Source organism: Brachyistius frenatus, unplaced genomic scaffold, assembly GCF_029030835.1.
Source record: "Brachyistius frenatus isolate BFR_SWC_R1_liver_20210118 unplaced genomic scaffold, ASM2903083v1 Contig_6, whole genome shotgun sequence".
Lineage (NCBI taxonomy): Eukaryota > Metazoa > Chordata > Actinopteri > Embiotocidae > Brachyistius > Brachyistius frenatus.
In genome coordinates, this window is record NW_027210605.1 from 2,919,560 (window position 1) to 3,041,455 (window position 121,896).

Here is a 121,896-nt window from a genome sequence, read left to right on the forward strand (position 1 = left end):
TGCAGGCTGGTTCCTGAGGAAATGACGAACCAGACGCTCTGTCTTTCTTTCTGAGTGGATCAGGAGCATGTATCACCACGAACATATGCCGGTTTTGTTCTTGTATATGAGCATACGGGTTAAAAAGTAAATGAGAATGGGATTGAAACCCTTCATTTGTAAAGTGAGACAGTGATCTTACAGAAATGCAGAACGTACTTATCTTTATAACTCCGACCTAGTGGAAAAAACATACAATAATTGAATGTACAATTACAGCTTGCTCTGTACAATTATAGGGTCAGGTCATGTGGTACGATGCAAAGGCAAGTCAATGTCGAAAAGTTTCAACTCACAGCAGAAATAATCGACCTGGGATTTATGGTCTACTCCGCCAGTACTATTTAATTAGAACAGGGGTGTCAGGGGAGGACTAGCCTCTATTACCTCTGATTGGTGAGGCTAAAATTATTTCCATTCCTCCATCAATTAAGTTCAGTGGTAGAGGACCCATCTGTTTGTGGTTACAGTGCCTGGCTCTCAAATATATTCTATCCTTTGCTATTCTTTTATTTTAATACTGAATGAGTGTTTTTTTTATGATCAGAAATCTTTGCTTTGGGTTATAAAAAAAAAGCTTCAGTAAAGTAAGCATAGTATGAGTGAGCATGTGTGCTCACAACTAAAAGCTGACCCCTATTCTTTTGCAGTTTGAAGGGAAATGAATCCAACAGCACAGCATGATATTTCATCAGTGATTATTTTGTTTACCATGCTTGACTTCCATACAATGTATTCAACAGTGTGGGTTTGGACAGTGGACAGTCAAACTCTCTTGTAAATCAAGTTTATGACAGCAGGATTGTTTTAATGAGACCATCCCTGGCTGTGAATAGAGGTTATGGTTTTATTGTGGGAAAGAAAAATGTTGGTAGAGCTGTTTTAATTTGAGTATGCATGGGTAATAAAACAGACAAAAAGAAACTTATTCTGCAAATTGTAAATTTGAACTGAAACCATGTCTTAACAGTGAAAACTAGATGGAAACAAATTATCCATCTTTGCCCCTGCCATTTCTCGCTCATTGTTGCGGGTGTGTCACCACTCACAAGCCAGTAAGCAGCTTGCTCCTTAGCAAACATTTTCTAAATATGCAGCCTAAGATTCTCCAACAATTTCACTTTGTGACATGACTTATTTTCGACAGAGGCCACAAACAAACGATACAACCTAAGACCAAAACACCAAACCCACTCTTGTTTTTTGTTGTCAGTTTTTCAGCAAATTAATCACAAGTCACTGTCCTCATGAAGATTCATCTCCTCCCTTGTTTCACATCACGGGTCAGTCCTGGGAAGTCTCCAGTGTGAAATCCCACAATGCCTTGCAATTCATTTGTGTACCATAGAAAATAAATCGGGACAAACTCTTGCATTGGACTGTGCTCAGTGGGACCTCACTGTAATCAATGACCTTCTGAGAGGACATTTCCCATACTAGTCGTTGAGTGACAACTGAAAACCACTTTAAACCGTGATTTAACCCATCTGTTCTTTTACATTGAACATTTTGGAAATCCCAGTATCCTGTATGTATTCTGCCTGAGGGGTGTAAACTGTTAACCGAGCTTGCTTGCATTTCCACTAAATCCTTCTGAACATTACGTTTTCAGCATGTTACTTTAAATTCTGCTGAGTTATGGGCACAGATCCTACACACTCATTGTTGTAGGCTATTATTCCCTTGTAATGGAAAGCTGTTGGTCTAGTTAGCATTCGCAGTCAGTCCTTTAAATGAGCACAGTGTCGAACTCATGTTAACAAGTAGGTCTGTAACTTTAGCACAACTACACATCACACTCTCTCTCACACCATACATTACTGTTCACTGAATTGCAGCAACTCATAGAGTAGCATAGTGCTAACATCACTAGTAGGGCCTGACAAAAGGTAACAACAGAGCACAGAAACCTGGTTAGTTGCCTGTTAGGCTGTTGTGATTTAAGTGACATCAACTATTTTCATTGCCTTCACACAGATACTGCACCAGGTAATCACACATGGCTCTTTGTCCCGTTTCACGTGTCCTGGAAGCCACATCAAGTCAGCTCGAAAGCTCCTGTATCTCACCGTCTGGAGAGAAACAGGGTTGAATGAGTGCATGAGCACACTGACTCACTGGATCAAACATGTTTGGAATTCCTGGCTGTTCTCCAGAAGAGATGGCTTTCATTTTTATGATCACAATCACACCACATATTGTCTTGTGTCATCAACTTGGCCCACAAAGAGGGATACTTTAAATTGGAAGTAGTTTGTGGTGCACTCGCGTATCGAAGGAGGATTTCAACAGTGTAACTTGATCTCAGTTTGTGTCATCACATGTTGAAGATTTCTTTGTATGTTTTTTATTTGCAAAGCAGCATAAGAAATAAAGATCAGTCAGTTTAAGCCTGATTTCAGCATCTCTAAACCCACACAACACAAAGCAACACATTACATGTGGCAGTTTGGTGCTCACACATGCATCTACTCAGCAGATATCACACATTAATATGTTAACAATTTGAACACACACGCATCCTTTTTTTTTTTTTTTTAATTTGTGGTTCCTCCATGTGGCAATCACAGCGAGTGAGAGTGAAAGAGAGATCGTGCAGAGCTGCCGTGATGTGCTTGGCCAGTAGCTTGTGTAAGGAGGAGTTGTATGGTCCTACAGAAGTGACCAAAGAGACTTTCAGTGATTTTCATTTCTAATTTGGCTTTTTCATGTGGCTCCAGAGTTTATGTAACAGCCTGGCCAGCAGCTGCTGTTACATCTGCATCAACAGGACAGCGATGTCCTTGGAGTTGCAAGCACAGCTGAAGTCACTCTGATCAGCACATGTTAAGGCATTACAGAGGCTAAATGGCGCTTGACTGTTTTGTAGGACCCTTTGGACTCATCACTTAAAGGTGGGATTTGTTTGAATAGGGTTCCATCTTCATTAGATAGGCCCAGAGGTTGAAAAAGCTAAGATGATGGGTTGGCGTCTGGCTGATGATGCATTGGATGCAGCACACTTAGTCAAATTTCTGGGAATCCTTGGCATGGACCGTGAGTTAAGTTAATAAGTAATATGGGGAATAATATGGAAAGCCATGATAGCATCTGGCTTTTGTTTGACCAGCAGGCCACAGAGGCAGCCTGTCTCCAAGACCTCAAGTATCTCAGTTTATCTGTAATGTTTGCCTCTCTGTTGCCCTCATAAACAGCCAGTTGTGTCAACAGAGTTTTTATGTTTGGCTATCACCAGCAATGTGTCACTCAGACTGGCGCAAGCCAAACTTCTTGATTTCACGAATCAAAATGAAATGGAGTAAACCTAAAGTTTAACTAAAATACAAGTGTACAGTGCTGGAATTAAATGTATCAGCGGGGAGTTTATGTTCATTTCTTGACACGTCCTGTTCCACATTATAAATTATTTTTATGTTTTTTGCATAAGACAAGGTAAAACTGGAAAAACCGACTCGCGGTTGTATGACTCCAACCACCAGTCAAGTTGGAGTTCACATCCATATCTGTCCAACATACAGTATGTAGTGAAGACTTTGAAGGAATTTGGCCAATAATGTTGATACTGATAGAACAAAAAGTTGTTGCCATGACATACGGTGCTTCAAACATGCACATTGCAGCAAAGACAATACAATATTGTAATGTTGACCTTTGACCTTTTGGATGTAAAATTGCCTCATTTCATAATATAATACTATTAGACATTTGAGTAAAATTTTGTCTTAATTGGAGCATGAATTCTTGAATTATGGCCTCAAACATGTTTTGGCAATGTTACAGTGCCCCTGAGCTTTGACCTTTGACCACCAGAATCAAATTAGTGAATTCTTGAGTCCAATTGAACATTTGTGCCAGACATAATGAAACTCCTTCATGGTTTTCCTGATATATCGTGTTCATGACAACCTGAAAACATAATGAAAAAAACATTACAATTCAGCAGAGTAGACCCATAATCTCTGATTCTGAACTACGTCAGCTCCAAGAGATCATTATGTTTATTCAAATCGTGCAAAACTACAAATATGCTTTCATCTTTCACTGTTTTTGATGTTTAATTTTAATTGACAATCTGGCAGTTTTTTTTAGGATGTAATCCACGAGTCTATCTTTGTGGATCATCTCTGATAGCATGTCAAAGAACATAATTCTATCACTAATCTTTTCATTACAAATAATTTGACCATTGTGGTCATCTCACACAATGATGAAATGGGGCTCAAGCAGGACAAAAGCCCTCAGCAACTATTGCATTTTGTTGCCATTATATCTGAATCTATGTCACTGTTGCCCTGAAACACAACAAAACACTGAAAAACAGCCTCACCTTAATACAGAGACAAATGACCAGTTTTAATGTAACCCCGCCAATGCGCTCTCACTCTCCTTTGTGACACCAGATTTACAGTGTGTGTGCACTCTGTAAGACCTCTATTATTTGTAACTATGACTCTGCAGCCTTTCCATCTAGTCGCACATACTGCCTTCCTCTATCTTGCACACACATGCTGAAGCATTTCCCAATCGCACAGAGATCTTAGGAATACCTGCCTGGATAATTAGACATTCTTCTTGGCGAGAGGCCACGTAGTAGTAGGAGCACTAGTTCATTATTTTGTCATTTCGGTGACCCCACCTTAATGGATCGGCTTAACCTCAGACCTCTGAAAGATATGGCCGTGAGCTGTGCAGACCCAGGAGGTCACTGTTACACCATAGCAACTGCAGGTGCTCCGGAGAACACAACAGAGGAGTGGCACTCAGTCGTACTGCAAGGCAACAAAGATGTTGCAATAGATAGACAGTTAAAAAAATTATGACGGAGAAAAAAGGTGAAAAAAAAAGTGGAGATGAAAGCTGCAAAATAAAGGTTAATAGAAGAATATCAGAGGAAAGTCAAAATTGAAAAGTAGCAGCACTGAAGGTGAGGAAGGACACAAAGGATAGAAGACTCTTGGATGAAGTGAGTCAGAGTAAGAAAGACGTAGTGCACATAGAGCAGTTGCTAAACTAACAGTCAACAGTCAGGTCAGAGGTCAAACTGGCGACGGGACAATGGTGGTCTAAAACACAGAGGGGGGTCTCTGATGTCTTAAAAGGTCAACTCTATTTGTGAGGGAATCCGACTTGTCAATTTGCACCAGTGAATAATTAGAAAAAATGCCTTTACATGTGTACGGTTGCATCGATGAAGAAAGAAGTCTCTGGCAGGTGAAAAAAAAAAACAGGTCACGAGTTGTTTGTGAGTCAGTGAGCTGTGTAACAGTGAGTCTAACAGCAGCTCTGCAGGACAGCTCTCCACCTGTGACTTTGATATTAGAGAATTGCTGAACTGCACGGCCTTAAAATATAGTCCTCTGACCTTGGAGACACAAAGGGGAAGATATTATATGTAGAAAAACACTGAAGTGGAGATATTTCCTGGAAGGAAGGTAAACCAATTTGGAATTCTTGAATTCCAGGTTTCATAGGCTCATCACAGCAGCACGGACGCTGCAGGAATCAGATTGGCTCAAAGAGACAGGATGGTGCAAAGTTGGCTTCCTGAGAGGATGTGCATCCATGTAAATGAGGGGAATGTGATTATTTTCTAGAAAGTCCAGCAACTGAGCCATTTTGTCCCCCTGCACAGTTTATATGTACAATATAACCTGCATTATACTGCAGTTATTGTGTATGTTTTAATGTCTTTAAAATGACAATATATTAGTAGAAAAAGCATCTAAGGTTCAGGCATCTTTTTGGATGGTTTCCATGGCAGTCCTGAAACCTCAGCATCCCGAACAGTGGAATGATTCAAATAATGAGTGTCGTGCAAAGTTACTGGTGAATGTAAGGAGTGCTCATATCACACGTGTACAGAGCAACTCCACATAGTAAAAAAAAAAGTATTTACAAATACAGATTCACATATTCACATTTACTGGAGAACACAGAATTTAGGGGACACTATTGTTGAACAAAAGGAATGACAAAAGTCAAATAAAACACAAAGAACTTTTGTTGTGCTGGCAGGAAATAATTTGAGTGTAATTTCAGTGATATGTGCTCTGTGGTAAATGGCTTTAGGCATTGTTTCTGTCCCCTCTTAAATCCAAATGAGTATTTGATCTTTGTCTGTCAAGTCACTCAGGCCTTCTCTGTGGAACTGACATTGAGTTAAGACATCTTGTTGTTATGACACTTACACATAAAAAGAAAACAACATCAGAAAGACTAAACACACAAAACCACGGCTTCAGCTTTGTCATTGTCACAAGTAATTAATATAAGCTTCTAGTGGGTTGTTTGCACTGTGAAAACAATGAGTCACTGCACTGGACAGAATCTTGCCTGAATTAATTTTGATTATTTGGAATCATGCTACAACAGAAACTGCAGTTTGAGGATGATATAATATATCAATGTACTGTGATTGAGGGAAAACTGGAAGATGCTTTAAAGCACAAAGCAGCCTGGAAACCATGCAGAGTTACAGACCAACACACAAAAAAACAAAGACAACTGTTTCCAAGTTTTTCTGGGATCAAAGCTTATTCTGATTGTGAGTCTGTGCTCTCACTTACCTCATGCTACTAACAAATCATCCTCCCCTAAAACACGTCCGTAAAGGTCATCTGTGCAAGCCACAGACTGTATATAAAAGTGGATGTAGCTTCAGGGTCTGAAAAATGCAGAAGTGCCTTAAGCTGCAATATCACAGAGTGCCGCTAGAGGTTGGCTCCAAAAATCCTCCGGCTCCAGAGACTCCCATTCAACTAGTGTCATCAAATTCTAAGTCAGTACATTTTTTCACAAGTTATTTTGATTTTGATAACTAAAATCGCTCATTATTAGGTTTCTGGGGGAGGAGGAACACCCTGTTGCTGGCACTCTCCAATGGTCATCTGTCGTTTTAATCAACTTCACTATTCTGTCGCTTAGGTAGAAATATTTGTTCTATAGAGGGTGCTGAAAACCCTCATGTATTGTTTTGGGTCTCTGGAAGTGGACCTATTTTGTTTTTTTGGTGTGAGGACATATTAATCTAATCCTAAATGAGGAAGACTAGCAGCCACAAACAACTTTTTTGTTAAAGATCTGATCGTACTGTTGAAACATACAGTAGCCTAGTCCCTGTAGGTACTTGCCTGCAGAGCAAACAGTGAATCTGTATATATTCTGTTGCCTGATTTTAGCCCATGTTACCAATTGCTCAGGACACTTATCAAACATATGGAAGCAGTGTGTGAATAAAAGGCTTTTGGTGTGTTGGCCAGACATGAGAGAAAAAATACAATGGGAGGGATGAAATCCGAAACACTAATCTTGCTGTAAATTCCGAGTGTGGATCATGGTTGTGAAAGGTCACACAGTTGAGCATGGACACCTTTATGTGGAATTGCTGTCAGATTTCTCACATGGCTCTTGTGTTGGGCACCAGCAAGGATTCTTACAGATGAGATTTGTGAGAACATACTCCATTTCAAATAAACAGCAAAAAAGGCGTATCACACGCCATAAATCTAGGTTCAACTCTCTGTGCGTGTATGCATGTGTGGTTGTGGCAGAGGAGGGGTTGTGAGTTTAAATGTGTGTGTGCGTACTCAAGAATCATTGTATTTTGCTCCATTATCCATGGGTGGATCCTGATTTATGGCAGTGATGATGAATATTGTTATCTTAAAAACGCTGAAAGCCAACACCACTGACATTGACTGCCCACAACTCAAACCCATAAGGATGAGTACTGTCCACATAAAGCCACATGGAGCCTCACTCTTCTTTTTGTGCTGTGCTGTTCACAGTGGGACATGCTTGCAAGGAATTTCTTATAGGTGCCAAAACAAAATGATATTGTCTGCAAATAGAAAAACCACTAATCAAATTACTGCCACAGTGGACTTTGACATTTGGTGTCAGTCTGTCGTCTCAGCCATAGCAGGTGCCAGGAGCCATGAAACAGGTGTGTTTAGGGTTTCAAAGCAAAAACACAGCCAGAGGGGAGAGATAAAATTAAAAAAAAAAAAAAGACTTGTCAGGTGATTTTCTGACACATTTCTATGCTCATTTCACCTCCCATCTGAAAAGGCAGCTCATAAAAAGGGTACAGACATGTCCAAATACCACCATCATCACCGTAGGCTCCAGGTGTCAGGCCACGTTAGTATCAGCGACCCCCACCAAACACATCTGTCCTCCCGCATTAGGCTCCAACTTTAACCCAGAGCTTCCCAGGCCCAGGATAGGCTACACCTGGTTTAACCAGTCCATAAATGTTTGTGTGAAGAATGAGGGGAGAACTGCTGAAAAGTGTGATTGGACTGATTCATTTGTCAACGTTTGATTCCACGGTCTAGTATCCTTGAGCTACTGACTGAAGGGATTATAGTGTTGAGTGACTGTTCTTTAGTTCTCTTTACCCTGAGGAGCCTATGTCTATGTTGAAACCAGTGATTGAATTGGAGACCAGCAGTAGAAACTGCAGGATCTCTTTCTTATTACCATAGAAGAAGTCACACACTCACAGAGCTTAGCTGGTATAGCTAAGTAGCTCACATGCCTACTTTGGTCATTTTAAAACCCGCTCGATCTTGACGCACATTTCAAATAGTTTACAAAAGGTTTATGAGGATTACAGCAGACGAGGAAACCCAACATCATTGTAATCCATCAAAAAGTATATTTTTCCCACAATCGCACTTTAGGGTATAAATCAAGGGTCTCCAACCAGCGACCTAACCAGTAGCTTGCGCGCTACTGGTTGAGTATGTGTGAGTTGAAATTGTTATTGTTCCCCTAAAATAAGCTTATTTAGCTGGTTTGGTGGAGCTCAGCTACAGGTATGTGTCCGAGAGCTACTCTCGTAGCTTGAAGAAAAAGGATTGGAGACCCCTGGTATACATAAATTTGCCATGAGGATGAAATAATTCTGGTTGACTCTTTCATTTTGCACTAATTTTGCTTTTCCAATTTCTCTACAAACAATATACAAACAACCTACTACAATAGGACACTGCAAGCGTCCAACAAAAAAAGATATAGTGTTGGACAAATCCTTTTTTAAGACTGACAAAAAAAGGGAAATTAACTGAAGCTCATATCTGCATTATCCCTCACAAACGTGTGGTGTACATAAACCTTAACCACACAAGTAACCCTACAATAGATCAATTTCTCAACACTTTCATCACCTCTCCTCCTAACCTTGTCATCATTTCTGTATGGGACAGTGGATGAGTTTCGGTCACATCTCATACACACAGAAAAGATCTACTGGTCTCCTGGGCTCTGATAGGTTCCAGCTGCCCCTTCTCTGCTCTCTCACGAGTCCAATGCATCCCAGATGTCTCACGCTGACTGGCTGGACAGACTCACAGCTGGCTAGGAGCACAGCACCAGAGAGAGAAAAAAAAAATAGAGAAAGAGGAATAAAAGAAAGAATTGAGAGTACCTGCCAAACCTGGATAGTTCTGTTGGTCTGTCACACTTTATGGTTTATGTTTCATCTCAGTAAAAATGAAACACAAAACATAAAATGGCAGATAAGAAGCAGTCCTTGACATATACTTTTTCTGCCAACCATTTTTTTTTTTTTTTAATGAACAAAGAATATAGTGCACACATTGTATTTATAGAACAATGGTGTATTTTGAGATAACAATTTGTCATGGATATCACACAGACAGGCCCACGTGGGTACACGTCAACAGCGAAAACACAAACACACTTTTGTTTCTTCTCCTGTCCATCAAAAATGCTTTCCTTTATCTTTAATTAACTACCTATTGCCTTTGTGTTTACTATTGGCTCTGCCCATACAGAAAGTGAAGGTATCACTATCGTTGTCCTTGGGAAAACATTTCATTAGTGGTCTCTGCTAAAGTCTTCAGAAAGCAGAGCGGAGATGGACCCAAGAGACGAGAGACTGCCTGCATCCACAGTCCCTTCACACCAACACTCCCTCTTTAACCGAGATCTGCCTCTCCTCTGTGTCACATAAACCGTGTGCATATGCACACACACACACACACACACACACACACACACACACACACACACACACACACACACACACACACACACACACACACACACACACACACACACACACACACACACACATACGCGCACGCACACACACGCACACACACACACACATGCAGGTGGGCAGGCTTTCAGTCAGCCTCCGTCCAAGTGCTTTTGTCTGGAACAATCTATTAAATTGTGGAACACACCTTTAAATTGGTCTTTTGGGAATGATTCCTAATGCACGTTTCATTAAATGCTTTGACATGGTTTTATTTAATTTATTACAGCAGTCATAAGAAAGTGTTTCTCTGACAACTTTTTCCATTAGTGGAGGCAGTTGTGTGCATGTGTGTGTGTGTGTGTGTGTGTGTGTGTGTGTGTGTGTGTGTGTGTGTGTGTGTGTGTGTGTGTGTGTGTGTGTGCGTTCATGCGTGTGTGTAGGAGAAGGTACATCAAGTCAAAATTAATTAATATAATTTTCCTTGTAAATAGCTGCTCACAGATGTGCAAGAAGCCATGAGAACAAAATACAGGTTTCCCCCTTTTTGCTTCAATCTTTTCCTGTTTGTAGTCTAAAAAAAATTGAATATTAGATGGAACTGAGATTTGATGAGTAGTAAAACTGTGATCTAGTGTAGGTAAGGAAACCTGCAAACCTAAAGAGAGCACTTCCTCATAGTTATCCACACTACAGGTTTAAGGGTTCCCCTGTGGTTTTCTCATCACCACCGTTTTACAACACTGCATACTTCACTCACTAAATCATGTGTTAGGCTTCAATGAGATAGTTGTATTCTGTATGAGTTGTACCATGTCGTTCCACCCTGGGACCTTTTCTGGTCTTTTAACAGAAGACACTCGACGTCAGAGGCCCTGTCAAACCAGATGGCCCTTATATTACTTATCCAAAATCAGCTTCAGGGACAGACATGGTAACATATGGAAGCTGCTAATGACCTGTTGACATAAATGAAACAAGTATTATTATTTCATATCTAAAACAGATTTGTTTATGGGAACCATTTGGCATCTTTTAGACTGAAGTTTCCAAGAATCTGAACTCTTAGTTTGTTTTTAAATAATAAGAAAAGTTGAAGCATTTCTAACATCAAAGGAAACTCATAACTTCTCATATGATCAGTTGAAGAGGTTTATCTTATATCAACACCTGTGTACTTTAAGAGGCAGATGGAAGAAGCGTTGACTGACAGACCTCTCTCCTGAACAGCAGTCAAACCTTTAAAACATTAACCACACATTTGAGACATGCAGATGACAGCTGGACCTCCCGGACACGAATATCCTGCATGTTTATGTTGCACACTGTTAGTTTTTATACGTACTTAACCCAAGTGTTCTAAGCAAGCCAACAGCTTGTAATTAATTCCCTGTGAGAGTTGTGTCCCTGCATTCTGCCAGCAACTGTTTGTGGGCATTTCAGTCGCTGTTTTCTATTGTCTTTAACCCTTATTCACTAATGTTTGCACTAAAAACAAAAGTTTGATATTACAGTGGGATTGTTTGGATTGATAGATAATTTGAAGAGCTATGCTGGGTAATTTCCTTGTCAGTTTAGCCGCAAACCTACAGTCCTATTTTTGGTCAGTAGTTTTACTCCATTGAGTTTTGGATGCTGTTTGTGTGCCTGCATAATATTTGCTTGAAGACGTGTATATCATGTTTGCTTGTTCTAGCTGTGACAGAAATATCCACTTCCACCTCGTATGAGGCTGGGACCAAGCGACAACCAACAGTTATCTCACCCATTGGTTTGTGAACAGCTGTTAAGCCTTGAGTTCAGATGTTGCCATCGTCACCATCTTACTATTTTGGAGCAATTTGAAGCCAGGGAATCTGACTCGATCTAACTGGGAACCTGAGGACACAACACCACGCCCATCTATAGTGGAAACCTGACTGCATCACAAGCCTGTCAATCAAACAGACACGCCCCCCCAAACACACCTATTTTTCTAATTAATGATGGGATTATCTTGGGAGTCTAAGGAGCCGAAGGCTTTTTGTAGCCAACCCTTTGTGGCACTCAGTGGTATTGCAGCTTATGGCACTTTGCCCTCATTTTCAGACCTGGAAGCCAAGTCCACTTTTATATACGGTCAATAGCTGGGATGTCCACCTTGCTCAGTTATTAGTGTCGTTGCCTTGACAATGCACATACATTAATATTTTTTTTGGGAGGAGGGGGAGGGGCAGAGCTTTTGAAGCAGTACTGAAGGAAGGAATGCATTTTCTGGATTGTTGAGTGCAAATATTAACAATCTTTCTCCAGAATGAATAAATTGTTCAGCCATCGATATGGTTAGTTATCCATTTTTTGACCCGTTGTTTACTCATAGCAAATAATTACTGAAGAGTCATTTTTGTGTTGACTAACAGGTATTGATTTAGTCAGAAGAGAAATAACTTTTCAACAAGCTTGAAATCCTTAAAGTACACGATGATCTATGCCGATATATCCTATAAAGATAGAAATACTTGAGTTTCCTTATCATTTGAGGCAAGAGGAAACACACAGCAAGGAGAAGGGAGGTGGGATTCAGAGGAATGTTTTGTGATGTAAAGATTCCTGAGATCACATGTAGCTGTAAGCAGCGGTTGCATGTGTGAAAGAGCTCTTTGTCTGCAGCCCAGGTTCTTGGGTTCAGCTAATCAAATGGATTAGAGACGGCTTTGAAAGTCCGCCCATTGGAACTGGCCATCCGCACAAAAACAAACACGCTGTAGTGGCTGTAGCCGTCCACTTTCACGTCTGTTTGTGTTTGTGCATGTGTGGGTGCATACGTGCGTCTGCATACCAGTGCACTGGACTGTATGACTCTTTGTTTTCTGCTTCTTGTGTGTGGGCTATATAAATGGGCACATGTCTAATCTTATGAGAGCAAATAAAGCAAAAGCATCCTTCAAATGTAGCAGCTGCATGACCACTTGTCACGAGAAAGAAGACAGCACAAGCTGCTAATTATAGTGCAATGTTGTTTTTCTGACCTGACACACCACTTCAATGTGTTGTCTGTTTCAGTTTCTGGCATTTTAATAGGACCCAGATTCCATTATTGCGAGTCCCTTCTGATGTTTTCAAGTGCATCTGTTTGCATTGGGACATCAGACCAAATCATTGGGTATGATGCACAGCTAAATGATGTAGAATTATATGGTTTGGAGACAGCTTCTGCTTCAATTTATATCTGACAAAAAAAACACCAAAAAACATATTGCTGCAGAGAGCCTGTTTAGCTGCTCCACCCATCCTGTATCCTTTTCATTATCTTAAATGTCAACTGTAAGTCCAGCATGTAGGCACCTGTTGTTAAAGGAAAAAAAAAACATCCTCTGCTTTATTTTAATCTGTCAAACAAAGACGAAGATGATTTATCGTACCAACATGTTCTTTATTTCACAACCTGCTTTCACGATCCAGCAACTTCTCTCCTTTACCAAAATGGAGCCAGGTTAGTTGTCTCTCTTAGAAGACAAAGTGCCATCCACTGCTGAATGTTACAATGTGGTTTCATGTCACTAATGACCGACCCACACACCTGTGTCTCCAGGTAAAAGGTTACAGAGGTGACATCTAGCAAGCTCCAACAATCATTGATCAATTGGCTCTGCCCTCATGGTGATTGGTTACATGCTCAGGTGTTTCTGATCTGTGATTAGTGGTTGGCCCCGCCTCATCTATTTAAGGGAGGTTGACGGGGAAAGACTCATTGTTCTTCCAGACAAAGCAGCTTGCTGACAGTTTGCGTTTGTTTCTGTTGTGGATTTAAAAACAAACAAAAAAAAATTTACTTTTTGGTGAGGATGGAGGCCTGTTCTGTTTTTCAGTTTTTTTTTTTTTAATTCAGTTTAGTTTCTCTGTCTTGTTTAGTTTATGGGGGGAAGCTCTTGGTCTGACAGCCCATTGTGTGGCTGGCCCAGACTCCCACCATCCTTTTTGTTGTTTTTGGCAAGCCTCTAGACTCATAATTTTGGTTAAGTTTTTGATATTGTTTCCGAATAAAATTACTTTTGCCTTACTGGTCCTCCAGTAGGGCCTCCCCTTTACATGTTGGTGGTCACAAGGGTTAGCCAAATGTGGCTGCAGTGGAAACACAAAATGACACACCATCATTCAACCATGACTTGAAATCAACAGCTACATCTGTCTAATCCAATGCCCGCACATGGGAGGGAGTTTGGACATTACAGTTACCTCTTTTAGCTTGCATTTGTGGCTGCAAAGTGTTTTCACTACATAAAGTATTAGTTTCATGTATTATTATTTTTGGAAAAGGTCTGAACTATTTAAAAGACTGCATTCATCCTAATCCCAAGAGAATGAAGTTTCTGCCTGACAATATTATTTGGTTTGAAATTATGTGGCAAAACCTCCCCATCTCCCACTTTCTGCTCCTTGTGACAACATTTATTTCAAAAACACATTTCTGTGATTGATGTATTGATCCTCTTGGAGCCACTGTGCAGCCTGAAATCATCAGAGGGGCTCCTAGCTGTTCCAACCACTCTCTTAGTTGGGCACAGACCTGTAGCTTCTTGTAAATCACTTCTTAAAATGCATTTCATCAGTTTTAAACAGTATTTCTGGGTTTGGGCCAAGGTGCTGTAGTGCTGTGTGTGTGTTTCTTGTTTTTCTTCTCCTCCCCTATGATCCTGCAAGTACCGCCCCCCTGTAGCAGGTGGAGTGCACCGGTTTTCACTTTAATCATCAGTACAAAGACCAAGAGCAGAGTTGCAGCCTGAGTTTCTAAGCTCTATGTGTGTATTGTTGTTAGCTTGAGTACCCATATACTATATATTTAGTCTTACCTTCTTTTTGGAGGGAGGGTGTTTGTTAGATCAGCTTCTTTTTTGACAGAGATGCTCTGTTTCTATTTTTAGTCGATATAAGTATCCTACCTTTTTTCTGTTTAATGACAGCATCATTTTCAGATGGACCGCCAGTAAATTAAAGAGCAGTGTCTTTAGCTAACAAAACCGAAATAACTCATGGGAAAAATGTATTAACATAGAGTTTTATGAGACTAGTTGAAGAGGAGTTTATGGGGCCGGAGGCTTTTTGGAGCTAACATCTAGCGGCACTATGTGGTATTGCAGTTTAAGGCGTTTCCTAATCTGGCTCATTTTTCAGGCCTGGAAGCTACGTCCACTTTTATATACGGTCTATGCTTGTTACAAAGCTCGAATCTGTACATTTTAGCTGTTCATGTTTGTCTCTCAAGTGGACTGTTAGCATTTGTCTTGAATTTGTGGCTCATCCAAATCTGAGTCAGTTTGATACATGTAGGGACAAAAATGACTTGTTTTAGATTGCAGAGTATTATGGTGCTCCTATCTTGAGGACACTTGCTGAAAGAAGACTGAAAGTGGTTCCTTTTTAACTGCCTTTGCTAGTAGTATTTGGGTCTCTATTTTGTCATTTGGTTTTCTGTGTATTTTATTTGAATTTAACTCCGTTTAGAAAAGTAGGCATACTTATATAAATTTAACATCAACTATTGTTTGAACAAGATTTCTGTTGCTTTCAGAATGTGTTTCTTTGGAAAAGCTGCAACAAAAGCCACCCAAAATCTGGGAGGATCACTGAAGCGCTCTGTGAACCAAAAGGTCAGAGCATGATTGAAGGGCTGTGTCTTATCAGTAAGGATACAGACTTGTTACACTTCTCCTGATCCACAGGCTTCATTACTTAGCTCCCCCAAACTGGGAAACACTAGGAGTTTCCACTCGATCTACCCCACGTGCATGTGTGTGCTTTTGTATTTTCCTTCCACTGTGTTGAGGAGTTTCCACTGAGTGTTTGCTTAAGCGAAGAAAAAGGTCAAAGTGTGCAGGACTCAACTTACCCCCGTGTTTCAGTTGTGGAATCGCAGATGTTTTTGTCTCTTTGCTGCTCGCGTTAAAGTCTGTTGTGCTGTTGCATGCTGGACACACACAAGTGTGCAAGCATACAAGCACGTGGACATGTAATTGCCTGGAAGTGATCAAATTGGGAGGCCCCATGAGACACTGAGAGTGAGGAAAACAAGCTTTTTCTTCCAAGAGATGGACTGATACAGAACCACACCATCAAGTTCTCAGTGGAAATCAAACAAAAACAAATCACACAGAAACAAATCAGCCCACTGGGAGGAGACATGTTGGGCTCTATTTACTAACACAGAACTCGCATGGATACAGATTTGATTAAAATGAAGATAGATGCATCGAAGTGAGCATGTATTTAGCTGTGTGATTTAATAATAATAAGCTAAAAGTGAAATATTCCCTCCACTTGTCATCACCACCAATAACTGCAAAATGCCCTGTCTTTACATTTGAGGGTTTTTGTTTCATGAGTAAGTGACTACTGTGTCTGTGTCTAATCAACCACAATGTTGATGCTCTGAGCTTTGCGCAATGGGATGAATTATGGTTGATTGTAACAGGTTTTTCTTTTTTTGTTTATTTCCAGTATATGATGTAAGATTATTGCCATAATGAAACCCAGCAGGCACCACCAGAAACAGCTTTCACATACGTGTTCTCACTTTCACTTTCTCTCCCTCTCTCCCTATTATTACATTAGGAAATGTAAACGCGTCGCGCTGCCTTTCTCCATAGTATTTTTTGTGTTTACTTGTATGTATCTCTGGTCTACAGATGTGAATATTTGATGTGGAAAATTTTTCTTCACAGCTTTCTGATGTGTCAGAAGGCAGAAGCGAATTCAGAACAAACCAGATCCAAACCGGATGCAAAACTATTGCCTTGTTCTTGTGTCCTTGTTTGACCACAGTGACCTTTCTGGAAAGCATGTAAATCCTCTAGAAGGATGCTGAAATGCTTTATGATTGTTTCAAGTCTTGTCTTAAGGAGTGGAGAGGACTTTAAATATGATAAGAGGAAGAAAATGAATAAATATGTCATCTAAAGTCCTCTAATTTGGAAAATGGATCTCACTCCGTCCAGATGTTTTGTAATGAAAAACTAGAATAAATTTAAGATATGACATCTGCCTGCTGGTTCGGCTCTGTCCTCTCTGAGGCAGTAATGATGTCTGATCACTTAAGCTCCTGTTCTTGGCTTATATGGACCCTTTAGTCTTAACAGAGACAATCCTCCATATTATTCAAACAGATACACATTGTGGAGGAACTCTTAAGTTTACAGGGCACTGTCACACAAGTTGTGAACAAATAAGCAGGAGAAATATGTGACACAGCCAGACGGCTCAAATTAGATATGTAAAACCTGACAAACACACACCAGCGTGCTTGAACACGACCAACAAGTGCCGAAGGCTTCAGTTACCACTGGCTTTGTCCTTGGTCACTGCTATCAAAGATGTCACTAATCCAGTGAATGTTCTGATCTATGGCTCTTATGCTCCTAATTCAACCAATTATACCAGTAAATCTGTTCCCTGTCCCCCTGGCTTGTGTCCCTGCGGTCCCAGTGGCTCCCAGGGCCTTGCTGCGTCCAGCTGGCATGGCTGAGGGAACTGGGACAGCTGGGATCTTTGACCACCCGGATTACAGTGACCCAGTCATCATCATCATCATCATCATCATCATCAGCCCATCAAGACAAGGACTTTTCCACTTCAAACCCCATGAAAATCTCTCCAATTTCCCAGCCATCACTCCAATTGTTGTTTCATACTTGGACGTAAAACAAAGCTTTTCTCAAATCCTTTACTTTCTATAACTACTTCCTCCAGTAAGTAAGTGAGTGGTTTGGCTATATCACTGATTTGACTGTTAAACCTCATACCTGGCTATTGAGAGTTGAGAGAAGTGTCCTTCTTGGGACCCAGAATGACAATGTTTAGACTGAGAGCAGGTTTTGGCATGCGGACTATGTATCCTCTGTGGATGCGGTTCCCTCATCAGCCAGTGTGATCACAGCGCGGCTGTGGATCAGAGAGTCAAAAACAGGAAAAGGCTTTCAGCAGTAACACGTCAAGTCCAAATCTGTAAAGCATTGGGAAAGAAAAAAAAGAAAGAAAGTGTTGTCCATTGACCCGGATAACTTCCAAAAGTTTGATCTGGGATGTAGCACCCTCCCAGTTAACCACCTTAGTGTGAGTTGTGTTGGTATAAAAGTGTTGAATCAGACTGTAGAAATGGAAATCTGTCAAAAATATTTACAACATTTCAAACATAGGTCTCTGTTACATGAATGTCGGGATTTTGCAATTAAAGCTAAAATATCTGTGATCTAATGCATAAGAATTAGTTGAGAAATAATAATATGAAGGATGAAGAGAGTTCTTTGTTCTCATTCAGACTGCGACAGGAATACATTTTGAATATTTTACAGAGTAAAACCTAAATCAATGACCGTCTTTTTACCCTGCATGTCGATGGTGAAAATAAATAAATAAATAAAAACATATTTATAGATTGCTGCAAAGTAAATTTTTTCAACTTAATATGCTACTAATGATATAATATATAATGGTATAATAACACTAAGCTTATAGTGCAAGTTAAACAAGGAAGACGTGTTGTTTGTTGTATTTAGTCATTTAATTCAAAGCTCCAGTTCTTATTATCCAATGATTTCACTGGGGTTTGGCAGTGGGCTCTCCAATAATTCAGTCATCATCATCATAGCTGAAGAATATTTAAACCAACTTACCTTTTTTTTAAAAAATTTTTTTTTTTATCTCTGTTGCCACAGCTCTGTGCTGCTTTGCAGCTTCATGTACACATAGACCCACTACATTAATGCTAAAGTCTTATCTATAAGGCCAACAGACCACATCATCAGCAAACAGCAGAGAAGCGATTGCGAAACCCTCAAACCTGACATTCTCCTCCCCCCCAGCTATGCCTAGATATCCGGTCCATGAAGATCACAAACAGGATCGGTGACAAAGAACAGCCCTGGTGGAGGCCAAAACCCACCGTAAACGTATGACTTGTTGCCGAGAATACGAACACAGTTCCTACTACAGTTGTATAGAGATCGGATGGCCCGTTGCAATGGCCCCGGCACCCCATACTCCAACAGCACCCTCCACAAAAACTCCAGAGGGACACGGTCATAGGCCTTCTTCAGGTCCACAAAGCACATTTAGACTGGATGGGCAAAGTCCCAAGATCCCTCCAGTAGTCTTGCCAGGGTAAAGAGCTGGTCCACTGTTCCACCACCAGGACGGAATCCGCACTATTCCTCTTTAATCTGAGGTTCGACAATCGGTTGGAGCCTCCTTTCCAGCACCCTGGCAAAAGCTTTACCCACCCACCCCACCCAGTCTTCAGACTCTGCTGCCTCTCCAGGGGGCATGCTGGTCAGATTTAGGAGTTCCTCAATGTGTTCTTTCCACCGCCTGACCGAGCCAGGAGTCAGAAGCCAGAATATAAACGCGTCCGTAAGTAAACAACAAAAATTTATCTAAGCACCTATCTTGCTTAGCCTAATAGCAATAGCTCATAATGTGTGATGCTCATGATTAGTTATTATCCTTACCATTCAGTCTGTCACACGTGTGGTGGTACAATGTGTGCAATGTTTTTTTTTAAAATTTTATTTTAAATAAGAGTTTATACTTAAATATTTAATGCTATTAAGAATTTTTGAATGTTTGTGAAGTGACATCCCTTGTATACATACATTCATGAGGTTTGCATAATTCCCCTGATTCGTCATTATGATCACACATAGGCAGAGGTTACAGATGAATCAACCTCGGGCCCCTGTTTGGCGTTGCTAGGGGCCTCCCTGTGCAGACTAACAGACTCCTGTCATTGTTGTGTGCTGCCATGTGAGAAAGCCTAACAGCCAGGGTCTGAATGTTGACCCTCCCTGCTACTGGTAAACACCAGCCAAATGCCAAACAAACAAACAAAAGCACAACCAGCAAAGAACATCCGCGCTATCCCTATGATGAGCCTCTTTTACTCCATCTCTCCTTCTTTCTCCTTCCCTCCATCTCCTCGTGTCCCCTGGAAAGCCTTAGCGGTTAGTGTGCTAATTTAACATCGGAACATGAAGTGAGAGGCCAGTACCAGCAGCAGCCCAGAGTTCATTCAGATGTCTGATGGAAATCCAGCTCAGCTTTGTTTACATATTCATTCAGGATCATTTGGCTCAGAACCATTTGATTTCTTGTCCATGTTGGGTTTCGCTCACCCTTTCCCCTTCATTTATTGTATTTCGGAAAGCTTTGGGAGTGATTTGGAGTTGAGCTCATGCCGCTACTCTTTGCCCATTTATACCCTCTCAGGACTCCCATGCACACACTTACACAATGTACAGGAGCATAATTTAATACAGTCACACAGTGATGAATGTGTGGGTCCACAAGGGCCAGCGCAGCTGCTGTGGTGGTTAATAGTCCATGGCTTCGCCTTGTATCCTTGCTCTCTCTTTCATTCTCTTACATACACAACATTTAATTCAGTGCCAGTGTAGCTATGCCAAACTCTGGTTATGAGGTAGTCTATGGCAGGACTCCATTAGCGTTGGCCCAAACGTGGCCACTTTGTTCCAGCCTTGACCAGCAGCACTGGTTCACAAACCTCTGGATCTGTGTGCAGACTAATGCCTGGTAGATTTGCACTGATTGACTGGAGTAACCACACTCTCTCTACATTCCACAGTCCCCCTGTAACCGAGACTAATCCTCTAAGCCCTAATAGATATTATCACTTTACTCTGAAAACCACACACCATTTAATTAAACCCGACTGCTCTGATCCTGCAGCCAAGTAGCGGTGTGTTGAGCAGTGCCAGTCAGTTTGTAAGGACGACTCTACAGGTGTTAACCGACTAATTCTTCATTATCAATGATGATTTAATAACATTGCAGGATTTTCTGGGTCTCTCTGGTTCTCATTTTCTCTGCCTGTTGTTGTCCATTCAGAACTTTTTACTGGCTCTTGTCTTTTCTCCTCCCAGTGTTTGCCTTCGTACGGATACGCCTGCTGTTTTAGAGTTCTGCTTTTCATTGGCTTTGTGAGACCAACTGTAAATTCCTGAGTGTGTTGTGTCTCACTGTGGACTCCATCCAGTTTTTCCTTTGCTCCACCGAACTCTGTCTTCCCCCCAACTTCACTGACTGGCAAGCACTTGCCCTGGCACACCTCTCACACTTTCTGTTTGGCTTGTGAAAACTTGGGTTTCTAATTATGAGGTGATAATCATTTAATACAGCTGATGAAGGACGTACTGGGAGCAGGGGAATGATGCACGACACACTTGCTGTTCATTTCCTTCAGAAGGTGTGAGGCTTAATGAACTAAGAGAGACTCAATTTGTTTAACAGACACAATGTAGAGAAAACAGAAGAGACGTTTTGAGTCATAAATATGTTACTTCCAATAACAAGATAAAAGATTTGCCACGAGTAAGTGAATCCTGCAGAAGAAGACGAGAGAAACGTTACATGTGTTTCTTATGATCATTGTTTTGTTGGACTGGTATGAGCCTCTCATAGGTGTCAGACCCTGAGCGCAGGAGAGAGAATGAGTGAGTTAGCAACCTTTTCTGCAAGTTTAAGTTTTTCTCTGCATGAGTTTGTGGCCCGCGTGCTTCAGCACGTGAGCAGAGGAGTTGGAGAGGAACGGAGCCAGACATGGTGACTGAGAAAACGGAATAATATAGTGAGGTAGAGTGTGTGTGTGTGTGTGTTTGCGATATGCTAGCCGAAGGAGGCTCTTTAGACATCTGTTAATGATTTTGCAGATGTGTGTTGGGGACAGAGAGGGGCGAGTTTCACTATAACAACAGAAGCTGCATTGTGCTTTGTTTCGTTAAGGTGCATTACATTCTCTTTTGTGACCCAGGAGCTCAAAGTGTGCTCTCAGTACTTACTCAATGGTTACCCTCATTCAAAGTGAAATGTCAGTTCACTGTCAGCCTGCAAGGTAGCTGGCATGTGTGCAAAAAGTGCTTCGTGAACACACAATTCTACAGGGACTCACACAGCAAAAAGTAATCCTTCATATAGTGGTAATGCCAGTAATGCCTCAGGTATATCCTGTAACCCTTTGAACTTGCTGCCACAGCTTCTGTCTAATAGAAATAAGTCAATGGTTGAGGCTGAAGTCTCTTAACAAGAGGATATGACATTTGAACTGCATTTTGAAAATCTGCAGCAGACGTGGGACATATTTGACTTGTAAAAAGGTTTGACCTAAAGCTGATGGATCTGAGTAGAAGCCATGCATCTCAGGCTGGGTTTTACAATGAAATGGATCCCTGAGAGGAACATGTTGTAAAGGGCATTCTGTTATCAATGAATTGAAATCAGCCTCGCTCTTTACCATCAGATCCAGAGAGGAGGAGAAAGGGGAAAGCGTGAATGAAAGAGGTATAGAAAGTGAGGGGTGGGAGGTGAAAGAATGTCATAGACAGGGATGGTGGTGGGAGGGGATGAGAGGCTTTGCAGAGCAATGGGACTGAGTGGTTGACGGGTTGAAGGGTTTGGGCCTGATAGCTTGATGTGCATCACTGATCCCTCTCCGCTCTCAGCCCATACATACTCGTCCCCCTATTCTAACTCTGGCATTCAGAAGCACTTTCCCACTGGGAAGGTCAAAGCCCCATTAGGAGAGCATTTTGTTGCTATTTTGTGTTTGTTGTGGGGAGAGTTTATTGAAAGGTCAGCCTGGTAATAGAAAGAGTTTCGCCTCTGCAGCCCCTCTCTACACCAATTTAGACCCCACTAGTTCACAAATGGGTTGTCCCTGCTCCCACACACTCAGGCTTCAAAACCTGTCCAGACAGAAACAGTTTGTGTCCATATGAAACAAATAATTTACCAGAATCTATTACATTACAACTTTTTTTTCAATAACAATACTTATAATACTACAAAACAAAACTACTTAATGCTTCAAATAAAGTAAAGTACCCTTGGCTGAATATTTCAGTCTAAGTGTGTTTATCACGTGTGCTGGCATGTGTGTACATATGTGCTGATTTTATGCTTATGTTTATTGGCACAGGTGCATGCTGCAGTGTAGTCCTTGACTTTGAAGATGCCAGATCAGGAAGTCAGGAGAAATAGAAAGGGTTCTGATGAAAGAGAAGTTGTGGAGCAGTGAATGTTTTGCTTTCACCAGCTGGAATCTACAAGGACTTTTAGTATCTGTGGTCTCACTTATTCTAACACTATTTAAACACTAGCGTATGACTAGGTCTGACTTGTGTCCTGTACTGTCTACAGTCATTAGTGTGTTTTACTAGATTTTCTGTTGGGACAGTAGCTCTGCTGACCCCGACACTGTGAAACTGCCTATTTGCGGTTAAATTCTGACGGGTAACAGATGCAGCAATTGGGTTCAGGTTGACGAAGAGCTGTAGAGTTTTTTTTGGTTGTTTTTTTGGTTGAGGGCGAGAATCTCCTGACATCTTGAAAAGTCCCGTCAGAATGTGCAGCAAGTTGGTAATTAAAATCAAATAACAGTCTGAGAGATCCAGTTTTCCTTCCTGTATGTCAGTATTTATAACACACAGACTGTGTTAAAAATTTTGATATTGGAGCTCGAAACCTCTCAGGTAGGTCTGTTGCACCATGGTGACTAGCACCAGGAAGTGATTGGGCGTGACGCAGGAAGCTACTATTTTAGTTTTTGGTTTGTGCTCAATGGTGCTGTTTGAGCAGACAGAAATAAATCAAGCTCCAAAGACTACAGACAGGAAACGCTGCACAATGACACCATACATTAACCATTTTATCAACCAATGTCTGATATTGGATTGCACACTCATGCATGCACCACTTGAGTTTATAATTGTGTGTGTCTGCCTGTAATTACACCATGTCTCATTGTTTGTTTGAGGGTGCAGATTTAAGGATAACCTCCCCAGATTATGAGAGCTAAGGACTTTGATTGCAATCATGATGTCATTTCCGAGAGCCTTTACTCTGTTTTTTTTAGTCATTTTTCTGCTTTCTCTCATGCCCCACTGGAGTCTCAGGATGGAGGTTTCTTTGTGGTGAAGTTTAACATAGCAATGGCTGCTGGCACCAGCCAGTGTGGCCTCTGCTGGGCTTCCGGGTTTTCTTTTATACCTAATTGCTCACCACATATGTGACAAATGACGCCAGATGCCACAATGGAGAGAAATCCAGCTCTCTCAGATTTATGAGCTCCAGAGAAACAGTTGGCCTTATTTATAGAAGGCTTTTTACTAGACCTGGCCCCGGGGAGCAGAGAGTGCCTGGACCAAGTGCCAATATAGACCATGGCACGTGTGATCCATTAAGTATACGGGGATAATTCAGTCAGGTATGTGGAGTGGCAGGTTGTGCTGTGCGACGGTATTTGTGTGTGTTAATAGAGAGGAGAAGAGGAACAAATGTGTATATTTAAAAATCAGAACAACTAAAAATATGTAATGGTTACAATTAAATTATAGATTATTGCAGTAATTTTAATTGATCAGACAATTGAGTACTCGTATAGCTATCATGATCAGTCGGTGTGATATGAATCACACCGCTGTGCAGATGCGGAGAGTATAATTTGGGGTTTTCTGGTATTGCTTAATGGGGCATTGAAATGGAACCGAATCACTTTTACAAGACCATCTCGTAAAACAAAAAAAACAAAAAAGATATCGTACTTACCCCTTGTGGTGTTTATGCTTGCAGACAGTTTAAAAAAAAAGTGTTTTGAGATAACCGCCTCTGAGGTTCCTACCCTGCTATTAGTTACAATTCTGCTTTTCCTAATGAGTCTAAATGTCTGACTCACAAAGCCCTATTGCATCACTCAACATAGATACACAAATAGAAGTGTCAGTGTCATATGTTCCCAAATTATCTATCTGAAAAGTGTCTAGTAGTTGGATTGTCAGAGTCAACAAGTGGACAGCTTTCCATGTTTCTTTTATCCTTTCATTGGTGCTTCATAGTTTACTGTAAATGTCCCCCGAATATACCCTATTAGTGTCCAAAAAAAGAAGGCACCACATAATCCCTGGTTGAACACACAACAAAATATTTCTGATTGTAACATAGAGGCTGGTGAGGACCCTCAGCCCAGTGCAGTGTTCAAACTGATTGGCGGTGTGTTTGATGCTGCTCCTCTGACTCCTCTGCCCTGTCTCAGCTCCCTTAGGTATGCATGCAGGCCAGGGGTTCTTGGCAGCTTCAGACTGCAGCCCAGATGAGCCCTTCTTTACTTCATGTCTGCTGTGCTCAGCTCACAGGAAATTAGGGAAGAAAAAAAGCAAGGCTTAAACTGAAGAATACAATTTGACCGTGTCAGAGTTTCACCATATTTCAGTTCAGTTGACTGCGTTCTCTAGTTTAACTTGAATAACAGATAGGTGATGAAGTGTTGTCATTGTTGCACTCATTTTCTACTTACCTGATGAGGATTGTACTAAACTCGACTTGTGGCACAGAAAATAAACACAATAAGCCTTTCATTTCTCTTCTGAATACTAAGAAAGTCATTTATGAAACTCATAAATGTTATTGAAAGCAGGCTGCTGTATTCTCTGTTGAGCAATGCTCGCAAATGTTTGTATGTGTGTGTTCTGCAAGTGCAGTGTGGGTGGTGATGGTCAAAATAGACAAACTGTTTACAAACCATGCCAATTCCACGAGGGTGATAGAAGCCTTCATCACGGTCCTAGATCACAGCACGGTAAATCGTCTCTCTTGGCCTGCAGCTCTTGCCAAATGCTCTTCTTTTCTTCTTTCCTTTTCTCTGTCAGTGGGGTTTATAAATCATAAACTCAACACACAGAGAAGCAGGACTGATGAGCTCTATGAACAAGTATCCATTTTGCTCCCTAAGCGCCTACACGTGGAAGTTACAAATTTACTGTCCTGAAAGATACAGAAAAGATCACTGATGCAAGCTTTTCATCCTGAGAGCCTTAAGTAGTGTGGTGAAAATAATGCGTCTATTCCTAAGTGAACATTTATACCAGATTTCAAGACATTGTCCCTCTAGGCATTCCCCAAATATCATGACCTTGACCTTTGACATCCAAATCTAATCTGTTTACCATTGAGTCCAAGTGAATGTATTTGCCACAGTTGAAGAGATTCCCTTTAGGTGATACTGAGATATCGCAATCACAGTGGGAAATGGATATGAGCTCACCTTGACCTTTACCTTCAAAAAAAATAAAAATTTTAACAGTTCATCTTTGAGTCCAAGTGAATGCTTCTTCCATATTTGAAGAAATTCCCTGAAGGCATTCCTGAGATAATGTGTCCACAAGAAAGGAATGGGCTGATAGAATGGATGTAAGGTCACAGTGACCTTGTCCTTTGACCTGCGATCACCAAAATCCATTCAGTACATCCATAAATCCAAGTTGAAAGTTTGTGCCAAATTTGATGAAGGTCCCTCAAAGTACTCCTGAGATATTGGGTTCACAAGACTGAAAAAGCAGTAAGGTCATAGTGGCCTTGACCTTTGACCACTAAAATATAATGTGTTCATGGCTGAGGCATAGTGTACATTTGTGACAAATTTAAAGAAATTCCCTCCAGGCATTCCTTAAATATTGTGCTGTTGATCATTGGTCAATGTGAGGTGACAACGACCTTAACCTCTGACCACCAAAATGTCGTTTGAACCAGGCTATGGCTGTTGATGGCCCGGAGGCATAAATTAAATAACCATGGATTGTCATGAAGTTTGATACAGACTTTCATGTCTGTATTTAGTGTTAACAATGGATGTAGATCATTAGATTACAATATTTTTTAACCATGCATCGTACATTGTGCTCGCATTATATGCCTTTCAATTTACAAAAGTGGATTTGGACACGACCTAAATGCACTTTAGTTGTGTGATTTAGACGGTACGTGCAGATCATCCAAATACTGCAATTGGTCATCTTAACTTTAGTTTTTCTGTGCTTTTTTTCCGTGTGTATGTTTTAACTTTAACCGCATGAGGCTCACTGTGCTCTTTTTTTGCAATAAATGTGCTATAAATTCTGATGTAACCTTACTAAATACTGTTACTCTGCACTGAGGGACCGTTTGCCATCGACCCATTTATTATGGTTGGAAGTAAGTGGCTGGTTGTTGGAGTTTTTCTCATGTGAATGACACTCCAAAGGGCTTTTTCAGTTTATGCCTTTTTACACAGACGGGCCAGGAGAAACCAGCTGGCACCAGTCAGGGATACTGTGAAAAAGCTAAAGCTTATTGTGACTGCTGGTGCATGGTCTCATTGTAAAGGGTATTTTTTGGACTGTGTCTGAGTGTTTGAGAGGGTGGTGACACCGGTACCGATCACAGTTAACATACTACAGAATCAGCTTAGGAAGGGAGCCAAGCTGCGCCTGGAGAACTACACTGGTCAGCCTAAAGCATTAAATTCCTTCATTATGGTGGAGTGATGAAGGAGGAAGGGGTGGGGAGTCAGCAGGTATCTGCAGACAGGAACAGAGAGATTACAGTGTGTAAACTGTGTGTTGTTGGGGGTCGGAGGAGAGGGAAGGGTTGAATAATGAGGCCCGACAGGATTTTCAGACAGATGAGTGATATTCAAGGATATGGGCACGGAAAGGCAATGATGGCTTTAGTATTGTGAGTTTATGACCCTTTTAAGTGTTGACCTCACGTGAACTATTAATAACCCCCCAGTGTGTGTGGGAAAAACACACACCAACTTACAAAATGAGGACGCACACAAGCACATACCTTCACACACACACTACACAACGCTGTAAGAGTGATTGGCCCACTTCTGTTGTTTTTACCACAAGCCGCAGGAAAGAGTACAAACACACAAACACAAAGCTGCTATTGTGTGCTCCAGCCTGCACCACAGATAAGAAACGGATAACAGGAGCAGTTATCAGGAGAAAGCAACTAAAGCCTATTCATTTGACTGGATTATTTTGTTTGTGTGATAATCCAATCTAAAGTGATATGACGGACTTGTATCAGGACTTCTCATACCCTACTATTAACATAAAACTAATTATGGACAACACTGCTTCCACCCAATCACCCACTTAAAACACAGCAAAAATCCTAAACCCGTTGACCCTGAGTGAGCCAAATACTGTGGAGCCCTGTTTCAAGTCTCTCCAAATAACAATAATCCTTCTTCATCATGTGTGTCTGTTTTGCTGTTGGAAAGATTTCAGATGGAGTGAAAAAAAAGGTAAAGACCACGTCTTGCACAAATGGAGACAGTTATGCCCGTTCACATACCCTGCAGTACCCCGGGGTACAGTCTCTCTGTGAAAACACACAACCTGTACAGTACATATCAGCCTGAGCCGCGGATACCGCCCGACTGAGATCCAATAATATTTAACCTCACAACATACTCACACTCAATGATTTGCTTTTGTTGTAACAGTGAGCACTCTTTAACATTTTTGTTGTTTAAAGCAAATGAATAAAATCATCGCAAATTAGTATTTTGATGAAACTGTATGCAAGACAAATTTTGAAGGATGTTGGTACAGAGCCAATTAAAATTGATAAGGAAGGCAAAAAAAAAACCTTCATGTTCACTGCACACACATATGTCTTTTTAGACCACATAAAGAGTGAATGACAGTAACAGTCTTTATCTCATTGTGGAGTGTGATTAAAAAAAAAAAAAAAAAAAGGAACAAGCCCAGTTCTTTTGTCTTTTTCCTTTATCTATAGAAAAGTTTGAACAGGTGGAAGCTGACATCACAAATGTACTCCACTCTCACATTATTACTGTTGCTGCGTAAACAAAGATTTAACATAGGATCTGTGTTCAAAAAACCCTATGTTGAGTCAACACATTAATGACTGTGACTTGATTATAAAGTTTCTGTCACTCATCTGGATTTATCGTCATTGTAGGGTTAATCAAATAAGAGCCTCATACAGCCGCTTACAGGGCATGCCTTGTGCTGCAATAATGTGGACTGTTTTCCTTCTGCCAACGTTGGCGAGGCTTAAATGATGTGTGTATGTGTAGGACCATGTGTGCCTGTTTATGTCTCCCCTCTGCGTGCACATACACGTGTCTGGGTTTGTGTGTGTGTGTGTGTGTGTGTGTGTGTGTGTGTGTGTGTGTGTGTGTGTGTGTGTGTGTGTGTGTGTGTGTGTGTGTGTGTGTGTGTGTGTGTGTGTGTGTGTGTGTGTGTGTGTGTGCCCATCACTCAGGCTTCAGCTGGCCAAACCTGGAGGGTTGCGTCACATGCAGAGAAAACTCCTGGCCAGTAAACTAGTCTTTAATTGCTTTGCAACTGAGAACACATTGCCGAGGAAACAAGGGGCTCATTGTGACTGCGTGTTCATCTCAACACACCTCATATTTTGTGCAGACCACTGACCCCCACCAGCATTTACAATAAAAAACAAAACCAGCAATTAAAGTACTGAGTGTGTGCATGCACGCTCACATGCATGCACTTTTAACATGTGTGTCTGCACTCCTATATGCTGATGTATTCCAACAGTAGGTCAAGACGCAGTACGTTATAGCATTTAAACACCAGGGATTAATATGAAGTCAGTTTGCTTACTGGAGGATGTACAACACTGAGCTTCTGTGTTTCACTCTGAAAGCTGTGCATGATGTAATATTAAAAATGAGTGATATTGAAGTGTGTGTGTGTGTGTATGTCTGTATATGTGTGTGTGTGTGTGTGTGTGTGTGTGTGTGTGTGTGTGTGTGTGTGTGTGTGTGTGTGTGTGTGTGTGTGTGTGTGTGTGTGTGTGTGTGTGTGTGTGTGTGTGTGTGTGTTTCACGATAGATCTGCACTGGGTGGCGGTGGTGGTCTTGCTATGATGTAAACCAGATGTGGACTGGATGCATACTATCGTACCCACTGGAGGGAGATTGAACCGTGTGTGTGTGTGTGTGTGTGTGTGTGTGTGTGTGTGTGTGTGTGTGTGTGTGTGTGTGTGTGTGTGTGTGTGTGTGTGTGTGTGTGTGTGTGTGTGTGTGTGTGTGTGTGTGTGTGTGTGTACGTTGGTGCATGCAGAGCGCCAGCATTGATTACAAATCCAATGTAATTTTGCATTGCACCAACCACATTTGGCAGCTCACTGGAATGAGCTCATGCTTCATACGAATGACCCATAAATCACATAGACCTCATGCAGCCACTGCTGTCACAGATCTCAGCAGTTGGAGAATACTGGTATTGTTGCAGTAATTTAAAAGCTGTGTTAGATAAACTAAATGTCAATACTTGCTGATTCTGTTTAACCTGTAAACATATAGGTCTACATGTACTGTATTATGTTTCTGTGGATGTAGAGATTAAGATGAAGGGATGATCACAAGATTTATTTTAAAACCAATTTTCTCAGAGAGGCCACCTGAGAAATGGCTCTTTAATCCTCTACAAGAACACACCAAGTAAATATCCTCTGTTGGACTGGACACTGTCCATTCCCCTTCGGGCACCCACTGTAGAAAACAGAATTAATATGTGTGAATTCAAAATCGACTGAAATGCTAAAACTGGACTATATACACCGGATATAGAGCAGTTAATTATTAACTGATATCTGTTGGAGCAAACACTCTCTTCTTTGTCGTCTTTTGCATTGTTGATAATCACTATATGACCATCAGTGCATGGAAATTGGCTTCAGGTCACACAAACAGAACTGGTTTCTGTAATGCTTCACTGCAGATGGAGAATGTGAAGAAAACAATCTCTACCTGAATGTGTGACAACGATATTGGTGAGCACAATTTTACAGTGTAATATTTATTTGTATGGGCTGAGTGCAACAGTTACGTTTACATTGTGAATTGGACTCTAGAGTCAATATTTGCATTGAGACGATAGCAAACCCCCAACATCATTATGGGTAAGTAAATATTCCCATGACCAATTTATTCTGTAAGCATAAATATTAGCATTCATATCTCACCAGTTCAGAAACAAGCAGTGTGAAAGTGTGACAATAGATCATGAGGCACCTGTCAAACAAAATCCAAAAGAAAAATGACCTCATCTACCACCAGGGACAGACTGGGAATATAAAATGTCCTGGACCTCAGGCTCAGAGCAGCACCAGTTCAGTATCCAACCAAATGTTCCTGAGTTATGGCGCTGAATAATGGCTAGAAAAGTGTTTTTACAGAACATTTTAACATCACATTGATTCTGACCTTTGACTTTTTTGGATTTTAAATGTCATCACCTAATCATGTTATCCTATCAGACATTTCTGGGAAATTTTGTCATAATTACTGAATTTGTGAAATCATGATGACCATTGACCATCAAAACCCAATTAGTTTGTTGCTGAGTCAAAATGAATTATCGTGCCAAGTTTGAAGAAATTAATCAAGATGTTCCTGTGATGTCACCCACAAAATAATGGGACAAATGTAAGGTCACAGTGACCTTGACCTTTCACATTTGACCTAATCAATTCATCCTTAGGACCAAGTAAACATTTGTGCCAAATTTGACAAAAGTCTCTCTTGGTGTTCCAGACATATTGTTTTCACAAGCATGGAAGAGACAGACAGACAGACAGACATATGATTGGATGACCCGTGATTATTGTCAGACTGGAGTTTTCATCTTGTCACAGACCTGCAATGAAAACGCATCTTTTTAACTCTAATTAGGATCTTTGCCAAACTGTCTTAATTCACTTGTTATCTTTTTTGTGTTGTTGTCTTGCAAGGTTCATTTTAACAGTGGTGTAAGAACTGTTGATTAACAAGAAGCACCGGCCTTAATTTCAGTCCATTAATATATTGTACTCTACCCAGTGTCACAATCTAAAAATTAAGTTCAAACAAAGAGCGACAGACAGCAGCAGACAATGACTGTCTTTCTCATCTCATTGGGATGAAACCTCCAGGAAGTGTATTGGTCATCTCCAGCTCACACTGACCTTCTGTCTCAGCAGCAACAGTTGTCACATTCTCACAGACAAGATGCTGCTGCCACCACAGTCTCAATGAGGTGCCACTCTGTTTCAAACACACAAAGCCTCCCTCTGTGCCCCATTCACCCCTGTCTCTCTATATTTGAAGACCTGGACTGAGAGTAAACACTGGTGCATACCTGACATGGCGTGACAACGACAATAAAAAATTGCTGTGGGACTTTCTGGATGCAAAGGGAAGAGGAAAACGTGACTATTGTCCATTCATGTGTACACTCTGAAATGCCATTCCCTTCCTACACCTACATCTTTATGACTTCATATCCTCCTGGTCCTATTGTGGGAAAAGAAGCTGTTTCCATCACAGGAAGGCCCTTTGACCCCTGTGAAAACACTGAGTTTGTCCCCCTTATTTGAGGGCTTTCAATGATTCAGTCCTCATTGGCTGCTTTTTGGCATTTTTGAAGAAATACACACAAACTGGCAACTCTTGAAAATGCTGTTTGTTGTTTTAAACCCAAAATACACTTTCATCCTGTATCTAAGTCTTTGTAATGGGTATCACTAAAATAGAATACATTCTGGTCTCTCTTTTTAAAATCCTCTTTAAACCAGTGACAAGATCAAATACATTTTTTTTGTAAGTCTCGCAGTAAATTTGCCACAACATATAGGAAGCCATCAGCCATCATACAGTAAGAGGCTGATTGACAAAATGGAATAAGTTTTCGCAGCCTTTCAAGTGAAACTAACGTTTCCTTGTTTTGTTTTTTTCATGTGATAGTGAACTTCTTGTAGAGAACATTTCTCATACACTCCATGTGAAATCTTACCATACCCAAGATAATTCCGAATATTTCCTCTCTTTGGTTAGAAAAACCACTCGTGGCTCTTTAATGCCTGTGGAGTATTTAATTTATCACCGTCCATCTTGAACTGTGGTAGATGGAGGTCTGATTTTATTGCTGGTGTCACATGTTAACGAGCACATTTTATGGTGAAAATGATGGAGGGTCACACCACCTAGGAATTAATACATTAAGTGGCTTGATAGCAAGTACATTTCTGGTAGTAGAAGAAGTTTTGTTTTGGGTGGTTCAAAATGAAATACAATGACCAATACACTTAGAACTGAATTGCTCTCTCTCTGGAAGAAGTTCTAACACTTTGATCCATTGGTTTGGTTTTGTGTATGCATGTGCAAGCTTGGGAATAGGGAAATAAATGACTGCCACTCTCCTGGCGTTCATGTCTTCAGGAAGATTGGGTTGCTTCCCAGGTTACTACTGTAAGAAAGGATCAAGTGTCCTCACTACTAAGAAGCTGATGTCACTGAAATGGAATCCATCCATTTTCTGTACCTCTTCCTCACCATGTCTGTCCCGCTGTGTCTAAATCTAATAAAAGTGTGTCCTGTAAAAATCTTGGAGAAGACTGATAGCAAATGATGGGGATGGTTCATGGAGGGGTTAGGGAAATGAAGCTAATTGAGTGGTGTCCTGTTTCACTAAAGTGGATTCATTAACTTAGTCTCTCATCAGTGCAGGACTGTACACAGAGACTCTAAATGCTGATGGCTCCTTTCTGAAACTCTGGGCCAAAGGAAAAAGTGGACACATGCTGTATGTCACTTGGAACATACATTATCCTGAGTCCAAACCGTATAAAGATGAGGAAATAGCGCAGGACAATATCACTGTCATTGACTTGTATTCACTATAAAGTCCACAGTATTCTATTAGCCGGTGCTGATGAGGCTACAGACTTTTAAAAAGTTGGAGGAATTTCCTCTCAGATTTCCATACAGTGTATGGAATCAGTCAAGTGGAGCGGCTAAGAATACTTATCTAAAACTGCTCACAGATGTAGCGCAGAACACATATATCCAGGGTTGGCAGAATGACCATTTATACTGCATAATAAACAAAGAAATTAAGAAAAGACTCATAAGACTTACAGTCAACAGAAACTGTTTTGGTTCAGTAAGTACTCATTCAAGCAGAAAATTCTGTTTTTGGCTCCTACAAAGTACACTGCAATTATTCAATTAATTCTAAGTTAGAATTTTTAATTTAACATTTATTGGTTGGATTGTTTGTTTGCTAACAAACTAACTAACATAAGTCAGATTCACAGATATTACTCATATTTCCCTGACATCTGGACAATGGGCTCGGACAGACATCTGTTTAAGATTGTGCCAGTCATTTCTGTGAAAAATTGTACTTCAGCACCGAGCTGTCTGCCAGAGCGGACAGAGATTTAGAACGGTTTCCTTTTCACCGTCTCCCTGCTTTCCTGAGGTGACAGTTTCTGAAGGGATGAGATGAATCTTCAGCAGGAGCCAAAACACTTCAGCTTCACAGGCTGTCGATCTTTGAATCTGTGCAGCACAAACTGACAAAAGAAAACTGCAAGAGTCTGCCTGATTCCACACTATGTTGTACATACCATGGAATAAGATGAAAGGACATAAAGAACCATAACTCAAAGATGCTTTTTAAGGGTTTTGTTCCTCCACGTATCAACTGGAGCTCACATTGCTCGACAGATCCACCCTCTTTAAGGCTGTTCTAATCCTCTTGGGTCTGGAATATATTTAGGAACTCTTCCACTTATGTGATGTGTCTCTTTGCATGCCATGAAGCTGTGTGTTTTCCTTTCACATTGACCTGCAAATGAAGAGTAAATAAAGCAGGGTAAATGGTGTGTAGTCTGCACACAGGTGAGAAGGACACCGCAGACCAACCATCCAAACAAAGAGGCCAATTGAGACACTGGTCTCTTCCGCCAAGTCTTTCTTCTCAGTGTATTTTTGAAAATGAGTTGCACATTCTTATACGTTTGCTCCACATCTAGTCAACGTCCTCTTACCAATAATTTGAGATAAAATTGTGATCTTCTAGCAAATTTTGTCAGTAAATTATAAAAAAAAATGTAGAATTCTCTGGAACTCTGTACTGTGTTATGTTAATTGTCTTTGTCCCTTGTGGAACATAAAACGACAATCATCTCTGTAGCTCATTGCCTATTTTTGGCAAGCCTCCTCACGTTAGGTTTATCTTGTCTGTCACAGCTCTGTGCTAGGTTTGGTCTTTTAATCTTTCTAATGTCATCAGGAATGCCAAAAAATACCCATATTTTACTCAACTGTGATTATATTTTGTTTCATTTTGGTTTCTTCTGCAAATGTGTCTGGAACAAGTCAAGGAGAGACATTAAAAATTTAACACACCAGCCTCCAAACTGAATAAAATGACTGACTGGTACAAAGAAAGTGACAGCAATCTAGTCTCCCTTAAAGTAAAGGTTTATAGAAATCTCTTCGGTCCGAACAAACGTTGATTCATACACTCATTAAACAGTGACACTCACTTATTATAGAAACTGAAGTGATTTCAGTAATTCCCGGGGAAATCCTACTGAAAGGCGAAGGAGGCAGTTATGCATGAATTCAAGAAGCACATGGAAGTGCAGTAAGACATAAGCGGGGGGTCGGGGTGTGGATCGCCACTGAAGCTGTGGTTGGGATATTTAATGACTGACCGCAGTGAAGCAAGGAGGAGGTCCATTGTGTCCAGACCTGCAGTGTCTTAGTTGGCTGCAGCCACAGCCATGCACATGGCACAGCACACTGGGGCTGTGCTTTGATGTACAGCTGCTCCAGAGCAGATGGAGAAAGAAAAGGAGAGGGTAAAGAAATAAAATGTTTAAGGGATTTAACAGACAAAAACTTAAATTGTTTGACACTGGACAGAAGACAAAGAGAGGGGAATAATGAAAAGAGTTAAGAGAGAATTAAACAACAGAGCTTTTCTGTTTTGAATCTGATTTGAAGCTGTGTCTTTATGTTCAAGTTTGCATTTATCTGAGTGTGTAATAGAGAGAGAGAGAAAGGAAGAATGAGCCATGGAATGAAATTAGTAGTCAGTCCCCCCCCCCCCTTTTACTGCAGAGCAGCCAGGCTGGAGTTGGGGTGGGATATGCAAATACAGCCTGTCTGTCTGCCTGCCCCTTCAGAGGCAGCAGAGCAGCACCCGGCTTCTTGCACACACACTCTCACTCATGCAGAGGGCAGATAACTTGGAGGGTCGAGCCTTGTCAGCAGGTCTCGTACACACTTGCATGTGTGTATATGGAGCTGAAACTTTCCTAGACACACTCATACTGTCTTCCCTCCTTCTTTCCTCTGTCCTGCTCTCCTCTTTCTTCTTTCCCCTCCTCCAGCACACCTTTGTGTTGTTTTCCTTTCCCTCTTCCTCTCCCCTCCCTCTTCAGCCTCACTAGTTTTCCCTCTGCTCTCTCCTAAGTGCTCAGATTTTGGTTAGTGTGCAAGCTGAAGGTGTAGAGGATGAGATGCTGCTGATGCTACAGCTGTTTGGGCTCCCTGTGTCCTTCAGGGCAGACTGAAGAAAACAAGACTTCACGTGTGACGGCGAACAAAACAACACTCTGAGGAACTTAAATCTACAACTTTAACTGGTTTCCCTCACCAGGCAGTTGCATTTTTGAGACTCTGGAATTATCTGAGTTTTTGAAGACTTAGAAAAACAAAACAAAAAAACAACAATGAGGACCAATTTATCTCAACTTATTGCACAGTCCTTTCTCTTAGGAGTTTTGCTCTCTGTGGTGGACAGTAAAGGAACTTTCTATGGAGGCCATGTCAACCCTTTCTATGGAAACAGATACAACCTCTACAAGGCTGGACTCAACCCTCACCACTCACCAAACAAGCCCATGACCCGGCACAAGTAAGTGCTCCGTTTTGGACACACCACAGGCGTGTTTTATTTCTCTCTCCAAGGTGCAGGGTATTGATTTCTAAAAGCATTCCAAGTAGAGTTCAAGCCGGATCCACCTCATACTGTATTTCCCCTAGGAAACCCATGTTACCAGCGAGTTGCAGGAATATGGTTTTAGTTAGGGAATCAGCTTGGTAACCGATCCCTGAATTGACACTCTGTTTCTGTTTTACTCAAAATCAGCCCTTTTCGGTGGTTCACACCTAAAACCATCTGTGGCTAGGGATAAACATTATAGCAACAATGACATGCTGCGCTACGAAAACAAAGCCGTCATTATGGTCTTTATGGTGCAGTGAGGGGACTCTGAGTTGATGACAAGGGTACTGATCCCTCAGTCACTGTGTGTGTGTTCGGGAGGGGAGGGAGGGGTTCTCAATTAGAGGCAGACATACAGTACAGCTGGGCACCCGCTGCCTGAAGGGAGTGGCACAATTCTTCTCCAATCAATACTGAAGCAATAACACTGTGGTCTCAACTGGATTCACATAAAGATGTTTTTTTCTTTACTTCTCCAGAATCAAAACAGACAAGTCTTCTTCTGTTTTCAATCAGTGACATGTGATGAAAAATATGTTGGACACATACTGTCAGGGTGGTTAAACCATATACACAGAGGAAGAATAACAGTACCAAGCTGTATGCATGACATTGAACGTGATAAAGTAGTGAGATAAAACAGAACTCGAAGTTATACTTTGCCTGGATAGAGATGGTTGATATTTGGCCTGCAGGGTCCTTTTGGTTTTTCCTCCATTTTCCTCCTCCCCTTTTTCTTTTGCTTGGCTTCCCATGAGAGCTGTTATGTCTTTGGACAGCTCCCCAGCTACCTGCTGCTTCACTCAAACTGCTACAGAAGACGGCTGATTGCCCTGCCCTGCTCAGTCTGCCATGTACACTCACCTCCACTGAACAGGCTGTCTAGCATCCCTCACCCTGAATCCAATGTCCACATCGTTTAACTTTCTCACTGAACAATGTAATTTCATCCATCCCTATTCCTTACCTTAATTTCCAGTCAACTCATTATCATATGTTTAAACATGTCACAGCATTTATTCCTCATGTAACTTTTCCTACTTGTAAACTGCAATCAATTACTCAGCAATTAACCACACTCATTATTTATTTTCATTATTAGGCGCAGCTCTGTTAAAGGTGACTTTACCACAGTCACACATTCACATAATTAGCTGATGTTTTAGAGTTATTTACTGATCAACTTTACTATTCACTTATCCAGAAATCAGGTGAAGCTTTAGTGAAGCATCAGGGATCACAGACCCTACAGCTCTAAATATAACCAGGGGATTCCTGAATGTTGACTACAGTCAGCAACTCAGCTAAGAAGAAAGACGCTTTGTGTCACATCGTGTATTTACGTACTTACGCCTATCATTTTGAGTGCACATGTACATTCACTCTGTCAGGTATGGAAACATGCAGTGCTCTCAGTAATTACTCGAGACAACACTACTCTGTCGAAGTTCTTGTACTGCACGAGTAAGTATACTAAATATGAGTGTACTAACTCGAGCATGTGATTTAAGGCACGGCTAGAATGTACAAATATGACCATTTTGGAGCTGAAATTTTAACTCCCAGAATGTTAAACGTTGCTTGGAGAGGAATCTGTGATGCAATTACTGAAATTATGGATTGTAAAATTGCAATCCTCAGCACTACTTGAAACTGAATAGAGAAAGGTATGAAGTGCATCAGGTCATACATTCATCGTCACTGTTAATACCTCCAGCATAGTGGGAGCAGATGACAGTAGCCCCAATTTACTTTTTGACAGTGGTGCCAAAGAAGTTTATTTATATTCATGAAAGCTGATTTATACCAGACACATTTCCAGGTCTGAATCCCAAGATTAATAGATTAACCAGACGTTGTAAAGACAGAGTCAGTAATTGCTTGTTGCTGGTAGCTGGTAATATTTCCCAACATGTGAGTCCAACTATAGTGTTTATACAAGAGCTGCTGACCCATCTTGGACACAGCGGGCCCCGGGGACGTGTCAGTGTCGGGCCACCACTACAGATATATGAGCTCAGTTGTTGTCAGCCTGACTGGTCAGTGGAAATAGAGACTTAAAAATAACAGGTGCTATGACATGTGTATGAAAGTTTGAATCTAAGTGTGTACAAACGTATATGGATTTTGTGAAGGATTTCAGTCAAGCACTTTTACAGCTTGTAAATTTTAACCCTTGTTTTTTACTGACCATGCAGTCACATGTACAAAACAGGCTGTATTTTAGTGAGATATTTAAGCATTCTCAGCTGTTGGGGCACCACAGACTTTTTGTCTTCATGTTGAATTATCATCTATGTTTTGGCAGCAAAGCAAGTGATTTGATTTCACAGTCATTCCTTTCATTCAGTCCAACCACTTGCTGCTGTGAGAAAATATATGGCCCTATAGTTGTGGACTGTGATATCTTAGACAGTTACAAAACTGCACTTGTCACAACTTTATTGCAGAGAGGCTTATATTTCTTCATGGGTACAATTGTTTAGGGAGTTCAGATGTCCTAAAGTATGTTTTCATCCAAGGCTTGGCAAAGAGGCAAAAGTAATTCAAAGCAATTGCATTTCAACATTTTGTAATGTTGCCATTTTTGCTTTCACATGTTCTCCCAGACGAAATTATTTGAAAAGATTTAAGAAATATGTACAGTGGCACTGAGGTGCAAAACACAACAACAGAAAAAAAAGAAAAAACTCCCCAAAAACCTGTGGTCCTGAGGTGCACAACACACACACAAAAAAGAAAACACAACCACAAAAATGAGCAGCTTTGAAGTGCAAAACACAAATACAAAAAGAAAAAATGCAACGACAAAAACGTATAGTCCTGAAGTGTAAAGCGCAAAAAGAAAATGAAAAAGCACAACATTAGGGAGCAGTCCTGAAGTGCAACTTGCAGCCCAAAAATTACGGAAATAGAGTCATTAGCTGTTCCATCAACTTTAGCTGCGTTTCCGGAGGATTTCAGGCAGCAGCACCGAGATGGGAAAGCGGCTGTTCTATCAGTTTAACAATCTCTTCAGCAATACATCACTGCTATGTACCGATCCCTAGTGGTATGCCACGCCTTTACCTCCGATAGATGTGCCGAAAGCACAAATTAAAGCTGGCCATAGTTAACGGAGAAAATGTTAGCTTAGCCACCATAGCGAGTTGGACTAATCAATGAAACAAATTCGGTCACCAAAAAGGCAAAAATTCGCATTGATTTTGACATGTTGACTTTATTAATGAACATGATCACACATCACATCAGATAAAACTCCATGTTGCAGAACATTAACCAGGCATGACATCATATTCATTATTAATCACAGATTTGAGAACGGATGAATAATTTCCAACTGCTGCTCGCTGGAGCAGGAGAAAGGCCTAACCCTAATGAGTAACTGGTTCAGGTTCCGTCGCTTGATCATCATCAGTTCTTGAGTTCCACACTTTTTGTGAGCAGCAATCCAAATGCATCGGTGATGTTTTACGCACCTGAAACTGAAGCAGTGAACGCACATCAAAGTTTGTGACAAATTATTGGGGAACAGAGAGAAGCAGCAGGGAGTCATATCCACTGAGTAGGGGTGATGGGGAGTTACAATTGTGATGTTGTGGGCGAGAAACAATGCGTTATCATGGCGCTGTGAGTGGGCGCATTAGAGAACCCAAGTGCCATCGCGCACACACCTTCCTCAGACGTCTCAGATCGTCACAGTAAAGGTTGGGGTTGACGGCCTGACATAGGAGATGAATTAATGCTGCACAGCCCCAGGAATGTAATAGAAAGCCCACCTGGTTGTGCACCTGACCTGGTGCACCTTTCTTTGGTCTTGGGCAGTGACGTTCCACCCCTCTAAAGCGTGAATGTTTTTTTCTGTTTGTTTTGTGTTTTGCACCTCAGTGCCACTGTAAATATGGTAAATTGTTAAACGATTCTGTACATATAACTGTTGTACACCACCTTTATTCTGTGTCACACATTCCTGTGTCCCAAAAGAGAAGGGCAGACTTAAAAACGGTATCCTCCATCTCACAAGCATCTCTCATGTTGCACTTTGCCACTACAAAGCAGGTGAAACATAATCCAACAGCCATATATTTATTACTGGGAAATGGGTTTGTGTAAATCAATTAGGATCCTAGAAGATGCCACATGTCTTCACTGATCAGATTAGAGACATATTTGAAGGTTGAAACCAGTCTCATATCTATCCATTAAGGCCAATCACCTGCTTAGCTTACCATAAAAAAAAAATAGAAGTCCCTCTCCTAACATTAATTAAACCTTTAAAAACCAAATAATTTTTTCCAGGAGAAAAAAAAAAAAAAAATCCTCTAACGCCCTTAAGTGGTTTAGGTGTATACCTAAACCACTTCATTCAGTATCATATAATTTCTATACAAATTTACACAATATCTATTCATGAAAAGCTAAACCTTTGTTGAAGAGCCTCAAAATGCAATACCAGTGAGGGCCACAAGGGGCTGGCTCCAAAAAACATCTTGCTCCATAGACTCCCATTCAACTTGAAATATATAAATATTTTGTTCATATCATTATAGTGTCAAGCTAAAGTCACTCCTTCTGATCAGTGCTCTGGTGGTGCTTCAGAAAGTAATTTTGTGTTTAATTAGAAATTAGGCTCTAAAGAGAGGTATGTTCGATAGCATGTCTGGTTCGATTGACATGCCAGGGGTGCAGTCAGATTTCCAGTTTAGGTAGGCAGGTTTAGTGTCCTCCAGTTCTTAGTCAAGTGAGATTCACCCTTTGCTTCTCCCCAGTTCATCCAAAACACCATCACTTCTGGCTCAAACAAGATGGCGATTGCCAAAATGCCAGATTCGAGGCTTCAAAACAGCACTTCCACACTGGTTTTACTTTTCAGGCCTGGCAGCTACTTCCACTTTTATACTGTCTATAATTCAGCAGTGTATTTACACCCAAATTAAGCATTGTACATGTTGCTTACGCTTATGGCACATACGGTACAGTGAGTCTAGCAAATCTAATAATTATTTTACTTCAAAAGCTCAGAGTTTAGTCAAAGAAGATTATGTGCTTTGGTAAAACAAACAAAAATCACTACTGGTGACTACTATTTGAGCCTCTCTGTACAATGTAACAGAAATACTACTGTTAAAGAAAACAACTTATGAGAAATAATGTTGATCTCAAATTTTACTGAATAAAGGTTGCAGAAGATGACAATAGCCACATGATTTCATTGCTTTAACAATGATTAGAGGTGATTCGAGAAACATATGAGTAATGGTCTGGCTACAATAATTGGAGGTGACTTGCTTCTGAATGACAGAGAGATAATCTTGGTCTTAGAATTGGTAGTATCACGTATTTCCTGTCACCCAAATCATTAGCCACAATAGCAGTCGCAATCCTCAAGACAATTTGCAAGAAATGGGCATTGTTAAAAGCATATATGAAACTAGATGGACCCTGGAGGAAACCTGTTAGCCTATAGACACAGTTGTTATAAGTCCTATTCAAGATTGCATGGTTCTCTATCTGGCCCTCTTCAGTCATAAATCTGTCAGAGCCAACAGCAGTGGCCGGGGTTCAAACAGTCAGGAACCCCTGCAGGTGAGAGTGTGGTTAGTAATGAGGAAGGTGAGCCCTTCACTGCCACAGTGTCAAAACAAGTGAGGCAGTGGAGGGAGAAGTGGCGAGGTAGAGGGCCAGACAAGTTGGGCATTATGAGGTAACATAGACGAGATGTCTGAAAAAAAAAAAATCAAGTCATAATAGTGTTAGAAACACAGGGAAGACCAAAACCTGGTATAATTAAACAGGGATAACCTGCAGTTTTTATATTTCAATGAAAAAAAAAGTTATGAGGAAGAAGGGGGGGACTGAAAGGTGAGCTGATTTGGATCCAGCACAGGGTGGAGGTGTAGCAGCAATAATATTTGCCGACAACGCTCCACATGAGAATCTGAGACGGGAATTCTGCTTTCCCCCTGGGAGGCTGTGAAGTGATTTAGGAACTGCAATGCTATACTGGAAATATTCACTCTGGGAGCAGAAAAGCAGTCAGAAAATGCCATGCTCCAATGACAGAAAAAAGACAATATTTAGGAGTCAGGAGAGTGAGAGAAAGCCAAGAGAAATAGTACGTGTGGCTTACCTGTCACAGTGAAAAGAGGTGAAGACTATTTTGATATTAACTGGGGAGGACAGATTAAAGGCAGGTGAAGCAGGGATACACAGCGTTTAACACATGCATGATACTGAATTAGTTAAATCACTTGGGATTGGGTGGTTCAGTGAGGGTGTGGATCAGCTGGATACTTAGTTTTTCATATTTGGGTGTTTTCTTGCTGTTGTCAGTGACACAAAATAGAAGTGTTTCGAATCAAATATATGGAAGATTAGACATACAGTATCAATTGACAGCATTTATGGAGCATTGTGCAGACAAGTCACACTTTTCATTTGTGATACATCACAGTATGTAATCCTTGTTTTACACTTGCAGTGTACAACTTTTTGCGACCCCTTCTGGCGGTCAGAAAAATGATAAAAACATATAATAGCTCCATAACCCTCAGAAATGATTCTACAAATACTAACCTGTCCAGGAGCAGTAATGCACTATCTGTATCTGCCCTTAGTACCTTCTCTTCAGCACTCCAACGAGGAAAAGCCACATCGATGACTATCCGTGGTGGTTGGGTGCTCATCGTCAATAGCTTTCTTTTTCCACCTAAATCTTTTTTCTAATTGCAGAGGTTCTCTCTTGGTTTGTTGTCGCTTTTGACTTAGATGGTAGAGCGCGTTGCTTACTAATTGTAAGATTGGTGGTTCAATCCCCGCTTCCTCCTGTTTGCATGCCGATGTGTCCTTGGCCCTTGTTTGCACCTGCTGCTCCCCCCTCCCCCCTTCAGATTTGACAAAATGTGGGAATGTTTTACCAGACACCAGATTTAAAAACTCAGTGAACTGTGAAATACAAAGAGATTTACCTGGTGGTGATTGCGTGAACTACTTTGGCAACGGCTTAAATGTAAAGGGTGTTCATTTATACATAAAAGTCTCGCACTTTCGTGGTGTAATTAACGGTAGCGGCCAATGACATATCTACGTGTAAACATGTACGGAAAGCACCACAAGGCCAAAGTGCAGCTTCACGAAGCAGCTAGCATGACGGCAGTCTTGTTTGGATTCATTAGCATTGAGAGCAAACTTCGTGGTCCTGTGACCTACTTCCCTAGTCCATTTCTAGATCACTCAGGTCCTCTGACCAGATGCTTATCCTGTTCCACGGGCAAAGTTTAAGGCACCTCATACCCTGTTGTTGCCCCAAACGAACAAATGGTTTATTTGTCTCATTCATTTGACCTCTTAAATTCTTCACTTTCAAACTTCATTTCTCTTTGACGAATCATATTAAGCTATGCAATATCTTGTCTGGCATATTTAACAAATGGAAGATGTCTGATGTATTTTACTGCCACTGTTAATTATGATAATCTATTGCGGTTGTGCATGTTTGCCAGTGCCTGTTGTTTTTAAATGTGAGCCATAAATAAAGTTGACTTGACCTAGGTGGCTTTTACTGTCTGAGCACTTAGGGGGTTATCCTGTGTGGCCAACCCTTCCCCTCTGTTGCCCATGAGTGCTAAAACAAACAGCAGAAAGTATTTAACACCAGTCTCCTTGTGCCACATTGGTTAAGAGATGAGGTATGGAAAAAGCTCAGAATAGGCTATCACTCTCTTCTCTTCTCCTCTCCATGCTCTTCATATTCCCCTGATCTCAAATCAGGACTTCTGATTTCCCTTAAAGTGTCCCAGCTGGAGATCCTCCCCCACACGCAAGCAGCCCAAACAAAGTTCTCACCTCCCGTGCAGCTGCTGGACATGGCTGAGACTATTACAAAAATCAATGCACTTTTCATCTCACATATGACCACTTACACATCACGGGTTTGTATTTCTGGTGTTAAGCTTCTGCAGGCATTTCCCTGCAGAGCAGTGTGGTCTCTCTGGGTGTGAGATTAAAGGGCCAAGCAGTTCATTGTTCTGTTTTGTGTCTATAAAATGTGCAGGTGTGTGTGTCATTGTCAGCTTACACACATTATCACTATCTTTCAAGTTGAAACTCAAGTCTTACAGAGCAGGGGAGGTGACCTCCTCTTGCCCTCACTGACACTGCAGCACAGAGGGACAGGATTTATTTCAACATTCAACTTTGAGTCTCACAAAGCCAGATTCCGCCTACCCCCCCATGTCTGTGAGACACTGAGGATAAAATATCACTCAAATGACATTGACAGATCTGTGAAAACAGGCAAAGGCAATGGGAGAGAGAGTGAAAGGCAGAAACAGAAACCTATGCACAAGAGAAATGGTTTTTTTTGGGTTTTTTCCCCTTCTTCTCATGTACATCTGGATTCCTGCACTTTTCAGACATTGTGTGTGAATCTGAAGGTCACTGCCCCCCCCCCCCCCCCCCCTCCCCAGATGTGCACCTGACAAACAAACCGGTGAACACGATCACTTTTCACTTCACTGACTGGCCCTGCCTGTAAGTGTGTAAGAAGGGGGTCACACATTTAACTGACATCCACTGGGGCTGCTCTCCATCAGCTGTCACAAATCCTTGTATGCCTTTAAGAGCTTTTACACCATCTCTCTCATACATAAAAAAAACAAGTCATAATTCTCCTTGATCCAGTCAGTAAATCTTTAATTTCATGAGGAGTAAACCATAGCCATTAAATCTGAGTATATTATACAATGTAAACCACTTGCTATAATGCTGATATTCTGTGGATGACAATATTGTTTTTTTTCCCAAACTCCAGGAATCTATAACAACTTCTACAAATATGTTTGTGCCAAATACCTCACATGTTAAAATTTGTTTTAATTTATTTTGGCACCAAAGGCTCCGTGTGTTCTCTGCAAAGCATTCTGAGCAGCAGATGACAGCACAGGGAGTGATCAGTGTTAAACTCAGAGACTGCAGGTGGGGTGTTAGAACAAAAACAGCATGAAAGCAAATTATTAGCAGCATTGCCACATTACAGGAGTCCTCCTATTTGTTTGGTTTTCACGAGAGGGAAACAGTACCAGAAACAATGAAGCAGCCCTGTTTGTTTAAGCTTGCAGCCTTCATTTTATGAACCTAAGCACCATGCGATACATCCTTCCAGCCAGAATTCCCTTGTTTTTGTTACGGTGAGAAAATCATCTGCAGCAACCAAATTGCACGTATGAGTTTAAAGTGCTTTGAGAGCTCCCATCATACCACATCAGTTAAGGTCGTAACTGCCACTTCCTTAACAACACATGACCTGGCAGCAGGTTGTCAGGCTGGTATGAAAGGAGCTCTGTCATTCTGACTCCTGCCCTTTTCCTTCTACTGCTATTAACATATGTCAACAGAGGGAGAGCGGACACACACACACACACACACACACACACACACACACACACACACACACACACACACACACACACACACACACACACACACACACACACACACACACACACACATAAAAAACACTGTCAACATGGTCAGCAATTTGCAGAAAGCTGCAGCAGTGCATTGGTTTCTCACAGATTCTAACAGGCTGTCCTGTCTGTTAGCCCTCTGAACCTGTTAACTTGGCGCATAGAACCTCCTCAGCCCCCGAGTCTCTCCCTGCTGCTCCAAACACTTCTATTTGTCCTGAAACAGCTGTGGAGCAACGTTAAGTACTGCATGTGTTACTAAATGCTCCCCTCTGAATGTAAGAAATGCTTCACATGTGGGCCTAAAGAGCACAGATCATCATTTCCTGTGTTGCGCAGAGGCCAGGGGAACATTTAGCAGTTGCTATAGCTGCACTGGCAATAAAGAGTGGGAGAGGGACAGAGAAGGTCCAGGTCCAGCTCCAGCTCCAGTTCCAGTGTGATGCAACAACTGCTCAAAAGTAGCTACAGTGAAGTTAACCTCTGCCAAGCAGGTTCTGTTTTTGGTGTGGTTTGCATGTTTGTCAGGTGGATTGTGGAAAATCTACAAGCCCGATTTACATGAAATTTGGTGGAAAGGTGAAGCATGGGCTAAGGAAGAACCAATTAAATTTTGAAGTGGATTCAAATTAATTTTCACTTTCATTTAGATTGCAAGATTACTAAATGCCAAACATCTTAAAATCCAGTAGATGGCAGCAACGTTCAGTAGTGACAAAACATAGGCCATGTTAGAAATGCAGTGACTCAAACCAGATAGAACAAGCAGTCAGTATGGAGAAACGTAAGCAGTACAATTGTTACATAACTACAATTGTAAATATATTCAGACACATAAAGTGGTTGCGGATGTAGATTTGCATGTCATAGAAGAGTGAACTGTTAGCCTTGGCAAAGGTCTGCACTCTCTGTGTGCTCTTCTAGTTATGTGTTTGATTGTAGATGCATCAGAGCATCCTCCAGGATTGAAAACAGCCTATGTGATATTTCTTGACAATGAATTCCCATGTTTATCTCAATGGAAACAAAAGACAAACGAAGAAGCTCTCTGCAAACCCTTTGTCATCACTATGACTGATGTCAGCAGTTTTATGGTTTGGATTAAACAATGAATTGCTACTTAATATAATTCATCCATATGCAACATATACTGTAGGTCTTCTGTAAAAGGTCTTCAAAGCTTCTATTATTTTATAAAACATACCAGATGCATCATCTATCATGAACATACATCATATTAGTTTAAGAAAGCATCAATCATAAAAAAAAGAAAAAACAGCAACAAGGGAACAATCAAAATGCAGACTCAGAATGAGAAGAAAAAAATTTACTAAACGACTATAAACCACGAGATAAATAATACAGTAAAGCTTTAACGGAGTCTGAACTCAAGGGAGGCTTCATTTTTGAACAGCATATTTGTCAGGAAGAAGTAATCTAATGATGCAGAGGTAGGTGGAGTAGCAGCATGCTTTGAACTATTACTTACTGTGAAAGATTTGATTTTTCAGCAATCATGTCTCTACTCAGAGCGAGACATTTTTTGAGAAAAGAAATAGCAATAAAATGGACCCTTGCCAAATTTAAAACACTCAAGGATTTTGTTTATTTGGTCTCATCCCTCAAGGTGACGCGTGTGTTTGGTATCTACATGTACAGTATATTGCTGTGCTTCTTTACTTGTCCTACTGTTGCACCACATTTTGCCATTACATAGATATTTACTTCAGTGCTTCTACTTGTTTGAGTCCAACCTCCCTCTGCTGTCCCCACAGAAACCACTGTGCCTACGTGGTCCAGAAGAACATCACATGCACCATGCAGGATGGTGTGGCAACCTATGTGAAGGCTGAGTATACAACCAAGTGCATCTGGGGTCAGAAATGTCCTGTTGTCATGTAAGTTATTCAAAGGAAATAACAACATGTAAACATTGCAAAATGCTATAAATCAGTTTACAGCCCAGTGTGAGTGCACATGAGGTTTTACTTTTTAAAAAAAAATTTTTATGGGGTTTATAGTGTGTAATTATTACTCTCCATTCAACAAACTGCAGCACAGAGCACTGTGGAATATACTGTAGATCAACATTGACATACCACATGTCAATGCTGCCCTCTAGTGTTCAGAAGTTTGTTGCTCAAATACTGATTTAGACTCAGCTGTGTGCAAATCCATTGGTAGTCAGAGTCCTTTGACAAAGAAATGCAGTAAAAAAATGGATTGTTTATTCAAGTGAATATTGCACAACTAAGGAACACTAGCAGAACCATTTGCATATGCATAAAAATGATGATGAGCTCTTTATTTCTCGATTATTCTGGTTTAGACGTTGTACTTGTTCCTTACCTGAACCCTATCTTTTTTAAAAAAAAATATTCAGCATTGTATTATTTTGCAGTATGAAGTAATACTTTAAAACTTTACTTGAATGTTATCTGCCCTTGAAACCACTATGTGTTCCCCACACAGGGGAAATTAGGGTGGATTTTATCCTTAAAAAGATTAATCAATGTGTGTGTGTGTGTGTGTGTGTGTGTGTGTGTGTGTGTGTGTGTGTGTGTGTGTGTGTGTGTGTGTGTGTGTGTGTGTGTGTTTGTGTGTTAGTGGAGAGAGTTTGAAATTCAGCTTGAACGAGATAACATTGAAGTTGGGTGCTGACTCAGGTCCGATCCTCTGATGCCACATCATTTACACCACACTTTATTTAATCTCCTAATATTCCTCTAATCCATATTTAATCCCATAGAGAACAACTTCATCCCTTTATCTCTGCTGGAGCTCTGTGCTCTTAATGAGTTAAAACAAAAGCAGTTCAGATAGAACCTGGTATACTGTATGTCAGCTATTAATAAGATACTCTTATCGTCTGATAGTAAACACATTTGTTTATCATATTTACTTCAGGTACAGGACATTCTACAAACCAAAGTACAAAGTGGGTTTTAAAACAGTGACCGAGCTCGAGTGGAGATGTTGTCCCAGCTACTCCGGAGAAAACTGCCACGATGGACCCACATCACTGCCTGACGTCATGATGCCACCCTTTAAGGGTGCAGGTTTTCCCCATCGCCCGGGTTTGAAGGGCTTCCCCCATGGTGCTACACCCCCTGTGGACCAGAGGCCTGGAGGAGGGCAGGTGGAGCCAGGCAGACCCTTCCCCAGTGGGCCCAACAACAGACCAATACCTACAGGGCAACTGCCTGCTGGGAATGGCAAACCAAACTTTGGTGAGAGCTGAACTCCAACTGGTCGATTGTTAAATCACCGAGCCTAGTTTTCTGCCATTCAATTTATTGTGTCTTTTGGTATTTGTGCATGTGTGCATGAAAGCAGCCACTTTGGATATTACACATTTAAAAAAGGTTCTAAAACATTCTCCTTTCTCTTATTACGCTTGAAAATACAGGAAACAAATTTGGCATTTCAGGGGTGACGGGTGAACGTCTGGATCAGGTAGAAGAGGACCTGCGTCGACTCACCCAGGGTCTCGACACTCTCAATGGAGTAGTAGCTGGCCTCGAGGAGCGCCTGCGCACATCCCTCCGGGAAGACACCAATAAACTCCTGGTGTCTCTGCTGCCCAACACTCCCCGTGTGCCCGACTCCACAGTGGAATTTGGGGTGATCCCAGATGGCAACCCCGGTGGACTGGACGGAGGAGAAAGCTTCAATGGGTTCGGAGACTTAGCAGGGAGAGTGACAGAAGTGAAGGATGAGCTGAGAGCCAAGACTCACATTCTAGAGGAAATTCAGGTATCAATATGATGGATTAGTTGACACACAGTTTTTGTACAGTTTGAAAGGAATCATTTATCTTACTCCTGCCTTTATACATGCTGGTTGTGTCTCCTTCTCTCCTCTGTGTGTATTTAGGGGATGGTCCTGGGTCATGACGGTCAGTTAAAGAGATTGTTGGAAGGAGCCAGAGGCAAGCCCATCCCTGCCCCTGGCTCCACCCTTTATCTAGAGGAGATCTTAGATGCCAAGCTGGCTGGGGTGAGAGCTGAGATCCTGGATGGATTTGAGCGCCGGCTGACCGGCCTGGAGAACCTCTGTGATGAGAAGATCGGTGAGGTGCAGAGGCTGTGCCACAGGGAGCACATGGATGGCCAGGAGCAGATGCAGCAGTCTCTGGATGGCAGAGAAACTGGGCTCAGGGAGGAGTTGGGCACTTTGCAGGCTCAGATTCAGGGTCTAACTCTGACCGAGAGCTGCTGCGGACAGGTATGGCATGAATGCGATGGTAATATAATCAACGTGCTATCAAATGTGATCTGAACAAAGAGAAACCAAATGAAGAAACCAAAATGTAGGTTTTAAAGAATAGTTTGCATTTGGGGGCAGTGGGCTACTTTACTTTTTTTATTTATTTTTTTTTTTAACAAGATTTAGATGTCTGGATAATAAAGAGGAAGTCCAGAGGAAGAAGGAATACAGTAGCCAGTCTTTGTCTAAGATAATTCATTTACAAATTATATGTCTGTGGTTTTATGAAAACAAAACAAACAAAAAAAACATATAAATGAACATTGTTATGTTGGGAACCTGGAAGCTGTTTCCGCTTTTTTTCAGTAATGCAATGTAGTTACATTGTATCTCCGAGCTGTAGTTTCAGCTTTTTTGCACAAACATGACACCATTAATCTTCTCCTCTAATCCTCAAAGAGAAAGCAAATCAGATTTCAGAAAATACAAAACTATTCATTTAATACATTTGAGTCTATGATACTAAAAGGGGAACATCACAAAATAGTTAAAATGTACGTGGGATATTTGGGAAAAATAACTAAAAATAATTTGATTATTGCAGGTGAACAGCTTGTCTCAGCGCGTGCTGCTTCTGGAGGAGTCTGTTAAAGGTTTGACAGAATCTCAGAGACAGATGCAGACGGCCCTCACTGAACAGAGCATCCACGTAGAAACTCTGATCGAGACCCGCCTGGTGGACATAGAGGGCCGACTCAATGCCACCAGTGGTGGACCTGATGGAGTAGACGGGCTTCCTGGTGGTATAGACGGCTTCAAGACCCTGCTGGAAGACAAGCTGAAGACTCTAGAGGAGAGAGTGTTTGTGGCTGTGGAGGAGCTGAGTAATGCCACTGCCCCGGCTCTTCTGGAGGGTCAAGTGGTCCCTGCACTGGAGACGGAGATCGAGTCTGTGAGGAGGAGAGTGGAGGGAGACCTGAGTGGAATTCAGAAACAGTTAATAGACCTGGAGCTCCTCTGCACCTCCTCTTGCTCACCTTCCACCCCACCAGGAGGGGGTGTCAGTGATTCTGGAATAGAGGAGGACTGTGAGGGGATGGGAAAGGAGATGACAGACCGTCTGGACTCCCACTCGAACCAGCTGCACCGCCTAAACAACACTCTGCAGAACCTGCTCTTCCGGATCGCCCAGGAGGATGCAGAGGGCTTGGTCCAGGGAGAGATCACACTACTAAAGGTCAACATCAACTCTGTGAACCGCACTCTGAAGGGCCTAAAGGACTCCATCAGCTTCATTACCACTGAAGTGGGACACGCTAATGCATCATGGGAACAGAGGGAGCACCAGATAGTCAATCAGGTGCAGGGAATCACCAAACTAATGGGCCACCAAGCCTCCCTGCTTGGGTCCGGGGAGAGGCGGCTGGCCCAGCTGAAGGGAGAGCTGGTGGCCTTGAAGAGACAGTTAGCCGGAGAGCTGCAGGGCTGTCGCAGCACAGCAAAAGAGGTGCAGAAGGAGGTGAAGGACGTGGACAGCAGGGTGAGCCATGTAGAGGGCCAGTGCAGCAGCCTGGGGGAGCTGGCAGAGCACCTGGAGAGGATCAGGGCAGAACTTGAGAGACACTCTGACTCCTATCTGGCGCAGGTGAATGGCACCTTGGCCAACCATTCAGAACAGCTATCCAAGCTGAAACGGGAGGTCAAAGACTGCGCGGCCAAGGAAGCAGCCAACCAAAAAGAAGACCAGTAGCATTGAACTACAGGATTTTTTGAAGACTCATGTGTGCTTCTTATCTAGGCTCAAGAGACTTCCTTTGCTTTCTCCTCTCTCGTCCAATCCCATCTGCACAGATGCAAATTAACTGAACTGATGAAAGTCATTCCCCTGAAGCTCCTCACCCCAGTGCCTCCAGATGTCCTGTGGGTATTTAGTTTAGTGATGTGAGGAGAGGCAGACGCAGAACACAAAGACACGCCTAAGGTTGTATAACTGGGCAATATTTCCCCTTGAGATTTTACTTTATAGGGCATTTGTTTTTCTGATCATGATTGTTTTGTTTAGACATTGTGCCTTTTTTTCTTTTTCTGTTTTTTTTTTTTTTTAACTTATATGAAGTGACTGCATTATTATGATGTTAAACTGTTTGTATTAGAGAAATAACAAAACAAACAAAACGCTGCTACGGGTTTCTGCTGACTAGCACACTCGACATCCTCTGTGTGGACATTGTCTGGTCTTTTTAAAGAATACTGTATGTCATCTTGGTGCTATTTACGTTGCTATTTACGTTTTTGTAAACGTTTGTTTTACGCGTTTGAGAATGGCTGATATATTTCTGCTTTTGGCCGTTGTGTTTATTTCCTGCCGCATTGCTCCAAGTTGCAGAGAAGTTCCAGAATTCACCAGTGGAGGACAGTGAGAACACATTACATGGCATGGTAGATGGAAGAGAAATAAAATCTGAAACACTCGAGAACTGTGCTGAGAGTGGAAGTGTCTTTGTGTTTTGGATGGAATTTTTAGTAATGAAGGCCTATTATTCAAAATACATGTGAAAAATTTTACCCTGAAAAAGAAAAGTCATTCAATTAACATCCAAGTCTATGAAGTCAGTCTGGATTTCAGTTTGAAGTTATTATGGTTGGATAGTGAGCATCTCTCTGTATTTGCAATAGAAAATACTCTCCAACCATTCATCGTTGGTCAATAAATACACACAATAAAAGAAAAACTAAACTTAAACAATCCAAGACTGTTATCTTTTCGAATTGGCAACAAATTAATTAATCAATAAGTGCAAACTTCTTAAAACATCCAAAGAAGAAAGCTGTGCAAAAGCATACAAAATATATATGTGAATATGATAATGATTGGGGCGTCATAGCAAATTCTCTGACCTTTCAGATTCTGCGCTGCATTTAAGATTTGAGCAAAAGTATACTAAAGCATATCACACATTTTGAAAGAAGAAGCAGCAATGTCTTAGTCTCACCATCAATATCCTGTCAACTTTTGAATGCTGTTATTGTTGTTAACACAATAATATTTTTTTGCAAGCAGATAGAACAGCATTATAAATTACCTTGCCAAGATGTGGTGTTTTTCACCCCAATAATCTTTGAACAGATCTAAAAAAAAAAAAAATTACTGCCATTGTCCTTCACTGAAAAGGTGTTGAACCAGCAAATAATAGACTCCAGATAAAAGGCTGAAAAATGACCGAAATAAAAGACTGAACTGCACCCCAATTAAGGTCCCCATGTTGACGTCTTCATTACAAATGAAAAGTCACAGTGTTAAACTGAAAATAATAAACTATACAGAAAGGGAAAAGAGCTACATCACGTTCAGTGTCTGTTACAGCAGAATTAGGACAGTAAACACATTTTGAATTATGACTAAGCCTGTAGCCAGGCTGCACGGTCTGCAGATTTCACAGAATATCAGCACATAGTTTAGGACAGCAACATCTCTCACATATTAACTGTCTGCCAGCATGTAATGGGAACCAGAAATACATCATTAATATATGCTGTGCAGCATATAGGCGGCAGGAGTCTGAGGTGTGACTGCACAGACTAAGCTCTTTTATTAGAAAAATCCATTTTTGTTCAAACCCTCTGACTTTCCCAAAGTGCTGCATAAAGGAAACTGCTCATTTGATAGAAATGTAGCACCACGAGTACATCTTACCAAAGCTGAAAAGCACACCCGCTTACAAGATTGTGGTCACATGCAGCAGTCAGATGATAAAGTAAGGCCATTAGGTGAAAGTGTGGGGGGTATTAAAGTGTTTGTAGAGTCAAAGGTTAGGTGAGACTTAATGACAATGAATGAAGCCGGGTGAAACGAGCTGTAAAAATTAGATGACCTTGCTACATCGAAGCTCCGTCAGCAGGTCCTCTGTACAGCATCAGCACATAGTTTTTAAAGACAACATCTCACAGTAACCAGAACAGGATGAAGCAATCACAGCATAATGAAAGCCAGAGGCAAGACATAAAAATAAAAGTGCTTGAGGGGCAATACAGAACGGATGGAGAGGGTGGAGGTCACAGGAAAAGGCAAATATGAATAGCATATTCGTATGGGGAGACAGAAGTAGTTGAGGGATAAGTCTAAGATGGTCATGAGCGTGAGACAGTAGAAATCCAGGAGAAATAGTAGAGAAAGACAGAGTCAGAGTAAAAACGTGAGGCGAGAAGGGAATAATATGGTTGTGACAGTCAGTCTAGGGAGGAGGAGACCTGAGAGAACGAGCCGTGCTCGCTGAAGAGAAATACCCGAGCTGATAGACAGGGATGTGACAAGGGCATGGCAGCCAGGAGTGCAAAGGATGGACATCTGAAACAGAAAGCACAACAGTGTCAAGGGGGAGGAATAATGTGAGAAGTGGTAGCAGATGTGTTTACATCCCTCTCGTCCCTCCGCTGTGTGCCTTGTATCCTGACTGGAAAGCCACAACAGGAGCTGGAGGAGAAAAAAAAATGACGCAAACAGTGAGCTAAAACAGGGCAAACAACAGTGGTGTAAGTTAAAACCCCAGGGCCCGACAGCAGCTGGATTCTGTGGCCTCCCTTAGGAAGCAGCGCTACACGAAGAACTGTCCTATCAGTGACCTGGAGGAGACACAGCAGAAGGGATGAAGATGAGAGGAAAGGAGGAGTGGCAGCAGGTCGCTCTAATGCCGGGTAATGCTCATACCTGAGACCATGACAAATAGTTATGTCATATCAAGGAATGTTACAAATTCATGTGACCTTCACAAATGGGTAGTGTTCCTTTCTCGCCTCCTATGCTTCTTGTTTTCACACATGCATGAGGTTTCACATTCCCCCCCCCCCACACACACACACACACACAATCACATGCACGTAGGCTACATCCCGTAAGGCACTGTTGTTCTCTATTACTCAAACATCTGATTTAACCAGATATGATAGCCCTGGCGCTTGAATGCATGATGTCAGCACATATATCATATAGAAGGTACACAGGGAGCTTAAAAAATGTGGAAAGCTAAAGGGCATGTCTCTGTGGTTGTTTCCCTTTGTTGGGCCTGCGTTCAGAGGAGGCGCACACACACACACACACACACACACACACACACACACACACACACACACACACACACACACACACACACACACACACACACACACACACACACACACACACACAGGCAGGCAGGAGGAAGTGTGGATGAAAAGTGTGACACCATTCTGCACCACTGAAAGCTACGAATTCAGTTATTCAGCTATTTCCTGATGCAGATTCCAGTTTAAGACACTCTGCGGGGAGAAGTGCACTGAAACAGACACACAAGGAGCACACAAAGGCAAGAGGCGCCACAGTTGACATCAAAGCCTCTGAGTGGCACAACACTCAAGGAGTGAGTGTGAATGCATTAATAAGGGACGTGTATGTGTGTGTGTGTGTGTGTGTGTGTATGCTGGCATGTGTTGTATACACATGCCAAGACAACCCTTGAGATCTTAAGAGCTGCCCTCTGTGTGTGTCTGACAGCTAAGTGACACTGGTGTTAGCATACCAAAGCCTTGTGTTTCCCAGACTCCATTAAGATGTGGCTGCTCCAGCCGGGCTCTTGTGCCTCTGCCAAACCGCTCTCTCGCTCACACACTCTCTCTCTCTTTTACACTCACACTCACACTCACAAACACTGCAACCACTGTTACACAGCAGGAAAAGGAACAGGTGCACTTTTGGTCAAGTTAAATGTGGGTGTTTTTGCACATTTTCAAGCACAATACTTAATATTAATTAGTCCTCTTTTTCCTTTCCAATAGATGAATAAACCAGTGTGGCAAATAATGGTGCACAAACTCTGTGAAACACATTTAAAGTCCCATGTAGATATCTCATCCCTGCCACTTAGCATTTCCTTTTCTGAGAGCATAATTAAATTATCAGCTGTCACTTCTGTTATCCAGCAGAGATGCGCAGCTAATGTGCTAAATGCCACAAGGCTGGAACTGCTCTGATTCAATGAATCTTAAGTGACCTCTCGTCAAAGCATCTCATTCTGTGTTTTATTTTCTTCTCTGGGTGACAGGCTATCGAGGCTCTGAACAAGCATGGTCTTTGTCTCAGGATCCGGATGCGTACTGTACAAACTGCCAGCAGAGCAGTCACACTGACAAGAGTGGAAAATGGGACAATTAAAAGGAGTGCACTAAAACGGAGGAATCTGGTCCCAAGATACTGGAATTTTGTTGCTAACTGTGAATCACAAGAGCCAACGGCCTGGTGTCTGAGCCAAAAACACAGACAATAAACCTCTGTTCGGGAAAGAGTGTTTAAGAGGCGACGTGATGCTGTCTATAATCCTGCTCACCGTGTACAGCCCCCTCTATGGTCATGCAAGCAGTTAATCTTTTAAGTAAAATCAATTAAGGATCCTCACATAGATATTTTTAGATGACTGCAAAACAGTCCGAAAATGCTTTGCATTTTTGCATCCCCCCCCCACTATTATTCCATATTATACATACATACAGTACAATATTCCCAGTTGAGCTCTGTCACTGGCAGCCTATGCTCTTAACTGTGGCCAGTTTGTGCTCTGCGTTTTGTTCAACTAATGAGGTGTAAACTAAATGTCTCTTAACAGGAAACATGCCAAAGTCTGCATATTTACGTTCTGTGGAGCAGTGATAGTATGCACTATAAACACAATATTATTCATAACATTTCTAAGAGTCACTGACCACGCTTCGTAGAGGCAGCGACTCCAGGCGGCTCACTGAAAGTGTATGGACCTCAATGCAAAGAACAAACACATGGGCAGCAAGACATCTATCTTTACAAGTTTCATTTTATTGGTGTATTTTGACAATAACAATGATGGTATAAAAGAAAATCTCCATCATACAAATTTCAATAATCAAAAGATAATATGCCAATACACAAACAGATCCACATAAGGCTGACATCAAGTTTTGACAAGTGGCTTCAAATGGCTTCAATTCAAGGAGAATTTCTCTCCTTACAATCAGAGAAGATATATTTTAAATTTAGCAATCTGTATCCTTTTTCTGTTTTTTTATTTTTTTTATTTATTAGTTAGCTTTCATACAAAAAAATAATTTGTGTGGATTTTGGAGTGGATTGTGTCGCTGGTTTGGGTGCCTGTGTTTCATTGCATCGTAAGCATGAGGTGTTTTTGGCTGACACATTGCCATCCTGCAGTACTCTCCTGTGACCCACACCTTACTCCAACTGCTGTCACCATCAAAGAGACAGGGCACGCAGAAACAAAGACACTGAACTTCACATGAAGACTGATGCCTACATCTGCCGTGACGTGTCTCTCCTACTGCCACAGCATGGTAAGCACAGGGAGGCCTGCGGAGTGCAGAACACCTTTGAGATCGTGAGAGGAATCGAAAATTTATGGGATGAGAATCTTTTTCATTGAGGAAAGGAAGTCTGTGCTGGGAAGCAGTGATGTAAAACAATTGATGTCACTGTGTGAGCTTCTCTAGCACTTAAATGGCACCAGATAAACCGCCAGCCAAACCCCCCTGAAGCCTTGTTCTTTATGCTAGCATCTGTAGTGATTTAAGACCTTATAGAATTTCTAAAACACTACACACAACAATATTTACAATGATCAGTATCTTGATATGCACTTTTTTCAATTTAAATATTTTTGCTTATAAAAAAAATAAAAACTTGAGTGAAAAAAACACTGCAATAAATTAAGAAGCTTTAAGGCTGCCAGTCTTGTCAGAGGCCCAAAGAATGGTCCCTTCATTTAAACTGACACAGAATGGATCAGAACAGGTGAGATTATGGTACAATGAAGCCTCTTTAGTGAGCAGCAGTCTTGGTCTTGGTCTGGACTGAGACCACATACATTATAAATAACAGGACTAGCCAGCATGCTCTTATCGCCAACTGAAATCAATCCATTTCCCATTTTAGAAAAAAGCGAGAGTGCTGACCGATTCGGGCCCCGTTACTAAGTCATCAATCTAGTGGACAAAGCTGTCTCGTAGTCACAAAAATAACATCTTAAATATGCTGTTAGCTGATGAAGCTGCTTGTTCTACACTGTTGAGCATAGAGCCTAATACTGACTCTAAGAGTATCTAGGTCGTCCAGAGTGTCTCTTCATATCGAGACGTACCTCACGGTCCAAATCTTCACCTGAACACTCATATTCAAACCATTTGGCTTTAACTATATGTCCATCTAGCTTTTAATTTAAAGCAATGAAATGTTGAAAAAACAAATATACAGTGTGTGATGTGTCAAGAACTACAAAGAGAACCAGCTAGTTGTTCACAACCAGGTCATCAAAAATAATTTTCGTATCAGTGCCGAAAAAACAAAACTGAAAATCAAAAAACTTCAAAATCTAGATGGAGGACAGTTAGACCTCAGAGAGGTTTAGCCATTTCACTCAAACACACATGGAAAAGAAAACTTAACACAAATGCTGCTACTGTCCATGACTTCCACTGGGCACCTCCTGAGTGATTGGCGAGGAGGTAAACACGTGCATCTGCTTGTGGCAATGAACCAGAACAATACGTGGATTAGCTTTACCTGGCATGATGAAAAGGCAACAGGCTTATGAATGTACGGATGTAAATGCATTAAATATCTACTCCACTTATATGCAGGTTGGAATCAAATGCAGGAGCCATATAAATTTGAAGGATGCTTTGCCAGTCGATACCAGCCTCAATGACGTCAGTATTGGTTCCAGTAAGCATGTAGAGAGAGTCCCTCAAAGGGAGCTCTGGAAGGTCAGCACCATTGATTATCAATTAGTATAATGGAGGTGATCAGTGAAAGACGGTGACCATTAGCATTTTCTGATTCTGTGTCTCTTCCTGTGGTTGTCACACAAAATGGCCTCCTCCTCCAACGTGTCTGTTCAGAGGATGAATAACACCAGGCTACGGGTCCCATTCCATTTCATTACTACCAGCTGTTTATGTCATTTCTGTAGAGGAAATCTGGGCCTGGATGAAATGGAACTGACCCGTTTACACAGACCTGAACCTCATAATCCCACACAAATACACATAACTAAGTTTCAGTGCATCTAACAAAGTCTGTCATACGTCACCTAACAAATCATCACATCAACCCCAAGAAAAATAAAAACTGAACAATTAAGGAAAATAATCAATCAAATAAATAAAACGAGGTCCAGCCTCTTTACTTCTTATTTTGTTGTGGGAACACAACAGTTTGTCGACCACCCACATTTTCCCCAATAGATACATCTCAAGAAATGCATACAAGGCGATTTGTGTGAAATGAAGTAGCTGCATGACTAGAGGACAGACAGTGAGGACAGTATGTCTGTATTATATTTTAAAAAGGAACTACATTTACAGTATTGGGATATTTTACTCAAAATCAACACTGTCAAACACAAATCAGAGAGGCGCATTACACTGCTGTGTATTGCCAGAGGGCTGTGAGTCTGTGTCAATGCACAGTGTTAGGCTGCATGCCACTGAACAAATACTCTACTAAGATCAACACCCCGAAGTCTGATTTACGAAACTCACGAGCCAATGCCTGCACACAAGTTAACAAAACGAATCAGTGGTCATCGCCTGACGTCTAAGATAAGCATTCAGATCAGCTTTTCCCTCGCCAAGTCTAGATACTTGTCACAGTTAAAAAAATAAAGGCAGCCATAGATTGGTTGTTGAAGAGAGACGATTTTCACAGCACCCAATGTGGAGCAGGGCTGGCAAACAGTATTACAAACGCTAGACAATCTGAAAAATAACAAAGCAAAAGCTTCTGTAAACACCACTGACAGTGACAGCAATCAAGTATTCTCTACCTCCAATTCTCTTCGATAAAAAATTGTGGTGAGTAAACATTAAGGATGCGGGATCTAAAACGGCAACAGCAACGGTTTGTCTCTCCCCGGCCTGGACTTACACACCACACGCAAAGTGAGGTCTAAAGTCAGTCTGTCAGAGTTTCAGAGACCAAGTCTCCTGGAGGTCACCCCGATAACCCTGCACTGACAACAAGATAAATGCAGCCATTTGCATAGCTCCCCTCACTTATACAAACACACACGCAAACAACGACATGCACGAGTTCTGAAAAGGGTGGCATGTTTGCTTAGGCAAAGTTGAGTTGAATGTGAAGTTTGCATACACAGTCACTCCTCTCTGTCGTCCAATAAGGGTATGCTAGCACCCGTGCTATTGCATTTGTATAGTGAGGAAGTCAGGGCTAAGTTCTGCTGTCTGATATCACAGCTTATTGCTAACAGGATGAGCATCGCACTCCAACAAACAGACAGGCAGACAGAACATTCAATGCAACTATGCAAACACAAACATCACAGCCTTTAAATGGTATTTTCAAAAGACAAAATGTAGTTGGTACAAGATGATTCAAGAATTAATATTCTCTGAACTTATAACAAACTATTTCACACACAATATATATGATGGAAAACACTCACTCTTTATATCATCTTCTCTTGCTCTCTTCACTTGTAGATTTGGCATACCTTATGCAGAACCAGCTGCAAGAGTCCACTCGGTCAAAGTTGCTGTGTGGTGGTTGTGTGTGTGCATGCAAATGTTCTCACAGGCTTACTGCATTTATGAAATCAGAAGTGCAAAAGAAAAGAAAAAAAATCAAAGCCTTAGGACCGCGTCGTCAGCACATATAAGTCAAATTCCTGCGTGCGTGCATGTGTGGCGTGTGCGTACACTTGATTGTGCGTGTATATCATAGCCTATTTTTTTTTATAATCAAGCACAGTAGTGCAGGGCGGAGCTCATCATGGACAGAATATGAAAATGAATCAATGAATGGATGCTGAAGGCCAAAATGGTGCAAAAGGCATGTGGAGACTGAAGTCTAGAGAAGCCCAGATGAGAGGAGTGATGGACTGTGGCACAAACAAGTGCAGCATTTATCCCTATTTTCTTATATGATTTATCAAACATACTTATTCGAGTCTCCATTTTTTTTTTTTTTTTTTTTTGCATACAAACAAAAGAAACAAAGCAAAAAACTAAAAAACTAAAAAGTCCTAAGCAGTGCTGCAACTGGTGAGATATGGCTGATGTCCCAGAGGACTTTGATTCCCAGGTGTTTTGCAGTCCAGCTCTGCCTACGTCAGTAGTCGGATATGGGTGCAAGCTTTCTGCTCAAGCTGACTGTGATGTTGGTGTAGAGAGGCCTCCGGGACATGAGTGGGGAGTAGTTTAGGTTGTTAAGACCATCCACTTTCTGTCTCTCCTTCGAGTGACGTAATAGACTATACCTGCAAGTACAAACACTCAATCAAGAAGAGTAAACACTGAGAGAATACAGTACAAAGTACAAACATATTTAATGCTCATGTTCAGTGGAAGTGAGTGACACTTGAGCATTAGAAAACATTGAGATAAAATGTAGATAAACAAGTTTCATCAGCTTCCATGGTATGGTAACATGTGGCTGATCTTAAGAGTATTAGTCTGTGGTTTAGACAGAATTAGCTTGGCCGCGTATTCATTTTCATGACAATGGATTATCATACGATTACTGCTGCAAAAATCTATCATGGCAAATATAGGGTAGATTTATCTATTATTTTCTAAAGGACAATTTGTATTAATTATTATTCTACCTGTTATATATTCTTTGAAATTTCTAACAAATGAAAGAAACATTTCTTCCTCGGGCTGTTTCAAGTAATAATACAAGCACATCACATGCAAAGTCTTTAAAAGAGTTGAAATTCTCTCAAAGTCACTGCTCTGGCTTTTCATGTGACTGGCTTACATCACATGAGTCTAAGCCTCATTGCAATTATCAGCTTCCACTTTTAACCAAAGGGTGTATGTGTATGTTTTGTGTGTGAATGAACTGTGCATACACAGACACTAACCTTCCCAGGAACTGGACTTCTCCACGATGGTGATGTGGAATAGACATGTAGCGTCCCTGCTCGCCATGTGGTCGACTTACTGTGTAATTGGCAAACCGCACCCTAGACAAACATATTTGATGCCTTGTTAATCAAGAATGTACACAGTGTGCATCATAATAATGAGCGGTCTGGTAGCTATGCTATCGTATTACACACTATCAATAACATGGTATAGATATACAAATATAGAGAAGAAAAAAAAGATTTCACAGTTACTGCACACAAATGAGAATGTGTAATGAAGGCGGAAACAAACACAAGTCAAACAGTTAGAGTTGGCAGTGTATATTGAGAGCCCTGTGTGTGTACAGCTGCCTGTGAGCTGTGTAGGTGGGGGAAATGTTGTGAGGCAAAGGCAAACGGAGGAAAAAAAAAAAAACTAATACAAAAGCCTGCTATGTGCCAACAAGCCTAACTCATCTCTTGAGTACGCCTAAAGTCAACAATACCGTCAGCCTCATGCTGCAGCTCTGTCACATAGGCCAGTGCCTCTGTGTGTGTGTGTGTGTGTGTGTGTGTGTGTGTGTGTGTGTGTGTGTGTGTGTGTGTGTGTGTGTGTGTGTGTGTGTGTGTGTGTGTGTGTGTGTGTGTGTGTGTGTGTGTGTGTGTGCGCGTGTCTGTGTGTTTCCCCCACCTGTTCCAGAGGTCATCGTCCTCTCCTCCCCAGCCCCAGAATGCATTAGGAAATCCATTCATCTTTTTGAACTGCTTCACCGTCAGGCCACTGACACCACCAAAGAACTCATTATATGGAAGCCTTGGAGGGACAATTACACATATTAGATTCATTTTAAGTAAGAATAGATTTACTGTGTATTCCCACCTAGGCAGAATCAGGACTCACATGTAGGAGTACTTGTCAAGTTTGACAGCAAAGTGTCTGGGCATGTCTGTGCAGCCGTAGTAATTTCTGTCATTCTCCATGAGATGGTCCACATCATGGAAGATTAGACAGTCCCAGTCCAGGTCCTTCATAGCCTCCTTGTAGCCCACATTGAACAACATGGCTCGGTTAAATGGCTCTGTACCCGCCTAGAGAAAAAAAGGATATCCGGTGATATCATAACCCATTACCTTCTGTAAAGCAGTGAGAGTATTTCTGCCACACGAAACTGTTAATCTCTGTAAATGACAATGTGAATACCTGCTCTATGACATAAAAGGCAAACTGAAGTTTCTGTTTCCGCAGCACTGGCACCAGGTGTCTCAGGAGGATGGGCAAGTGTTCATGTCGGTTCCTGAATGGAACTAGGATTGCCACCTGGGGACACAAAATGGAGGAAAATACAACAGGCATGAAATAAAATGGACAAGCAGACAAATAGAGATACGTAGTGTATAAATATACAGGAACACATAAAGCCACGAGCAGTTGAATGTGTGCAGATGAGAGTTGTGATCTATTAGCAGTGGGTGAATGGGAACGTGTGGGTGAAGACAGGACCAAAACTTACTAATTACAATGAAGACTTCTGACAAAAGAGTGGCAGGTATGTGAAATCTCATTTCCAAAACGAGATCTGACAGGCATCAATCAGAGAAGCACCAAGGCACCAAAGATCTGAGAGGTGTTTATTTTTCCCCACGGAGCGGTAACTGTGACAGTGCCTGTTTTTAAGTTTCTTTTGAAGCTCAATATAAAACAGTGACGCTGTAACAGGAAGGAATAAAAAGCAAGGGGAACTGGGAAAAGTGAGAGAATACTGTAATAAATAAGAGCGACAGAAAAAAATTTGCTCATCAGAACATACACAAATGAATGTAAGCGATAAGACACAGATGGCACACAAGACTGCAATGCTAGAAAAAAAACAGGAAGCGACAAAAATAAAGACATAGTAATCTCCTAATATGTATTTTTTTGTCGCTTCCTGTTTTTGGCTGGTTTAAAAATGTAGCAGTACTGTAAAGTGCAAAGAAAGATGCTTTGCTTGCTTCTCGTACTTTGTAATAATTTTCTTTTGCATTTTTGCTATCAGACAGACCAGCCTCATCATTCTGATTCACAGAGCGAGCCACAGAATGAGAAAAAGCATGAGGATGAGAAATACTTAGGTGGATTATTCTCCCAAATATTAACTTTACATTGTAACAGTAAAGGGAGATCTCAGAACTCAGAAACACGCCTCATAAACTGTGTTGCCGTCTATTAAAAAGGTGTTTCTGTTATTTTGCCTATTCTCACAGATACAAAAGCGGCTGGCAAAACAATGGGAACACCTGCCACTATAATGCAATTCAGTTCAACTGCACCACAAACTGCAGTCTCCAAGGTGATCATACATTTGAGTCAAAACCCCTATAAAGCATTATAACCCTCAAAGTAGAATTTATTGCGGGCTGTTGTATTAGACTACATTACTTTTAGCTATGTGTACCTAATAAGCTGGCTTCTTACCGTGTATTGCTGTAATTTTTGGAAAGAGACACTTTTTTTTTTTTTTGGCAGGTTGAGAACCCCAAATCAAATGTCGCTGACAACAATGCAGTGAGGCGAATGACAGCTTGCATCTACAAAATGCAGTAAATCATATGGAAACAGTTGAATAGGCATCAGGTAATGTACAAATGTGGGGTGTGGGACACAATGAGGTGCTGAAAGAGCTTCAAAGCCCTGCATAGATTCTCTGTGGACTCAATGGAAGGGCTGAATGTCATTCAGTCATTGGAGCACATTCATTATTCCATTTGGTGCTCTGATGGTGGGGAGAGACAATTAAAAGACACTTCCAAAATCTGCCAGAGGAATACAGTTGGCTTAAGGTCTATACTATAACAATACAGTAGCCTCTTCTGCCTTATATGGCTGAATCATGCATTTGTTTTTCCACTGGCCGGTCAGTAGATTTGGCTGTGCTTCTCATTGAGCTTTCTTTTAACAATGCCACATCCGCACTCACCTTCCAGCGCGGCAAACAGTCTTTGGGCTTCCAGTAGCCTCCAGGTACCATGCTAGTCTCTCCCTCCAGCAAGGATCTTTCCACCTCCTCCAGAGATATCTCACTCATATTCACCTCCAATCGGCCCTCTGTGCGTGGGGGAGAAAAAAGACGGCCATGAGTAAAGATAGAAATGATGGGGGGGGAAAAAAATCAATTGGAGTAGGATGAAGAAAATGCTGAGAAAGCCTGTAACGGTTGAGCAGCCCAGAACATAAATTGCTAGATTGTGCTATTACGACGTATTTGCATGCATCGTCAATCAAAGCTGAAATAAAACATGTTCGCTCAACCATTTCTCTAATATTACTAGAACAAATGTGTACAAGGGCACAATGAGAACTGTAACGGAGAGACATTTCCTCATCTGGTGCCTAATATTCTGAATATATTATAAAATCACGAGTCAGGATATGAGCGAAAGAATTCCAAATAAAATCAATCAAATTAACTTTAACAGTGCACTTACTCATGGAGGGCAGCCTCTCAGGGCAAACTTGTGAGGGGAGATAGGTGAAGCCCTCAGGGAGGTATGCGGTGGGAGGAGCATCGCTCTCGCTGAAGTTGAAGTCATAGGAATAATCTGGAATCACACACAAGCACATCAAAAGGAGTCTGGCTGCAAGTTACATTGTTTTGTGTACTAGTATCTTTTCACTGGTCCCTGAACTACACACTTTTTTTTGGGGGGGGGGGGGCTCATGCACTTAAATAAAAGACGAGCTGTGAGCTAAGCCTTCCACGTGGATGTGCACGTCTTTACCTGTGCCATTGATGTTGTAAGCCCCTCTCACCACCTGCTCCAGAACCTGAGCCCCAATGTTCTTCACGTTCTCTTTGATCTGGATCCCTCTGGCTTGGACCATGAACACATACTCATTCACTGTGGACAAAGAAAAGAAAAAAGAAAGTTTTAGGCCATTTTATTATTGTGCTCAGACTTCTCGGCATCTTAATACCATACCGTATAAAATTAAAAAAAAAAAAAAAATCAGTCATGCATAAGCAACTACTTACAAAACCACATAAGTTCTTCAACATTCTTTAACTCAGGACCAAAATCGTACTCCTTTCACTTCAAACAATATAGAACCATGAATGTTTAAGAAAGTATGATGTAATGTAGGCCCATACTTCCACCCAATGTGGCACAAACTGATTATCTGCATTGGTGACTTAATGGGGGGGGGAGGGATTTCCTAACCACACATCAAGGGGCTTTCAGTCTAAAGAAAACCAACTGTGAACTGTAATGTTAATCTATGATGATGGAAGAGGAAGATGGAGAGCTCCAATTTATTCAAGAACGAGCGAGAGACTGAGTTAATGAATTTAAAATAATGTACCATTGGTTACTGCCTTCTGTGCATGATAATTGCAATGTCTTGCCTTATTATGTTGTACCATTTTCAGTCATTTTCGACTTAATGGGTTGTACGTTTTTGATGCATTTTATTTGTCGCGGTGGGAATAAATGAAAGGGCACAAATAGAATGAGTGTGCACCAGGCAGCAGAGGAAGAGTCACACAAAGAGGAAGTAATGAATGTTTCACAGTAACCACCTGTCATGCATAAGAATGTGCCATGCTGTACATATCAAACAATGACCAGCATCATCTCATCAACCTGACTGCACCTTAATATCATGTAGGAAATCCATTTATTAGAGCTGTTCAGTATAATTGCAGAACAGTTATTACTGGGAACTTCACCAGAGAAGGTTAGTGGAAATTCCTCTCAGTGTAGGTTGACCTAAATAACACCACCACAGAGGTTAACCTGCCAAAGAGGACCAATGCACTGGAACAAAGTGATGGTATGTGGTCCAAAAGTGAGTCACCCAAAACCCTGAACTCCCCCTCACACATCTATATTCTGATGTGGGCTTGCATGAGAATGTGTTTGCACAGTAAAAAGTTGTGTTTCTAATTTGCTGCACCAGTGACTCACTATCTTCTGATGTCAACAAATGACAGAGGGAAAAACAATTTCTGGGATAACTCCCAGGACCACTGACCACTATGCCTGTTGGCTTTTTTTGGAGCAGCACTCCGACACACAGTCTGTCAAACTGATGGATCTCTGCCTTCGTCAATCTGTATCCAACTACACAATCACTGGCCATTAACCCAGTCAGTGTTTATCTTAAAGCAGCCTCAATATGATGCAGACTCTTTTGTAGATATGTGTCTGTGTACATGGTGTGTGTGAGTGTCTGTGTGTATAATGCTGCTGAACTAGAAATCCACGGGATGTGATTTGTCATTAGTAATTGTATTACAGTTTCCATCACATTCATCTTATTTTATATAAACTGCCAGGCTTGCAGGACTACAGACTAGTGGCTAAGCGGTAACTGAAATCAATGTTCTCATTTTACCTCTGCAACACGCAAATACTACAGAGCAGCTGCATGGAGCACAAATCTGCAAGAGATAATAATGACAATAAAAAGGGGAAATACGAACGCTGAAGAGATCATGATCACTCGCACTGTAACACACGCAGAGGAAGATCAACGAACACGTTCACACGTTCACACGTTCACACGTCCATGCACAAATGCACGCACACACACACACACACACACACACACACACACACACACACACACACACACACACACACACACACACACACACACACACACACACACACACACACACACACACACACACACACACACACACACGCGCTGATGCCCTTCTGAGGCGCCATATGATGGAAAAACACTAAGAGGCTTCTGGAGTGTGACCAGTGCAGGCACCGACATATTTTGACATGTCTCGTTCTCATGCCTGCCAAGCGTATCGAGATATATTATCTGTGTCACCCTGCCAGGACAAATCCAAGGTACTGTATGTATAGTACCTCTGCAAACCTCTTTAACCTCTGCAAAGTCAGAATCTTAGTCTGGCATTTACTGTAAAATAATTATCGTTCCTGGTTCACAAAGTCACTATTGGTTCTTTGAAGAGTAAAGCTGGCTGGAATTACACCATGTAGACAAAGTAGTCAAGCACAGATGTGGAGAATGATGACACTTGATCTACTGAATACAAAGCAGTGGATATACAATTCCTCTAACATCAGACATGTTCTGAAGATACAGGAGTAATGGTTAATGATGAGATATTAAAGGCTTCAGACTGTGACAATAGAAGTGAGACATGCAAAACCTGGGCTTTATAGAGGAAACTAACGTATATCAGGCTAAACACAAGGCCATCAGTGCTGGACATAAGTGAAGGGGAGGCATGCACAAACAAACACACACACACACACACACACACACACACACACACACACACACACACACACACACACACACACACACACACACACACACACACACACACACACACACACACACACACACACACACACACACACAGCACTCTGATGCATCATGGCATGAATATACAAGTACATTATAGATATGTAGACTGGAAGGACCCACTCCCAAGTCCCACTCTTACTGCTCCTCATCCCCTCAGAAACCCCCACTGCAACACATCAGGCGTGACAGGGGACCTTGAACGACCTTGTCGTCCATAGCTCTCGCGGAACATACTGTCCTGCCAAGCCCAGCCCACCTATCCTCGTCTCCCTCTCCCTCTCCACATCACTCTCTCTGTCCACTTTATCTCTCCTTCCCTCTATCTTCCTCTTCATCTCTCTGTGAAGCTGTCTCTGTGTAATGTGGTTTGTATCACTTTCCGTCGAGTCCGTTTGTTCGTATCATTTAAGTAAACAATCTCAATGATGGATCGCAGGTTTATGGGGACAATTCCAGGCACAGGTCCTGCAGAATTTTGTAATGCAACAGAGGTCAATTGAATAAGACAAAGCCTACAAACAAGCAAAAAAACGAAACACACACATACCCCCCCCCCCTCCCGCTTTTCCTGTGAAAGGCAATTAACTCCACATTGATAGCTCAGCAGTGGGAGGTGATCGCTCCCGTTCTGCTAGCTCCGCGATAACAGCTGAAAGGCAGTTTTTTTTTTCCCTCCCAGCAGAAATGGTTCCTGTATGCACACACATCATACTTACATTCATAGCTGTCAGGGTTTAAAGCTGCCATTCTCAGAAAGGGTCATTTTTTAATGCCGTTGCATATCAGTGAAGCCCATGGACCCACACATTCATAAAGATACCCAGGAATTAGGGCACTACGGGTGCAAATTCATCATATCACACTGAATGCTGAAAGTGTCTTATGTTGGTCAGTTGAATTAATTGGCGATGTAACATATTAAATTGCCCACACATGACTAAGCAGGTCCAGTTCAAGACCTTATCGGAAAGCAAACAGGCGATTACTCAAAGCATTAACACTAAATCCCTCACAATTAACTGGAACAACCAGCGTAATTTGAGTGTATTGATCTATTGAGGTTGTTTGAAGTTGGCACGGGATGGTGATTTCAGTTGACTTTTTTTGTATACACATGAAATATGTGTGTTGTTTTTGATTGGATCTCAACTGAAGGGACAAGCATTTTATTACTTCTTTTGACCCTTCTGTTAGTGATGCCGAGAAATCTGGGCTGGAGCGGTTCAATACTCAGCCGTAGCAGCCTCTCAGTCAATGCACCAACACATACACACTATGGACAAAACTGTGTGTTACCATAGAACGATATAATATATTTTTTTATTGGTTAAACCACAAATAACTTTGAAGCTTAAAAAAAGGCCTCAATTATTTACTTCCATTTTATTTTAATCAAAGCAAATGAACACCAGTCTTGTTGGTAATCTGAGTTTCACCCTGCATTTATCCCTGTGAAAACATGCCACAGTTTACCCCCCACCACCACCACCACCACCACCACACACACACACAAAGTGTTTCCTTGTGATCTTCCGCAGAAACATGGAGAAAGTTGTTTGCTATTTGTACGTGGTTTCCTGCTGCAGGACAGATAGTGATGTCAGTTAGCTTGTAACAGACTCAGAGATAACTAAAGTGACATCCTGTTTGCTTGCCATCAGTCACTTAAAACCATTCTCACTTTTTCACACATACACACACACACACACACACACACACACACACACACACACACACACACACACACACACACTGACATGTTACCATGTATTTGTGTGACTCAATTTGTTGTATGTTATTACCAGAGAAGGTCAGATTTGAAGAAAAACCCATAATACATGGCTGAGTTCATTTGAGTACTTTTGAATATTACAAAAATAAAAAATGTTACCACCACATTGAGGAAGTTTTCTCTTTGGTTACATCCTCTTGTGAAAAAAAAAAATCTTAGTTCATCAGTATTTAAAAACAAAAAAAGGTACTGTTTGGTGTAAATCGTAACAGATTCCTCTGAAGTGACAGTTAAAATAGTGAACCATCAGGAAGCCTGCACAGCTCTGGTATTTATAAAAGTTTGACTTGCTGATTAGATGCCATTTCTACTACAGTTTTGGTAACATTAGCATTCATGTTGTCATGGGCAATTTCAGGTTACGTAAGAAGCAATTTTCAGTGCTTTCCCAAGGGCCCATCCCGGGCTCACATTGTGAGACACATACGGTACATGCGAAGTAAAGTTAATGCTTCTTATTTGGTAACAAAAAAAAAAAACTGCGAGGGAGAAAACTGCGGCAGCTGGGCACAGAGCAATAACTGAAAGAGTTCAACATCTCAAAAAAACTCAGTATGACAGTGGACTCACTTTGAAATAAGTGTTGAGTAATAATCACGTAATGCTAATAAAAAAATCAAAATCATTTTATTTTATTTTTTTGGCATCTTCTCCTCTACGCCGTATCTTAATAGGATGACAACTATCTTTTATTTTTTACTAAAAATGAATTTATAATTTATTGCCAATTCATTTATCAGTTAATTTGTTAATTAATCATTTAGCCAAGAAATATCATTAGCACAATTTTGGATTTGGAATCTAACGGTATAAAATTGCATTCTGAAGAAAAGCAATCGAATGTGTACATTTTAACTTAACAAATTAACTTAAAATTAGCTGATTATTATTTGTATCTAAATCCTCAGTTATTAAAATTGCTATCCACTATCAATTATTTTCAGATGTGTAGTAACTTCGGGGCTAATTGTAATTAAGTAACCAGCAGCATTCAAATGTTTTGAAAGAGTTAAAGATTGTCTGTCATTAGTAGTCGCGGTACACATAGTAGTCTGTTACTGATGGATTTTTTTTTTTTTAATGTTTTGCAAAAACAACTTTAGTCTCTCAAGTCTGTATTTTCTTTCCTTCCTTCTTTCTGTCTGTCATTTCATTTCCCAATTAGTTCATGGGAACATTATTCTAATGCACGTATGGATTAGCTCAAGAATCAGTTTGGTTGTCGAGACCTGGACATACTCCTGCATTCACCACAGGAAGGCAGGAAGAGGTTAGACGCAAGCCAAAGACGAAGGACGGATGTATTAGTAGTTACGTACTGACACTGATGAAGAGGAGTTTGGGACTTTTTGTCAGCCATGACAAAGACCATCTGTGCACATTAAAATACCATTTTGTACAAAGAATCTGCTTTCTGAAATAAACACGAGCACAAGCAGTTGCAGCTGATAATGAGTACAGTACAAGTCCAGTGCTGGTGGTTATGGTCACATGACACCCGGTCATAAGTGGATCATGAGGCTTCCTCCAAAACCACAGCTGCATTGAAGGCGCACACACGCACAGGCACACGCATACACTCCCTTTCACATCAGACTAAAACTGCCTGAAAATAACGGAACTACAATGCCAGGAAACCATCATGCCTGCATGTGTACAGGAATTAAAAAACGTTCCCAAGAGCTACAATGTCTCATATGGATGGGAAGGCATGAACAGACAGGCTGGACAACATACAAGCGATAGCAAGAATCCATGACAGTATAAAAATACTTTAAAAAAAAATCCCTGTTTGAGAAGCAGAGTGCTTGTTATTTATTGTAACAGAAATGACGTCAGCACTAATCACACTTACTGGCTGGCTGTCCACTTCCTGAGAATCCCCAAACCACTAGTACTCCAATTCATTCTTTACTGCCTCCCACTTCCTCTTTAACAATTTATTGTATGCATTTAGTCATTACTATCAGTCTCCCCAATGTTGCTCTTCTTTGATTTGTCCCCACTCTGAACTGGGGTTAAACACCTTCCTGTGAAGGATATACAAGTAAATTAAAACTGCAAGCAGTGATGTACGGGCCCTCACACTCCCGCACGCCGCCTCCCCGAAGCCGTCTCCCCGACGTGCAGCGCGTGAGGGATCGCATATCCCCGCTTCTCGCAAAACAGGTATATACTTTATCGTCTCACCACTCAGGATGTATGTGACACATTTCGTGAGGTTTCAAGCATCCGTTGACCTTAAACATCAACTTCCTGTGTCACGGCGAGACATCCAACTTTGCCGCATCGTCACAGCGACACCCATTGACAAAGTTTAACGAATGTCTCAATATATCATCAACTCCATGTTCAGGTTATTGTGACCCGACTTTAGGTTCATGTGATCAACCAGCTCGACGTAGAATGTGAAAGTATGAAAAGTGTCATTTCCAGTGGCCAACAGGGGGCGCTATGACTATGAGTGAATATTACCACACAGGGGTCTTCAGGGCGGGGCTGTTATCATACCTGTGATGTTTGGAGAAGGTTGGTCCATGTACATAAGATTTAAAGCAACTCGTGGTTTCATGGCGAGGAGCTCAAAATGGCCGCCTCTCACGGGCACAGGCATCGGCGAAAACGAATTATTTTAAGAAGATTTAATCCCAAACATGTTTTCTATCCATAGAACCTAAATTCAAGTCGGTCCGACAAAATCCCTCGGAGGAGTTCGACAAAGTACGTGTCAGAATCGCCCCAAATGGCGACTAAATTCAAAATGGTAGACTTCCTGTCGAGTTGAGGTAACGGTGCAATGTAACTTTTTTGTGCGTCTAGGTGTGATACACGTGTCCACCGGGGCATCTCTGTAGGGGGCGCTCTCGAGCCATTTGGCCGCGCCCACTCGCGACTCCACTAGAATACGAAATTTTTCGTGCTCGGGCCCTAAAAATGTTTTTTTTTTTTCAAAATAACTTTTAATAAAAACATCAGGTTCATGTAGTGCTCATCCTATTTCTTTGATTCACATATTTTTTCGAAAACAGTTAAATCATCTAGTTGAAACTTTCACACTAGCTCTGGCTCTTTAAGTTTATATTGACTTTCTGTGTGTGACTTACAATGTAAATGCAATGTAAGAGTGCTTTAACTAAAATTATGGCGACAGAAGAGGAACAAATTCACCTTGAGAAATTGTATTTCCCTTTACTAGATGTCATACTAGATGTTGCCTCCAACCACAAACTGTTTGTCTAGCAATCTAGACAAACACAAACCCAGTTGTGCATGCAGCAGCACACATACCCACAGCCTTATTGCTCAAACTCATTTCTGCCAACTGCTTTTTTGTATATTTTGCCTACATGCAAGGATGGGACTTCAGATACTGGAAGGATTATATAAACTAGGATCACAATCTTCAACTACTCTGCTGTCACAGGTCAGCATGAGCCTGCAGGAGTAACATTGAGAGAAGTCTGGTGGATGTATAAAAACAAACCTGAGTTTAGGTTCATTGTGTCACAACAAAATGGCAGCCACTAAACCTGCATATTGTTCTGTGAACATTTGAGTAAGATAAGAATATTTGTCAATGTGCACAGTATAAGAAATTGAATGCATTGACATTTTTTTTAATAAGTATTGACGTTTTTTTTTTTTTTTTTTAAAGATTAAAAAGACAAAGGTATTAGTTTATAATTTTTACCCAGCCTTGATTCCACAATTTCTTTAATGGGAGTAAACAAATATTCATAATTGCTTTAGTATGACTTGACATTCTTGTGACAATTTTATATGGGCCAACTGAGATTGACCCACATGTAAAAACCTAACCTAAACATTTGGTTTTTTTCCTCCAATGTACGATTTAATCGGACTCAATTGCACAACAAAAATAAAATAACTTGCAATGCTGTTGTTCCTAAGTAACAGATATACGTGAGAATACTGACGTACTTTTGAATAACCACCAGTAAAAAAATGATTGTGGTCGAAATATGGAAGTGAATACATGTACTTATTTCGACCAGCTCAACTGCTTCACAATGCGAATACTCAAAAGACAAGTCAAAGTAAAATATTTAACAATAAAAACCTAGTTTTAAGAATAAACTCCCTTCCTCACTGCTGCAATGCATTAATAGTTAACTGGTAGCAGCACACTACTTGACTGCTTGATTATTCAGTTATCGGCTAAACCACTTCTGTTTCAAAGGAGGAAGAGGAGCTCACAACACAACAGTTTTCACAATTCTCTCCAGTGTACTGTTGCTGTTAAGTGGTTTCCTAATTTCTTAACCTCTGAGCTTTAAGTCTGTTTGAACAGCCCTGTTAATCAATGACTCAGATTAATTTACAGACAGTGAAAACACTGTTACTATATTTGCCTAGCAGTCATTTTGAGTTGTTATTGTAGGGAAAGGACAGGTGTAATATTGATGGCTGTATTTTACTTGGGTGAGGTCCTGCTTTTGTGCAATTCAAGCAACAATCAAGAATGATGTCACCCATTGATTTGTGAACTGCCTTTCTGAAGCCCTGTGTATAGCATTTTGCTCGTTGGGATGCAGGAATAACCGTACTTGGAGGAGCTCGGGAGGAGCAAATGGTGAATATGACTCGATTTTCTAGTACACTATAGCAGAAACCTGACTTCACCACAGGCCTGTAAATTAAAAAGACACACCCCCAAACATACCGGTTTTTGGGGCCTCATATCTAATTAAAGATGTAATTATTTTCAGATTGACTGCCAGAAAACTAATAAGAATGAGTGACTTTAGCAGGTGACTCCATATTAATTTTGTATTTCATGTGAATGCGTGTCTATGGAGCCAGAGCCTTTTTGGAGCTAACCCCGAGTGGCCCTCGGTGGTATTCCACGTTGAGGCACTTCCGCACTGGCCTTGTTTTTTAGATCTCAAAGCTGAATCTGTTTTTAAAAAAAAAAAATTAACAGCCTATGATGCAACTTGGTTCACCGTCATGGCTTACTGGGACACTGACCTCTCATTTATAGACTTGTGCTTTCCCTACAATGACAAGTCCAAATGTCTGCCGTGAAAAAGGTCTATGCCCTAAGAAGTGCCAGCAGGGACAACATGAGGTCTAGTTTGAGTTCATTATTAGTCTTGCACTAGTCATTCTGCCCCTCCATCTGCTCTGCTGTCCCAAATGTGTGTCTGCGTGTGTGTACGTGCGTATCTGTGTGCCCATATTAGCCTTTTTGTGTGCATATATGCCACTCCCCTGAATCACTATTTCTGCTGAGCCACTACATGGCAGAGAAACACAGGGACCAGAAGCGGTGCTGAGAATTACATAAATGACACAGTGGTGCCAGGACCACTTGTTTTCACTCTGCTGCAAGCAAATACTGGAAAACAGATCTGAGGGAATGAAAGTGAGAGATGAAGAGAGGGAGATAGACAGATTGTGTGTATGTATGTGTGTGAGCTCGACAGAGAGACTTTCTTTTCATAGTACACACTCAAATTCTCTCTTATATTTTGCTCTATTCTACTGCTGTATGCTTTTCTGGGTGGATAAGAGAAGGCAGGCACAAATACTGGGGTTATTTCTGACAATGGCGACTCATTTGTAGTAATGGTAATGCTGGTTTATAATAAGTCCTAACTTTGGTCTGAAAAGGGTATTAGTCCATACATGGGAATAGAGCATACAAAGGAGAGATGTCTCGTCATTGTGGAGTGAATTATTGCAGGGAGGCAATGTGAGAAGAAGGAAGAGATTATCAAGAATAAGACGCTAAGGGATAGCAATGTTCCCTTTGCACCAAGTTAAAAAAAAAAAAAAAAAAACAGCTGAAATTGAAGCATTTGGAAACCAGAAGGACACTTGGAGACCGCAGTGCTCCACTAAGACCAGTAGTCCACTCCATACTCTGTAACTGAAACAATGATATATGTCTGGAAAAATTTACAAAACTATTAGAATGATGTCAAAATACACGTCCCTCACTGAAGCATCATATCTCAGCTGGGTAGCGGTTCCGGTTTTCCCCAATGACACCACTGTCCCAGAGTGCTCCATAACGATGGCTTCCTCTAAAAGTTTGAGCAACTGCATGTGTATCCCAGAGGATTAACAGCACCTACGAATGTGGATTGGGATATGGAGTCATGATATTTCTATAATATATTTGTCACGACAGAACTTTACTGCCATATACAGAATTTTAGGATGTCTGGCTTTTAGAAGGCTGAATGCCCAATCGCAATGTTAACAAGGGTAAAAAAAAAAATTGTATAGATCTGCTCCGTGATTTCGATCCCCTTTACAAAGTTGAGTGGTTTCTTCTTTGGTCCATGCAACAAAAGCTTCCAACAAACATCATGAAAATCGGGCTGTTTTTTTCTGTAATCATGCTAAAAAAAACAGTCAAATAAACAAACCGCATAATAAACGTAACCGTTTTGGCGAAGGTAAAAACATCATTATTTTGTCTGAGCTGCAAACTGGATATCAGGGTGTCATCTGCTGCAGTAGATGATAGTACTATGAGCTGCATCCATTGATACATGCAACTGTTGCAGTTGGTAAATACAAATTCTAATTATTAGAATAAATCAGCTATTATCAATATTTAATTATAATGTATAAAATGACAGTGAGAAAACAATGAGACAATGTGAACATGGTGACAGAATCATGACTTCAAATAAATGATAATGTTTCTCAGTAACTGCTAAATGTCTAAATAAGCGTATTCTTAGCAGCACAACAGTAGACCTTGGTGGCCTTGGTGAAAAATTTAAAAACAAAGAAGGTCATAGCTTTCAGGTTTTCCTTTGGCATTATCACCAGCTGCTGGAGGAAACTATGAAATAAAATAGAAATTTTAAGCATTCAAATTTGTCAAAGCAGACAGACATGTGTGCATACAAGAATGCTAATGAGGAACAATGAGGCTATAACTTTTAGACCTTGGCTTCTGTAATAAACCAGCCTGCAGGTGGTGGTGATAACATTTTGCAATCTTTCATCTCCCCTGCTTTTTCTGCCTGTCCTGGACTGCTACTCTCCATGCCCATATGACTGCATTTTCTTTAACTAGTGCAGTAGAAGGCCCAAAACTGCAGGTATCACCACCTATGAGCAGCTCTGGCCGAATACAACTAAACAGCAGGTCATTCAATCAGCTCAATATTAATTTTAGTCTCTTCCCGCAATCTGTCCTCTACACCTTTCTCTTTCCTAAAAATACATCTACCCACACAGCCTGTGGCATCCTTCCCCAACTTCTCCTTTCGCAATCTCGGATTTCAACACATCAAGAGTTTCTTAGTGAATTTGTTCGTGTCGAGACTTGCTAAAACCAGTTACACATGCTACTTGTAACCATAACTAGTAATTGTATTGCACAAATCTTTCCCCATGAGTTAATGGGAATTACAGTTAACAAGACAACTGTGATGTTGGTAGGACCGGGGCAGCACAGTACTGGTTCAATCCTGCAGCACCGCCGTCACGCCCCTCTGCCGTTTTCCGCCGGCTTTTATATTTGGCAGCGGTACAGAACATTCTTGTGTTATTGCAGTGGCCCAGTGTCCGTGGTGTAAAGAGGACATACACACAGGTACACAATAACTTATAACTACATAAGAACCCTCCCGTGCCCGTTACACACACACACACACACACACACACACACACACACACACACACACACACACACACACACACACACACACACACACACACACACACACACACACACACACACACACACAGAGCCTATTTTCTCCTGCTTGGTCTATTTTTCTATTCCCCCCAGCAGAAAGACGAGGTCTCTCCACAGCTGGAGGTTATACTCCTGTTGACTGAACAAATGGGCCAGAGCAGGCAGCGAGTATACCACACTGCCACAGTAGCTACATACGTACAGTGGAGCAAGACACAGAAAAAACACACATGGCCTTCCCTATGGATTTCCAGATTTAACTCTCAGCAAGGACATATAGAACCTCGCACCTAAAAGCTTGAGATATTCTGGGAAATACATAAATTGCGCATGGCACTGTGGTTTGAGTAAACACCTTAAATCCCTTTCAGACACTATTCTAAAATCTGACCAATCTCATCAATGCAAAATAAAAATCTGTTTAACTAAAGCATAAACTGTGAAGTAAATGACTATACTATAGTATATTATTCTGCATGTATGAGATATTTGTGTGTGTATTCATTAGAAAACATTAGGAAATTGCTCAGGCTTAGTAGCTCCGGCTGATGCACTTAATATTTCAAGGGGATGCTTTTTTTTTGTTTTGTTTCAATGTTATGTAAACAACTCAAAGTGGTACTAAATTGATTAATTAATTTCATATTGACCAAGAAAGCAATTCATTTCTGTCAACAAGAATCCATATAATGACACTGATTCCGTACTTGTAAAAAAACAGGTTTAGGAGAGGCTGTTCTCAGTTGAATAAAATTTGCTGTACACAAGAATAGAGTTGATGGCGGGTTTTAATGCGCAGTGGTTGACCTTGAGATGAACCAGTATATATATATATATATATATGTATAATGCAGTAGAGGAACACTAGAAACAGGAAGATGATTGTGGTGGCAGGGTGTGGTTAGCTCAGCTGCAGGGGGTAGAGAGTGGGAGGGGAGTGGCTCAGGGAACGGGGCCAGGAGAAGGATAAGGGTCCTAGCTGAACTAAATCAGGATGATTTTGTCTCTCCTATATAAGTGAGCAGGACCTGGAGAGGAGAGGAGAGGAGAGGAGAGGAGAGGAGAGGAGAGGAGAGGAGAGGAGAGGAGAGGAGAGGAGAGGAGAGGAGAGGAGAGGAGAGGAGAGGAGAGGAGAGGAGAGGAGAGGGAGAAGCCGAAGCCAGAGACGGGATGGACGCTCGGCGGCAGGGCAGGAGAGCGTCGGCACAGAGACATTGGTGTGGGGTCAGGGGTGAATAAAAAGCATTTATACACGAACGGTGTGACTCAGCGAGTCATCTGTATCCAGGAGGAACCCCGGTAGCACACACCTGCTACAATGATCTTTCCTAGTGAGACAATTATAAGAATCTTAGCACTCATCTGGTTACTTTACCATTAATCTTAGTGACCACAAAAAAGGTTGTGGTAATTAGTACTCATTGAACTTGCACTAATATCATACAGCACTGTGGCTGTAAATCAGCTGTTGCCACAGCTCCGCTTTGTTAATCAACTAAGTTGCTCCCCTAAGGTTTTATTAGAGGAGCCTTATACTAAAGCTCCAACAGAGGTTTTGTCTGTGCTGATTCTTGTATTTGCTGCCATGGCCAACCGAAGCTGCTGATCTGAGAATCAGTCAGGTGATAGTGGGCAGCTTCGGGATAGCCACAGTGTCACTTAGGTTGCGTTCACACAGACAGTGGATCAAATATATTACAAAAACTTCAGTGTTTTGCCACTGTGTGGAAAACTGTGTTTTACCATGAAGATGAGAGAGCCAAAGAGTTGGCTATCACTATAATCAATTCTCATTTACACACTGAAAAGACTCCTTGGGATTCCAATGACACAGGAGGACAACATCCAAAACCTTTTTGCGATGCCAAAATATATTAAAAAGGTTCAACTGGAGCTAATATAAAGCTTCAGCAAATTGAGATAGGCAAAATTTTTTTTTTTTTTTTTTTTTTTTTTTTAGTTCATAGTGTTTTGAGTTGGGAATTACCTCTTTGTGCTACTCCATTGTGGCCCGACAAAGAAAGGCTGTCCAGGAAGAATAATTTTAATACTAAAAAGACAGTAACTGTGAAAGATCCTCACTTGATTTGTCCACGTCAGACTAAAGCTTCATGTTACCTTTTACTGATATTAAGAATGTTTTTTTTGCAGGTGATGAAGTTTACAGATTTTGTTGCTCATGTTAAAATCGTATTCAGAGGGGGTTGTCTCCACTATCAGTTTGAACCAGAAGAGCAATTACAGCAACCAGTAACTGTTTCAATGATTATAAGGGAATCAAATTGCTTCAAGGCAGAGAAAATGTGAACCATTTCTTTACATATTGCACAACCTTAGATTTGTTTTTAGCACCTTTAGAAATTATGGAAGCAAATGCAGATACAAATTTGTATTCATTTATTCATGGGCACATACCTTTCTAAAGGTCACAATCAACATTAAAAATGAAACCAATATCGTGGTAACACTATAGAAAGTGTGAAAGTAGAAAAAAAATTTCCCCTCGGGGATTAATAAAGTAAATACCTACCTACCTAGAAAACGTTACTTGCACAGTAATTCAGTTATACTGTGGCAATTGTATGGTCTTGGTATTTCAGATTGTTTGAAAACAACATTATTTTTTCACTATTGCAATATGACTAACTTAGCAGGATAATTTTTTCCCCCTTACCTTTAGTAAATACAATACTTGGCTGTGGGCAAGGTGTTGAACTACTTTTTAAGGATGGGCCTGGCTAGTTTCCAGGGGTCTATTGCTGTGCTACTAAGAAATATTACCTTATTTAAGGGTGATCAAAAACTGCTTCAAAAGGAGTTTATAGTGCAATTTAACCAGATAATGGAAGACATGCAAAAGTCTGCATGGAAAACAACAGTTTTCCTGTGCCTATTCAGAAGTAAAGATTAGATAGCGTATACTTGCTTGCAGTAAACACTTATTGTGGGTAAAGTATAAACCAGTGCTGTCCTCACAGTAATGATCTTCTAACATCAGCAGTACTCCACCCATCATCAACACTGTGTGTGTTTGGATTATACCTCACTGGCAACATCGCTGTTATACACCGGCTCCTCACAAGTTATAGTTTGACTGCCCTCAAACACGTGACCAAAGTAACCACGGTAACCGTCTCAATAACAAAGGGGGGCTCAGACCAGGTCAACAAAGACTGGGATTCTCCTCAGGATGATTAGGTTACATAAATGATTAGAGTGTCAACACAAGACCCTCAGTCGGCCTCTGAAGTGACTCGCAGCTCTCCATCTGAGCACTGGTACACCTTCACGCCCTCACCTCGACAACACACAGCTCCACCATCTGTCAGTGGTCAAATATCCAGACTACCAGGACTGGATAGGGATCATCTTATAGACAACAGTATACGACTAAGTGTATGATTACTATAGGGATCACCTCAGGATCAGCTATGCTTGCTATGTCTTCACATGCCTGAAGCAGACTGCAATTACAACAACAGGAACAGGATTTTACAGTGATGTAATCTGGGTAACTCCAATACACAACGTGATCATGACATCTTTTGAAATCTATGAAACTACTGCAACATAGTGTACTAGGGGAAGTGGACTAACTGCACAAAACTTTCTATATATCCACACCCAAGAGTTAGCACTTTACTGGAACTCGTGAAGTAAGGTCACAAGATTGTACCATTTAACCTTTAACAGATTGAGAGAGAATGTCTGTGGTTGACTGTCCAAAAAATAATGCAGGAAAGCATGTGAAACACACACCTTTGTCAAACATTGGGACATGAATACTTTTTCTTCCACGTGGGAGTGGATGTCATTGAAAGTGTGAATCAGAGCAATAAATACATATATTAGATGTGTCAAACCAAGCTAGGTGTGACATGAAATATCCATACCAACACATAAATTCATGGAGGGTAATCTTTGAAGTAATTCCACAGCTGCTTGTGATTTTATGACTCTAGAAACCCAGGAAGCTCTATTCTGACATACAACTGGAATGCAAATCTATTTACTTTGAACAAGCGACTACGACAGAATATAATCACACTAAATCATAGTCCCAAAAACAAATTTCCCATACATTGGCTCTTTGGCAATCTGTCCCGGTAGACCAAGAACTGCTCAGGTAGATGAAATCACTCAGATTCAACTGAGCAAAATTTTACATTTAGTCACATTTTCATCCTCCCTTCAAACTAATTTTTAACCACACATCTGTCTGAGATGTGAGTGCTGCATTAGCTGAGTGGAGACTAGCGATGCAGTGGATATATTTTCAGTACACGGTGTGCATATGAGTTGTTGGAGGACACCATCCATGGATAGTTTGCATATGAGGCATTTAGGGGACATCTGTAAATTGTTCCTATAGAAAATAACTTGGGTTACACTCTCCCCCTCTAAACTACATGGAGATGCATTGAATCATTGACAGATGAATCATAAATGAATCGAATCATGAGGCAGGTGAAGATGTACACCCGATGCCTACTTGATTATACCCAAATAAATATTACAATGAATCAACATCAACATGTTTGAACCATTTGTTCAATGCAACTGTCCATGGTATGTTATTACAATTTAGATCAAAGTATTCTCTTGTTTCTTGCTGATGGCAATGGGAATTTATTTATTTATCCACAAATATAAACGGTCTCAAAAATACTGGATAAAGTGGTTTCCTATATCAGCCAGGTGTACAGAAAAAGGGAAACAATTAGTGTCTCTTGTCTGCAGCAACAATACAGGGAAGAATGCTTTAAGTTTTGCAGTGTCAAAATCAAAACAGTTATGCAATCCAAGCCCTTTCAGGGTGGCGCTCAGTGTTCCTGCACAAACCCTATTTGGAGTGTACTTTAGAGGTAGGTGTGTGTGTGTGTGTGTGTGTGTGTGTGTGTGTGTGTGTGTGTGTGTGTGTGTGTGTGTGTGTGTGTGTGTGTGTGTGTGTGTGTGTGTGTGTGTGTGTGTGTGTGTGTGTGTGTGTGTGTGTGTGTGTGTGTGTGTGCGTGTGTGCATACATGTGTCTGATGTGGGATAGCAAGTGGAGTTTCATGTGGTCAATGGGAGGCTTTAAGAGAATTGCTCATGGCTCTGACTGACTCTCAAGGTGCAATGAACTCCCACTCTATTGATGTTTAACTAATACTAAAGTATTTACAGTCACATGTCTTTGGCCTGTGTGCACGCATTTACAATGCAGGGACGTAACAGACCATCTCAGCAGGCCGATTTACACAAGTAAAAAATATCTAGATGGAAGCAAAAATAACAAAAGTGCTGTTTGAACAGATCTTGCATTACTTAAAAGTATGTATACTAGTTGTAATGGCTGTTCCTGAGAGGTCCGAATTTTAGTGTACAAATGTCCCAGACAAAGATATGTGCCGCCGTCCCAAATGGCGGGACTGTATCCCTGGGGATTTGTTGTCACCCAGATCATTATGGGAACAAGGATGGCATGTTTCTTTGGTTGCCCTGACAATAAAAGGAGTCAGTCCTGGATGGGAAGAAGTCCTCAGGGAACCATAGCAACCGCAGTGCAAATGTCAAATGCCAGATCTTAAGTGGTAAAGCCAGAGACATTTCAGTGGCTGAACTACTCGGCCCAGAACTTTCTATATATTTACTTTTGATTGATTGATTGATTTTTGACAGATTTATATTCATTATTAATCAATCACTGATGTTAACATTTTAAATAGCTGAACAACATTACAAAAGTTAAAGCTGCATAACTTATTAATCTTATTCTTGTCTATTCACAACAAAATCTATCGTAGGCAGCTTGGAACAAAGTTAATATTTCACCCTGGCTATTCCTCGCCTCTGGAAATTAGCCTGAGGAGGCTGGTTGAATTGAGCTGAATGGATGGATCAATTAAGCAGCAGTAGGACGGTGGGAGGTGTGAGGGTCGTACTCACTCGCCTTTAGGCCCAGAGATGGATGGCTTTAGGAGTGTCAGAGAATCTCAGGCTTTAACACAAGCAACACATCTGCAGGGTAGCCGTATGCCCAAGCATAAATGGGCATACCTATTACCATAGACACATCTCTACTTACTTGCACATAAATACAAACACTCACTCGCCACTGCAGTACACAAAGACAGACACCACTATTACCAAAGCAAGTGGTGCTGTGTTGGCTCCATGGTTCCCACCAACAATGCTATCACTTTTGATGCCTATAAACTTGTGAAGGGCACCGACTTTACAAGATTTAAGAGAGGCAGTTTAACTACAGCTTGGAGTGATTTGTAATTAAAGTCCTATAGTTGTGTAAAAGTAGATAACTATTATCCATTCATCAAATGTGCAAACTTAACTAATCTATCTGGAATGTATAAAAGCTTTATGTGCAGTAAACACCTTATCCTCCTCCTCAACAAAGTTAACGAGTTACCCCCCCCCCCATTAAGCTGGTCAGAGCAACAGGTGGGCATCTAAATTCCGTTGTCACAAACACATGCTAATCTCGGTTATGTTTGGCTTCAAGGAGACTTTTTTATTTCCGTTTACAGCACTTGAGAAGCTTGCGAAGTCAGAAACGGTCTGACTTCACAAGTTTCTCTCTTCTTTAATGCCTCCCCACCTCAACTATAATACTTTACCCAAATTAGGATTCAAATTTCCCTGAGGTAAGGCAGGTCATTGTTACGTTGAAAGTTGGCTTTGCAGGAAGTGGCTGCACAAACAAATCGACACAGAAGTGAATAGAGCATCATCTATGTGAACACTCTTGCAGCCTTGTGGGTGCGACCAGAGGAAATGTAATAACTGCTCTGGAAAAACAGCTTTCTCAGATATGCACTGGGGAGAGAAGCAGCATGATCGCACAGAACTGGGCTCTGAGATCTCTGCTATAAGTGATGTCAGGGAACAAGGCCAAGCACAAATCAAGCCACGGTGTTTCTGCTATATCTCTACAAATTAATCCCATAGGACAAGGTGGGAAGAGTGAGAGAGCATTAAACATTCAATTATCAAACTACATTATACAAAGTTTGAATGGAAAACTCATACAATAGGACCAGACGGTACAGATAAAGCCATGACATGATGACAGTACACTGTTTAGTTGCCCATAATAATGACAGTATGGCTATAAAGGCAGATTCTGCAATTGGTGACATATTACAAGAAAGTAGAATACATTGAAATGTCTTTGTAACTCAACAAATAAAACAAAATGCCCCCACTTTTCAAAGGATGTGGCACTGCATTAATAAATACTCTATGTTATACAGAATTTTAAAGAAAGCTGCCAAGGAAAGCCAAAGAATTTAGCCAATGAAGGCTATACCTCTGCCTCACTATCACAAGAGAACACATTGCTATACAGGCACAGGTATTGATACTGTATTGCAAGAGACTACAGTATATCCGGATAGACTTCATTATAAACTATTTGTCCCATATCTAATAATTAACAAGTATATTTGATCGTTTTAAGCAAAACGCAAAAGACTGTAGAGGCTGCTTATCACTCTGTATTTATACATTCTCAAAAGTCTGAACATCAAAAGTATGTGTATCATATTGTATTTTAGTTACTGGTAAAGCAGACCTGCCTCAAGCCACAACACCTGCAGGTCTACAATTATTTCTCAGCGGATGTTTCTGAGTCATGTACTTAACGGCCTTCTCTGCTGTCACCATGGTTCTTAGGTGAGGATGACAAGTAGATGAGGCATGGTTAGGTGTGAAGGCGATGGAAGAGGAGCTGTAAAGATACTGTCAAGCTGCTTCAAAAGCAAACAAACAATTACTGAGCATATCAAAACAATGTCTATACTGCTGTTTGCAAGTGATATTGTTTCATGTCGAGTCAAGATGACAACTCTGTCTCTGTGGTTTTTCATCTCATGTTTGTGTTTTTTAATACTACTGTAATAACCTGCTGGGTTTCTACGGAACTGGCTATCTATGTAGCTTCATTGCTACACTTGCTGTGAAGGAACTTGGAAAAACACTGGAGAGACTTTGCACCATCAGTAGGCCACACCTAGAAATTAATCAAGTAAACGGTAAGATATGCCCAGTACTACAGACAGATACACACCCACACACAGCCACTGAGACAGGGGGATGAACTTGGTCTCTAGAGACAAAAGAGAAGCACCTGGTTTCTTGTTTTCTTCGCTCTTCCTGGATGTGGAGGTGTGTGTGTGTGTGTGTGTGTGTGCGTGTGTGTGTGTGTGTGTATATCTGTGTTCAAATCTATAAATAGAGGCTGCGTCTTCCCTAGCACTTGCTCCAGTGGGATCCTCTCATGTTTTAATTAAATAAACTGCTGCAATCAGGCCCAGCTGTGCCCTGCATCCCTGGCCTGCATCAGTCAGCATCCATGCTCAGGGGCGTCATAGAGGCTGCGGTGTCAGTGCATATGAGTACATGGAGATTGAGAAACTGGACGAGAGAGAGAGAGAGAGAGAGAGAGAGAGAGAGAGAGAGAGAGAGAGAGAGAGAGAGAGAGAGAGAGAGAGAGAGAGATGGACTAAGCGGTGAAACTGGGGCAATCTACTCTGAAGCCACCTGGGTATCATAGGAAGCCCTGTTCAGGTGTTCTGGATGGGTTCCCCAATGTGCAAACCAGCAGACAGAAAGGAGCTCGGCTCATCTCTTTCATCCTTTCCCTCACCGTTCCCCCCTCCTCCACCTCTTAGCCTTTTCCATTTTACTATTATACTGCTGAATTATACTGCTAATTTTCTTCAGTGCCCCCACCCATATGATCACTTTCAGCAAATGCACATGCTAACAATAACATATTTAACACATGTACAGCCAAAACTACCCATGTGATCTGGTGTATCGCCTCATGTTACAGGATTTTGTTGCTGACGTATACAACTTACATTAAATGCTGGAAGAAAATAATAGGAAACTAGAATGATCTTTCTAGACTATTATTATCATTTGTGGAAAATGTGGCATAATTATCGCGAAATGTTGTGAAGGATCCAGTGGTATCTCTGAAGCCCACTCCGAACTTTGCGCTCCCCTGCTCTTGAAGAGATAGAGCAGATTGGTTGAGGTTAATTCCTGGTAGTGGCGCAGATTACAATGTGGATGATGTTCCAGCAGTACGATAGAGAATTAAAAGTAGCTGATCAACCAACACAATTCTCCAAACTTCCAAAGCATTCACAACCCTACAATAGTCAAAATAGTATTTTGTGTCTGAAGCTTGATTTATCTTTCAAACCTCTCAGTATCATGAACTCATTTCAAATAGGTCCATGATACTGTGAGGACTATGAAAAAAAATTGGCTCCATTTCGTTTTCCCCACACCCCTAAATGACTTCCTTTTTTCAGCCCTGCTGTGAAAGATTAAACAGCTTTTAGTAACAGCAGAAAAAGCTGCCTAGTTCCTAGTTACCATCTATAATTGATGGACTGGATCTGCTGGTCTTTGTTGTGTTTCTAAACTAACCCCAAGTAAGCCATGTGGCCATTACAGCCCTACAATAGTCAACACCCAGTATTAACACCAAAACGGCCAAGTGCGGCTCTCAGGCGGCATCGATACTTGAGCTGGAAGAATAGTGAACAACTGGATGAAGTATTATTTTTATCTCAGCAACTCAATGATTTTCTTGTTTATTTGTTTCACATTTAGAGTAATAATTGCTTTCTGTCAATGGGACTTACACAGGCTATTCCTGTCAGTAATGTGCCCTTCATATGAGAATTGATTCAATTATTGATTAAGTTGTCCACAGCTGACAAAAAGTGTGACTGGATCAATACTCATTTTGATGAGTAAGAAGGAGCAGTTTCTCTCTGATGTTTTAGAAAGGCTACACATGTATGACATGACCTCTATTTCACTCATTAGTCACTCCTCATGCCAACAATAACAGACTCGTAATTTAGTTGTGCAAAGTCTTTACTGTTCTCGCTATTTTTTTTTTCTTAGCAAGAACAGTACATTTTTACATTTTAAATCTGCTCTTCTTTCAGCTGGACAATGGTCTGTCCAGTGTTTTGACTGAGATTGATGATTTGTGCCCTCTGTGTATGGATTGTTTGACAATGTTTCACGAAAGACCAACCTCAATGAGCATGTGCAGCAAGTACAAGAGGATATCCAACCAATGGTCACAGTAAACAGGAAAAAAGTTCCAGGCGCCATATTCTACCTGTACCTTGTGTTTCATAAGAAAAACATTTCCTTGTAAACTTCTCCTTCTTGGTTCCCAAAATGGAAGAAAATAGTCAATCATGTTGTTGCTGATTATTGTCACGTTCATCAGTGTTCCTTAATCCAGTTAGTGAAAAGTTCAACCAGATCAGAGTCAAGGACGGGGCCAGACAAAAGTTCCACCTTTACAACCACTATGCATCAAGATAAGCTTTATTCAATTAGCTACACCAAGGACATTATGTTTGGACATCACATGGGTGATAACGAACACAACAGCTTGCATGATTGGCCCTATATATCAACGATGATAAAAATTAATGGGCTATGGCCTAAGCTAGAAGGCCACCGGAAAAAGGATGTAAGAGATACTAAAGAAGACTGAGGTGACACGCATGTCCACACTTTCAATGAGAGAGACAAAGACTGACAAGAACAAGAGAAGGGAGAAGATGATGAAGCACATTAATTAATTAATGATAGGAGGGATTTAGGACATGTGATATTACACAACTGCATGTGACTTACAGGCAGCAAATGATGTAAGGAATGACTTGTTTGTAAGTGATATCTATGTTAACATCACAAATACTGTTTAGGGCTGTGAAACCATGACTCATAAGGTTCCCTTTAGTCAGTGTAAGACTTGTGAAACACATGAGTACACTTCACTGTCAGTGAAGGCCAACAATGTACCCCAAATCATGGCCAAAATACCACATTTTTTTTACCAGCATTATAATCATAGCTCTTAGGCCTACTAACATCATCATCATCATCATTATAATAATGGCCATGCTCATCAGTATAACTGTTATTATCATGGACAGGTACGTGGATATTATAGGATTGAGCTCCAGCATCCAAATGAGTCTCATCGTCGATTGGGAGAGATCAAAAGCTGAGCAGAGGCGCATGGCCCCATCTCTTCTCAGCCGAGCTGTCACACATGACCTAACAGCCCCGCACAAACAGCCTCATTTCATCCATTCGTCTGAGAATTCAAAATAAAGACCACCGATTTGATTTGACTTACCGATTCCGGGGGCGGAGTAGATGAAATACAATGCCGAGGTGGACAGTGAAAAAAGGAATAATAGCCCAAGGAATGACCTTCTCCGGAACCGCAAATGTGTCGGCATTATACAGGCAGCAAAAGCACACACAGGCACGTTTTTTTGCGTTATCTACAACGACGGCAGACCAGTTCCGATGTGTCCAGATGCCTGAGCTAGTAGTCCGCGAACAGTCTGGGTTAAATGAGCCGAATGGAGTGGTCGGTCTGCGGCAGCAGTGAGCCAGGAGTAGGCGACGAGGAAGTCAGTCTATTTCCGCGGCAGGTCGAGAATAGGATGGGACCTCCAGCTTTCAGTCAGTCCACTCAATTTCCATTCCTGAGGGGATGCTTTGGTTTTAGTAGAGCGTATGTCCGGTGTCGAAACGGCTGACGATGACAGCGCGGTAAAACCTGGCCTGGTATTGTCAGTGAGAGACCATCATTTGGGTTCCGCTGTACGTCGCTGATGGTGTTTTGCCGCTCCCCCTGCGCTTCTCCTGCCTGCCTGCCTGCCTGCTTGCCTGCCGCCTGCTGCCTGCCTGCCCAGCCCTATGAATGGAGCTGTCCCTCCGCAAAAAACACGAGCGACACCTAAAGTGGGCGTTAACTTCCCCCCAAAAAACGTGCATAACGTTAAAACCACGTAACCTAGCGACCAACAATTCGAATAACGTTCGCAGCTTCGATAACCGTCGCGACGTGGTCATAACAGTAGTTTATCAGTAATCCGACCTAATCTAGGTCTAATTAACGATTAATCCCAGCGACAAATTAACTGCTGGTGGCTAATTTAGCAATATTTCAGTAAAGAAAGCCATACAATGTTTTTTTTTTTTTTTTTTTTTTTTTTTTATTCTGATAATCTCTGTTGCAACTACAACCATTAACCATAAAAAAAAAAAACTGTTTAAACAAAAACTCGGCGTTTTTGTAGCATACTTATCGGTGGGTTGTTTTCGCCTATTTGACGCATAATTTTCATAAAGTGTACCAAATCATTTTGATTTATTTATTTATTTTTTTACATTTAAAAATCAATGTGAAAAGGTTAAGTATATCTATCCGGGCTCTACAGGATACAGTATGTAAATGAGCACACACACACGAATACAAATCAAGATTTACAGATTATATATTTTCTCATATTCAGAAAAATATTAATATTGATATATATATATATTTATTTATTTTTAATTGTTTTTATTTTACAGGCATTCATTTCTCATTCTTTGCATTGAAGAATGCAGAGTTTTTTTTTACGAGGCTATATTTGCAGGGTCCTTTCCGGACAGCGCCGCCTACAATAAACTACCAAATCCGGGAAACGCTAAACGAGAGAGTGACGTTACGCCGTAATGACTTATGGGAAATTGAGTACATATTAAAATATTGTAACGGTTCTAATTTTACACGTACAGCCGAAAGTAGTACTGTCCGCTGTGACAAGAACAAATACAGATGTTTTAACAACAAAAGCCGCATCAGCCGCCACGGTTTGTTTCTTTGTCCTTCTTTAACGCCGTCAACGCAAAGTCGCTAAAGACTACAACTCCCAACAAGGGCTTCACCAGGAAGCGGTGTCGCGATGTCCACAGAAACATGGAGCTGTTTGACGAGAGCCTGCCACTCTGACTTTATTACAAAACGTTGCTTTCGGGTTTAAACTCGGTGGCTTGAGAATGAGAGGCGTCAGTCTTAAAGTGTTGTTGCTGTCCTCTGTGCTGCTGTTCGTGAATACGTGTCTGTCGGAGCGAGCTGCGAGGGAAAACTCCTTGGATCGGCACGAGAGAGATGACGACGCTGGGGACGTGAAACATAAGGATAATAATACTCCAGCCGCAAACAAGCTGACGTCAACAAAACATAAAAAGGAAGACGAAGTCGATTCCAACGACCCACCGAAGGATGGGCAGCCTGTCAGGTTTGAGCCTACGCATGTTAATTTCAGTACTCAAGCATTGTGTAGTTGCAGTCGTCTTAATCCTTATTGTTAGCGCAGACGTCTTTTACCAAATTAAACGGTGTGATTTTCTTCCACGTCATTAAGTAATTCAATTTAACATCAGAACGGAATGGTTGTTTTATTATTTGTTATGTCCGAGGAGTTATCCAGCCATGGAAGTCAAAAAAAAATATATAGACACTGACATGTCGCCCGACAAGTGTAAACACACAATCATAACACAGACAAAACCAAATCTACTTTCATGTAGGTTTCAAAGATCGTAGATAAATGGTCTGCGAGGCATCTAATGTATGATTTGATGTGCTCTATGTTATTTCTCTCACCTTCCATTCTGTGTTTTATAAATATATTCGTTTTTGCCTAACCTCGGAGCTTAAATTGAAAACTATAATGATGTAGCTTAAGGTAGTCACTTCTAAATCGACTTCACACCAACATGCCTTTGCTCCTGATTGTGTCCTTGCAGCAAGTCCAATGACACCACTGATAACTACAGCAATGAAACCTCCCACTCCACAACTGCTGTTAAGCCCACCACCCCGGCACCTCCGACCCTCAAACCCATTCTGCCTGTGCAGACGGGGGTCAAGGCCCAAGAAGAAGAGCAGTCCAGTGGGATGACCATATTCTTCAGCCTGCTTGTTATTGGTTGGTGTTTTTTCCCACAGGATTTCAGTCTGACTCAGTCTTTTCTGTTACATCTTCTGTTGCGATCTGTTTTTGTATAAACTGTATAAACTCCACACACACTGAGAATTGCTTTCCAGGAGACATGTTGGATAGTGTTCTTCTGAGCAGGAAAGGTGGAAAGGAAATTTACCCACGACAGGAAATATGCTCATTGTGGTTAACACTGTGCACAACTTATATCTCATCCAGCTAATAATGGAGGAGAGCTGTGCAGCCACTTTAGCGTTTCATTAAATCAAGTTTGCGGATGGTGATTCTGGATGATGGAAGTATATAAAGGGGAGGATGTGGTTTTACATTTGAGGGACATAAAAAGCTTCTTCAGACGCATTACGTGCCCATTACCATACACATTAGTTCACTTTACCAGTGCCAAGGAAACAGCATAAATCATGCATAAGATTGCTAATAAAAAAACATACACGTTGTTGAAACAGAAATTGGTTTTAAAAAGCATGTATGAACTCCACACACACTGAGAATTGCTTTCCAGGAAACATGTTGGATAGTATTCTTCTGAGCAGGAAAGGTGGAAAGGAAATTTACCCACAACATGAAATAAAGCATTGTTTGTTTGGTAAACTTGATATCAACTCATCAGTGGTTTTACAGATGTTAGAGTGATGGTCAATAAATGAGAAGCAATCTGAAACCACACATTAGGCGTAGCTGGCATTTCCAGGAATCCAAATTGAAATTATCTACCATATCTTTCCACAATTGTGTATTCTTTAATTGAGCCATAATTTAATTTTTTTTCCAGTGACAAAACTACATATTTGTTGAACTAAAATCTGCTGCCTTCAGTGTTGTGTACACTTGTCTCCTAATTTTCTAATTTACGGCATATTTAATTCATGTACACTCAACACAAATATAAGCGCATCACATTTATTTTTGCTCCAATTTTTTATGAGCTGAAATAACAGATCTAAGACTTCTCTTATGCTTAAAAAAACAACATTTATTTCTCTCAAATTGTGTTGGTAATTTTGTTAAAATCCGTCTTAGTGAGCCTTTTACCTGTGCCAAGATAATCCATCCACTTGACAGGTGTGGCACCTCCAGATGCTGATTAAACTGCATGAATATTGCACATGTGTGCCTTGGACTGATCACAATAAAAGGCACCTCTAAAATGTGCAGTTTCATTGTGCATTATTATTCAATACCATAAGCCGTCTCCAAATTGGCAATACATCCAAAAGGCCTCACAACCGCAGGACCTTGTGTAACCCCGCCAGCATACAACAGCATGTTTCAACTCCTGCCAATATCCTGAAGCTTCACACAGCCAATCGAAGAGAAGTAGACCAGCATTACACATTCAACACCCGGGTCACCTTTCTGCCAAGGAAGTGTGTGGCACCGCATGTTTTCTGACCACCTTTAAGAAAAATGCACATCTGTAGCCATATGTGAAATTGAACTTAATACTGTAAAAAAAAAAAATATTCAGGAAAAAACTGCACAGTTCATAGTGGCCTTTTATTGTGACCAGCTCACCTACCTGTGCAATAGACATGCGGCTAAGTCTGCATCATGATGTGTTAATAAACATAAGTCTTAGATCTTTTACTTGTGAAAAACGAGCGTAAACAGAAGTGTTGTGTTCATGTTTTTTGGATTACTCTTTATTTCATTGTGGCTTTGGTTTTTGTCTTGACAATTAAGCAATAATTTGCACACATTGATTTAGCACATTGACACACATGGTTGCCTCTGGTGCTGTGGCATTTTCTGTTTTAATTGGGCGCAATTATCTTTTACTGTATAATAACCATGATTTCATGTCAAGCTGCTGCTGTGTAGTCATTTATTTGTTTGTATAAAATATTTTTTTAGTAAGATGAATGTGAATTCAACTGTGAGCTGTACTCCAATTTGTCATGACAGGAAATTAAATTCGAGCCTCATGACATGTCGTCCATTTTCATCTCTATCCAGTCTACAGTTGGTTATGTGACGTAGAGAAGCCAGACAAAAGATCTTAACCCTGTATGATGTGGGAGCTATTCTTGGTCTGATCTGAGTTGGTGCGACATGATTTTGTGAATGTGGATGTATTTGTCCTAAATATTCATTGTGGTCTTTGCCCCCCCCCCCCCCAGGTACCTGCATCATATTGGTGCACCTGCTTATCAAGTTCAAGCTGCATTTTCTTCCAGAGAGTGTGGCTGTTGTGTCCCTTGGTGAGTACTTGTAGTGCCTCATGTCGCTCTGCACAGGAATGTGTCCTGAAATCTCCTAAGGTTTTGTGCTTAAGAGCTCTCTAGGAAGTGTTTAAAGACATGAACCGTTTTAGTACAGAAAATTGTCTCACGTTCTCATGCTTTCTATCTCTGACTGCAGCCTCTCTTTTTTGTGTGTTTTCTTTCTCAAACATGTTGTGTGTCTTGGCAAAGCGACTGCCTGTCCGTGTGAGCGAGTGTAATTAAACATGTAGACCTATGTAAGATTACAGTATCAGAATGATTTTCCACTAAATCAAATATATGTCTTGGAAGATAAGTGAAGGCTAACCCAGTGATGTCATTGGCAGCCCTACCCCAGATTTAGGACAGGTTTTGTCATTTAAAAAAAACAAAAACAAAAATTCCTGGGACACAGCTTTGCCTCTTTGGTGAGGTCCCTTAAGGTTAATTCTCCTTCCTCTAATTCCCTGCGTCGCCCCACTCTTTACATGTTTGTGCAGTAACACTCACTTAAACTCAGTGACGCACATCTGTACTAACCCTGAAGGCCTTTTCCTCTTCCACAACCTGCATGCTGCATACGAGACAGAGGTTGTCTTGGTGTCCGAAGCAGGGCACTCTGCTGAAGAGAGATAACAGTCTGCTTACAAATCAGGAAGTGATGCTTTTCCTTCCTCATCACTTCCTCTCTCCAATCAATTCTGTTTATGTCTTCATCTTCACTGTCCCTCTCCATCCAACTATATATCTGGGTCCAGCACAATACCTTGAGGCGTATATATTTAGTTTCTTTTTCCATTTTATCTGTCTCCTTTCCGCTGCCCTTTACGCAGCTTTGTGTTTTTCCTCGCCCTTTTAATGAATGTTCTGCTGGGCTCTGTAACAAGGAAGCTGAAGGTCCAAGGGGACTTTCTCAAAGACAAAACTAAGACAATAGACCTTTTATACTCTTTATCCCTGGACTATGGGGGACATTGACCAGGCATCCTTTTATGTTAAACACCTAATTTGCCTGAGATTTGCATTTCATTTGTACTTTGGTTGTATTGAAATTTCCAATAGGTAAAATATTTAATCAGTTGCATTGTTTTTCACTCTTTCCAGGCATCCTAATGGGAGGCTTCATAAAGATCATTGAGTTCCAGGAACTGGCCAACTGGAAGGTATAGTTTGACTCACTGTTTACAACACGTCATTTGCCCCAGATTCCCAATTCAAGGTGATTAGATTAGATTTGTCCGGCTTGAAGTAGAATAACCTCATTCCTACACACACACACACACACACACACACACACACACACACACACACACACACACACACACACACACACACACACACACACACACACACACACACACACACACACACACACACACACACACACACACACACACACACACACAAATATACAAATGCAGTGCATGAGCGTTTTGCACAGGTCTGCTCTGTGTAGCTAATGCATCTCATTTAGTTTAAACACCTTAAATTAGACAACGAATCTGTTCCAAAACTATAAACAAAAGAGCTACACCCAGTTCTTCTTGATATTAACTGTAATTTAGGGGGCAGGGACAGCGTAGCTCAAGCTGACAGTATAAAACCACTTTTCCAAGTTCTTGTATGATGCAACTCATCCCACTGAAAATACCCCAGGAAATCCCCAACCCTTCCCGATCCACTAAACATCTGTTGTCCTTATGCTGTAGATTTTCAATCTTTCCTTCTGTGTCTGTGTCGTTTCTCATTCATTCATTTCCTGGTAGCTGGATTTATTTTCACAAATCTTCTCTCACTATCTCCACTTGCTTATCAACTGGTAGTAATACACACCACTCTCTGTTTGCTATCTTTTAGTTCCGTGTCCCTATCAGCCCTCCTTTTTTCCTCCTGGTTCTCACAGCCTCTAATTAACATTCCTTGTTCTTTGCCAGTCAGTGAGAGAAGGAATGAACAACAGAGATAGAGGTAGAGCGAGAGAGAGTTGCAGAGTGAGGGGGGAGGGAGGAAAAGAGGACAGGTTGTGTCAATGTTTCTTGCACACAGGGTCCCATTGTTTTGTAGGTTGGGGGCCCCAGGGTGTTGCTGAGTTACACTAGTAACAAGAGCCCCCGGAACCCCTTTTCCCAACGTTGCCCCTGTCCTGTGAATCTCTGTGTTTAACTTGCAGCGAGCTGGCATGTTCACCTGTCCATGTATAGTAGGAAGTAGCTTTATGACCAGTTATCAAGATACAGCTTGATAAAAAATAGAGCAAATAGGTCATCATGAAGTTACACTATGATATGCAGAAGCTTTTTTTGCAGGAGCATGGATATGATGAGAAGTTTGTAGGACATTGGAGTCTTAATAAAGTAAAGTAAATGGAAGGCATCTGTCCTCCCTGATCAGCTGGAAAATCTAATTTAAGACACTGTTTTAACACCTGCAGCAATACTGGAACAAGTGCAGTGTACTTGTTTTGTAAAACAAACTGACGCAGTTGTCATTTTCCCTTTGGGTGTCAAGGTTTTTTCACTGGAAAATCCACAATGTGCGCCAATAGGCGTGTTGTTCTTAAAATAAGGTGTGTACAGTATGAAGGTACTTTTGTGTCTTTTATATGCAAGCATAAAAACAGTCTTGTTTGCATATTTCTTACACTGCAATCAAATGCAACTGTCCTTTACAGTTTTGTTGGTTGCGATTACAAATCAGACCTCTACGGTTGTGAGTCAAAAACGGTTGGTTGCAAGTCTTCTGGCAGCGCAAGTCATTTCAAAAACAACAACCCGGTTGTAGGTCAATGGCGCAGTATTTTCCTGTTATTTTAAGGGCATGTTATTAAGACAATAATGTGCGCCTTCTTAGGGTGAACAACGTGCATACAATCTGTTTGTTACACGCACAGAGACAGACAGCAGCTGACAAACATGCTCAAGATTAAGAATATAAAGATTGCAGTGTGAAGGATTATTATTGTGTACATCAATCTGTCACAAGCAGATCCATTTCCTCTGCAGAGACCCGTTCTTTCCGACTACTTAGAATCCGCCGTTGTAATATCAGCATAGCTGGCCTGTAAAGGGAGTGAGACATGACACTGATATTTCACGTTACACCCAAAACACACCTGTGATTAGTTGAGAGACTGCGTACAACCCTTTTAAACCATGCTCCTTACTTTGCACTCAAGATTATCCACTTTTACATTTATGCATTTGTGCTCCACGCTTCAGACCGCACCGTCAGACCATTAAAATATAGCCCTTAGTCTTAATCTGTCTATTTTTTTTGTCAGTCACGAGCTAAGAAATCATCATGTTTGTAGCTACTTTTAAGACTGCCGTCATCTCCTCCAGCAAAAAATATTTCCAAAACTGGCCCACTTGGCTAATCTAGCAAGCCTTCGGGAATGCCCTGAAACCCACCGAGGGTGTCCAGACCCTTCAGGCGGCAGCATCTTGTCATTGCTGGATTTGCCCTCTCCTTTTTACCCCCGATCTGCCGCGTTCGCTTTCGGCGAGCAACCCCTCGCTCTCCCTCTTCGGTCCTCTCCCAACACCAGCATATGAAGAGAGGCTTTTCCCTCATGTGCTTTTATGGTACTCTTCACTGCTCTTCCCTCCCTTGTGCTCTGACACAGATTGAAGAAGAAATATCACGCTGGTATGAAATAAAACGGCAGCATCACTTTGTCTTCTAGGCACAGCACAGAGAGCTAAACAGGTGAATATATTTACACACCAGATGATCATTTCTCTCTGTTTAAGCGTTTTAGTCTGTACTGCATTATCGGGGCTCATCATTTTTTCCTTAGTGGCTGCAGTGGTGTGTTTTAAGCCCCAAAGGGCAGCACATATTTTTAATAAGCTCTCTCCCATGCCACAGAGAGAGCCACAGGGAGAGAAATTTGAATTAATTGTGGTTTCAGGGGCCTATTTCTCCATGGGGTGATGTCACTTGTTGTCAAAGCCGAGCCTTATGCTGTTATCTCTCAACCCTCTTTTAACTGTGCTCCCTTCATCTTTGGCATTCATCTTTTCTCGTTTAGATCAAGCTCTGTCTCAGTATATTCATCCTCTGCTCTCTGGTTTCAGCCATGTCATCGTTCCTTCTCTTACAACATTTATTTCTCTGCTGTCTATAAAAATCTGTTTCTGAAATCTCTTGTCCCCTGTTTTCAGTCCACAACTTTCCTTACGGTGTCAGGAGGTCTGTGTAGTGCATCCTGACCTAAAGGCTAATGCTGCAGGAATGCAATCACCAACACGTTTCATTATTTCTAATTGCAAAAGTAAATTTAAAAAAGTGTGCCTTTTAACTTCTTAAATGTGATGATTTTGGACGATTACGTTGTTTTATGTCATTTTGATTTGAAAATCTTAATGCAGCCTGACACGAAAAACCTACATTTCTCTTTGGGCTCTGTGAGATTATGTACATCTTTTATGACATATAAAAGGAACAATTAATTGTTCAATGTAAAAAGCAATTATCAGATTAATTGATAATTGGTCTAACACATCATCTAAAACAATTCTTTTATCAACAATGTAATGAGAAATAGTTGCTTTTACAGTGGTGTGAAAAAGTGTTTGCCCCCTTCCTGATTTCCAATTTTTTTGCATGTCTGTCACACTTAAATGTTTCAGATCATCAAACAAATTTAAATATTAGTCAAAGATAACACAAGTAAACACAAAATGCCGTTTTTAAATGAAGGTTTCTATTATTAAGGGAGAAAAAAAAAATCCAAACCCGCATGGCCCTGTGTGGAAAAAGTGTTTGCCCCCTAAACCTAATAACTGGTTGGGCCACCCTTAGCAGCAACAACTGCAATCAAGCGTTTGTGATAACTTGCAATGAGTCTTTTACAGCTGTGGAGGAATGTTGGCCCACTCATCTTTGCAGAGTTGTTGTAATTCAGCCACATTGGAGGGTTTTCCAGCACCAACTGCCTTTTTAAGGTTATGCCACAGCACCTCAATAGGATTCAGGTCAGGACTTTGACTAGGCCACTCCAAAGTCTTCATTTTGTTTTTCTTCAGCCATTCAGAGGTGGACTTGCTGGTGTGTTTTGGATCATTGTCCTGCTGCAGAACCCAAGTTGGCTTCAGCTTGAGGTCACGAACAGATGGCCGGACATTCTCCTTCAGGATTTTTTGGTAGACAGTAGAATTCATGGTTCCATTTATTACAGCAAGTCTTCCAGGTCCTGAAGCAGCAAAACAGCCCCAAACCATCACACTACCACCACCATATTTTACTGTTGGTATGATGTTCTTTTTCTGAAATGCAGTGTTACTTTTACGCCAGATGTAATGGGACACACACCTTCCAAAAAGTTCAACTTTTGTCTCGTCAGTCCACAGAGTATTTTTCCAAAAGTCTTGGGGATCATCAAGATGTTTTCTGGCAAAAATGAGACGAGCCTTAAATGTTCTTTTTGCTCAGCAGTGGTTTTGGTCTTGGAACTCTGCCATGCAGCCATTTTTGGCCAGTCTCTTTCTTATGGTGGAGTCATGAACACTGACCTTAACTGAGGCAAGTGAGGCCTGCAGTTCTTTGGATGTTGTTGTGGGGTCTAGCTTTTGAGGATCTTTTGGTCTACTTCACTTTATCAGGCAGGTCCTATTTAAGTGATTTCTTGATTGAGAACAGGTGTGGCAGTAATCAGGCCTGGGTGTGGCTAGAGAAATTGAACTCAGGTGTGGTAAACCACAGTTAAATTGTGTTTTAACAGGAGGGGGCAAACACTTTTTCCACACAGGGCCATGTGGGTTTGCATTGTTTTTCTCCCTTAATAATAAAAACCTTCATTTAAAAACTGCATTTTGTGTTTACTTGTGTTATCTTTGACTAATATTTAAATTTGTTTGATGATCTGAAACATTTAAGTGTGACAGACATGCAAAGAAATTGGAAATCAGGAAGGGGGCAAACACTTTTTCACACCACTGTATATTTCTGCTTATGTGAACATGTGTAAATGGGCAGATGCTTTTGTCAGCCACTCCATTATACATTCTTATGTGTTGCCGTTTAACATGTGCATGCATGCATCAGGAGCTCAGTAGTAGAGGTCGGGTTGTCATGCATACCTTCTTGTGTCACAGATGTTAATATTCATTCATGAACCACTTGGCTTGAAGCGTAGAAACCTGCCGGAGATAAATGTCAAGAAAAACTAGTAACCTGGAAGCGATAGTTGGCCTACTTTTCTTGAAATTTTAATGCATGATAAGACAAAGAATGCGAGAGCATACCCTTTATTTACAGCATACATCCTCCATGGGCTGACCTCTTTGCTTGACCTATTTTTAGAAGCATGCAACCATATTGCTGTTGGTTGTTACTGACATATGTATTGTTAGAGCTAAACTTACTGCCTTAAAAGCCAAAACACTCCATATATTCTTTAAGTAAACAACTTTCTGTGGTGTTGTCATCTTGTCTCTGAACAATCATGACCAGATCTTTTGGGTCTTAGCCTTAAGTTCAATAGATAAACAAAATTCAGAAGAGTATGTCATTTTTTTGTGTGGATCGACAGCTCTGTCCTTTTTGAACTTTTAACTTTACCAGTAACACTGTGTTCACATTTAGCAAATCAAGCAATCGATAATTACAGATTTAAGTTTTGTTTGTGAGAACAAACTAAATCCCGTTCTTATGTGGCTCCGCTCTCTTCATTGTTAAATGTCCATGTGCTTGTGGGCTTGTTGGGGTTGAGATTCAGGCTTTCAAGACTGGCTTTCATAATACAAAGAGCGAGCTTGTTGACTGGGTGGAGTAAATATGGCGCTGTCTTCTTTCATCTTTCATCTTTCTGGCCGAAACGACTGCAGTGTCAGCCACAGCCCAGGAATACAACTTCAACATTCACTAATGCATACAGTGTGGTGACGTTGACATTCCTGATATAGATTACATTACACAGAACAGAACACACACACACACACACACACACACACACACACACACACACACACACACACACACACACACACACACACACACACACACACACACACACACACACACACACACACACACACACACACACACACACACATATTTTCAATGCAAGACCACATGGTGCATCATGCACAGATGCATCGGCAGCCAGAGCGTAATGCATGGGCACATGATGCCTGTGCCAGATCCGGGAGGCCAGCCCGTTCAGCTGAGAAACAACAATGATTTCATTATATTGCTGAAATAATCAGAGAGCTAAGGTCACTGAGAGAGTGTGTGTGTGTGTGTGTGTGTGTGTGTGTGTGTGTGTGTGTGTGTGTGTGTGTGTGTGTGTGTGTGTGTGTGTGTGTGTGTGTTAGTAAAGCATATTTCAGCATTCACATGTTAGTTCACAGCTTGTGTAAGAGAGCAAGTCGGTAGTAGAATTTGAATGCTTCCATGAATTGGTGAAGTGGCTGGCAGGCGGACAGGAATTCCCCCTGACCAGCACCTGACGTGTGTGTGTGTTTGTCATCCTGGAGACCTACATTTAAATTTGTTTTTGTCAGATGAGAGAGCTGTCACTAACAGCTCAGTAACCCCCCCCCCCCCCCCACACACACACACACACACCTGATGGTCACTGAGCCGACTTTCCTCAGTCAGATGAATAGTGGTGAATATTTGCTGACGATTGCATAATAACCACAGGCACGGCATGTTTTATGAGTGACACACACATCATTTGCTCAGAGATTTAATGATCCTGATAAGGCTGCGTGTTTAGATTAAAGAACATTTGTATGCTTATTAAAGATGACAAAACATGACAGAATGTGTAACAATTTTTTTTTTTTTTTTCACTGAAATTGTTTCCTTTTCTCTGTATTGAATCGATTACATTTCCCTTTTTATTTGCTGTTTATTTGATCTGAAAGGATTTTTGAATGCTTATGTCACTTTAAGCCTCGTGCTAGTGGGCATTTTCTTTTGCACCTCATTAATTTACTATCAGCCAACCATGTTTACAGTTGGTAATCTGTCGCCTGCCTACTGCAGCTTATTTCCTGTTGAAATGTGCATTCTATGTAACTGTCTTTGTCCTTCTCTAACAGGAGGAGGAAATGTTCCGACCCAACATGTTCTTCCTATTGCTTCTGCCACCCATCATTTTTGAATCTGGTTACTCTTTACATAAGGTACGGTAGGATGTGTGCATGACGCTTTACAAGCCCCTCCACGTGAAAGGTCTCCATGAACAGGATGAATTTCACAATACAAACCATCGTGCAAATTTAAACATCATGAAATTGGCATTATCTTTCACATACACAATTAATGTCCCCAAATGAATGGAAAATATTGATTTATTGTTTTAATTCTGTTTAATGTTGTGAAACACTTTGGTCAACTTCAGTTGCATTTCAATACGCCTTATTAATGAAACTGACTGACTTAATATGCGCAATTTTTTTTTTGTGTACTTTTATTGTACATTCAAAATGCAACCCAATACAACAGACAGTAATTTATCATTTCCTGTGTTCATATTTTTTTTTATTTGTCTACTAGCCTGTTATGTATATGCACTATCTTCATATATTATCATAACTAATGTTTTAAATAATCCAATTTAAAAAAAAAAAAAAAAAAAAGGGGGGGGGGTGCTTATAACCTTTAAATTGTGTATTTTTTTATGTTATGCTGCGCTTCTGTTTTTTCAGGGTTGAAAAGGTCAATAGTCTATTTCAGTCTTTTACATTACTCACATTGAAATTGTGATTTTTCACTCTACCTATACTGTGCCCTACTTTTTATTTTAATACTGGGAAAATGTTATGTAACACTATGTTATTTCAAATGGCATTTTGAAATGACATTTCAAATTGCTACCAAGCCCATGAATACTAAAGCAGTGTGTCCATGTTTGTTCAGGGGAACTTCTTCCAAAACATTGGCTCCATTACGCTCTTTGCTGTGATCGGCACAGCAATCTCTGCCTTCATAGTTGGAGGAGGGATCTATTTTCTTGGCCAGGTGAGTCATGAGGACTTGTTCAGACAAAGATTGTGAATTTGTTCATGTGCCTGGGTAAATACTTTCAGTGTTCAGTGCCCTGTAACGGCTGTTTAATCCCACACTGTCAGAAAACTATTCATAAATGTGCTGCTGTTATTACTTCCTTTACATGTCCTTGTTGTAACTCTTTACAATGTGTATCTGTGTTTTGTGTGTTTTTTCTCAGGCTGACGTGATTTATAAGATGTCCATGACTGATAGGTGAGTGTTGGTCTTCCAATAATTCCTGTTAGAAGAATGGGTTTTCCCCAAACCTCCAGGGATTCAACTTTAGTACTCAAAGGCCTAAAAACCTCTCTTCTTGTCCAACATTCTCACTTCCAGAGAAATTAGATAGTCATATTCCATAGTCTCATCTACAGTCTACTGTAAAGTTGGAAGAAATCAAGCCCTCTGTAACTAAAGAGTTTATCTTTTAGCGAGTTCCACACAGTAGGATAATCCGGATGCCAGAGATAGCAGCTGACACAAACACAGCGTGTTACTCCACACCCGTGTGTGTGTGTGTGTGTGTGTGTGTGTGTGTGTGTGTGTGTGTGTGTGTGTGTGTGTGTGTGTGTGTGTGTGTTTTTTTAGGAGGAATTTGGGGTTATGTGTTATCCTCGGTGCACAGTCAGCATGGAGTATGACTGCAGGTCCTGCTTTCAAGCACGGCTTTTGCCTATTCATTTCCTTCAACAACAAGAATGTGTTTTTAGTCCCATTTGTCTGCCTTTCTCTGTGTTTGTTAGCAGCCTTTCTCAGAAACTACTTAACAGATTGTAACGACATTTGGGGGGGGGGGAATTCGGGACATGGGCTAAGAAAGAACTGATTAGATTTTTGTAGGGATAGTCCCAAAATAGTCCTCGCTCAAAATGCACCGCATCTGTGCACCCAATTTTACCCACACAGATTTCTGCCATTTTTCATCACATGTTAAGACTCCTTTTATTTGTCCATTTTAACCCCTTCTGCTCTGAAAGTCTCCTGATATCAACTTAAACACAATTTCCCCTCGGGGATTAATAAAGTGTATCAAATCAAATCAAAAATCAAATTTTCATCTCATGTTTTACAAGGTTTGTTTTCTTAAAAATGAATCATAACTTATGTTTAACACATTTCCTGTCTCTGTTGGCTTTGTTAAAGATGTATCCATTTGCTGCCCATATATGTTTTTTTCTTAGTTCATGCCTGTAAAATGATCTTTTAATCACTGTTTAACTGTTATCTTCCTCTCTTCCTCACTCCCTTCTGGCTTGCTGTAGTTTTGCCTTTGGCTCGCTGATCTCAGCTGTGGACCCTGTAGCTACCATCGCCATATTTAACGCTCTCAACGTGGACCCAGTCCTCAACATGCTGGTGTTTGGTGAGAGCATCCTCAACGACGCCGTCTCCATTGTCCTCACAAAGTAAGAGTCTCTAGCCTCCGCCTTGGCTTGTTTACTCACCACATTTACATTTCTCAATGCACGATGTTGACACAGTCTTTCAGCACCAGCAACCCTAAGGACGACATGCAAAGAGCGCTATATGAAAGGATCATAATCACTGTCAAAATACTGCACACACAGACACACATCTCAAAGTCATGTGTCGTGCCTATTAGGGTCCATTTAATGAGATTAACTGAAGTAGGTGGGATGATAAAATATTCTGTGGCCCTGAACATTCAACTCATCATTTCAGTTGGGATTTTAAACTTCACACAATTACAGGATACAGTCTGAAACACACATGCAGCAGGACAGTCCAAAAACAAAAAACATGAACATAATTAATCCTCTTAGAAATCAGTAAAGACAGATGCTCGTGGCATTGATTTAAACCCCTAAAAACAAATCCCTGGTATCCAAATGACATATTTCAAGGTTTAAAAAAAAAAAAAAAAAAAGCCCTAATGCCATAAAGTGGCTCTGATATAACTCTACACCTTTGCCTTCAAAGCATGGATTTCTGAAATTGCAAAACTGTCCCCACCTTTCTCCACCCACTCCTCTTTTTCTCGAGCTGGCAGCCCCACCCTGCAATTTGATTTGCGACAGGCTGCTTGTGACGTATGAAAACCTGCCTGTCTGAATCGTGTTTGTAAAACTGTAAGTCTGCTCCTGCAGTTGCAAAACTGAGAAGTTACTGTATGTCTTCTAGCATTCATAAAAGAGCACATGATTGTGTTTACAAGGTTTTTAATACTTCATTTTCTCTGAGAAGGTCCTTAAGTATCAAAGTAACCCAGTGATAGTTACTGTATATCTATGCAGTATTAAACGTTCATGCCAACATGAAATGCTAATAGTTAGCACACTTTTAATGGTACCAATTTGAGAAAGTTAATAAAGGCTAAAAACAATGTTCAGAAGAGACCAGCACTAACTATCTATAGCTGACTTCAGAATAGCACCTTATTGAACTTTTTTCACGTTACTGGTTTACAAATTGGCCCATACATTGTGAATAACACGTCAGTCAGATTTGAAACACATTTTTGACTTCCGACATTTCAACTCAAAGGCCAAATTTTTGGAAAATTTTACGGAGTTGATGAGATGCAAGAGAAGGCGAAGAGATCATTTTCAAGACTCCTTCCTGTGAAAATCAACTTTTTAACTTTGATTTTATGTACATGTGGTGTTTTCTATATGTTATAAGACATATTATGCATAACATAAGGTATGTTTGTTTATTTATTTATTATACTTCTGAATTCTGTGATCAAAGCTATAAATGCGGCTTTGTTTGCAAACCAACATTTTTTAATCTCAGTTCATATATTTTTACTTACAAACAGAAATCTGTTTACAAAACTGTTTTTTGTTTTTTTTGTCCCGCACGATAAAGACACAAAAACACCTTGTTAATGGCCGAGCATTTCCACTTTGGAGCTGCAGTGTTTCAATGACCAGCCAGGGTTTCACAAATCACACACCTAAGGAACCAATCCCATCTTCATGCAGGGTGGGGCTTTCCATATCATGCAGCTACAAGTGAGCGGCTGAGGGTTAATTGGAGACAGAAGCGATAATAATTTGTATATTCATAGATCAGCATGTGCTAAATCAAGGCAAAGGTGTGCAGTTGCATCTAAGCCACTTTAAGGCCTTAGTGGATTTTTTTTTTTGTTGTTTTTTTTTTTTTTTTGGTGGGGGCGGGGGGGAATAAAACTTCTCATTATGTAATTTTGATGAACATAGATGAGTTTTAGTGGTTTAATTATTGCCATGAGAGGAACTTTAAAGTACACACAAATTGCTCCAGACGGGATTAAAATTAGAGGCGGACCAGTGACCTCAATGAAAAACAGCGGGTAATTTCTGTTATAATTATTAAAGGGGAGGGGGTGAAAAAAATTACTTGCATACGCATTTCAGATTGGATTAAAATCACCGACCGCAGCAGGTGGTATTAAAAATACCCCACTTTCTCTTGAGAAATAAAACTTGTTCAAAGGGCCTCGGTTCTCCTTTGGTGAAAGAAGGCTAAGAGGCATCTCTATGGTAACCAACATACATGAGTTGGCTTTGTTCTGAGTCAGGCTGACTAGTAAACTCCAATGTGATTGTACAGCTATAGTATTTTTATTCCAGTTAACGTCTCTAAACCTCATTAAAACAAATTACTTCTGCATTACCAGTAGCCAAAATACATTCTTAAACCGCACAATGAAGACACTGTACAGTTTTTAATGTTGTTATAATATATATACAATATATATTGTGGGATTAATAAAGTAACTATCTATCTATCTATAGTATATTTGATTTTACCATCTGCTACTGCGAGCTCATATATTCTCCTCCTTTTATCTGTTAGAGTGCAGTGGACTTCTCACACATGAACACATAAACATTGACACACCAGTGCTCAGAATAGCAAATATCAGCTGGGGTGTAGTCAGTCATCTCCCAACCTTTGAACCCCACCTGCTTTCTGTGGATTACACATTGAAACTGGCAGGAAGAGAGGAGGAGAATAGAAACTGTGACCTACTTTGTCTTCTCACACCATACACAAAAGGTTGTTATCTTCTTTGTGCAGTTTCTCGCAAAGCTATTGTTTCATACACATGAAACTAGTTTAAATTATCATCAGAATCTTCTAAATGGTAAGCGGTAATGAATTCATGACATTCAACGATGAGTATCTGTGACAAACCGGAAAATCTGCTTTTTAGTAATGGAAGATAAGAGTGTCTCTGACGTGTTTATATTTCCAAACTGTTGTCTCTAAACTAATAAGGTACAGTCTGTTCAGAGTAGCTCTCTCTCTGAATTGTTGATCCAAGTCTGGAAAAGCAAACCGTTGAAGTTGCTCAACCAACGCTCAGACTTGATAGACAAGTTTGACAGAGGATTTGGAAGATTCGCTAGTTTGTATGCAACCCTGTGAATCTCCGTCTGACTCAGTACTTACTGTGTTGTTGCTTTATCTCTCCGACTCACTACCAGCTAAATGTGCAAAGTGATCTCAAGTGTCTGCGTGCCCCTGTAGAGTAAATGAGTACATGAATAATAGATAATGAACAGCCCTGGCAGTCTGCTTGTTGTTAGCACCTCACAGAGTGGCTTTCTTTGAAAGCTACTTTAAAATTGGGCCTTGTCGTTTAAAACACAGCTAGTGAGCCTTTGAATAAGCATTACAATCAGATTATTAATTATAATGTGCTGTCAGGCTGTTTGCGTGAATAATATGATTTAAACTGTACAAGGAAATAGACTGTGTTCCTATTACATCAATAATGATAAAACATCCAAAATGCTATTTCTGTGGGTGCAAACAAGATAAGACATTTTAAAGAAAACACATATATCCATGTAAAATAAAGGCATTTTAATTTTACACAAACCGTACAGTGGGTCATGGGCCGTTTTGAAGGAGACTTTAATTTAACATTTTTCATTACGACTATATTCTTAAAACCAAATTTAAAAAAAATAATCCAGTAATAGTTCACTGCAGACAGATACGTTTGTTAATGACACATTATAGAGTAAATGCTTCAGTAATTGTGTCACTATAGTTTACTGTCAGCTTTTTTGGGGTTCTAAATGTGCCAAAAAGACACAGTACTTTTAAAGACGTAATGAAATGTACATTTAACAATCAATAATGCATTACTTCTGTTCAGATTATATCAAAATATAGTGTGTGAGGTACAATTTTTTTGATTGTAATATGCTACAACCAATCTCAGTTGAGCAAACAGCATTTTGATGGCAGGATTGTACACTGTGAATACTCTCTAATAAACACACTCACATACAAATTTGTTTCACTGTCCACATGAGGATTTTAATTGATGTAATGTATTTACTAAATCACTTACCCTAACCTTAACCTACATAATGAAATGCCTAACCTTAACCTTCCTAAACGTAATTCTAACTCTAACCCTAAAACAAAGTCTTCACCCTCAAAAAGCAGCATCTGCTCCTGGGGACCTCAATTTTTTTGTCCCCGCTGTGACACATGTCCCCGTGTCCCCAATATTCAGGTTTAAGTCCACACCTGAAAGTAAGAACATGTACACACATGCTGGCCATGATACTTTCAGTGATGGAGCGTGTCCGCCCTCTAGAGTCAGATGTAGGCATTACGACACGGAACTTGTCGTTAGGGCTTCATTTGTCATTGTTCTCTTTTTTTTTTTCTGTGTCTTTCAGCACAGCAGAAGGTTTCTTTTCCCGCTCCGACAACTCCATGGTAACGGGCTGGGAGACTTTTTTGCAAGCGCTGGGTTATTTCCTTCAGATGTTTTTCGGCTCTGCCGCCCTGGGAACCCTCACTGGACTCATCTCAGCGCTCGTATCCAGACTCGTTCTCTGTGTGCTGGTGTTTCCTTCATATCGCCGTGTGTATTTTTACTTGTTTGGTCTTAACTCACTGAAAGTTTCTGAAACACTTTGACCTGAGGAAGACGCCATCGCTGGAGTTTGGCATGATGATAATCTTTGCCTACCTCCCCTATGGGCTGTCAGAGGGAATCAAACTGTCTGGTGGGTGCAGACACACACAGCCACATACGTTTATACATGATTAATGAAAGTTGCGCATGTTCGACATTTCCCACTGACCTCCACCCCCCCCCTCCTGATTCTCTCCAGGAATAATGTCGATCCTGTTTGCTGGAATCGTGATGTCTCACTACACCCATCACAACCTGTCTCCTGTCACCCAGATCCTTATGCAGCAGACACTGCGCACAGTGGCCTTCATGTGTGGTCAGTGAATTCACGCCGAGCCTCGAGTGTTCCCTGTTGTTTTCATTTAACGTTTTTAAATGTCTTAACTTCTCTCCGCAGAGACGTGTGTGTTTGCCTTCCTCGGCCTCTCCATCTTCAGCTTCCCGCACAACTTTGAAATATCGTTCGTAATCTGGTGCATAGTAAGTGCTTTGCAATTTCAATGTAATCTCGCTGTTGATGTCACTGTCTCTCCGTTCACTTCCACGATCCTCAGGAGTTAACAGCCGTTCGTTTTTCCCTGCAGGTGCTGGTTCTTCTCGGCCGAGCAGTGAACATCTTCCCGCTCTCGTTCCTGCTGAACTTTTTCAGAGACCACAAGATCACTCCCAAAATGATGTTCATCATGTGGTTTAGCGGTGAGAAGACACAATACACCGTTTGACTAATGTGTTGCTGGAATGACGGACAGTCAGCTCTTTGTCAAAGCCGTGATTGTTTCCCGAACACATTGGGCATGCCTCCAGGGACAAATGAAACCTGTAACAGTTACAGCTGAAACAAGAAGCCATTTAGGTTATAAGTGGAGGGAGAGGAAATTATTCTGCAACTATTTTGACAAGTGGATAATTGTTTAAAAAAAAAAAAAAGAAGAAGTAAACATAATTGGTAAACATTGTTTGATTTTAGCTTCTCAGAAGTGAGGATTTGCCGCTTCTCTCCGCATAAATATTTTGGAAATTAATTTAATTTTTACTTTTAGTCAGACAAAAGAAATAATTTAAAGATGCCATTTCTCTGGCTCTGCAGAATGTTTTGATTGTTTTGAGACATTTTATAGCGGAGTTTCCCAAGAAAACCCACGTAGGCACAAGAAGAACAGAAAGGTGGCAGCCAAAGTTCGAACCCAGAACCTTCTTGCTGTGAGGCAAGATCTGATGAAAAATAATAATAACAATTATTACTGCCCTGGTGACATCTTTGGCTGCAAGCAGCTGTCTTGCTTGAACAAAGCCCCAACAAGTTATACCCAAAATAGTCTCTTCAAGATTTCTTACAATTCAAAATAACAAAACAAAAACATTTGTCGGTCGTTAGGAGTTATCAACAAATAGGCAAGCCAACAGTCACAGGGCCTTTCTCTCAGTCCAACAGCAGCACAACAAAAATCGGCCCAAAAAGCTGCCACCTCATATGAACTCTATCCTGTCTTGAGTTTCATAAACCCCCACGTAGCACGAGACAGAAAACAATAAGGAATAATAAATAAATGGCGTGCACTTATTCAGCACCTTTTATTATGACCCTGCTATTTAACTAAACGTCACCATTCTTCAAGTAGTTTCAATAAGAGAAGGATTTCTGCCATTTTAGATGTTTTGATTAAATTGCAAGTAAGTGCACTGTTTCACCCAGGGAACCAATCAATACTGTTTTTCAGGTGGTGCACATGTGAAGAGATGAAACGGTCATCCTGAAACCTCTTTGATCAACGATAAATTGTTTTTAGTAAATTTTTTTTTTGTTGCAAAACTATCAAACATTCTCTGGTTCCAGCTCCTCAAATGTTCTCTGTCATGTGATAGTTAACTAAGATTTCAAAAATGGTATTTGAACCTCACCTGCCCCTTGGGTTCTTTAAAAATATAAAGTATAAAAGTAAAATATGCCTCTTTTTTTTGTTTTTTGTTTTGGATATTTTATAGACGAAATTGTGAATCATTGATAGAAATAATGAATAGTCTTTGTCCTACATAAGATGACAAGAAATCAAGCAAACAAAGTGTCCAGGTTTTAGTTTACAATATCTATATGAGTATATAAGAATGAGTGTCTGTATTAATATCTGTGATGCATGTTTTTTTTTTTGTTTTTTTTTAAATACACATTTAGCTTTTTAAGTATATGTTTTGCCATTTGACCTTTCCCCTTCCTTCTTCTTTCTTGCCAGGTTTGCGAGGTGCCATCCCCTATGCATTGAGCCTTCATTTGGGCCTGGAACCCATCGAAAAGCGTCAGCTAATCGGCACCACCACCATCATCATCGTGCTCTTCACCATCCTCCTCCTCGGTGGCGGGACCATGCCGCTCATCCGCCTCATGGACATCGAGGAAAGCCAGTCGCGGCGCAAGAGCAAGAAAGACATCAATCTCAGCAAGACAGAGAAAATGGTAATGGGGGAACCCTCTGGGTTTCACACACACACACACACACTCTCTCTCACACACACACACACACACACACACACACACAAACACACACGCGCGCAGACAGTTTGTTGTCTGCATTGATAGTAGATGTGCCATTCTCTCAACGGCCATCGGGCTCTTACTGTTCTCTTCAGAGGGAAAAACATCAAAGGCTTGATTGTTGTTCGTATGAAGGACACTGAACCGGCGGGGAGCCAACCACTCTCATCACACTTGGAACCTCAAAACTCGGGACAGGCACACGTAAACCCAACAACTGGCATTGATACAATTTCTCAGACACTACAATACGAGCTGCTGCGATTCATATTTCAATGACATATGTTCGCACACAAAGTGGAGTTAATGGGTCATTCTTTTGAAGTACATCCTGTCATTGAGGTCACGGGCAGCTCGGGGTGTTGTTGTTTTTTGCACGACTCATGTACAGTATTTACATGTTTGATGTCTTCCAAAGCTAAGTGTTACCCCCTGAGGCAGCACCAGCCAGATCTATCAAACCTCCATTTTTCCTTACGGCTCTCATGCCCTCTTTGATATAATTCCCTCTCTTCGGTCTCTTTGCTCTTTCTCCCTCATCTTTGATCCGCCTCTATGTGATCTTGACTCCACCGCCCTCATCACTGTCCTGTCATTTTATACTTCTCCCTGCATTCACCTCCCCCTTCTTTGCGTCTTTCACCTCTTCCTCGTTTGTTGGCCCCCTCCCCGTTCACCGTGTTCTGTCTGCTTACCCGACTACCCCCTCTCCCTCCTCGTCTTTTCTCTCCAGGGAAACACCATCGAGGCAGAGCACCTATCAGAGCTGACGGAGGAGGAGTACGAGGCTCAGATCTACCACAGACAAGATCTGAAGGGCTTCATGTGGCTTGATGCTAAGTACCTGAACCCCTTCTTCACTCGCAGGCTTACCCAAGAGGTGAGAGAGACAAATAAATCCTCAAGCAAGACACAAGCAAGGCCACATATCAATGCTCACAATCCCTTAAACACATTTCATTGGCTCTTAGTCCTTGTGCGTAATGTCCAATGAAAGTGCAGACCTCAGAATACAACTACTACACAGTGACTACCAGTTTGAGGAAACCGGTAGTCATTTTTGTCGTCATTTGTTATTGGTTTCGCAAGAAAATATCCGAGGTTTTACGTCAGAAAATGACTTCATTGGGCTCATACAATATGTATTCTTAGCTGCGGCTGCAAAATATGTGACGGAATAGAAATTTATACAATTGTCTGCTGCACCTAATTTGTTCCTGCTCATTGACCACTTATGCAGAAGACACTGTTTGAGATGCAGCAAAAGACACTTTATGAAGTCACTTTAGATGATCTGGTTATTAGCGGCTATTACAGTCGTTTATAATCAACTGTAATAGCAGCCAATAAAATCATAAAGTATCATTTCAAAAAGTCACCTGTTAAATGGGTTTGCTGAATTAGACATAACATTTGCTCCTTTTCAGTAGTCGATTTAATATAATTTCTTTATGTTGGACCCGTTGTGATTATGATTTCTAGCTAAATTAGTGGCGCAGAAATCACAAGAAATGCTAAATTATGCACGAGGGTGGGCAAGGCTCTGCCAGACAGGGTCCGATTTTGTACTGGAGGATCTACTGTTTCGTCCACCCCTCTGCATGTTCGTGTGATTGTTTCTGCATGTTCATGTTTACTGTTGCACGTGTGCTGACGTGCCGATGCGCGTGTTTGACAGGACCTGTTACACGGCCGGATCCAGATGAAGACCCTGACCAACAAGTGGTACGAAGAAGTTCGTCAGGGACCGTCGGGCTCTGAGAATGATGAGGATGAAGCAGAACTTCTGTGAACACTTTCAGCTTAACAGCAAAACAATGAATGGGCATTGTGTTACGGGCTGTTGGTGAATGTGTGTGTGTGTGTGTGTGTCTCTCTCTCTTTTTGTGTGTAAGAGACAAGCACTCTTTACAGTTTCAATCACATGCACTTGTCATTTGTTCACCTGACACCAGGATTCTGTTACAGCAGCATCTCAGTCAGCGCCCACGCACACCGTTGGAATGTGTCAAGTCCTTGTGAAAAAAAAAAACAAAAAAAACATTTCAACACTGAAGGAAGAAAGAAAATCTTTGAAAAAGGATGCTTGTTCTGAATGCCGTATTGTTAGCAGCCTGAGAAACTAACAGGAAACGTGACCGTGAGCTCCGCTGGCGTTTTCCAGCGCGTTTCTTTTATGAAGGTTTTGGTCCGAAGGGGAAGCAGCAAGGAAGCTGTGAAGTCAAATTTTTTTTTATATATATATATATATATATATATATAAAGCAATACTAGAGCACCTTTTCTACTCACAGTTGTATCGTTCATTGCAATTTGTCACCGGCTTATTTAAGGTCTGCTGGAAGTTTCACTGTGCGAAGGGAGGGATGCAAACGCATCGCTTCAAGGCTTCGTTTTTAAAGTGGGACTTGTAAGACACCGCATGTTTGCATAGCCCTCTGTTGAACTAGATTTAATTTGTATGCATTAATGATTCTGAGTTAATTTACTTAAAAACACGTTCATACATGTGTAATGAAGATGAAATACAAGTGACGAATGAGCTCCCGCTAAAGCCCTCCAGCAAAGAGGCAACACAGAGAAACGCAGGCGAGCGTTAAAACTAGTGAAACGTTGTCGGGTAAAACGAAGAATTTTCAAAACATTCAGAAGCTACGTTTTAGGAGAATAATTATGCTCCAGAAAATTGGAAATTGCTTTCATTATCAAGTGTGTTTCCAGTTTTGGTTTAAATACACTTTTCTGTGTTTATTTACTTTCTATGGTGAAGCTTCTGCCACCACACCGTGTACAGAGTGAAACCTTCCTTACGGGATTTTCACTTTGAATTTGAAATGAATGTGGGATAACTGGAAATGTGCATTTTATGTTTTTTTTGTTTTTTTTTCTATTTATTTCTAAAATGTGCCGTTTGTGGGATAATGGCTTTTATAGAAGCTCTGTGGGTACCAGAGAATTATAAAAAAAAATACATCTATAATAAATCATACTGACATCCCATCTGCACTGAATGCTTCTCTAATGAAGGAAGAGCGTCACTTACACAAAGAAATGCAGTTGCAATTTCTTAGTTCTTTGTAATATAAATATAAAGTGCAGGAAGTACAATATATTTTTGTTCAGCACCTTAAAACAGTACATTATTGACACATTTCCTACACATTATCGTACATTTGTGATAAACCTAATTACTCTTAAATGTGTGCTGGGTTTGGATTATTTAAAAAAAGCAGAATGTGCTATAAATGTTTAGCACAGTAAGGCAAGGTATTTGGTCATATGGGTTAAAAAAAAAAAAAAAATCCTAATAGAAAAGAATGAAACTGTAAAAGTCCTGTCTGAGAATCTTAAATGTAATTTGGATGAGTTGAGAATTTTCTTTTTAAGACTTTTCCATATTTCATCGTGAGTTTCAGTGATAATTATTCAGTGATCGTTATTTCTAGTGGGCTTCCCTTTCACTTTCCATTTCAAGCACTACATGAACTAATTAGTTCACAGATTGTGGAACGTGCGAGAGGGAGGTTATAATGTGTCTGGCTACGACAGCAAGCCAGACCAGTCGTCAGAGTAATTGGAATACATAAAAAGGTTAACGCATGGTCCTGCTGGGGAAAACACCCTCTAACCTACAGTCAAGGGTCTAATGTCCAACCCTGAGGACCACCGAACTGCCATACCCTTGAAATGTCTCTTAGGATCTCATTAGGCATATTGATGAGAAGGTGACTGTTGAACTGGAGGAAGAAATCATAATACATCTCCAAGCAAGTAGTATAATTAATGTTGGTAGTGGGTGCACATATATCTCAGGGCAGAACATGTCTGTGTAAAGTGGGACGACGTGAGGGAATGATTGAAATTTCCACGTAGTACATTTGATATTTATAAACACTGTTTGCTCCCACAAGAGAAAACGTGTTCTCACACAAAAACTGGGTTCACTGATTGGACATCAGGTCCTAAAAGCAATAAGGCGTGCCGATAACTGAACACCTGCAAAAACTGCACTTGGTCGCCTATTCCGAGTTATGTAACAATAATTAACAACCAGTAGGGGGAGTCTAAATCCACTGCATTGTTTTATGAAAAATGTATAATGCCAGATACCAGTGAATGATGGTGCTACAATTATTTGCTATTCATCACCTAATTAGACCCCATAACTCAGAAATATTATACCAAGGGAAATGGGAGTAAATTGCTTCCATTACATTTTCGAACCGTATACATGTAAAGACTGTTTATTCTTTTTAAGTATATAATAAGATGGACTGGGAGTAATAAATATTCAAAAGATACATTCCTTCATTTGTAGTTCACTGTGATTTATTACGAGGAATAAACATATTTCCACAGTCCTCCAAAGTTTGCATTTATGAGCCGTATTGCAATATTATTTCACTACTGGGTGATACGAGTTCAACTTTTTAATTTGAATATCACCCTCATTTATTTTGAATTAATCATCTTTTCTGTGCTTCAGTGTTTATCCTCTGTTTAAACACAGACACAACAGGGTCAAGAGCCTCTCATCAATAAGGACATTTTTATCGTGTTCTTGTGATTCTTCCACTCCCCACATCCTCGACTGTGCTCTATTCATCTATTCTTTGCTTAAGCCAAATGTTCTTTCTGGGGGGGAACGAATATTATCACAAGATACAGAGTACTTCATAATTTACAATTCTAGAGATTAGATGAAAGGGTAAGAAGGTGCACAGTGAGTAGATGAAGCCAGATCCTCTGCCAAATAAGAAATTAAAATACGTTGGTAAATGAGAGTGTAAATACCATCGCAGTTTGCACAGGTGATGAAGTAATATCTCATCCTGGCACACTGACGGTTTCTGATTATGCACACGTACATGTACTTGGATATGCATGTAAACATTCATGTGATGGATTTTATATTCTAAGCCTGAGGACTGCAGCGGGGCAGTTCACTGAGTAACATGCCCTGATTCACAGCTACAAACCTCCACTCTGAAATCAAAAGCCGCAGATCAAAAAGAACGTCTGCAGACCTTCATCAGTCTAAGGGGCGAGAATTAATTTCATCATACGTGAACTATGGAGGGTAACTGAAGTAATTCAATATTATGAAATCTGTGTCCAAGTTGTAGCATGCAGACGGGTGAAAGAACAAACAGGAGAGCTGAGTGGGTCAGCAGATTCATATATTTTAACTGCAGGGGAGAACACAGACACTCACAGTGGAAAGATTTATTTTTGTAGAGAATGTTCTTATTGTTCCAAATATAATATCTCTGCAGTGATAAGTTATAACTTTTTTATTCCATGAAACTCAGATTTATTGGCCAAACATGTGAGCACATAAAGATTCTTTCGAAGTCTTCCCAACATATATTATAATATACACAGACATGGAAATAAACTGTATCTTACAACAACCGCAAGGCAGTAATTGTAGTTATTTTTTTATGTTGCCTCATGGGATTTCACAATTTACAATGCTGTCTCTCTCGTCCACACTCACCACTAACTCTATGTCCCAACTGTCGCTCCGCTCAGCAGCTTGTTAGTTGACCTGTGCTGCAGCAAAGGCCCGTTCAAGTGGAACCGCTGGTCTTAGGTTGGCGCAGCCACTGAAATGAAAGAAAAAGTTTTATCTTTGCAAACTGAATATTTTTGATACAACTGTTGCGGGAAAAAAAAAAAGAAGACATTTCTTGTATTTTTCCCACACTGGTTAGAGTTGGTAACAGCAGGGACATGGCAGCGTTTTAATGTATGCTTTGTTGGGCAAAGCCACACTGTTGTCCATAATATTCTCAAATGAAAGCACTGGGCACACGCACAAGTAACCATTACACAGCACTGTGTAATCGCAGTTGTAGGGGCTGAATGTTTGCAGAGAAGTGCTGTGTGAATGTCCTGACAGGATCTGCAGGAGGCTTCACAGCCAGAGAGCTGTGATGACCAAAGCAGAACCGCTGTGTTATTCGATTGGCCGTGGAGCTGCGGGAGATTTGGAGCTGCAGATTTGGATTTAAACACCGGATACACAATGCACATATGTAAGGGGCCCAATTTTCAATGAACTTACTTGAAAAGTATGTATTGTACAGACAGCAGCAAGGTCAACACTTTTCAGAGGCATATTTAGCAAATTAAATAAGTAGGTTCATTTAAATCTAAACTTGACTTGCAAATCCTTCCTTTTTTGGTGTCTGATCTTTTAGCTTAATGCTCCCCCAGGTAAGATATTGTGGAAAACTGAAAGGATCTTCTGGTATTAAGGTGCCTTGCAACTTTGCTTTGAAAAATATTATATGAAAATATTTTAATAATTGTATTCTCCTGGGACCATTTCAATGCATTTTGTTGATAGTTCAAATAACTGACTGTACTGGCAGTTTAACCTAAGTTATCATCTTTCCCCAAATAAAACACGGTTTTGGCAACCAGAGACTAACCAGGGAAATGGGCGAATCTTTTCAGCTCGTGCTTTTCATTTGCACCAATGATGATGGTACATGGCTGTAAATGCCGCGTTAACACGACTAACATCTTTAGCTGTCAAAAGTGTGAACGATAGGTATCACATGTCACTCTGAGAAGGCTGCTCAGTGAGTCTAATTGTCCTCACCCGTGAGGCGATACATTTGTGATGTGTGAATGTGTCTCTGTTTTGTCAGTCAACCACTTGTCCAATGCATCTTGCACTCTGAAATGTGTGTAACTGTGCACATGTTTGCACATGTTCATGTTTATGTGCAAACTAGCTGGTGCACACTGGAGAGCGAGAACATGGAGTGTATATTCACAGGGTGAATTTGACCACTCAGCAGAAAGAGACATAAACTCAAAGGTGGTAATGAGCGCATTCAATAATGCATAGTACAGACTGACAGCTAACGTTTTGCTGGTAATTAGATAATGGGATTAAGAAGTTTATGGTGACTAGCCATATTGACATCTAATTGGAAACCCATCCAGATGAACTACTATTTATATATTCTGTTTTCATAAGATGAGCCATCAGTTTTCAGGTGAGATCATTGGAGGCCAACTTTATTTTATCAATGGTTTGCAAAGATGGTCTTTGTGTATGTCATTTATATTGCTCTTGTCCCTGTTGTCCCTGTTTTGAAATGTTGCAAAATCTGACCTGTGGCCTAAGTTATGACCAGATTTTTCACAAAGAAATGTAACTAAATATAAAACTTCTTTGTCCTATGTCAATATGGATTGTAGAATTGATCTGACATTGTCCAGACCTATGATTATGTCAACTTGAAAGCCATTAATTATAAATTCTGTGTTGGTTTTTTTCACTAATGTGTTAAATTGTGAATGTGCCTGGTCATCTTCTTGAAGACTCAGGAAAGTGAAGCCAGGACAAGACAGTGTACGTCTTTCGCAGACTTTTTTGCAACCTGGAGCCGTCTTCACACACCTGCTTGGCAACCTAAATGATAGGACACAATAAATGAACGTATTAATATGAAAAACTAGCTTTAGGTCTTCCATATCATGCCGGGCGCTTGTGTCCTCTAGGCAGTTCATATACTTGTGCAGCATCACACACAATCAAGCCAAGTGTTTTCTGACTTGGGGACCACTTTCACTGAGAAGTTTGAAACAAGTTGAGGGTTTTGGCTCAAAGTGCTTTTTTAATCTGTCATCCTATCCAGAGGGATTTGGTAATGCATTTAAACCCGGTTTGCCAACTGCCAAAAAGTCAGTAAGGAAGAAGACGAAGAAGAAGAAGTGCATGTATTTATGATTGCATAACTGCTTTTACGCGAACTTGGAGTAGTTCGAAGCACAGTGACATATTCCATGCTAATTGCTGGTATAGCAGGGCTTGCTTGCTTCCATCTTAGTGGTTTCTACGGTGGCGAAGAGGTACCAGATAGATGATGGAAGCCCTTTGATTAAATCTCCATTGGAAATCTAAAGATAATGATGGTGTTGAAAGAGGCATTGGTTGAAAGAAGTTCAAGCGAGTTGATTGATCAGATGACAAGATCCAGATCCAATAAAGATTGACAAGGTAAAGAGGGAAAGAGAAAACACGCAAATGTGAAACACAATCTATGCAATTCAACTTTTGTAAAAGTTTTTTTTTAAAACAAGAAAACCTGATAAGTGGGTTTACGAGGATATTTGCTTTATTTAATGCTCATAAAGCACAACAGTTCTTTCTCATTCGATGTGCTGCTCGTCTCCCAAATATTCAGAGAGACAGACCACTGGAACACCTATGCATGCCAATTAGTGACAGAGCTGATCTAATCAATTTCCTATTATAATGTCTTTGTGTAAAACGGGGTATTGAGGTGGGAGAAGGAATTGAAGATTGTGGAATAAATTACTGTCCTCACAAAATCCCCTATTCGTGTATTCATCAATGCACAAAGCCAAAATCCCAACCACTTAAAATTCAGCTCTAATCAGTTTTGACAGGGTATATGCCAAAAGACTACAGGGAACCGTGTTTGTTAAATGTTTAGAAATAGTCATCATTTTTCCAATGACAAAGTAAATCATGTTTTTAGAATTTAGTCATTACGACTTACAATGTCAGACCTCCCCAATCTCCCAAAACATCTGTGATTGCCACACTGCTTGCACATTTATTCACAGACTTATTCTGTAAGAGTATCAAAAGTGAAGGAAATTACACAGATAATGTTGTAACAGCAGGTCTGGGAGAGTGAACAGTTGGTTCCTCCAGTTAGTGTGTTAGATACAGGAAAAACAGACAGGGGTAAAGATCTGTGCAACTTTGACAAAGGTCCAAATGTTAGAGGTAACGGTTAGACAACTAGCCATCTGTCACTTTCCCGGTGGGCTGACACAACTATTTACTGCCTTATTTTTGTTTTTTTAAACAGATGGATTGCTCAGTCACAGTCTGAGTTTTGGCAGACAGTTACATTTTTGTGTATTCTTGCCCTGCTATAATTTAGTAGTTGGTGTTTTTATAACTAATGATTATGAGGACTGTATGCACCCGGAAGACTGTTTGACGGGTCACTGACTCACCCTGATCAGTATTCCCACAACATTACAACAGACATTATACAGTTAGCTACCTTCACCGAGACTTACTTGCTTTTGATCCATGTGTTCACCTTGACAATCGTTTGCATTGTGATAGTCATTGCTCACATACTTGCTTCTGTACTCTGCAAGTAACGAGGATATAATTAGAACACGCGCGTTTGCCTGATGTAAACAATAAAAAATGGTCACAATCGAGGGGATCACTACCTTGCTGATTCTGAGGTCAAATGATTACAAAAGACGCCATCAGCACCTCCAGTGTGCATGGACATAACAGTCTCTGACTTGTTTCCGTTTAGTTTTGCAGGTCTCTAACCCTGTCCCATCTCCATACTGTCTCTACACCATCCTTACTGCTCAATTGAATATTGCATCTTTCGGATGCGTTGCATTCATTTCCGAGGAGAAACAGATGCAGGATAAGTGATGCAACGATCATACACACGCAAAGTTTATAGCAAGTACATCTTCGGCCTTAGATATTGCTCCAATGTCTCAGCATCAACAGCTATTGATTTACCAGTCTAGCGGAAACGTCACAAGTTCAGCATCAAACGCCATTCTTTTACTCGCCAAGAGCTTTTCTGCAGTGGTGGAAAGCAACGCCAATTTTAACTCTTGTTTCAGCTTCAGCCATCATTGTGTTTATGTTCTATTCATTCTAGAAAGAGGTTAGACTTCCTCCTCTCATGTTGGACTAGGGGCAGATTGAATGCTAATGACTCACTATTGTCTGTTGAGGCACGAGGTGTAACAGTGAGAACGGACAGGATGGGACTAGCCGGTATGCTGACTTCAGTAGAAATCTGTGCATTACGATACATAGACGTCTTTAACATAACAACAAAATGTCTAGTTTTTCACATTCTGTGGAAATTTTTAGTTAATTTCTCATTGTTTTAAAGAAAAAAAAAATCATACATATTTCACCCTTAACCAGCCATCTGCTAAAGAAAGTCCCAGTGACAGAACGGATAAGACAAAACTCAACGGAGCGCAGAGACATTGTGGGCCAAGAAAAGACAGGCCCTTCCAGCAGATGCTGCCAAAGGAGTAAATATCACTGACATGTTTGCTGCAGGACCGTCTTCAGCACCTGTGGTCTATGGTGGTAGTGGAAGGCACAGTAAGGGGGATGAGGAGGAGAGATGAGGCAAGAGTAAAGGGAGTGTAGACTTGTGGTGGTGTGTGTTGGTCACTAGGGGTTGGGGTGGTACCAAATCCTAATCTTGCCTAAGGCACCAAAATGGTTAAAGCTGGCCCTGGCTCCGACTTGCAGTTTACAGCTGCTG

The 121,896-nt window shown here is 40.9% G+C and overlaps 3 protein-coding genes across 3 annotated transcripts; 2 read left to right on the top strand and 1 right to left on the bottom strand.

The window, feature by feature from the left end:
* Positions 1 to 35,940: 35,940 nt before the first annotated feature.
* LOC138636656 (EMILIN-3) lies at positions 35,941 to 52,845 on the top strand. Its single transcript, XM_069724783.1, has 6 exons — positions 35,941 to 36,606; positions 47,939 to 48,061; positions 49,071 to 49,393; positions 49,573 to 49,919; positions 50,040 to 50,390; positions 50,977 to 52,845. The coding sequence occupies exons 1-6, from the start codon at positions 36,422 to 36,424 to the stop codon at positions 52,120 to 52,122; spliced, it is 2,475 nt and encodes an 824-aa protein (XP_069580884.1). The 5' UTR covers positions 35,941 to 36,421; the 3' UTR covers positions 52,123 to 52,845.
* A 4,345-nt stretch (positions 52,846 to 57,190) lies between these two features.
* b4galt5 (UDP-Gal:betaGlcNAc beta 1,4- galactosyltransferase, polypeptide 5) lies at positions 57,191 to 89,867 on the bottom strand. Its single transcript, XM_069725030.1, has 9 exons — positions 89,265 to 89,867; positions 66,017 to 66,136; positions 65,723 to 65,836; positions 65,215 to 65,342; positions 63,459 to 63,575; positions 63,159 to 63,346; positions 62,949 to 63,071; positions 62,273 to 62,374; positions 57,191 to 61,663 (listed from the first exon to the last, which is right to left on the bottom strand). Exons 1-9 carry the CDS (start codon positions 89,368 to 89,370, stop codon positions 61,516 to 61,518), a joined length of 1,146 nt encoding a protein of 381 aa, XP_069581131.1. The 5' UTR covers positions 89,371 to 89,867; the 3' UTR covers positions 57,191 to 61,515.
* Positions 89,868 to 90,866: 999 nt separating this feature from the next.
* slc9a8 (solute carrier family 9 member 8) lies at positions 90,867 to 115,876 on the top strand. Its single transcript, XM_069725109.1, has 16 exons — positions 90,867 to 91,206; positions 91,718 to 91,899; positions 94,053 to 94,133; positions 95,241 to 95,299; positions 102,191 to 102,274; positions 103,011 to 103,112; positions 103,321 to 103,355; positions 104,405 to 104,548; positions 108,797 to 108,938; positions 109,024 to 109,129; positions 109,238 to 109,354; positions 109,436 to 109,518; positions 109,623 to 109,734; positions 111,267 to 111,487; positions 112,299 to 112,445; positions 113,244 to 115,876. The coding sequence occupies exons 1-16, from the start codon at positions 90,965 to 90,967 to the stop codon at positions 113,355 to 113,357; spliced, it is 1,971 nt and encodes a 656-aa protein (XP_069581210.1). The 5' UTR covers positions 90,867 to 90,964; the 3' UTR covers positions 113,358 to 115,876.
* The last annotated feature ends 6,020 nt before the right edge of the window (positions 115,877 to 121,896 follow it).

Coding starts and splice junctions, on each gene's coding strand:
- LOC138636656 (XM_069724783.1), top strand. CDS start 36,422: ATGAGGACCAATTTATCTCAACTTATTGCACAGTCCTTTCTCTTAGGA. Junction 36,607..47,938: donor AAGCCCATGACCCGGCACAA/GTAAGTGCTCCG, acceptor CTGTCCCCACAG/AAACCACTGTGCCTACGTGG. Junction 49,394..49,572: donor GAATGGCAAACCAAACTTTG/GTGAGAGCTGAA, acceptor TTGAAAATACAG/GAAACAAATTTGGCATTTCA.
- slc9a8 (XM_069725109.1), top strand. CDS start 90,965: ATGAGAGGCGTCAGTCTTAAAGTGTTGTTGCTGTCCTCTGTGCTGCTG. Junction 108,939..109,023: donor CTGGACTCATCTCAGCGCTC/GTATCCAGACTC, acceptor ACTCACTGAAAG/TTTCTGAAACACTTTGACCT. Junction 109,355..109,435: donor CACAGTGGCCTTCATGTGTG/GTCAGTGAATTC, acceptor TTCTCTCCGCAG/AGACGTGTGTGTTTGCCTTC.
- b4galt5 (XM_069725030.1), bottom strand. CDS start 89,370: ATGCCGACACATTTGCGGTTCCGGAGAAGGTCATTCCTTGGGCTATTA. Junction 66,137..89,264: donor CTACTCCGCCCCCGGAATCG/GTAAGTCAAATC, acceptor CTTTGTCCACAG/TGAATGAGTATGTGTTCATG. Junction 63,576..65,214: donor ACTGTTTGCCGCGCTGGAAG/GTGAGTGCGGAT, acceptor TTGTGTCCCCAG/GTGGCAATCCTAGTTCCATT.